The sequence below is a fragment of the Podarcis bocagei genome, assembly GCF_964188305.1.
Source record: "Podarcis bocagei genome assembly, chromosome: 13".
Taxonomy (NCBI): domain Eukaryota; kingdom Metazoa; phylum Chordata; class Lepidosauria; order Squamata; family Lacertidae; genus Podarcis; species Podarcis bocagei.
The window spans coordinates 43,526,196-43,629,199 of record NC_138138.1 but is presented as its reverse complement, the minus strand read 5'-3'; the positions used below and the strand labels follow the sequence as shown (position 1 = coordinate 43,629,199).

Here is a 103,004-nt window from a genome sequence, read left to right as displayed (position 1 = left end):
AGGACCAGCGTTATATGGTCTCGGCGGCCACTCTGTCACCAGTCTAGCTGCCGCATTCTGGATTAGTTGTAGTTTCCAGGTCACCTTCAAAGATAGCCCCACGTAGAGCGCATTGCAGTAGTCCAAGCAGGAGATAACCAGAGCATGCACCACTCTGGAAAGACAGTCTCACCCTAACAGAAAGATTTACATAACATGACAGAGAGATTTACATATACCAAAAGGAAGCAACATCTGCCTTCCTGCCTATCACAGCTGTGAGTCTTTGCCTGTTTAAGAGTCATTCTTAACAAAGTACGACGCTGCTGCCTGGTGTGCAATGTAAAACTATGCATGCTTTTGCAAAACTAAGTCCTGCTGTATTGATTTGTGTCACTTCCAAGTAACAACTGATCCACACCCTACATAAAACATAATTAAACTGTGGAACTCACTCCCATAGCTGTCAACTTTTCCCTTTTCTTGCGAGGAATCTTATTCGGAATAAGGGAATTTCCCTTTTAAAAAGGGAAACGTTGACAGCTATGGTCACTCGTACAGAAGGCAATGATGGCCACCAAACTATACCCCTTTAAAAGAAAATTAGACCAATTAGTGGAGGACAAGGCTATCAACAAGGCTATCCATTCTTAAGGAAATCAGCCCTGAGTGCTCAGTGGAAGGACAGATCCTGAAGCTGAGGCTCCAATACTTTGGCCACCTCATGAGAAGAGAAGACGCCCTGGAAAAGACCCTGATGTTGGGAAAGATGGAGGGCACAAAGAGAAGGGGACCACAGAGGACGAGATGGTTGGACAGTGTTCTCGAAGCTGCCAGCATGAGTTTGACCAAACTGTGGGAGGCAGTGGAAAACAGGAATGCCTGGCGTGCTCTGGTCCATGGGGTCACGAAGAGTCGGACACGACTAAACGACTAAACAACAACAAGGCTATCAACAGCTACCAGCCACAATAGCTGCATTCTGCTTCCATTGTCAAAGGCATTATGACTGTGAATGCCGGTTTCTGGCAACTGCAGGTGGGCAGAGTGCTGCTGCACTCATGTCCAGCTTACAGGCTTCCCACAGGAGTCTTCTCAGCCACTGTGGGTGCTGCACCAGAGAGGCCATGGCCTCATCCAGCAAGCTTGTCTTGTGTTCTTATCCTTTTATGCTTGATAATAACATGTTCCCCTTGTACCCTGCACTCTTCTAAGCATCTTGGACAAACGGTTTCAAAAATACACAGGTATGGAACAGCCTTTGCTTGGAAGCAAGCACAAATTAAGGGAGTGCTAAAATGTTGAGGTTATAGAAAACAGGGGATTACAGCTGTAAAAGATTAAGTAAAAGAAAAGAACAAGGGAAAATTAGATAAAATTAAGGGGGAGGATTTGCTGAAATAAATTTGGGAATTGGGATGCAGAAAGGGGAGGTACGGGGAAGTCGGCGAAGTAAGGTTTAAGAAAAAAGGATTTGAAATTATACATGTTTGTTTATGTGTTTGTATGTTTGTATTGTGTATTGTTTGTGTTTATATAAATTGTGAAAAACCAATAATTTTTTTTATAAAAAATAAAAAAGGAAGGAAGCACAAATTATTACAGTAGGACTTATTTTGTTTCTCCACAACACAATACAGAAACAGCTACCAAGTTTCCCATAGTGGAACAAACTCATGAAAAACAAACAGTTGCAAAATAAGATCGGAGGAAGATCAAAGGAACAGTGAGTGAAGAGGTTTGCTATGCTGAATCAAATCCTTACTGGCCCAGTCTGGCCAATGGCTGCATCTATTCAGATCCATCCTTCTAATATTCTTACCTCTTCCCCCATTTGACTTATTTGGCACCTCAGTAGCATTCCATGTGAAGATCCACCACCCTGAAGGCATCTCATATATGTTGTGTCACAAACCAAGAGGAGTATGTTGTTCCACGTGTTTTACAGTGGGACTTGGCAAGAAGAATGAATGGGCCTGTGCACAGAACAAAGGTTGAATGCATCTGATATATATATATGGTGGCTCATGGAAATGAGTCCTTCAAGAACAATGTCATTAGTATCCACCAAAACAACAGCTCTTTGGAGACTGATTGCCTCCCTCTGAAGCACTAGAGAGCCTCCTCGGGTAATTGGTGTTTTCCTGGGTTCTGCAAAGGGATTTATTAGAACAACCAAATGGATATAGTGTGTTATGGAGTCTCAAGCTGATAGAGGCACTTGATTGACTTTCTTTTACAGTGGTACCTCAGGTTAAAGATGCTTCAGGTTACAAACGCTTCAGGTTACAGATTCCGCTAACCCAGAAATAGTACCTCAGGTTAAGAACTTTGCTTCAGGTTGAGAACAGAAATCGCACAATGGCGGCGCGGCGGCAGCAGGAGGCCCCAGTAGCTAAAGTGGTGCTTCAGGTTAAGAACAGTTTCAGGTTAAGAATGGACCTCCAGAACGAATTAAGTTCTTAACCCAAGGTACCACTGTATTTCCTTCTCTTACTGCAAGGTTGGCTAAACTGTGAGCCTTCAGCTGTTCCTGGAATCCCATCATCCCTGGACTTTGGCCATGCTGGTTGGGGTTGATGGGAGATGGAGTCTAGCAACATCAGGAATATGGCAGTCCTGCTACCCCCATCCAACTGCATCAGGAATCTTTTTTTATTATTTATTTATTTATTTATTTATTTATTTATTTATTTATTTATTAGCATGATCAACACCCATCTAATGTGTGTTTGGTGTGGATATTAGTGTGGATATTGGGGAGAAGTGAACTTTATATAGAACCAGCAAATCATAAGAGATGGTCTATTATTGATGTAAGCCAGAATTGTTTTGTGGAGGGGGGATGGGTTTGAGATAAATAAGGCAATGGTTTTGAAAAGGAAGGGCAATTTGATGGAGGGAGAGCTAATATTCTTCTACTCTTTCCTCCTCCCTTTGGAAAGAACTACATGTAAGGATGGACAAATTTGTCATGTTCAGTTTGTCATTTTTCCTATCTTAAATTCAGTTAACGTTTCCAAAGCTTTTTGTGGTTTTCCTTTTTAAAGAAAAAGGGAAACAAAGAAATCCTGTTAAAAGTAATCATCGCTCTTTGGGGAGTATTTCTCCCAATACACCCTAATTGGGGAGGGGGGGTCCCCTAAAATATCCACATGATTACTGAACATGCCCAGTGCCCACAGGATGTTGTGATGAAAGAAAAAGGAAAAAAGAAAAGTGTTAACTGGGAGAGGGAGAAATGGAGAGCTGGATATGGAAGACGTGAGTGTGAAGGGCTTTATATCCAATGCTATTTCTAGTCAGGAAAAATGCATTGAAATTGATGAACATGATGATGGACTCACCGATACTTTCACTTGTCCCATGTCTAGAAAGCTCAGGTCCATGAGGTTTTCTGCTTGTCCTCTGCTTTCTAGGTATGGATCCGAGCATTTTCCCACTTGTCTCACTGCTTCCCCCAGGGAATCCAGCTCCTCCCCACTGAATCAGAGTGTACGTCAATCTAGAAAACCTGACTGACGTTTGCTCTAATTCAGTGGAAAAAAGCAGGTTTTCCCAAGTTAAAGAAGTGGGACAACTGCTCACCCACTCACTGTTGTCAGCTGGCACCGACCCCTTGATTTGCACCCCTGCCAGCCAATCCCTCCTCACTCACTCTGGGATACTTGCTAACTGATAAGGGAGAGCTTTGAAGGCTTCCACCATCATCTACATGTCACATTTTTGTGACCGCCCCCCACATTACTTCCAGTCTTGGCTGCTGCTGCTGCTTATACAACCAACATGGAATGGCTCGTGCAGAGGAGGGATGCAGGTGGGCGCTGTGGTCTAAACCACTGAGCCTCTTGAGCTTGTGATCAGAAGGTCGGCAGTTCGAATCCATGTGGCGGAGTGTGCTCCTGTTGCTTTGTCCCAGCTTCTGCCAACCTAGCTGTTTGAAAGCACTCCAGTGCAAGTAGATAAAAAGGTACCACTGTGGCATTTCCATGTGCTCTGGCTTCCATCATAGTGTTCCATTACACCAGAAGTGGTTTAGTCATGCTGGTCTCATGACCCAGAAAGCTGTGTGTAGACAAACGCCACCTCCCTCAACCTGAAAAGCAAGATGAGCACTGTATCCCATAGTCGCCTTTGACTGGACTTAAATGTATAGGGGCTCATGCATAACAGGGGGTATTGGTAGGCCTGAGGAAGTATAAAACCTTTAGAAAACAAACAAAATGTTAAGGAACCCTCTGTAGGGTTTTGGTGGTTGTGTATATGATATTGTATGTATATGTAGCAATATTAGTGTAATCAAGGTAAAGTCTAATATGTGAATTAAAGTATGTGTCAGGTTGGGAGAGGGAGAAAATGTGCTTGTAATAGTGAAAGTGATAGGATAGGAGAAGAGTATAGTTTTTGGCAGTGGAGAGAAGTGAAAGAATTGGTCAATAGGCATGAAATGTTGACCAACTGTTTCAGTGGAATAGAGATAGGGAATGGAATAGACCATTCTTGTCCAAATTGTAAACATCTGATCATTATCTCTCTCATTGCAGGGCTGGATATCTTGGTTTGTTGTTTGTTTTCAATATTCCTTCTCTCCTTTTTCTTGCAAAAAATCAATGTGTCTGTCAGGATGCTGTCAGAGGTTCCCAGCTGCTTGCCCAAGAAAGTATAAAGACAAGGAAAAGTTTTTTATCGTCCTTTTTTTATTTAAATATTACAGAGAGAGGCTACATAATCCAGCCTCTTGGATAATGGCATTGCCCACCCCCACCCCACCCCCGTCTCTCCCACTTCCTCATTTGTCACTTCTGCTGGTGCTGCTAGGTGCCCTCTGTCTTTGAGCTCTTTGGTCTCCAACTTTTAAGGCTCGCCAGGTTATGGGAGATGAGGGGTCTGGAATGGTTTCTAAATACACCATGTCATCCAGCTGCTGTTCCAGTCCTGTCTCCTCCTCTTCCATTATTTCCCAACTTTCCCCCTAATCTGACCCCCTAGAGGGGTCAGAATAGGGAGGCAGTCTCCACCATTCCTCCTCTACCCAGTCCCTGACATTATCCATGCTCACCCACAAAAAAACCCAAGTTCACATTAAATCCATACCTTTTGTTAAGCTTCACATTGATCTCACAAAACAGCATGCAAGCTTTTGAGAGACAGAAGAGCAGTAGGTTGGGGTGGGTAGAGTGAAAGGTTGGCTGATGTTGGAGCCATAGAGTCTTCCCTTAATCATAGTCCTAAAATGGCTAAGGATGCTTTTACACAGTCAGCTTTCTCTTCACCAGTCCTATCTTCCTCCTCTGCAACCTGCCCACTGCCTCCTTCACCTGATTATTCCTCAAACAATAGATCAAAGGATTCAGAAATGGTGTAATTGCAGTAAAGAACAGTGTTACTACTTTAGTAACATGTGATTGACTTTCTCCACTTGGAACTACATACATCCCAGCCACCGTGCCATAGAAAAGGGTGACCACCACTAGGTGGAAGGATATGGTCGAGAAGGATTTCATCCGACTGCCTCGTCTAGAAGACTTCATCAGTGTGAGAATCACAGCACCATAGGATAGCACAACAAAGAACAGATTGCCTAGAACAATGAGACCATCCACAGAAAACTGGCAGATAATGGGAATATTTCCGACAGGAGGGCAAGCCAGTGAGAGAATTGGCCCCGGATCACACACGAAGTGGTCAATGATGTTGGGGCCACAGAAGGACAATTTGGAGATCAAAATAACTGGACCAATGTGCCATAGAAAGCCAGAACCCCAACAAGTGGCCACCAGGACATAGCAGGACTTGTGGGACATCATTTGCGGGTAACGCAGTGGGTGGCAGATAGCCAAGTACCGATCCAAAGCCATGGCTGACAGGAAGAAGCACTCTGTGTGCCCAAGAGAGAAGAAGATGTAGAACTGAAGGAAGCACTCATGGAAGGAGATGACGCCACATGGGAATGCCAGGTCAAAGAGCATACGGGGCACAGTGGTGGAGACGTAGCATATCTCTAGCAAGGAGAAATTGCTCAACAGGATGTACATAGGTAGCTGGGCCAGTTGGGCATCTGCATGGACCAGCATGATTATGATGATGTCCTCAGCCAAAGTGAGGATGTAGAGCACAGCAAAAATGGCAAGCAGCAAGTGCCGCTTCTGCTGCCCAATTTGAAAGCCCAGCAAAATGAATTCCTCAACTGTGCTGCCATTGGCCAACTCCATCTTGAATGAGAGAAGTGCTATCACAAACACTCAATAAGTGGTGTACATAATACCGTTGTCAATAACACAAGGATAAAATCAGTGAAACTTAAAAACAAATGTTGGTAGTCAAGATATAGGTACACAGCGTATTCTAGGCTGGGGCCAAAATAGTGTTATTATGTAATCTTAAGAATTTGATTAATAGCACTGATCTTGAATTATTAGGAATAAAATCATATGGAGAGATGCCTTCTACCAAGACAGACCACTGGTTCATCTTCCTCAGTATTGTCCACACTGTTTTGTGGCAGCTCTTGAGGTTTTCAGTCAGGGGTCTCTCTCTCCAAGTCCTAACTGAAGATTTTATGGCTTGAACCTGGGTCCCGCTACATGTCAAGCAGCTGCTCTGTCATTGAGCCAAGGCACTTGCCAAGTATTCTAAACTCACCTACGTCTGCTAAAGCGTGTATAGGTGGAAACTAGAAGAAAAGTTACTCCACTGTTATCAGAATGGTATGTCAGATTATGGAATAACTGAATACTTGTTACTTCCGCTATGGCAGATCCTCTCTTGTGGTGGTGGTGTTGATCTGTAAGCTTCTCTGGGCCCTCTGGGGTAGAAATGGTACAAATAGAAAGGTAAGTAAATAATAGTAATTATTTCTTCCTTCTCTCACACATAGGATAATTTATAATGGTGTATCAACATTCCCTCCCCATAATCTTATCTCTTGTGAAGAGATGCATCCCTTTGTGTTTCTCACTCCAATCTACTTTGCCTTAGTAAAGGTTTCCATTTCTTTACCTGAACAGCATGCAAGGGGTCGATCCATCCAGCAGAAGGCTCACCACAATGGTGAGTTTGCAGTGCTGCTAGGTGCCCTCTGTCTTTGAGCTCTTTGGTCTCCAACTATTAAAGCTGGCCAAGTTATGGGAGATGAGGCGTCTGGAATGGTTTCTAAATACACCATGTCAGCCAGCTGCCGTTCCAGTCCTGTCTCCTCCTCTTCCATTATTTCCCAACTTCCCCCCGATCTGCCTCTGGAGGGGTCAGGCTAGGGAGGCAGTCTCCACCATTCCTCCTCTACCCAGTCCCAGACATTTTCCATGCTGACCCACAAAAAAAACCCCAAGTTCACATTAAATCCATATCTTTTGTTAAGCTTCACATTGATCTCACAAAACAGCATGCAAGCTTTAGAGAGACAGGCAGTGTGTGTTGTGTGTGAAAGAAGTACCTACTTGCTTCTGGCGCCTTTCAGCTGTGACACTGTCACTTGGGTGGAAAGATATGGTTGTTCTGCCTGTGGACCAAAGCTTGGATACTGATGTTATTTATTCAACAGCTCTTGGGGATGTGCGTCTCAGGTATATTACCATTGTCTACCAAAACAGACTGTCTTTGAGGACATGCCATCTTAATTTGCTGTGGTGAAACACAGGAAATTTCCACAGGTAGTTAATTGTCTGTTGTTTTCAGCCAAATTGTTCAGGGTGTTAGAATCAGGATTGTGAGGAGTTCCCAAGGGGTCTCTCATAAAAACAAAGGAAAGTGTATTAAGAGAGAAAAGGTAAATAAGAGTAAAGTGAGGCATAACTTCACATACACACTAGTTAGGTCTGGATTGGCAGGAACTGACCAGAAAAGAGGTTTTGGTCTTGTAATAGGCAGATTCATGAAACTGCAGTATATGGCAGTTGTGAAAAGGGAATTTCATGTTAGGGGTCATTAGGAAAGGGATTGAAAGTAAATCTGTCCAAATCATGGCCATATTATTAGCACACAATTTTGAGTTTTATGAAATAAAATAACATCCCAATTGATACAAATGTAAAGATAAGATGATACTGCCATTCCAGGCAATCAAAAGCTTTATTAAAGTCCAAAGAGAGTAAGGCGAAATGACGGTGCTGTAAAGATAACATCAAGCAATCTTCGAATAGGGTCGAAAATATGTCTGCAGGGGATAAACCCGATTTGGTCAGAATGGATGAGTCTCTAACAACCAAATTTTGTTGCAATGCCAAAAAAAGAAGAAAACATTTTTTGATCTTGATTCAATAATGTAATAGGACAGAGGTTTCCAACGTTTCTGAGTCCACAGCTCCCTTGACCAACAACATTCTTTCTGTCGCATCCCTGTGGGCCTCAGGAGCCCAGTTATGACACCCCTTGCCTGCAGAACTGGCAGCTTCTCACCCTTTTTAAACACCCTTCCTTGTGAAGTGTTCCCTCAGCCTCCTCTCCCCTCTCCTTGGGAGTCCTCCGGGCAGCCGCAGGTCTCTGGGCTGCCCCCTTCCCCAAAGAGAGGTGCTTCCTCACACTGACCCAAAAATTGGAAGGGGTGGGGAAAGTGGCAGAAAGTGATTTCCCCCATTTCCCCCCAGGCCTTCACATCTGATATTCAGAGGCATTCTGATGCCAGCAGTGGAGATGTCCCAGAGACCTCATGGCTAGAAACCATAGGTAGCCTTATCCTCCATTAATACTTCTAACCCTCTTTTAAAGACTTCCATGTTGGCAACGATCAATGTAGTGGCTGCAAACTTTAAAGATCAACTAGATGCCATGTGAATCTTCCTACATTCAGCTTCTTTGGATGGCCACAAATATTATGAAAAGGGGAGAAAACCTTCACAGCAACTACCTTCACAGCAACTACTTTCTCTGCACCTTGCATAATCTTATAATACTTTATCATGTCCCACCATACCACTTTTTCCAAACTCAAAATCCCTAGATTTTGTAACCCTTCCTCATAGGGGTCTCTCCAGTTCCTTCCATCATTTCAGTTGCCCTTTTCTAAAGCTTTCCTAACTCTACTATATTCTCTTTTCTGTGTGGTGGCTCTACACACTATCTAAATGTGATCCAGGCATAAATTAGAATAATGGCACTATGATATTAGGCACTTAAAAACACCTCTGGTGCATCTGGCACCACCAACCTGGTATCCCAGTGGCCAGCCAAGATGCTTATAGGAAGCTCACAAGCAAAGCCTGAAACAGCACTCTTCCCATTCCCTAGCACTTGATATTCAAAGGCATACAACCTCTGACAGTGGAGAAAGAGCATAGCCACTGTGGCTAGCAGCCATTAATAGACCTAGCCTCAATTAATGTGTCTAATCCTGTTTTAAAGGTGCCCAAGTTGAGTGGGATAAATCCAGCCTCGTATAACCAATATGCTTAACTCTAATTAATGCAGGATGCGGGTGGCGCTGTGGTCTAGACCACAAAGCCTAGGGCTTGCCGATCAGAAGGCTGGCGGTTCAAATCCCCGTGATGGGGTGACTTCCCGTTGCTCGGTCCCTGCTCCTGCCAACCTAGCAGTTCAAAAGCATGCCAAAAAGTGCAAGTAGATAAATAGGTACCGCTTTGGCGGGAAGGTACATGGCGTTTCCGTAGACTGCTCTGGTTCGCCAGAAGCGGCTTAGTCATGCTGGCCACATGACCCGGAAGCTGTCTGCAGACAAATGCCGGCTCCCTTGGCCAGTAAAGCGAGATGAGCGCCGCCACCCCAGAGTTGTCCGCTACTGGACCTAACTGTCAGGGGTCCCTTTACCTAATTAATGCAGGAAAGGCTTAAGACCTTAGAGCAAGCTGTCCTGCCAGGCTTAGCTAGGTCACACACCCTCACCTTAAGAGGAAGGTTTACAAAACTCTTTCTTCTCCCATCTTTCCATCATGTAACCAACCATAAGGATGTCTGGACTGGCTGCTCCAAGCCCAGACCACATGGCTTTAGCAAGCAATCTTTGTGTTTCTATACAAACAACTTAGAAACTTTTACCACTTTTTGTAACCTAAGTCAAACTGCTTGTCTTTTCTTGCTGCTGTATGGAAAAGCACATGAATCTGACCTTTGAAGAGCTTGTAAGGAAACCGTTTTTAACTTACCAAATGTGTGTTCTTTTTCTATGCTAAGGGAAGTGGGAAACTTTGGAAGAAAATTGGGAGGGGCTGTTTTAAAGGTCTAGCAGCTTCTTTGCTACATGTTTTGTAATTTTAAATCTCTGCTGGGGCTCTCTCACCAAAGAGTACTTGCCCCAAATCTGGATCTTAGGCAATGTCCCCTGGACAATTTAGTGCTTTCAGCTCAAAATAAAGGACAATTACCTGTGGAACTTTCCTGTGTTTCACCATAGCAAATGAAAATGGCCTGTCCCCAAAGAGCATTTGTTTTGGTGAATAATGAGAACGTTCCTTAGAGACACATCTCCAAGGGCTCTTGAAAATATAACATTAGCATTCAAGCATTAGTCCACAGACAGGCCAACCATCTCTTTCCACAGTGTACACCCAGTTCACAGCTAAAAGACACAGGAAACAACCGTATATTTCTTTCACACACAGCACCCTCTCCAAACTTGGACACAGCCATGGTAGTGAGCCTTCTGCTGGATGGATCAACTCCTTGCACTCTGAGATACAGAAACTGAAACCTTTACCAAGACAAAGGAGACTGGGGTGAGAGACACAGAGGAATTAATTTGAATGGGCTCCCTTCTCCAGAAATAAGATTATGGGCAAAGAAATGTTGATTCGCCATTATAAAGCATCACCTGAGAGAGAGGATCATCACTTACTTACTTATCTATTTGTAGCTTTTCTACCCAACTTGTAATCCCAGAGAAGCTTACAGACTAATAACAACAACAATAGAAGGAGCACCTGCCTTAGGGAGAAAAACAAGGTGGCTCTGTGGTCTAAATGACTAAGCCACTTGGGCTTGCCGATCAGAAGGTCAGCAGTTCGAATCCGCACAGTGGGGTGAGCTCCTGTTGCTCTGTCCCAGCTCTTGCCAGCCTACCAGTTCAAAAACATGCCAGTGCAAGCAGATAAATAGGCACCATTGTGGCGGGAAGGTAAATGACGTTTCCGTGCGATCTGGCTTCTGTCAGTGTTCTGTTGTGCCAGAAGTGGAGTAGTCATGCTGGCCACATGAACCGGAAAGCTGTCTGTGGACAAACGTTGGCTCCCTCAGCCTGAAATGAGCACTGCAACCCCATAGTCGCCTTTGACTGGACTTAACTGTCCAGGGGTCCTTTAGCTTTACCTTTACAGGGCTGTCATAAGAATTACTCAGAGATGGTATTCAACAAAATTTGGAGGTCTAAAATGTATCTACCCCCTATTTAGAAAGACTTTCAGTATTCCGTATTCTCAAATATTACTCAGATAACAATGAGGATAGGGGGACTTTTATTCCTGTTTCCTGCTACATACGTTTTAGCAGTCATATATAGCTTCAGATAACTTGGGAAAGGCCATGACTCAGTTCTAGAGCAGCTGCTTTGAATTCAGAAGGTCACAAGTTCAATCTCCAGGTAGCTCTGGGAGAAAGAGGCCCCTCTCTGAAGGCCTTGAGAGCCTTTGCCAATAAGTGTGGGCAATACTGATGAAGATGGACCAATGGTCTGACTTGTTGTAAGGCAGCTTCCTATATTCCTTATCCTTCAAGACCAGAGTCATTAATCAAATCCTGATGATTGCATAATAGCATGTTTTGGACATAAGCAGTATAATCTGGCTGCAATTTATTTGTTTTTCAGTTTTCTCTCTATGCTATTATGTACACAAAGGGTCTTCTGAGCAAGCAGTCTATGTTTTTTTCAATAAGTAAACGAATGCATAAATCAATAAAGGTAAAATGCATGGAACCTAATCACTAGTTATATGTCATACAGTGGTACCTTGGGTTAAGAACTTAATTTGTTCCAGAGGTCTGTTCTTAACCTGAAACTGTTCTTAACCTGAAGCACCACTTTAGCTAATGGGGCCTCCTGCTGCCGCCGCGCCTCCAGAGCACAATTTCTGTTCTCATCCTGAAGCAAAGTTCTTAACCCGAGGTACTATTTCTGGGTTAGTGAAGTCTGTAACCTGAAGCGTATGTAACCTGAAGCTTACGTAACCAGAGGTACCACTGTATCTGATACCTAATTAGAACAAATAGGTACTTCTCGATAATAATCATATGTAAATTAAGATGAAGGTGAAAGGAGGTTGGCTGTACTTCTGCCCTCCTTAAAGACCATGACTACTCATCATTTGCTTTCGATGGAAACAGAGAGAGAGACAGGCAGGCAATACTTCTTAATGGTTTGCAACAGTGCTTCTCTTCTCTCGTTCAAGATGGAGCTAGCCAATGGGAGCACAGTTGAGGAATTCATTTTGCTGGGCTTTCAAATTGGGCAGCAGAAGCGGCACTTGCTCCTTGCCATTTTTGCTGTGCTCTACATCCTCACTTTGGCTGAGAACATCACCATAATCACGCTGGTCCATGCAGATGTCCAATTGGCCCGGCTACCCATGTACATCCTGTTGAGCAATTTCTCCTGGCTAGAGATATGCTACGTCTCCACCACTGTGCCCCGTATGCTCTTTGACCTGGCATTCCCATGTGGCGTCATCTCCTTCCATGAGTGCTTCCTCCAATACTACATCTTCTTCTCTCTTGGCCAGACAGAGTGCTTCTTCCTGTCAGCCATGGCTTTGGATCGGTACATGGCCATCTGCCACCCACTGCGTTACCCACAAATGATGTCCCGAGACTCCTGCTATGCCTTGGTGGCCACTTGTTGGGTTTTGGGCTTTCTATGGCACATTGTTCCAGTTACTTTGATCTCCAGGTTGTCCTTCTGTGGCCCCAACATCATAAACCACTTTATGTGTGATGCTGGGACAATTCTCCTACTTGCTTGCCCCCCAATCAGAAACATTCCCATCATCTACCAGTTTTCCATGGATGCTGTGGGTATTTTAGGCAACCTGTTCTTTGTTGTGCTATCCTATGGTGCTGTGATTCTCACCCTGATGAAATCTTCTAGACGAGGCAGTCGGATGAAAGCCTTCTCCACCATATCCTTCCACCTAGTGGTGGTCACCCTTTTCTATGGCACAGTGGCTGGGATGTATGTAGCTCCAAGTGGAGAAAGCCAATCCACCAAAGTAGTAACGCTCTTCTATACAACAATCACACCATTTCTGAATCCTTTGATCTATTGTCTGAGGAATGATCAGGTGAAGGAGGCAGTGGGCAGGTTGCAGAGGAGGAAGATAGGACTGGTGAAGAGAAAGTTGACTCGGTAAAAAAACAAAAAAAACCATGTTAGCTGTTTTAAGACCTTGACCCACTGCTCTTCAGTGACCTGTATCATGATTTTACTGGGATATTTTATAAGATTATGAATTTCTGTACATGAGATTTACTGTACCAGACCTTAGATAAATATTTTTTTATATAAATAAAAGAATACCAAAATGTGTTTACTAGGTGAAATACTCCCTAAAATGCTGGTGAATATTAAACAGGATTTAGATATAGGTAGATAAATGATAGATAGATAGATGATAGATAGATAGATAGATAGATAGATAGATAGATAGATAGATAGATGATAGATAGATAGATAGATAGATAGATAGATAGACAGACAGACAGACAGATAGATAGATAGATGATAGATAGATAGATAGATGATAGATAGATAGATAGATAGATAGATGATAGATAGATAGATGATAGATAGATAGATAGATAGATAGATAGATAGATAGATAGATAGATAGATGATAGATAGATATAGATGATAGATAGATAGATAGATAGATAGATAGATAGATAGATAGATGATAGATAGATGATAGATAGATAGATAGATAGATAGATAGATAGATAGATAGATAGATAGATATAGATAGATAGATGATACATAGATCATAGAAAATCGCAAATTCCTATGGAAATGTGGAAAACTGAATTTAAGGCTGGAGCGAAGAGAAGCCAAATTGGCATCCTTACAAGATCAAAAAGAAGGTGAGAGGAAATAGAGGGAAATGAGCCTCCCTGCCATTGTGTTATCCCTTTTCAAAACCATTGTCTCATGTATCTTCCCCAACCACATCCTATGATTTGCATGTTGTGTAAAAAGTTGGCTTTCCCCCCAGTTGCCACACTAAAGAACAAAGCTTTTCCCCATCTAGACGACTACAAACATTGCATAGGTGTTCATGCAGGCTTTTCATACTGGAAGCTAGCAGCAGAGTACAAATTAGGGGCCAATGGCTCCCATTGGGAGGAGGAGAAAGCAGTGCTGAAGATGGTGGAGCTCTTTGTATGCATTGACACTGCTGCTTCCACTGGGACTAATTCTGCATTGTTAGCTTCTTTTGTAAAGTCCCCTGCACAATGATCGCACCATAACCAAATAAAACAATGTGGTTGTTTTCTGTGTGGTTATACTAAACTTGAAGAGCCTTGTCTATAATTAATAATAATCATAATATTTGTACCCTGCCCATATGACTGGGTTGCCCCGGCCACTCTGGGCAGCTTGCAATATATATAAAAACATAATATAACATAACACATTGAATAGTGTTCCATCATTTTAATTGCTCAAAGGTGTTTAGTAAAACAGAATCCAGGTAAACAAGAAATACCTGTAGGAATTTCCTGTGTTTCACCGTGGCAGAGGCAGGCTGCAACCCCCTAAAGAGATGGTGTTTCGGTGGATAATGACAATGTTCTTAAGGACCATATTCCACAGGGCCACCAAATACTTATCAGATACATTCTAGCTTTTATCTGCACTTTCTTACCACCCAAACAATCCCATGGCCTGTTATTGCAGAAGGACAAGGCATGTGATGTCCCCACAGCTGGCTAGATCGAGAGTTTGAAAGCCACTGAGGTACTGAAATGGGACTGCTACCAAGCCAAAGGAAGATGGGTTGGAAGAAGGAGAACATTGAGGGATGGGTTTGAATAGGTGACACTTGCAGTGCTCAGATTTTGGTTTTTCAAGGAAATGTAAACAGGCTATTATAAAGTTCTGCACGAGGAGGGAGGGAGAAATAAGAGTAAGGGGAAATATTATTATTATTATTAATACCCCCCCATCTGTCTGGGTTCCCCCAGCCACTCAGGGCGGCTTACAGCACATTAAAAATTGTAAAACATTAGACATTAAAAATTTCCCGATGCAGGGTTGCCTTCAGATGTCTTCTAAAAGTCTGATAGTTATTTATTTCCTTGACATCTGATGCGAGGGTGTTCCACAGGGCGGGCGCTACTACCAAGAAGGCCCTCAGAGCATAGAATCAAGATTTCCCAGCTGCTCTCCTGGTTCTAATTTAAACCTGTTTTCCTCAACTCAGACCCTGGAAAATTCTTTCAAAAAATGCTCGCAGCAGAGGTGGTTTTAGGATAGCGTGGCTGCTGGGAAATCTCACTGGGTGCCACACTGCAGGGGTGCCAAAACAATGTTGTAGAATGGAGCATGAGAGGCAGTGGGCACCAAATTTTAGTGGCGCACAGGCACTGCTGAAATTTGAGAGCCCAAAGTCCACCACTGGCAGCAGCCACCTTGGCAATTAAATGGTATATTAATTTTTTTTTTTAAGCAGCAGTAGCAGCACCTTAGTCTTGCATAAAGCTGCAGTTTATTGTTTAGTTTCCTTATGAACAACAGTTGGAAAGACCCTCATTTCAAGGAAGTCATTTAGTGGCCCTGCTTAACCCTCATCTCAAGAGAAAGCTGGGTAGACGATCACTCTGGGTAAGGCATTTTCATATCCTGATCACCCATTTCCCTGCACAAAATCTAAATTTAATGGATATTGTTAGCATGTAGAGTCATAGAATCATGACAGATGGCCATCTAACCTTTGCTTAAAAACCTCCAAGGAAGGAGAGTCCACCATCTCCCGAGGGAGACCATTCCAACCGTTCCACTGTCAAGCAGAAAGTTTTTCCTGATTTTTAACTGGAATCTCCTTTCTTGTAACTTGAGTCCTACCCTCCAGAGCTGGAGGAAAAAAGCTTGCTCCATCTTCCATGTGACAGCCCTTGAGATATTTGAAGATGGCTATCACCTCTCCTCTATTCCAGGTTAAACATACTCAGTTCCTTCAACCATTCCTCATAAGGCTTGGTTTCCAGACCCTTGATCATCTTGGTTGTCCTCCTCTGCACACCTTCCAGCTTGTCAACATCCTATGTAAATAGGACATGTAAATATTTCATTTTCTCGCTACCTTTTCCAGAATATTTTGTCCTCTTTGCCCCACTCCAAGTGGATCTTCTCCTAGTTGATTTTGCCATGCAAAGTCTCATAGTTGACTCAGCCATTTGAAAAACATAGGAAACTGCCATATACTGAGTCAGACCATCCATCTAACTCAGCATTGTCCACACTGACCAGCAGCTGCTCTCCAGGGTTTCAAACAAGGGTCTCTCCAGACCTACTTGAAGAAGCTGGGGATTGAACCTGAGACCTTCTGCATGCAAAGGAGATGCTCTACTATTCAGCTCCAAATATCTGAAGGGCTATCAGATCAAAGAAGAAGCAGACTTGTTTCCTGTTGATCCAGAGAGCAGAGCTAAAATCAGTGTGTGAAAATCACAGGGAAACAGAAGAATAGTAGAGGCTGGCCCATTTTTATTATATAAGTCCACCGAGAGAAAGTTGCAAGCGACTTTTGACATCTTAATCATCATCATATTTTGTCTTCTTCTCTTCTTCTTTTGGACAAAGCCAGAGAGATCATGCTGGTAGGACTTTGCAAAGTAAATATTCTTTAGAAAGCATTTCAGACGTGTTTTTGCTTCTCAAAATGACCTCTATTGTTCTATGCTCTCTTACCACATCTTGTAAGAGCTAAAAGATGGCAGCGTGTGTAGATGCTGCGGCTGGTTGCTCCTCAACTATATATTTTGAGAGTTTGAAGGAAACTAAGTTTTTATAAAGACTTCTCTCTCAAGCAGTTTTATTCACATTTAATGGCTATGCAATACCCCCCCCCTACACACACAAAAACAGGTCTATGTTCCCTATGGATAATCTCACACATTATGGTAAACACAACTAACTCAGTGTTTGCTTAGCTACCAGGGTTTAAAAACATATCTGGGACTTCCGGTCGGTGCCAGCGCTTAATGGCGGTCCTAGCTCCGAGCTCCGGAGAAGGACTGCTTCGCAAGTTCGGGTCTTACCCGCTACGGCAAGCGGGGGACCCCTAAAATCCCAGGCGCAGAAGCCTGAGAACAAGGAGACTCGGTGGGCACCTTTGCGCCCCCCGGTACCGTGAAAGAGCCTTTTTAAAGGCTACGGATCGACATCGGGAGTGAGCGCGGTGCTGAGAGTCGCTACCCAGCCTGCGAAGTGAAGCCGCGTCGCCATAAGCGGAGAGCGCCGATTCCTTCCTGAAAAGAAATTCGGACTGATTCCCCGTGAGTAAGAACTGAAAAATAACTGGGACTCTTTTATTTTTAAAAATTGGGCTAAAAACGGGGGAGATTTAAACAAAGGAAGTCTGCCTCCCCCCGACTGCATGAAAGCGAAAGCAACGGAACTTTAAACCTGCATCCGCTTAAATCTGTCCTTTGATCAGCTAAACCGGACATTTAAACCTTTGATCTCCCCTCTAGCAAGCAGGGCAGAGGGGAGGCGAATCTGACCATTAACTGCATGACTTATTTGGAGGAAAAAAACATCTGCTGTCTCATCTGTTTGATTTTACGAAACGGTCTGCCTTCTTAGTACACTGAACTGACTTTTCCCTGTGAAGTGATACTTTGATACAAAGTTTTTACACTGCCTGACTATTGTATATCACAAGAAGAAACAGTATAAATTGGGCAACTGTGGCAATTTGATTTAGTAACATTGGCTTGGACTGTGTTAATTTCCCCTTTTTCTCACTTTTTGGACTGTCTCCTTCGTTTTGGTACTTGGAAATTTTGTTCTATGGCCATCTTGATTTGCTCCCTCTAGAGGATAAAGTAAAGTTCGGCACGGCTTAAGACAGTGGAATTTTCCAAGGGAGAACAAATCCCGTGGGAATTGACCTTGACATGAGTGGCCCACAAGAAGAGATAGTGACAAGAGCCAAGATCAAGCAACAACAGCAACAACAACAGCTGCAGCTGCAACAGGCAAAGAAAAGAGGTTCAATTTCAGGCGCAACAGCCGGATCAGCAGGAACAACAGGTCAAGACAAAGGAGCAGCCGTCTCTATGGAAGCTGTGACAGAGGCCTTGCTCAAGATAAACCAAACCCTGGAGTCTTTGACAAAACAGACTTCAGAGAACACACAAAAATTAACAGAAATATCAGCAAGATTGAATCAGAATACAGAATCTATAAATAGATTGGTAGAGGAGAACGCCACCACGCGCCAAATTGCCGAGGAGGCCAAAGCCACTGCCGGAGAGACACAGGAGAAGCTAGAACCCCTTGCCAAGAAGGTCTATGAGCATGATGCAACATTGGCCTTGTGGGACTTACAGAGGAAAGAGAGAAATTTAAAATTAAGACTGATTCCGGAGAACGAAAGAGACAGCCTTGTGGAATACTTGACACGGGAGTTTGTGAATTGTTGGGACCTTGAGGAAGACGAATTTAAAATTACGACTGCCTTCAGATTGGGTAAAAAGCAAGATAGAAAGACACCGAGAGATTGTTTGATTACACTCAGATCCAAGGAGGAAAGAGACAAAATATTAGGATTACACTTCGAAAAGGCCCTGCAAATTGGAAACTCAGCTGTACAGATCTTTAAAGACATCCCAAAATACATTCTGGACTTAAGAAACTTTTACAAGGACCTGGTTCTCTTGCTAAAGAAGAACACTATTCGCTTTAGGTGGGAGTTCCCACAAGGACTGTCATTTGACTACAAGGCAAAGAAAGTGAAAATAAAGACAATTCAAGACAAAGACAAATTTTTGGCAAGATATCAGGAGGATTTACAGAAGGGGACTGTGGACGTACTTGCAGAACAGAGGAGAGCATTGGACATCTTGAATCTCTTGCCTGGACAAAAATCATTACCATCAGAAGAAGAGCAACAACTTGGAGCTGTTGGAGGAGTCTTAAGAAAATAACAAGATGGCTCTGCAATTCCTTAGTTGGAATTGTAATGGGCTCAATGGGCCTTTGAAGAGAAGACAAGTATTTCATATATTGAATAAAGAACAATTGGACTTGATATGCTTACAAGAAACTCACATAACCAGAGCCCATAGGAGATTACTTTCAAATAAAAGGCTAGGACAAGAATTTATCTCATCAGATAAAGTTAAGAAGAGAGGAGTTGTAATATATGTGAAGGAGAAATGGGCTCCAAAAATGATATTCAAAGATGAACAAGGGAGATATCTGGCTGTGGAGATACAAGTACATGGAGAAAAATTCTTAGTTGTTGGAATTTATGCACCAAATGAAGGCAAATCTGACTTCTTTAAGAGACTTCATGAAACCTTGACGGACTATTTGGATTACAATATGATAATCATGGGAGACATGAATGGCGTGGTCTCCACTAATATGGACAAGGCACAAAGATTAACAGTCACTAAAGAAGGGAGACTCCCTAAGACTTTTTTCGAAATGACAGAAAATATGGACTTGATAGACATTTGGAGAACAAGGAACCCTCTGGAGAGAGAGGGAACCTTTTTCTCCCAAGCAATGATGACCTGGACCAGAATTGACCAAATTTGGGTTACTAGTGGACTGGCTCCAAAGATTAAGAAAGTGGAAATCTGCCCAAAAACTTGCTCCGACCATAACGCCGTGAAGATGGAGATGAAACCCACAATAACTGGTCAATTTAGATGGAGAATGAATGACACCCTCTTTCGAGATAAGGAGATTCTCACGAAGGCCCAAAAGACCCTAAAAGACTATTTTGAAATAAACTTGAGGACCGACGTCGAGAAAAGAGTGATCTGGGATGCAAGTAAAGCGGTTATGAGAGGACTTTTGATTCAACAAAACTCAATAAAGAGGAAAAAACAAAATGAGAAAAAAGAGAAGATCTTGGAAATGATAAAAGAAGGAGAGAGGAAATTAAGAACAAAACCAAAGTCTCAGGACATTTTAAGAGAGATCAAGTTATATCAAACCCAATATATGGAATTGATGAACCAAGAGATTGAATGGAAGATAAAGCAAATGAAGCAAAAAACTTTTGAATCAGCAAATAAATGTGGTAAACTTTTGGCTTGGCAATTGAAGAAAAGGCAGAAACTGAATACAGTTACAAGCCTAGAGGTGGATGGAAAGAACATATCTAAACCCAATGAAATTAGAAATTGCTTTTTAAGTTATTTCAAAAAACTCTATACTCAAGGCCCGCAAAATGAAGAAGATATAGACAAATTCCTTGGAAGATATGGATTACAAAACATCTCTCAGCAAAGTAAGATGGACTTGAACCAGAGAATCTCAGAACAAGAGATAGAGGCTGCCATTCAGAACATGCAACTGGGCAAATCTCCGGGACCAGATGGATTGACTTCTAGATACTACAAATCGCTGAAGGAATGGTTGATTCAACCATTAAGAGAAGTTTGCAATGAGATCCTTGAGGGAAAAAGGGCACCTGAATCGTGGAAAGAGGCTTACATTTCACTCATACCAAAGTCAGAGACTGAAAAGACCCAACTCAAGAACTACCGCCCAATATCATTGCTCAATGTGGATTACAAAATTTTTGCAGACATTTTGGCAAAAAGACTTAAAAGAGTTTTGATGGAGATGATTCATAAGGACCAAGCAGGCTTTCTTCCTAAAAGACACCTGGCGGATAATGTAAGGAATGTTATAGACATTCTGGAAAAGCTAGAGGTGAATATAAATACTAAAGCAGTATTGATATTTGTAGACGCGGAGAAAGCCTTTGACAATATTTCTTGGAGTTTTATGAAGAAGAATCTGCATAGGATGGGGGTAGGTTCGGGTTTTGAGAATGGTATGGCTGCAATATACTCTGAACAAAAGGCCAAACTGATTGTAAATAATGTGGTGACTGAGGAGCTTAAGATAGAAAAAGGAACACGACAGGGGTGCCCGATCTCCCCATTACTCTTTATTACAGTTCTGGAGGTCTTGCTGAATATGATAAGAAATGACCAGCAGGTTAAAGGTGTGCAGGTCGGAGCTAAACATTACAAATTAAGAGCGTTCGCAGATGACTTAGTATTGACTTTGCAAGAGCCAAACACTAGTACGAAAAAGGTATTAGAAATAATACAACAGTTTGGCCAGGTAGCTGGATTTAGGTTGAACAAGCTAAAAACCAAAGTTTTAGGGAAAAACCTAACAGATATGGAAAAGGAGAAATTTCAAGAGGAAACAGGTTTGACTGTGGTCAAAAAGGTCAAATACCTAGGGGTTTATCTAACATCCAAGAATCAGAATTTGTATAAGGATAACTATGAGAAATGTTGGTCAGAAATCAAAAAAGACTTAGAAATATGGTCAAATTTGAAACTGTCAATGTTAGGCCGAATTGCAGTAATTAAAATGAATGTATTGCCTAGAATGCTATTTTTGTTTCAGACCTTACAGATTATTGACAAGATGGAATGTTTTAAGAGGTGGCATAAAGATATTTCGAAATTTGTCTGGCAGGGCAAAAAGCCCCGAATTAAATTTAAAATACTGACAGATGCTAAAGAAAGAGGGGGTTTTGCCCTGCCGGACCTAAAATTGTACTATGAGGCAGCAGCTTTTTGCTGGCTCAAAGAATGGATGCTCCTCGAGAATACAGACATTTTGGATCTGGAAGGTTTCAACAATGCTTTTGGTTGGCATGCATATCTTTGGTATGATAAAGTTAACAGTGCCTTCAAAAATCACATTGTTAGAAAAGCATTGTTTAATGTTTGGATAAGATATAAAGATCTATTGGAAAATAAAACCCCTAGATGGGTGTCACCAGTGGAGGCTAATGCTGTGAAAAAACTCAATATGGAGGTCGGATGGCCGAAGTATTGGGAAATCTTAGAACAGGATGGAGATAAGTTTAAATTACAAAGCCAGGAAAAATTGAAACATAAAGTGGAAAATTGGTTTCAATACCGTCAAATAATGGAATTTTTTAAACAGGACAGGAAAGTCGGCTTCCAGGTGGAAAAATCAAAATTAGAAACCGAATTGCTAGAACCTACCACTAAGAATTTATCTAGAATGTATAACTTGTTGCTGAAGTGGAATACAGAGGAGGAAACAGTCAAATCAGCCATGATTAAGTGGGCACAGGATGTTGGTCATAACATTATGTCAGACGACTGGGAATGGTTATGGAACACCGGTATCAAATTTACGGCATGTAATGCCTTAAAGGAAAACATTATGAAAATGGTATACAGGTGGTACATGACCCCAGTCAAGCTGGCAAAAATTTATCATTTGCCCGATAACAAATGTTGGAAATGCAAAGAGACTGAAGGTACCTTCTACCACCTTTGGTGGACATGCCCGAAGATTAAGGCTTTCTGGGAAATGATTTATAATGAAATGAAAAAGGTACTTAAATGTACTTTTCCTAAAAAACCAGAGGCCTTTCTCTTGGGCATTGTCGGCCAATTGGTGCCAAAGAAGGACAGAGCTTTTTTCATGTACGCTACAACAGCAGCAAGAATACTCATCGCAAAGTACTGGAAGACACAAGATCTACCCACTCTGGAAGAATGGCAGATGAAAGTGATGGACTATATGACATTGGCAGAGATGACAGGCAGAATCCGTGATCAAGGAAAAGAGACAGCGGAAGAAGAATGGAGAAAATTCAAAAGATATCTTAAGGATTATTATAAACTTAATGAATGTTAGAGTGTTTTGGTTTTTAGGAACAAAGGGATACAGTGACATAAGGTTAGAATATAGAGATGATTAAGATGATTAAGGTTGGAAAGTAACAATTGGGAGTTGCTTTAAAATTATGGACATTGGGATGCAGAAAGGGGGGGTATGGGGAAGTCTTAGAAAAGAGGTTTATGAAAATATGTTATGAAATTATACGTGTATGTTTGTTTTCTTAAGTGTTTGTTTGTTATTTTAAAAAATTTCGTAAAACCAATAAAAATTTTATAAAAAAAAAAAAAATAAAAACATATCTGTAAGATGCATATGGTGACAAAATGTGATCTGAAATATATGGGAAGGGGGTTACAACAGTCCCCTCTCTCACTCCACCTAATAGGCATTTCTGCATAGCTTTTGTCCTCCAGACAAGGAGACAGGCAGCTGATACTTGCTTATGGCATGGGCTGATGGTTCTATTATCCACTTGCAGATGGAGATGGCCAATGGGACCACCATCCAGGAATTCATTTTGGTGGGCTTTGGAGATGGGCAACAGAAACGTTTCCTGCTTCTCGTCTTTTTCACCACCCTCTACATTCTCACTTTGGCCGAGAACCTCATGATTATCACACTGGTGGTCCTGGACACCCATTTATCCCGGCTCCCCATGTATGTCCTGCTGAGCAACTTCTCCTGGCTGGAAGTGTGTTATGTGAGTGTAACTGTGCCCCGGATGCTCTTTGACCTGGCGTCCCCTCATGGAGGAATCATCCCTTTTCACGATTGTTTGGCTCAGTTCTACCTCTTCTTTTCTCTTGGAAGCACCGAATGCTTCTTCCTCTCAGTCATGGCCTTGGACCGCTACTTGGCCATCTGCCACCCACTGCGCTACCCACAAATCATGTCCCTGGATTCCTGCTATGCCCTGGTGGCTACTTGCTGGGTCCTTGGCTTCCTGTGGAATGTTGTCCCAGTGACCTTGATCTCCAAATTGTCCTTCTGTGGGCCAAACATCATTGATAATCTGCTGTGCGATCCTGGGCTGATTATATCCCTGGCCTGCCCCCCACTAGGAAATGTTCCTTTCATCTGTCAGCTTTCTATGACTTCTGGGGTTTTAGTCAATATCTTATTTGTTGTGCTCTCCTATGGTGTTGTGATTCTTACTCTGGTGAAAGCCTCTAGCCGGGGAAATCGTAGGAAGGCTTTCTCCACAATATCATTCCATCTAATTGTGGTGACACTTTTTTATGGGTCAGTAGCAGCCGTCAATTTAATTCCACGTGGAGAAAGCCAGTCAGATCTCAATGCAGCCGTGACGTTGTTCTACACCGCTGTTACTCCCTTTCTCAACCCGCTGATCTACTGCCTGAGGAATGATCAGGTGAAAGAGGCACTGGGACGGTTGTTGAGGAACACAGAGAAATGGCGGAGCAGAATTGTGACAGAGTGAAAAAGTGTGAAGAAGAAGAAGAAAGAGGATGCAATACCGAATCAGTCTGTTGAAGAAATCATGGGTATATTTAGTTTTGACCAGAAGAATGAACATCCCTCCTCAACCACATTGTAATGTTCAGTTAAGATCCCTCAAAAAATGACCAGCCCTAACACTGGGCAAAGTGAGATTGCTGCTTCAGGCAATGGATGCTGGATGTCAGGTAGTGTTGGTGAGATGTTGGAGCCCAGGGCTGTTTCACCCCTTACATGATTCCACTGTCACTGGGACAACTGGAGGATGCTGTCCTGTCACCAGTAATTTTAAAAAGATTAAATTGACAGTCATGTGTGTGAGACAGGGGTGTGTGTCTTCCCGTCCACAGGCAGCAAAATGTCTTGGACCAGCTCTGTTCCAAAAACTAAGCTGGGGAGAAGGTCAGGGAGGGGAATATTCATTGCCTGTCAACCACATGACACTATAATAATGTTTATTTCTTCCTTTGAGAACTAGAATGCAAGGGTCAAACATTATTGGCTCAGAATTATTTGGTGTATCTATTATGTAATAAACAAAATTAAACTGATTAACAGTTCCTTTATATAACAACATGACTTGGGGGGTGTTGTGTGTGTCTTATGCTTAGGAATGGGGGAGAAAAATTGTTTTTGTTGCATTTTTAATGAGAAATTACCTAATTTCACTTTTTAAAATTAAATTTAGTTACATTTTGAAATAAGAAACATGGCAAACTAAACACACATACCCTTTTTACTCAACCTGAAGGCATTGTTCAGATCTAGATGATGATGATGATATAAAGTTCATATAAACACTGAATTGGAGAGAGTAAAAATTGCTAATGCCAATATAAAATAATTTTAAAAATTTAAAAAATTGTCCAGTAGCACCTTGGAGACCAACTAAGTTTGGTCTTCTTAAAAGTTTTGATCTTTTGTGTGCATGCACACTTCTTCAGATACAGTACACTTCTTCAGATACACTTCAGATACAGTGTATCTAAAGAAGTGTGCATGCACACGAAAGCTTATACCAAGAACAAACTTAGTTGGTCTCCAAGGTGCTACTGGACAATTTTTTTATTTTTTTATATATTTCGAGTGCATCATTCCAACACAGCTACCTACCTGAATAAAATAACACAATGAGACATGGTAGATATGGTTTGTCCTGTAGAGTCTTTGTTCATGTGCTAGATAAATGGATATCACCCATTTCTTTACAGTGTTATCCCATGAAGAACAGTTGCTTTTTCCTTCAAAAAATGAGCATGTACTTCCTTTTAAAGGTAAAATGTTTGCCTCTTGCCCATGAACCACTTTGGCAGGGCAAGGCAATCCACACTTCAGCAAGGCTCTCTCCTGTATCAGATGCAAATTGTGTTTGGGATCATGTCGTTCCTAAGAGGTAGTTTAGCACCATGATAAAAATAATGGTCAAGTTGCTCCCCCTGGGAGTGGGGAGGAGATCAATGGCCTGCATCTGGCTGTTTTTAAAGATCTCCACTGGGGTAATTAGGGGAAGCAAGAAGGTCAACCCATTGTTTGTTCCTATATTAGCTTGGATTTCAGTGCCTTCTTAAGGTTCATCAGGGAAGGGAAATTAGTATCAGTTGCTTGGATAAACAGCATTTCAAGAAAGAAGGCAAGGTCAAGCTTTCTCCCTGTCAAGCTATTTTTCTGTATGCAGGGAGATTTTCAGCTTCTGCAGGACGACACTATATGGAACAGAATATTATTTTAACATAGTGTTACAGATTTGGGGTAATAGAGTTTGGGGGGTGCACAAGTGCCTGTAATTCTAAGCAGTTAGTGGATGTTAGAAATTACTGGCTGCTAGAAATTACTAAATGCTTGGAGTCCTCCTCTGGGTGAGAGACAGCTTAGCAGTGTAAAAATGCAGGCTAAGCTTATTTTTCATCTGGGATGGAAGTCTTCAAGCATGACAAAGGTGTTGATGGACTGTCAAAGGAACATGCTTGGATCTGTGAAATGGAAGTTGCCAGGGTAACTTTGGGCCTGTCACACAGGAAAAATGTTGTCCTGGAGAAGGGGAGCCAGTGTTTCTCACTCTGATGAAACCTCTAGCCAGGGCAATTGTAGGAAGGCTTTCTCCACCATGTATTTCCACTTTGTGGTGGTCACACTTTTCTATGGCTCAGTGGCGGGGGTTTACTTCACATGGAGAAAGGCAATCAGCTCTCACTAAGATAGCCACAGTCTTCTACACGGCTGTCACACATTTTCTTAACCCCTTGATCCTACTGTCTGATAAATAGTCAGGTAAAAGTGGCAGTGGCGTAGTGTGGGTTGTCAGCACCCGGGGCAACGCAAGTAATTTGCGCCCCCTAACCCGTGGATTTTAGCACTCGAGTGCGAGCGTGCCCTCCCCCCGATGTTGCGGCCGGTGCGGCCGGCCCCCCCTGCACCCCCCATGCTACGCCACTGAAAAGTGGCACTGGGCTGGTTGCGGAGGTGGTTGCTGGAGGGGAAAGAAACAGTTTAAACATAAGAACATAGGAAGCTGCCTTATGCAGAAACAGATATTTCATACATTGAGCTCAGCACGAATCTACACAGACTATTAGTGGCTCTCCAGGATTTTAGACAGGTGACATTCTAAACCCTGCCTACAGATGCAGGGATCAGGGGTGCCCGTTCCTGGGGGCCAAGCCCTTTTGCCCCCCCCCCCATATTTTGAAGGTCACCAGTCACCGAAAAGCACAGAGGCAAAATAGAAAAACTAAATCATACATGGAGTCCATGTCTGGAGGAACATTATAAACAGATGCATCTGAAAATATCATAGATATTTCCAAATGAAATCATATTTGTTTAGAACAAAAGGTCCTCCACATGGCTGCAAAGTCCTCTGGCTCAGCCTTCTGCCTGAAAACCTTTAAACAACAGGTGCGTTTTTCAGACACAGCAAGGTATCACTTCTTCTTTTTCTTTTTTTGCAAAAATTTTATTAGTTTTTACAATATCAGTGACAAACAAAAACATAAAACAAACATAACATAACAAACATAAATCATATCCTTATTCAAAATAACAGTTATTTGCTTTGTAAAACGACTTCCTCGTTTCCCCTTAGTTGAATTTCATTGCATATCATAACGGTTTTCCAAATCCCAATTTTAATACCCTTTAAATTAAACATTAACATCTTTAAATCTTCTCCTTCTTGTATTAAAGATATTATTTTATCAGTTAACATAGACACAATCCTAAACCCTTTAAGTATCTGGAAGCTATTTCCAGTTCTTTTAGCTTAACAAATTTAACTAAATAATCATTAAATTTCTTCCATTCTTCGTGATGTTCCTCCTCCTTCTGGTCGCGGACTCTTCCGGTTAGATCAGCTAGCTCCATACAATCCATCATCTTCATCTGCCATTCTTCTACTGTTGGTAATTCTTGAGTTTTCCACTTTTTAGCTAACAAAATACGAGCTGTAGTTGTGGCATACAAAAATAGATTAACATCTTTCTTGGGCAATTCCGAACCTGTTATTCCAAGAAGAAAGGCCTCTGGTTTCTTTATAAATGTATATTTCAACATTTTTTTCAATTCATTATAAACCTTTTCCCAGAAGTCTTTCACCTTGGAGCAGGTCCACCACATATGAAAGAATGTTCCTTCCTTTTCTTTACATTTCCAACATGTATTATCACAATTATGATACATCTTTGCTAATTTTACAGGGGTCAAATACCATCTATACATCATTTTCATAATATTTTCCTTTAACAAAGTACATGCGGTGAACTTCACCCCTTTCTCAGCAAGGTATCACTTCTGTTGTTGGCCTCTATCTGTCTCAAGACAATGGAGTGTGCCTTCGGGGGTGAAGTCAAACTGCTGTGCTAGCAGCACCCAAGTGATGTCCCTGGGGCACATGCCTGGGCAGTGTGTACTGAGGTCCTGGGCTTCCCAAACAACAAGACCCCCCTCTCAGCCTCACTGATGTGGTCCAAAGGAAAGCAGAGCAATACATTTGGCACCAGCGGGGCTGAAGAAGTTGCCAGAAGGAGGTGTACAAGGTGCCATCCAACAGTCTTAGGGACTCCAGAATTGTGTTGGGTTTACTCCTTAGCCTTTTCTTCTGCTGAGGATGTCCTGCAAGGCAACAGAGCTTTAGTATCAGAATTTTCCTTCTCCTAGATGGGCTACCTTCCCAGGCTGATGAGCCCTACCTGCCCCTCATTTCCCTCTATAGCACATGCAGAAACCACCTTCTTGACTCTTGGACCCACTATTGATTTTGCCTGCTCAATTTGCCAGAGGCTGTCTTCATATGCACTCCTCCAAACAGCAAATCTACTGTCTCGTTTAAGAATATTTGTAGTAGCACCCTAAAGGATGCCATTCGCATTCCAGAGTTCAAAGCAAGGGCGGTCAGACTGCAGAACCCATAGGAACCGTTCGGACTCTACCATTCTATTCTTCTGGGAAAGCTCACTCACTGCCTCTTTCTCAGTGTGTCTCGAAACTGAAGCTTCTCTTTTCTTCCTTCTCTCTCGTTTACATTCCCCCTAGGGATAGGGGGGGAAATTACTGGGATTGCCATTTGGTAACATTCCTTGAACTAGGGGCCCAGAGAGCAGTGGCATAGCATGGGGCAGGGGGGGTCATGGCCCCAGGTGCACAATTCTGGCAGGCAGGGGCCAGCTTCTGTGAGAATCCCCATCTTGCCCTGGCAAAGGCAGCAGAGCAACCCAGGCCCACAGTGAGCAGGCATGGATGGAGGAAGGCGGGCAAGGGGCAACCCCAACATGGCCCGGTCCAGCGCTCCTCTGCATGGGCATTGGGGGAATTCACCTGCCATGGGTTGCTGTGGCCTGCTGGGCTCCCTCTAGCATGGGTAGGCTTGCTACTCAGCACGCCCCCACTTGGCTCCAGTGGGGAGCGGCTTGCCCAACCCGGGCACCAGCAACCCACAGTAGGCTGCTGCCAGGGAGACCCTATTTTCATAACTCTCCTCTGTATCACTTGATAAATATGCTCTCGTAAACATGGCAATTAAAAAATACAGGTCTGTTTTTGTGCTGCACTCTGGAGACAACGTTCCACTGTGGCTTCATCCTATGATTTCAAGACATCAGCTTTCTTCTCAAGATGACATCTCCAGAACTCGATGGCATCCGGAACTGGGAGGCAGTAGCTGTGGACCAGGTGAGCCTTTCATTTCACGTTGGTTTTTCTTTCAAATAGCTCCCTTTCCAAATGGCTGTGCAGCTCCATAGCATTTTCTTCACAACAAATGGTTTGGAAGACATGGGTGCCTAGGCATGCTTAAAGTGGTGGGTCTGAAAGGAGGAGCTTTATAACTTGATATTAATAAAATTATACTAAGGGTTGTTGTGCATAGATTTAAAAAATGAACATGTTCCCACCTGCAGATGGACCATCCAAATAAAAATTTCAGCACAAAAGTGAAGGGATTATACGGCATTTGTGATTGAGTGCTGGACTGGTGTGTCTTGGCTCAATAATGGACTGGGTGAGAGCCAACAAACTGAAACTCAATCCAGATAAGAGGGAGGCAGTGTTAGCAGGTGGTTCCCTAGACCAGGTGGATGAGAGACTATTGTTCTTGCAGTATTTTATCAGTGCACAGATACATGTGTTGGGGACACCACCACCTAGAGGGAAACTGCTCCCTCAGTCCCCCTTTTAAAAAATTAGATATTTGTGGCTCTCTTCCTCAATGTGACCCTTTCCCGATCCCACCCATTCCCTTACAATGCTTTTTAAGCTTCTTTGTAGCTTGGTGTAATATGCTTAGACATGAGATGGACACGAACACTGGAGACGGGATGAACTAGGTTTGTTGAAACATGGGGAAAGAGGAGAGACATATGAAGAAGAAAAGGCAGCCATGTTGGCCCATAAGAATACATTCCAAACCCACAGATTTATTTATTTAGTTAGTTAGTTAGTTAGTTAGTTACTTACTTACTTACTTACTTACTTACTTACTTACTTACTTACTAACTTAATAAAATTTATAACCTGTTCTTCACAATGATGTTGTGCATCTACAGGAGCGGCAAATGGATCTGGCCAATGCCACCGGCCGGAAAGTGACTGAATTTGTTCTCCTGGGCTTCCCCTCCCTCTCGCCCGCATTCCGCTTGCTCCTGTGCTCCTTCCTTTCCGCCAGCTACGCTTTCACCCTACTGGGGAACCTCAGCATCCTGTGGACTGTGCTCAGGGACACCCGTTTGTCCCGCATGCCCATGTACATCCTGCTGGGCAACTTCTCTGGACTGGAAATGTGCTACGTCACCTCCACGGTACCTCGGATGCTCATCGACATAGCCTCTCCTCCAGGGATCATCTCCTTCCATGACTGCTTCTTGCAGTTCTACTTCTTCTTCTCCATGGGGGCAACGGAGTGTTTATGCCTCTCCAGCATGGCCTTAGACCGGTACCTGGCCATCTGCCACCCACTGCGCTACCCAATGCTCATGTCTCCCCAGTTTTGCAGCACCTTATCAGCTTGCTGCTGGATCTCTGGTTTCCTGTGGTTTCTCGTGCCCATCATCCTCATTTCCCAGCTCCCCTTTTGTGGCCCCAACATCCTGGATCATTTTGTCTGTGACCCAGGCCCACTTCTAGCTGCTTCCTGCAGCCCAGCACCCCTCACGCAGATGTCCTGCTACGTCCTCAGCTCCTTCATCATCTTCGCAACCTTCCTCTTCATTGTAGCCTCCTACGGCACTGTTCTGCAGAAGGTTCTGAAGCTCCCTTCCGCCGCAGGCCGACGCAAAGCATTTTCCACCTGCACCTCCCACCTGGCGGTGGTCAGCTTGTTCTATGGCTCTGTCATGGTCACCTATGTCAACCCAGAATCTTCAGGAGGGAGCAATAAAGCGGTGACTCTCTTCTACTCTGTGGTAACCCCTCTGCTCAACCCTCTCATCTACAGCTTGCGGAACAAGGAGATGATAGCGGCATTGAAGAGAACATTGCTTCAAGGATGTTGAAGGCCTCAAGTGCAGTTCTCAGGGAGAAAGTGATTCTCCCTCTGTGTACCCTACTGCACAGGGGTTGAAGTAAGAGCAAAATGCTGTTTTTGAGCCTGCTGGAAGTTGGACTGCAAATGCAGCAGCAAATAAACGAAGTGGAACAGAGATTCTGAGGAGGAATCCAAGTCAATGGTTGGAATATAACAGACATACCCTATATCTAGTTCGTTATTTTTATTTTCTTATTTTAAAAAAACCCACCCCACCCTCCACAGGAGATGAGATTACAGATGGCCATACAGCCAGCACCCCCTAAAATAATGTGTTTTCTGCCACTTATCTGAGTTAATAAACAATTATAGCCAGTAAATTTTGTAGTGTGAGGGAGGTTCTGCCCTGTCCTCTTTAGCTGTATGCCTAATAAAGGTATGCCACTTTGTTGTTTAATTTGCTAGTCATTTTTTCTATCAAAGCTAACTGCCATACTTTCTTATACCATGTGGCAATTAATATTCCTTCCCCCACCCCAAATCCATTAGCTTGCTATTACTAACCTCATTGCCAACAGTAACTAACCAAAGGGATGCTTGAATATCTGTTTTAAACATTTGATTCATTTTATTGCTGTTTTTTAAGGCAATGGTGTTTTTATGGGTCATGTTTTGGCTCCAATTTCATGTGTACATCACTTGGTACCCATTTTATAAATCTGCTAAAAAAAAATCAGCTTTCTGCATTGGTTTTTTAGTATTCCCCTTTTAACTGCAGTTTCTTACTGGTGTTTCTGCTTCTCATTGAAAAGGAATGTCACTGTAGATTATAAATTGTTGCTTTTATATGTTCTATGGCCCTTTATATGTTCTACCCAATCCACTTCACCCCATTTCTCCACTGTAACCTTGGTCATTCTTTCAGACACTGAAGAGGGCACTTAATTGTTCAACTAAGGCCACTGTTCTACAAATAAATTTGTCCAACCGGTTCAGCAACCTCTTCTACTGGAGTCTAACCCTCACTGGATACAGGATCACAGGCCTGGAAAAGATTCAAGGGTATCATCCAGACTGACCCTCCCAAACTCCTAACAATACAGAAAATAGGCGTTTGTGGCTATGGGAACTGTTTAATGATTTCTAGGAATTGTTCATATAAATGTGTGTGTTTCTGACAGCTGCTTCATGCTGCAGTGGCACAAGGGAAAGAATGACCGAGGCCTTTGGATAATGCTGCTCTGGTACTGAGGCTTGTATTCTGGCTTAGACAGGTTGAAACTCACCTTTTGGGAATGCCAAATGAGGGAGACTGGGTAATCTGCTTTGGGGTGCAGAACTGTGAACAAGAGTGTGCACAGGGAGGAGGAGGGAGGCTGGAAGAGATCCTGGTGGACTGGAAACTTACCTGAAAGGAATAAGATGGTGTTAAAAGTGTAATTGTGTTTCATTATTGGTTTTTGATTATGTGTGTTCTAATTGCCTTTGCCAATTCGTTATTTTTCTACAAGGAAGTTGAAGTTTGCTGCTTGTTTGTACATCTAGGGACAGATGCCTTGTTCTTAGGAATGGGTAGTGTTATGAGTTCGGGAGGGGCGGTAAACTGTGTGCCGAGAGACTTCTAACCCCTGGATCCAGCAAATGTTAAAATATAAGCCAGGCTAGCTTCTTAGTCAGATGATCGCCTGGGTGATGGGCCATTAAGAAGAACATGAATGGTGATGGGCCATTAAGGACTCTGTGTGAAGTGGCAAATGGCTGGGGCCCATCCCTCAACTTGTGGATAGTTAGAAGAATAAAGTCAGAGCTGGGAGTTGAGACTTGCAGTGATCTGAGCTAGATGAAAAGCAGCAAGCTGGAAAGACAGTCTGATTTCTGCTGGAATCCAAGGCTGTGGCTCTGGAAGAAGTAAGGCCTTCTTGGGCTGTTAATACTGTGAACCCTCCATTGTAGGATCAGGTGGTCTATATGTGTAAATAAACCATATATCATAAAGACACCACAGTCTCTGCTGTACCTCATTTTCAAAGGGAAAAACGAACCCTGGGTAAGCGCCTGGAATCATTGGAATCTCGCACCGCTCAGAGATTGGGTGGTGCACAACAATATTTACTCTAAGAAATTGGCCTCCCCTGCCTTATTGTGTGAAATGTTTGTGCTGCAATTTTTTTTAGGATGCCAGCAAAAGGCAGACTTATTTCTGTCTCCCATCAGCTGATGGCGGAGGGAGAAAGAAACCTGGCTTTGGCAGGCATTGGCTGTGTGAGGAAGAACTCTTTTGCACATTAGATGTCTAGAACCAGGTGATGGGCAGGAGAAAGAAGCATTTTCCCAGGCCTAGGCTTGACGTTTCCCAAAATACCACACACATCACTGGTAATACCCTTTGTACTTTGGTTCCCAAGTGCCCAACAACCACTGCAAAGAAATTTGACAGGTGGGCAGAACAGCCCACATATCAATCTTGTGCTATCATGATGGTGCCATGTGATTGGTGGGTGAGTTGTCCCACCCACCTGTCATTGGGTGGCCAATATAAATACTACTGATAAGAAAAGCCACTGTAGCCCCTCAATAAAAGACATGGGAACATAGCACACTCCACAACCACCTTTGATGGGGAAAATAATAATATTCCATTGTTTGGCTTTTCATAGAATCATAGAGTTGGAAGAGACCACAAGGGCCATCGAGTCCAACCCCCTGCCAAGCACTCTTTACATTTTTAAAGAGTCAGCGATAAGCCATGCCTACTGCAAAAAAAGCCATTATAGCAGCAACTCCAAATGTCAATTGGTAAGTGCTCCAAATCTGGAGAAATCCTCCCTGGTTTCTCTCCAGCAAGCATATAATGTTCTTTCTTCCTCAGCTCACCTGCGGAATATTAGCACAGCTCTGCTAAAGTGACTGTCACTATCCAGATCTTTGCTTCCCTATCACCCTCTGGAGATAAGGGTCCCTTGAGGCTTTGGCCTGAGGATCTGACATAACAGCCTCCTTTCACCGGCCAGTTCTTTGGAACTAAAGACGGGATCATGCTAGCAGAGAAGTATTCGGGAGAGGTAAGGTATGTTTGCTTGTTTGTACTCTCCCTCTGTCCAAAGCCCTCAGCCTAAGTAGGCAGCTATTCTGCAGAACAAGGTGGAGGGGGAAGGGGGTCTTCCCTATTCTAACCACTGTTCCCTACTGTCCTTCATGGAAGCAACATAAAACAATGGACTCTGGAGGAATTCCACTTCTCTGACCTAGAAAATCTTTCACTTTTCGTCTGCCAGAACTGTAAACAGAATTATTGGTTGTGCCTGCATCTGAGCATTGCTTGAAATTCTGAAGACAGGGGAGAAGGAGAGGGATAGAACACTCCAATGATGCATATCTAAAGCCTGTTTATTTTCATGCCCTCTGCTATGCAGGAATTACTTCTAATGGAGGAATCACAGCTTGGGTTCCATCATTTTTAGTGGTGGTAGTAGTAGTAGTAGTAGTAGTAGTTCATTTTTTCCATTTATTTGTCACCTTTGTTCCAAGGAGCTCACATGATTCTCCCTCTCTCCATGTTATCCTCACAACAACCCTGTGAGGTATCTTAGGCTGAGAGCTGGTGACCGACTGAAGGTCACCCAAGGAGCTTAATGGCCAAATAGGGATCTGAACCCTGGTTTCTCAGGTCCCATCCAGGCACACACCAGCTGAAACCTGCTTAGCTTTAGCAAGGTGGTATCTACAGACACTGGTCCTTATAAGCCTAGTCTTTACTGAAGTTGTAAACTTGAGAAGGTTTGCCTAGATCCTAAGCTCAGTGCATGTTTGACAACAGTAAAATACAAATTAATGCATTTCTGTGTTTCTTGCTATAATCATATGCAAATATGTATCTGTGTAATTCAATTGATTGCTCCTTTCCCCCTTCCGCTTCCCGTTTTCCCATGCACTAGATCTGAATTTAACAAATTAACATGACAGATGTCATCCTTGAATCTGCCCAAACATGTGGTAAGAAATTTTGTTAAATATTTCTTCCTTGTCCTCAGCTGAGTATTGCTTTTCAGTTTTATTTGTAAATATAAAGTAGTCCGGCAACAGCAGTCAAACAGGATACTGCAATAAGATACGATGACAAGATAAATCTTGATTATACATGAAATAGCCTTTTTGTGTCCTCTGTGTACAAAGGCATAGGGAGCTGATTTAATCCAGATTAGACTATATTGTCCATTTAGCAAAGTATTGCTTATTCTGATTGGCAGCAGTTCTGCAGGGTCCAGTCAGAGATCCTTCCTAGCACCTGCACCAGATCCTTTTAACTAGAGATATCAGGAAAGGAAGCTGGTTCTTTCTGCAAGTGAACCATGTTCTCTGTCAGTCAGCTATGGTTCCTCCCTGAAGATTCTGATCGAGGCAGGAAATGTGTTTGGGGTTGTCTTTGACAGAATGGCCCCAAAATCTTATCCCAAAAGCTCTGATTGCATATCATGGCTTGGGAAGTGGGATGTGGAGCCAGGGAGTGGCTTGGATGTCAGACTGTTGGAGTTAGACTGGGGCCACATCTATGCCATACATTTAAAGTACTTCTACCGCTTTAACACTCATTACTTCCCCCAAATAATCCTGGGACATGTAGTTTGCTGAGGGTGCTGGGAAATGTAGTTCTGTGACAGCTCCTAGCAGCTTTGGGCACCTTTAATGAACTACATGGGTGGTGCTGTGGTCTAAACCACTGAGTCTTGGGCTTGCCGATCAGAAGGTCGGGGGTACGAATCCCCACAACAGAGTGAGCTCCCGTTGCTCAGTCCCAGCTCCTGCCAACCAGCACACAGTGCAAGTAGATTAATCGGTACCGCTCCAGTGGGAAGGTAAACAGCATTTCTGTGCACTGCTCTGGTGTCAGTCTTTCATTGCACCAGAAGCAGCTTAGTCATGCTGGCCACATGACCCAGAAAAACTGTCTGCAGAGTGGACAAACACTGTCTCCCTTGGCCTGTAAAGCGAGATGAGCACCGCAACCCCAGAGTCGGTCACGACTGGACTTAACTGTCAGGGGTCCCTTTACCTTTACCTTTACCTTTAATGAACTACAGTTCCCAGGATTCTTTGGGGAAAGCCATGATTCTCAAAGTGGCATAAGAGTGCTTGAAATGTATGGACCCCAGCTTCAAATCTCTGCTTAGTCACAAACCCTGCTAAGTGACTCTAAGTGACAAATAGAGAATTCTGTTTTCTTGAAAATTAGGTATTTTTTAAAAAATCAGCATTCACCAGACATCAAATGCCAGCTTTGCCTATGTTTCTTTTGCCTCAGATTTCATAAGTAATTTTTTTTAATTCTGATTATCCTTTTAATATGTTTATGTAGTTCTTTACTATATTGCTGTATTTTATTGTTGCAATCTATTCTGGAAAATCACTTTGGGACATTCTGTTGTAGGAAGTGATTCAGTAAACTAATTAAACAAACTGACCTGTCTGAATATCACCATGCAAGTTTAAAACTGCAACAGCAACAGAAGCAATCTCAGAATTGTGTAATAGCAACTGAGACTTTAATTCTTCTCAGAATTAGTTCATTTTAAGTCACTTTCAGGGCCCCTTTTAGAGCTAAAATGTGGCAAGAAAATGTTGTTATGAATGAAAACTTTAAAAAGAATGTTTAAGGCAGTTCCCACCTTCCATACAAGTTTGAACATTATCTGCTTTTTACTATTATTTAGTTTAATGTACGGGCGTATTTGAAATATATATATATTTTTATATGCTATATCATTTTTTAAAATCAAAGCACTTTACTATAATGTCTATATATAATTAGCATATATAAAATGTTAAAATCAGAGGCAATCAACTAACTATAATGGTAAGAGTATAATAAAGATGATAATAATGGGGGGGGTGAGCAGGAACTCAAGAGAACTGAGTTCCCTTACCTTTTTTAAATTAAATATTTTTTTTTGTCTGGGGGCGCTGGAACAGATATACACCCAATGCCTGAGCCAAAAATCCACCTATATCTGTAATCAATAAAGTTGTGGCCATTTCTAATCCAGATCATTGACGGCTTGAGTTTATTAATCACATCTTACATTTAGCCACTGCAATAAACAAACAAACTTTGTGATGAGTTCCCCTACCTTTTTCCAGAAAAAACACAGATAATAATAATATTAATAATATCATTGCTACAAATATATAAAAGACAATGTACAATATTAGAGAGAAAAGAAGTGAACAATAAGAAAATGAACATATATAATGCATAGTCTCCACCTCTTTCTTCCCCCTGCCCCTCAAATTGCTAATCCCGCCAATTCTCAGGCCTATCCTCACAACGTCTAGACAAATCCTGTTTCGTTTTTGTTCTCTTTGAACAGTTGCCAGCTTTTTTTTAACCCTAACCATATAATCTTGCCTGCACACATCCGGAAATTGGCAGGGAGGGGGGAAGCAGAAGAGGATTGTGAGGTCAGTGTGTGTATCATTTGGCCAAGCTAAAGACCTTCCCTAGCAAAAGTTAACCATTTCCACACACCCCTCTGTGCCAACAGGGCCAGCACCCTTTGGACCAAGCCAACGACACCAGCTTGACGGCAGGGTTTGTCCTCTTGGGCTTCCCGTCCCTCTCGCCTGCCTCCCGCCTGCTCCTTTGCTCTTCGCTGTCCATTTGCTATGCCTTCACCTTGGTGGGGAACCTGTGCATTGTGTGGGCCGTCCTCTGGGACTCTCGCCTCACCCGCTTGCCCATGTACATCCTCCTGGGGAACTTCTCCAGCTTGGAGATGTGCTACGTAACCACCACGGCGCCTCGGATGCTGTGGGATCTGTCCTCGCCACTGCCAGGCATCATCTCCTTCAACGGATGCTTCCTCCAGTTCTACTTTTTCTTCTCTATGGGAACCACCGAGAGCTTCCTTCTCGCAGCCATGGCACTGGATCGCTACCTGGCCATCTGCCACCCGCTGCGTTACCCGATGCTCATGTCCCCCCGGTTTTGCTGCTCCCTATCAGCTTTCTGCTGGGCATCCGGTTTCCTGTGGTTTCTGGTGCCCATCGTGCTCATTTCCAGGCTCCATTTCTGTGGCCCAAACACCCTCGATCATTTCATCTGCGACCCAGGACCACTGCTGGCTTCCTCCTGCATGCCAGCCCCCGCCACAGAGATGGCTTTCTACAGCCTCAGCTCGATTGCCATCTTTGGACCCTTCCTCTTCATCGTGTGCTCCTACGCGGCGGTCCTCAAGGCAGTCATGCAGCTGCCTTCAGCCGCCTCGAGGCAGAAGGCCTTCTCTACTTGCACCTCCCACTTGGCGGTGGTGGGCCTTTTCTACGGCTCCATCATGGTCACCTACGTGGCTCCCGAAGCTTCAGGGGGCAGCAACAAGGTGGTGACCCTCTTCTATTCTGTGCTGACCCCTTTGCTCAACCCAGTTATCTACAGCCTGAGGAACAAGGAGATGAAAGACGCCTTAAGGAGAACACTGTTCCGGGGAAATTAGGGGCTTTGATTCGCGGGTGGTTGGTTTGGACCTTGGCCAAGAGATCGGGGCCTTTCCCTCTGTAGGAGCTACCATGGCTGGCTGGCTGGCTGGAAACAGGAGAGAGGGGCGAAATCCAGTTCAGTCGGCATTTAAAGGCAAACTTACCTCATTCCTGTTCCCCGAAATAACATCATGTGAAACCAAACACAACTAGCTTTTGAAATCCACATGAATTTTGCAGTTCAGCTGTCCATCCAGAAACATGTCCATAAATGTGCATATATTAGGGGAAAGTGTTGATGAAATGCATATGCTAAGTAAAAATAACTAACAAAATGTTATTATAAAATATTTAAAACGGGAAATAGATGGCCAAAGGTGTACATTACTAGCAATGCACACTAAAATGCTAATGATTTTTCATGATGACATTTTTTCTTAAAAAATAGAATAAAATTGCAAACTGACAAAGAAACATGACAATCAGAACCTAATATTGGATAAATGAGACGCTCAAGAAACCATCCATCCCTAGCTGCAGGTGATGAATTTGAGATACTGGCTACATACAAACACCTTTGAAGCACATTGCTTCCCCCAACTGTAGTTCACTCCTCAAAGAACTACAGTTGCCAGCACCCTTAACAGCTCCCAGTTCCCAAACAACCGTTTCTTTGCTGGAACTCCCATGTGTCAATTGCGATTTAAATGTGTGGTGTGCACTCAACTGCTAAATATTGTGGTGATATCTGTACAGTGCCGTTTCCTATACATAATAATGTTCAGTACTGTATTATTTATCATTTCATCATAAGCTGATTCATGATTTGCTTGCAATATAGGGGTGAGAGAGGCTTCCAACAATATGTAATATATAAACATATGTCAAGGTGGCATATATAAACATATATAAACATATGTCAAGGTGGGAGTTGGTGAGCAGGTCAGCAATAACTCACAACGTGTCTGTGAAGCTAACTCTTCATTCAAAGAAACAAAAACAGTGAGCACAGCAGCTCTTCCAGGGGCGCCGACTTATAAAAAATATTGGGGGAGCCCGCGAAAGCTCATGAATAATAAATAAGCTCATGAATATGCAGATAAAGTGGCGCCGCCTCCTCGTGAGCGAATAGGGGAGAGCGTGCTGCGCCTATTAATCAGCTCCGAAGGAAATTGGGTGGAGCTTTTGCTCGGGAGGGAGGGCAGGAGGCATGCAGCCCGACCCTGTGCATTTTGGGCTGGGGGAGGGGCGGCGGTGGCGCTCTGCTGGAGGGGCGCCCAAGATTATTGGGGGGGCAGAGCCCCCCAAACGAATTTTTGAGGGAGCTCGGGCCCCCTCAGGCCCCATGGAGTCGGTGCCTATGAGCTCTTCCCAGTAGGTCTTGCCCAAATGAGGCAGTTGTGAGGACTGAAGGTCCCCGCCTTCCCACGCTCTCTAAGTCTCCACCTTCTCTGGTTCCTTCCTGTGGGATGAAATCCATTGGTGCAGTCAAATGCAACATTCCTTATTTTCCTAGAGTGGGCACAGACAGGGGAACATCCTGTTCCACTGATTTAGAGCATCCTCCCACCTGGGAGATGGGCATGGCTCTGGCTGACTCCATAAAAGAGCCAAGTCCTGCAACCATTTTCTCAGTCGCAGTCTAGTTTTTGTCTTTCTTTTGTCTTGCTGTTCTTTTGCTGCCATGCTGCTCTCCTGCAGCCATTTTGTTGTCTTAATGTAATTTTGCTGCCTGCTGGCTCTCAGCCAGCAGCACATGAGTTCAGTCTCCCTATGAGATGAACTCACCGTTTATTATGTAACCGCTAAGCAAAGCCTGCCTTTCAGGGATCATATCGTGAACTGAAATGTGAGTAAACTTTTTGTTACTTTACTCAGAAACACTATTGTGTCTTTGTTCTTTTGTTGTTTGTTTGTTGTTTAGTCGTGTCTGACTCTTCGTGACCCCATGGACCAGAGCACGCCAGGCCCTCCTGTCTTCCACTGCCTCCCACAGTTTGGTCAAACTCATGCTGGTAGCTTTGAGAAAACTGTCCAGCCATCTCGTCCTCTGTCGTCCCCTTCTCCTTGTGCCCTCAATCTTTCCCAACATCAGGGTCTTTTCCAGGGAGTCTTCTCTTCTCATGAGGTGGCCAAAGTATTGGAGCCTCAGCTTCATGATCTGTCCTTCCAGTGAGCACTCAGGGCTGATTTCCTTCAGAATGGATAGGTTTGATCTTCTTGCAGTCCATGGGACTCTCAAGAGTTCTTTTAAGAGGGATTAAAGGGGACACCAGGAAATAAACTTAACTAAGAGATTCAAATGAATCTGCAAACTAGCTTCCAGCTATATTGAGGGGAATCTGCTCTGCTACATCATTTACTAGAGCAGTGTTTCCCAACCGGTGTTCCGCGGCACACGAGTGTGCCGTGAGACATCGGCTGGTGTGCCGCGAGATGCCTGGAGGGAGGCGGGCGAGTCGGGCGGCGAGAGGCGGGGTGGCGGCGGCGAGGAGAGGCCGCGCCTCCTGCTGCTGCCTGGCGCTCCTCCTCGCAGCCGGCAGCGCTGCCTGGGCGCCTCCGCGCGACTCTGCCTCGCTGGGTTTGGTCTCCCAGCAGAGACGGGTCACACGCGCACCTCCCTCCCTCCCTCAGCCTGCGCGGAGGGAGAGCCAGAGAGAGGCATCGCTCCTGCGCGGCGGGAGAGGGAGCAGCCGGAGCGATGCCCCAAACGAGCTGAATTCCGAGCGAGGGACTGAGGGGGGAGGGGAAAAACTTTCACTTTTGTGCGTCCCTCCCGGCGTGACGCTGCGCGCTGACGTCACGGGGCGGGGCTTTAATGGTGGTGTGCCGCGAGATTTTTTTTCAGTAAACAGGTGTGCCGTTGCCCAAAAAAGTTTGGGAAACACTGTACTAGAGTGAGTGAAGGAAGGATAACACTTATTCAATATATCCTTTCCTACTTGTTTCCTGCTTGGCAGGGGGTTGGACTCGATGGCCCTTGTGGTCTCTTCCAATTCTATGATTCTATGATTCTACTATTCTTAACATTCCCACATTTCCCAGGCAACCTGAGACCTCTTCACATTGTCTGCCTCTGCTCCGCCCTCTTCATGCCTCTTCAGGTTCTGTGAGACCAGAGGAGAGGGGAGCTTGTCCTATACACAGAACCTAGGAGATGCTTTCTAAATTGCATTTGTTCAAGAAAGCGGTCTCTCCTCAGCAGAGAGGGTCCTATAGCTGCTGAGAAAATAATGTCTCTGTGACTCATAATGTGGCCCTCTTTATGCTGGCGGCAAGAAAAATCAGGAAGAGGGATAGAACTTTCTTTATGTATGCTACAACAGCAGCAAGAATGCTCATCGCAAAGTATTGGAAGACACAAGATCTACCCACTCTGGAAGAATGGCAGATGAAAGTGATGGACTATATGACATTGGCTGAGATGACAGGCAGAATCCGCGATCAACGAAAAGAGACGGTGGAAGAAGATTGGCGAAAATTTAAAAGTTATCTTAAGGACTATCATAAACTTAATGAATGTTAAAGTGTTATGGTTCCTAGAAACAAAGGGATACAGTGATATAAGATCAGAATATAGAGAGGATTAGGATGACAGAGGTTGAAAGTAACAATTGGGAGTTGCTAAAAATTTTGGACATTGGGATGCAGAAAGGGGGGGGGTATGGGGAAGTCCTAGAAAAGAGGTTTATGAAAATATGTTATGATACTATACGTGTATGTTTGTCTTTTTTAAGTGTTTGTTTGTCTTTTAAAAAATTTTGTAAAACCAATAAAAATTTTATAAAAAAAAAAAACAGGAAGAATGAATTGGATAAAATTTCAGTAAATTGTAAGGTAGATTAGGAGGTCTAAATAGAATTGCATGGCATGTAATCATGGAGGCGCCCCATTTGCAGTCTCACTTGCAAAATACTGTTCTGATGGCTTATGCAGAGGCTTTGTTTACATATGCATTCTTTTTTAAATTGTATTTCTGATTTTCAGTTTTACACATTTCAAGAATTTTACAATTGTTTTAACATTTCAAAACTTAACTTCCTTCCCCTTCTTTCTGTGGTTCCTTATATTTATTTTTAATATTTTCTGCATATCCAAAATTGCTCATTTATTCATCTACCTTAAATATATACTCTTAAAAAACTGCAGGTTATTACAGCAATCCGGCCAATGTTCTTATCTGTTTGTAATTTGTTTGTAAATATTCCATAAACAATTTCCATTCTTTTATTTAAAAGTTTGTTATTTTGATTTCTTATTTTTCTGGTAAATTTTGCCATTTCTGTGTATTCCATTTTTCTTTTGTTGGGACTTCTTCTTCTTTCCTTTTTGGGGCAAATAACATTCCTGCCGCTGTAGTCACATACAAAAATAATTTCTATACAGTTTGGGGAGTTTACACATGCATTCCTTTGTTAAGTGTTTGTACAGTTTTGTTATGGCCTTTGGTTAGTACAATAAAAGCTTATTTTCTTTACATTAAACTCATTCAGAGGTTTGAGCAGGTCCGTATCTCCTGGCCTAATGTACGTAAAGAGATGAGTTGTAGAGCACTTTGTCCTAAAGAAAACAAAAAAAGACCACAAAAATTGCCAGCAATAATTCACTATCTGTCCCAAGCACTTATTTCAGTTCACTGCAGTGCTGAGATATCTTTTCCCTCAGGCCATCACACTCTGTACTCATCCCAGAAGTAACAAGGATAAGGTCCAAACGTATTGGTTGGAATCTACCCTTTCCCTCACATTCTTCTAAGCAGCAACTGCACACATCACTCCAATTCCCAGTTTAGACAGCCATTTCCTCAGGAGGATTCAGCTCCAGAAGCTTCCGTCAGTTAGATCAAGGAAGAAAAACCATATTGGCCTAATTAACTGGTGCCTGGATATGAACTCTTCTGGCAAGCTTTGTTGGGCTACCCTGCGGGAGCCAATTTAAAAGATGATCTGTAACTGCAACATTTAGTGGTGCCAAAGTAGAATGATTTTAATGGAGGAGTCGAGATGCAGTTCACCCACTCAATAGGTCACAGAAAAGTCACCTTGCTCTGTCGTCAGTTGAAGAGAAGGGATTGGTGGGGTGAGTTCTGCTCAAAGGAACTCTTTGAAATTGAGGAAAATATCAGTCACTTTTCCCAGCAGAGAACAGGTGATAGAAGCTAAATTTATCCTCTATGCATCAGTTTTGTTCTGCATGGGGAGGCAAGCTAGTATTTAGAGGGATGATTTTCACTAGTGAAATGGCACCGGGGGGGGGGGAGTTAAACCTCTCCTTCACCAGCCATCATATGCCCAATTCAAATCATCTTCTCTCCCCAACTGTTTTTAAAGGCTTTAAAAAGTGTAGTTTGGACCTTAGTGTAATGGGTTAAAAATGCTCTCCCTGTATAATTTCTGTTAAATTGAGGCACATTTTTAAAATAAAACTTTGTGCAGACACTAGGGGGCGATAGAATATAAAGGATGGGGGATACGGGAGAAAACTTGAGCATTAGTAACATGCAAAATATCTGCAGGTATTTTTTAAGTCTCATAGACGTACTCAGTTTTGCAAGCCACATCCAATCATGTAAGCCTGTAGTGAAACTCAGAAGTCTACATGCTGGACTGTGGTAATTATGGGATTAGTGCAGGTGATAGACTATAAGAGTGTTCCTTCAGCAATGCTCTCCAACCCGTTTGTTTTTTATAACAAGGGAGGTCAACATCTGTACTCTAGGACTACTCAATTCTCCACACAGCTGTTCAAGGGCTGACGTGTATTTTACCTCCATTGAGATCACCCACCACAATAAAGCTGTCGCCATGTTAGGGCTTCCTACATAAGGAGCCCATCGTAAATACGTACCTGTGCACAGGGCACATGTTAACACTGCTTGATTTTCTATGTTACATGAGTCAAAGAGAAAGATGTTAACATTTCATCATCATCTTTTATTTGTATCCTGTGCTCCCCAGCCAAAACCAGGCTCAGGGCAGCTAACATCCAATATGTAACATTGGTATAAAATCGAACATTAATTAAATTACCTCCTAAAAACAAGTCAGGATCAAATTAAAATCTAATTGGATGGCTTTCCACAGGATTAGGGTTGGGAACAGTAAATGCTCACCAGGCCCAACTGTTTACGCTGTTCTTATATGAGCCTGTGAGAATGATGGGAGGCCTCTTTCATACAAGTTCTTATACAAAAAGAGAAGGGGAGTCAGGCTGAGCCCTGACCAAAGGCCTGGTGGAACAACGCTGTCTTGCAGGCCCTGCGGAAGGATGTCAAATCCAGCAGGGCCCTGATCTCTTGTGGCAATCTCCCCAATTCTTGCAACCCTTCTTTCCCTTCAGAATGGACATGTGGGCAAACCTTTGAACCATTCCTCAATCAAAATTTGGTAGGTCCATCAGGGACTAAATGGCACTCCTTCCAGGAAAGGTGGATCAGCAAGGCAACTTTTACCCATCCTTCTTCTATAGCAAGGAAAGCTGGCCATACTCCCATGAGGCAAGTCGTCACTGCTCAGCCGTGGTGTCTCTCAGTCTACCCTAGACTGTGAACCTGAAGGAGCTTCTCCACCCCCATCATCCAGCCCAGAGACTGAGGTCTAGCTCTGGGGTCCTTCTTGCGGTTCCCTCATTGTGAGAAGTGAAGCTACATGGAAACAGGAAGGGCCTTCTCGGTAGTGGTGCCCACCCTGTGGAATGCCCTCCCATCAGATGTCAAGAAGATAAACAAGCATACAACCTTCTCTAGACAAGTATACAACATTCTGTTAAATTAAATCTGAAGGCAGCCCTATATTGAAACACTTTTAATGTGTGATACTCTGTTGTGTTTTTGTATATTCTGTTGGAAGCCACCCAGAGTGGGCTGAGTCAACCTAGTCAGGTGGGTGGAACTCAAAAAATAAAGTAACAACCACCATGCAGGGCTGCTATGAGGATAAAACTGGATCATGTGCTTTACCCTGCTTTCAGCCTTGCTAATCAAAATCTTTTTTAATCTTTTTTAATCTTTACCCTGCTTTCAGCCTTGCTAATCAAAATCTTTTTTAATCTTTGTTATGGGAACCAAACACAAGGCATTGCCCAAAAAGCAAAGAATGCAGGTTTTTATTGGTTAAAGTAGGGAACAGAAAGAGCAGAATATGTATAAAAATTACAAAGTCGAACTCAAAACATTGCCAAATAAATACAGATGTTATTATCTCCTGTATATATACACACACACACACACAATAAAAGACAATGGGGGCTAGTGCTCAGCCAACTGGGATCTACGAAAGACAGAAGAGCCAAACAAGCTCAAATGCCCAAACTCAAGTGAAATGGAAGTTAAGGTGAGAAACGGGCAACAGGGTCGCCCTCCCTAACAGTAGAGATGGGGCAGGCCTGGTGTTGGAAAAGTGGGAAGAGTCTAGGGAAAGACATGGGAGTGAGCTGAGCAGCCCTGCTGATTTTTCAGACTGACTCATGAAGGCTAATTCTTATTACTGCAGAGGATCGAGGCTAGGCTGATGCATAGGGAAGTAGAACTAGAGGGAGCAAAACTAGGGCTTAACCCTGGAGTCCTGCAATTCCCTCTCTTGTCTCTCACTCCTTCAACCTAGTGTCTTTGAATGTATGATAAAAACAAATCCAACCTTGCTGGGCCCTAGATAGCCAAGGTAGTGTCCTCCAGATGTTGTTGGACAACAACTCCCATCAGCCCCAGCTATCATAGCCAAGGAGGAGAAATGCTGGGAGCTGTCGTTCAGCAACAGCTGGATGACGCCGCCTTGGCTAACCCTGCCCCAGGCCTTTGATTTTCTAGATCCTCTGAGAGGTAGCAGGTTCTGCCTGAAGGCCAAGCACCACCAGGCAGGAGAGCAGTCCCCCCACTTGCCGTCTCCTCCTCCTGCCCCCTCACTTCATTCACTTTGTGCCTGATACGCAATGGTGGCTGCAGCCTGGCTCTGGGATCCTTGCACTTTGCCATTCACCACTAGCAGGAGAGGCGTCTCCACCCGGATGCTAGAAAAAGTAAAACTCTGAAAAAGAGGAATGGAGAAAAGGTTAGGGTGTGGAGGAAGGATTCAATCTAAGTAAGGCCTCCCTCCCTCCAAACCTTGCTGACTGTAACTGGGACTACAGGGACTATTTTCAGGCAAGATTTGCTTACATATTGGCAAATTCAGGCAGCGTAATCACAGCTGATGGAGAGAACCTTACACAACAAAACCAATGTCTCCAAAAGACCTGACATTTTGCGATAAGGAAAGTGACAGGAAAATGCACTGGGACAGTGTTAACACTTGCTTAGGTGTAACGTCTAGCTTTCCTGCAAACAAATCAAAATGAACTACGCATTAAATAGCTGGCACTGTCTAATCTCCTCTACAGGCAAATCAGGACAAATGCTCAAATAAGCAGGTTATCTGAAAACACACACACACACCCAGATTTACACAACTTCCAACTGAAACAAAGTTTTTAAAGTGCCATTTTAAAAAAGACATGGAGGCTTCCTCTCCACTTGAAATCTTTCTCCCAGAATGACTGATCTGGGAATGGGTGGGGGGAAATACATAAGAACAAGGGGGTGCCAAGACAGACAAGATGACGCCAGTAAGCCTCGAATTGTTGCCTCTGCTTTAAACTGTTTCCATCACTTGTGCATTCAAGTAATTCTGTGCTGTCTCTTCCAACTACCTCTTTGGAGTCTCTGGTTGCATCACGAGCAACATGGAAACAGGTACATAATAGAATTTGAAAGGGCCAAAGAAAGAGCACAGACGGAACTCACCTTGCCTTGGTGCTGGATGTGATGATGCTGAAGGTGAGGCTCAGGGATGGCCACCGAGTCCCCAATCAAAACCCCCCAGCTTTGCGCCATGTTGTACACAGTGACAGCAAAACAGGGGCCCTCGGTGGAGTCAGTCAGGCCAAAAGTGCTGTTTGAGTAAAGAGAGGAAAGAACAAAATATGTTTAAAAGGAAGTATCAGTCAGGTTGCTGGATGGGTAGACAGGGAAGTGGAAAGATCAAGAGATGAGCAAGATGGATACTTGCCCACACAGCAGAGCCCAAGGAGCTGGTCATGGTTGATAAAGCTCAAGGACAGACTAAGCATCTTGTAGGTGTCATAGTCTCCAAGCTCAACAGAGAGTTCCCTGTTATCCCATCAAAGGTAGTTTCTCCTTATTAGAACTGCCTTACTCTACAGCAAGGACGGACAACCTCCAGCCAGTGAGCCAATCTTAGCTTGTGTGGTCGTTTTCCCCAAAACATGGCTACCACTCATAAGCCAACATCAGTTGTGATGTCAGCTGAGTTGGCAGGTGGGTGAGTGAATTTGGCCAGCAAGGCCAATCCTGATAAGGATCTGGCTCATAGAGCCAAAAGGTTTTCCACCCCTGCTCTAAAGAACCAACAACACATCAAGCTGAACACATTTCAGAATCAAGATTAAGGTATTCTGTTTAAGCAAGCATCTGGTGGCCTCCATAATGATGTGCATTTGTGGGATAAGCTTCCACAGCTTTTTGCTACTTTTAAATAATTATTGAAACCTATCCCAAACCTATCTTCCTAGGGAAGAATATAAGCCCTAACAAACTATGAAGAGAGCGGGATAAAGCTAAGCAGGAAGGAAAAGGTGGATATAGTCCGGGGGGGGGGGGGGGACATAGGAAAAGATTCCAAGGCAGGATGTGGCAGAAACTCACAAGGGCACCTTTTCCTCTGTGGTCAGACTGAACAGCACCTTCCCCAGCACCACAACACCAGAGTTAACGCCAGACCTCAAGGTGCCCAGGGGGCGCTGTTCCAGTTGCACCTTCTGACCCGAGGGCCCTTGGTAGCGCCCATCCCCACACGGGCCCAGCTGGGAGGTACGCAGGTTTCCCAGCATGCTCTGCAGCTTCTTGCCTTTCACTTTTCCCTGCAAGGAAGAAAAGCAGCATGGTGAGTCACCTTTGCATTGTTGGACGATGCTACATTTGCATGGGTCAGGCAGTGAAAGGACACCAAGTCTTGTTGCCGTTAATAATACCTTGTTTTCAAGGAGGCTGGTTAGCCGCTCCAGGAAATCTACAAGTTGCTGCTCCCGTTGGCGTGGTTCCGGGCAAGCTGGATCAAGGGCTGCTGCCTGTGCAAAGCCCTCCAGAGCTTCCATGTAGTTTTCTTCATACTTATATAGCTGCCCCCAAAAACAACAGAGCAGAAGGTGATAAGCTAGGGTCACGTGGAACTTACACTACTATAGAAATAGGAAACTGCAGGCACAGGTCAACTAAGTCAGAACAAGGGCAGAGATTGAAAATCGGTCCCTTGATGGTAGCCTTAAGATGTATTTCACTTGGAATTGCCAGCCCCCCATCCTCTAACCAGACCCACACTTTTCAGAGTTCTCCGCGATAGGTCAAGCACAAGGCAGCCAAGCCTATCTTGCCCCATGACTTTTCCCATCCTTTCTGCTCACCGTGGCTCGATTAAGATGTAGATCTGGATTACAAGATGCCGTGGGATCCACCTTCTCCTACAGAAAGAAGACCAAGAGAAAGGCATGAGCATCCACCATCACTTCCTCTGTGAGGACACTCTCCCCCTGCTCCCCAAGCACTTTCCTCCACAGTCATTTTTGCTTTTACCAGCTGCAGACCAAAATCCCCACCCACCCACCATCTAACGATGCATATTTATTAATGGCCCAATGGCAAATCATCACAAACCACACCTTTAGCTACCTCATTTTCTTTCCCCTTCATTGGTCCAGCTCACAAAATCCACAGAACAGTTACATAAGTAACCAATCCTGACATGTGTTGTTCCAGGTATTTATATGCTCACAGGATTACTCTGGAAAGTTATTGCATGAGTACCAAATTTTGTTTCTAGGCTGCCCCTAACTATTGCTATTGGGCAACTTTAGCCTTCATTTTGATCTCTTGCACTTTTCCAATATGTTGGTGGGTCCAGCTGGGGACAGCAGCTGAGCTGAGCAAGAACCACTTTACAGATATGCCACAAAGTCACGATTTAGAAAACCAGGCATTCTTCTACACCAACTACTGTCTGCCTCTATCTGCCTCTATTCTATTCAAAGCAGGGGAGCACAAAATTATGCACCGTGATCTGAATGTGGATAGATGTTTTTCTCTCTCACACACACAGTACTAGAACCCAGGGTCACCCAGTGATGAGGAATATTGGCAGATTCAGGACAGACAAAATAACTTCTTCGCATACTGCATAGTTAAACTTTGATACTCACTATTATAATATGTAGTGGTGGGCACCAATTTAGCTTTAAAACAGGATTATAAGAATTCACGGAGAATACAGATCTCAGGGGGTACTAGTCATGGTGGTTCTATATTAAGATTCAGAGGCTGATGTCAGAATACCAGTTGCTAGGGTTCACGAGCACAATTGCGCTCATGCCCTGCTTATGAGCTTTCCGTGGGCATAACTGGCCACAATGAAAACAAAATGCTGAACCCAATAGGCCTTTGGTATGACCCAGCCTTTGGGCTCCTATCTCCAAATAACGTCTTTTGTCAGATGCTAAAAAATAACAGGAGGTGAATATCCTCATCATCCTCGGTATGAGAACTTCGCAAGAGCATGGCAAACTTAAGCTAGTGAAGACTGCAACATCTTTATTTTATTTTGCAAAATGCATTAATCGCTTTACATTAGAAATATCAAAGCAATTTATGAAACAGGAGGGACCTTTAAAAACAACATGTGTATCTCATTTTTGCCTTACAGCAAGTTGGTTAGGTAGACTAGATTGAGGCTAGGCGTGTATATGCAGCAAAAGGAAGTGGCAGAATGCCGAAATGCCACCTCAGCCTGCAGACAGGAGGTGCCCTTTCAGTATCCTTGCCTGTGTAGACAGACAGTATGCTGTAGTGGTTAGTGTGTTGCACTAGGACGGAGGAGACCAAGATTCATATCCCCACTCAGCCATGAAGTTCTCTGGGTGACTTTGGGCCAGAAACTATCTAACCTACTTCGCATGACTGTTGTGAGGATAAAATGGGAAGTTGGGTAGGTGTGGGAAAGAGAACCGTGTATACTGCCTTGAGCTTCTAGGAAGAAAAGTGGGTATCAATCTAAAAAATAAATTAAAACAGTTACATAACTAGCATTCCATGAAAAGATTATAGCTCCAGCTGTGCAAGTTTCTCACTTGGAGAGAGGGTTTGCTATTTATTTTATTTGCGTGGTTTTACTTAGAAGAACATTAGAAAATGCATCTCCCTGCATACAGTCAGAAGTGACTTAGCCTGTTCCACCCCTTCAGAGTGCAACTTGCTCAGGTAACCCAGTAAGCTTTGAAGGCAAGGAAGGATTTGAAACTGGGTCTCCCTGCTTCCATTGCCAGCCCTCTAATCTGCCGCCTAGAACTAGCCATTTCCACCTTAGCTCCTGGCAATGTAGAAGAGGCTTAACCTGGGCCCCCAACCCCCTCCTCCCCACCATACCACAGGCTTCCTCTAGAGTCCCCTCCAGCACCTACTGCTTGGGCATAGGCACTCAGCGCCTGCTGGGAGATCTTGGGGTTCTGCCCTGAATTGAAGAACAAGGAGAGGTAGGCATTGCCCAGAACATCTGTGGAATACAGAGAGCATAATTAGCAAGTTGCACAGCCGGTTCCCTTCCTTGCTCTATCCCATCCCACCTCAGGACCACCTGAAAAGGGGCGCATGACAGACTCACACCAGGAGCGGCCATCGCGCACATCCATCTGCACCGCCAGCTTGGCCTGCCGCACGCTGTCCATCACATTGTGTGCATGCTCATCAGCAGAGTTTGTGCGCAGCTGCCTCAGCACCATAGAGAGATTCCGCAGGGAGGCCTTGTTCTTGCACTGAAGAGAAAAGGGGCAGGAGAAAGACAAGGCTTCTGCAATTAGCAAGAATTCAAATCCTACCTAGTGAAATGCAAAATATGACTCTCACTTCCCCAAGGTATTCCTTGAGGTATGTCCTTTGGCTTAATAGTCCTGGCTTGAAGTGCCAAGCAGCTCTCCAAACTAGAATCACCGCTTGCCCAAGGGAGGACTGAGGGGGGGACTTACATGGCTAAGCGCTCCAGAGAAGCAGGTGTGGGCAGCAGAGACATCACCCTTTTTCCAGTAAACTTCCCCTAACTGATTCCAGGCTTCTACCAGTTCTGGGTCCAGCTTGACAGCTTTGGAGAGCAGCTCTTCAGCCTGGGCATTATAATCTGGGGACACATTCAAGGCTTTCCCCTTCAGCATCAGTGTGTGAGCTCGACCCTTAGACAGGCCTAGCAGAGGATGGGAGAAAGAGAGATGCCGTAAGTGAACTGCAAGTCCATGAAATCCACACTGTGCTAGAAATTCAGTCACCGAGCTCATCCAAAAGAAATAATAATAATAATTTTATTATTTGTACCCCGCCCATCTGGCTGGGTTTCCCCAGCCATTCTGGACGGCTCACAGTAGAATATTAAAAACACGGCAAGATATCAAACATTACAAACTTCCCTAAACAGGATCATACATAACCACCCTAACGCCACCCGGAGCACAAATAATCAGGAATGCACAATAAAAAGGACACCTGCAGAGCCTCACAGCACATGAGGAAGGAGGAGGGGGAATGGTATACAAGTTGGAGAAAGGAGAATGCTGGTTCTGTTGAGATTTACCTTCTAATGCTTCCATTTTCTGAAGAGTCTTCTCCATCTCTTCCTGTACATCCTGCTGCTTTTTCCCAGCATCTTCCACCTTGTGGCTCTCAAAATAATGGTCTCGGAAATGATATAGCTGGTCAACCAGTTCCTATCAGGAAATCGCCAAACAGGGAACGTTACCATCAAACCACAGCAACAACGTCTTGCCGATACACAGAATGCACCGCAAACAGAAGCTAAACACACACTTGTCTATCACTACCTTGACATTTGATGGTGGTTAACGGATGCCAAAGGAAGCATGTATGGGAAATTTGTGCAAAATGAGGTGTCTTTAGTTTTCCATTCAATATTGTTCGTTTCCAGGTTCCAGCAGTCTAGAGTTGCTCAGGCACGAGCCAAAAAAAACCCCCAACTTTTAAAGACATGGCTGAGAACTCCACACCCTTGATTTCAATAACTAAGCTCTGAAAGTGATAAGAAAAGGGGTTGAAATAAATGACCCTCAGGGAATTGGACTAGATGCCCCCCCCCGCCAACGTGCTACGAGTCCTGGTCCTCAGTGGCTTGAGGGGCGAGCAAAACCGAAGTACAAAGAAGAACGGGCAGAATCCAATGCAGTCAAAAGAAGGGGCAGGTTGCACCCCCTTCTCTGCATGGTTTCCACATCCACATTCCTCCACTCCCCCTCTAGCTACATCTCCTCCCACATCGCTTGAAGTATTGTAATGGGGGGGGGGAGATTCCTGCTGGAGAAGCATATTCGGCAGCATATTCCCAGTAAAATGAGATCCGGGTGGATCCTGACACAGTTAAAACACCTGCACGGAGCAGGATGGAACTCCTGGCTGCTGCTTCCATGTTTTGCCAACTCGGGAGGGGGGGGGCGAGGAAACTGTTCGGATAATATATTGACTTTAGCAGAGGTCAGAGGAAGAAGAAAAACAGGTAGGCTTATGACACGGCGAGATGTTTTGCTCGCCCTACCTGCAGACCTTGCCGAGCTTGGGGGTTTTCTTCTTCTTCCTCAGCCATGATCGCTCGAGACTCTCCTCCGTTTCCTGTTATTCTCTTTGCTTGCAACCACGGAGGCTCCTGCAGAGACATCTAAAGGACTGGAGGCCAAACTGCAAGCCACAAAGAGAGGAATCGACCATTGTTCCTGGAAGCAGTAGGAATCATCCTGGCCGTGTTTAAATAAATGTTTTGCTTTACACCTGCGTGACAGAGATGTACCTTCTTTTCTTATGCTGTTTCATAGCGATGGTGTTTTGAAAGATAACAGCCGTCCCTTATATTCGTTAAAATAAAATAAAAACAGCTTGTTCCCTGCCCAATGGAAAATATTCTGTACGTGCTCTGAGACACTGTTTCTGAAAGACGAAGCTGCAGCTATTCAAAAGGAAGCTTGTCATATTTTTACTTGTGTATTTTCAGCTGTATCTTATGTGAATTGCTTACAGGTTTCTGCGATACAAATGCCATGAAATTACATGCTGTATTTACATTTCATATTAAAATGTTTTCACTAGCAAGACAGAATCCAATCCTTTGCATAGGTGGGCATGCTTAAACCCATTAACTTCAATGGTTTTGTGCAAAAATCATGAAACAGGTTGTGTCTGGGTGCTCAGTGAAATTTTATTTTTATTTTGTATTCCTCCTCTGCTTTCTTTCCCAAGAAATGGATGTTTGTAATTATGGTAATACAGACTAGTTACCCTTTATGCATCTTAATCACTCCATTCTATATATGGTGAGGGTGACATCAGAAGTGTGAATACAAAATCAAATGGTGATTAATGCAGGTAAAATGCATAGAATCAAAGGGGCTGGAAGGATCCAATTATCTGATTTGCAGAGCAATACAAACTCATCTGAAGTCTAGTAAATGCCTAAAATTTTAAAACAGGCTTCCTTAACCTCGGCCCTCCAGATGTTTTTGACCTACAACTCCCTTGATCCCTAGCTAGGCAGGACCAGTAGTCCGGGATGATGGAAATTGTAGTTTCAAAACATCTGGAGGGCCGAGGTTGAGGAAGCATGTTTTAAAATGACTAACTTTAAAAAGCTATTAGAACTTAGGTTGTATCCAGTGCTAGTCCTACTCAGAGTACATCCATTTGAATTAATGAACCTGTTAGTCATGTCTATTCTACTCTAAGTAGGACTAGCATTGGCTACAACCCTAAGTTCTAACAGCAAAAACTGCTCATAGTGGTATGTACCAACAAAAAGTGTGTGCACACTAATCAGAGGCAAACACACCAGGCATATTAGATTTTTCCTCCCCACCCCACAAAAAACCTCAACCCCACCTGTTTCAATAAGCAGTGAACAAATTCAACACAGGCTTGCAAACATGTTTATGCACGTAACTGGAGAAAAAAGTACCATTACATTACAACACAAATGTGGCAGTTCAAAGCAATAATCGGGAGGAAAGATCACATAACACATTAGTTGCAACAATATAGTAATTAAACAATTAGGCTGTAATCCTGTACATCTGTACCCAGACTCCACAGAATTCAATAGACCTTATTACCAGGTAAGTATATGTAAGATTGCAGCCTTGGTGCCAGAAAAAAATGACATGGTGAAGCAAGCTTTCACATTTCACTTTAAGGAATCATAATTTGTGTGAGAGCCAGAGTCATAATCGTATGTTGCAGGGCAGGAATTAATCTTGCTGAGTAATGGAACAATGACAGCATATATGCAACAATATCTAGAGGTGCGGGTGGCTATAGTAACCATTAGCAACAACTGGAACACTCTGCTGAGAGAAAGAAAGAAGCTTAGAAAGGAATTGGTTTTAACTGGAGCATTTACTCCTTTAGTCCTCACTGCAGGCTCTCTTCCTTTAAAATTTGCTACTTCTGAGATTTCAGGAAATTTAACGCACATTAGACTTCACTGAGATCTGGCCTGTGGGTTCTTTTAAAAGCCTCAAGCCTGCAACGAGCATTTCAGTCCAACAAGCATTTCATGCCTAACCTGGATATTCAAAAAGGCCTAAACTTGTCAACATAAGTTACAATTTATATTCTCTTAATTTTATATGCCTTGTTGCCTCCTGCTTGCTGTTCCAAACCATTGCCAGGAGAGGTAAAGAAGCTGTTGCCAGACTGGCCCAGTGGTGGAGAGGCAGCAAAGAAGGGTTTGAAATGGAAGTCCCCATCACCACGCCAGTCCTGGATAGGTGTTGCATTCTCAGAGAACCTGGCAGCATTACCTAGAACATGTGAACAAGAGATATTGTATTAGGGGGATTTAATCTACAAGTAAGCCAATATTAGCCACAGTAGTATGTTAACACAGAGAATACTCAATATATGCCTACAGTTTTACTAGAGTAGAGTAGAGTAGACTGATGGATTGATTGTTAAGCCTCTCTGGGAATTGTAGCTCTGTGAGGGAAATTTAGGAATCTCCTTTTGACTCCTTACAAACTACCATTCCCAGAAATTGAGGCAGGAGGCTATGGCAGTTTAAAGTGGCAAGATCCTGCTTTAAATGTATAGTGTAGATAAGGAAATGATTAGGGCATATTCAGTGAGGTGTGGCACTCAAGAGAATTAACCACAAAAATTGGGCAAAGTTCCATTTGCTTTGCTAGGAGAGACAGAAGAAATGAGTTGGTAACATCATCACCATTGTCATCATAATTTATTATTTATATGCTGCCCATCTGACTGGGTTGCCCCAGCCACTCTAAGCGGCTCCATGTGTCTGGGGGCAAAACTATACTTTTCTAATATACATAGGATTTCCCCATCATGCCTATGTTTCTCTCATATTGCTCTTTGTGGGGAAAAAGTTAATTGCACTGAGTATGCTAGTACAAGTTTAACTACCCAACTGAAAGGCCCCTGTCCTTACCCAAAGAGAAACCAAATACAGGCTGGATAGGAGGCTCTTGGCCTGCCTCCTGGTTGGCCACAGCAATGTTGCGCAAGCGTAGGCTGTCATAGAGGCCCTGCAGTTTCTGGTACTGCCGATTGCGCTCCATGAGTTTCTCTGAGAGCTCAGTGAATTTCTTTTTGTATTCTTCCAGTACTTTCTTTAGGGAGGAGACCTCACTCTTCATGGAAGTCAGCTCCACATCTTTGCTCTGGAGTTGCTGGGTGTAGACTTTCTCCATCTGCTTCAAGTGACCCTCTGCCTTGCTGTAGGTATATTCTTGGTATAAGCGCTCCTGATGAACCTGCAAGGATAGAAGATAGAGTAAGCAGGAGCATAAGAGCCACTGTGATGTCAGGGCTGAGCAATATGTGCTCGATGTATTCCCCCCTCCCTTGATTCTTCCTCATTATTTTTCTTCCTTTCTCTTTCAGCTGAAATCTCTAGCAGAAGTTGAGCAGATTGGAGGCTGGAGTAGTAGTACAGTCAAATCTCAGTTGTCAAACGTAATCCATTTTGGAAGGCAGTTCAACTTCTGAAATGTTAGACAACTGAAAACTGAAGCGGAAGCCTCAATAAAATAAGAAAACTCAAAATGGAAGTCACGTAACACGTTCAGCTTCCAAAAACCGGAGCAGTTACTTCTGAGTTTTAGGCGTTCGGGAGCCAAAACATTCCAAAACGGAGGCGTTCAGGGACCAAGGTTTGACTGTAGCAGTAGTAAATTTAATGTCTATACCTCCCTTCATCTAAGGATCACAGGGTGGTTTACACAACACAAGCATGCATAACATAGTAACAAAACAAAGCAAAACAACAAAAGAAAAGAAAAGAAAAGAAAAGAAAAGAAAAGAAAAGAAAAGAAAAGAAAAGAAAAGAAAAGAAAAGAAAAGAAATAACCCCCAACACACAGAGTTTAAAAGGCCATAAATTGTTTAATTAGCCAAAGGTAGTTTCTTAACTATTTTATGTCTGGTTTTTCTGTTACAAATCCACCCCAATCTGCATCTCCTCTTGATAGTGAAAAGATAGAGTACAGCTAAATTTTCAAAACCTTAAAATTCCATTGGTGGAAACCTGTTCAAGGAGTGTTTACCTGGTATGTCCAGAAAGCCAGAGCCCTGGAACTGATGTCCAGAATAATCTCTGGTCGCAGTCCAGATAGAACCATGGCTTTGTATTCCTCAGAAGGACTGAGTTCTGTTCGAACAATATCCAGTTTACCAGAAAGAGCACTGGTACAAGCAGGGCAGACTGCAGGCGAGCGGCTAAATTCCCCACTGCCATGTTGGTCACAGAAAATATGTGAGCAGGCTGTGACCCATGCGTAGCCTGAAAGTTTGACTCGGCATTTGCGGTAATTGCAAAGAAGCATATCCTCACAGACTGACATGTTTGATGGAGCCAGTGCAAAAGTTTTACAAGTACTTTTTATGTGATGGAAAGGTAGCGCTCACCATACCACACCTATAAAATGAAATAAGTATTAATGCTAGGATTTTCAAATTGCTTATAGGCTATGGCTGCCTGGCGGAGAACTGGACTTAAGATCATTATATGTTCATTTAGCAGATCTGCAATTCAGATTACCTAAAAGATTGCCTCCTCCTATTACAATACTGTATATGTCTACCTGAACCTTAAGATAGTCTTCTCAGGCCCTGCTCCTGGATCCCCTAATTGAAGTGAGTTGGATGGGTTCCAAGGACAGGATCTATTCAGTGGTGACACCTCAGCTACAGAATGGCCTCCTCAAAAGATGTCTGGTGCCTTTTTCAGCACCACATTAAGACATTTTTTTATTGACTCAGGCTTTACTATTGTATTTTGAATCCATGCAGTAGCTCACCCCCAGCCACCTGAATTCAGTGGCATATTGCCCACAGCTATCATGGCCTTTGACAGTCAATAAATTTGTCCAGTGTCTAAGCTCATCTAAACAAGTGACCATTGCCACATCTAAATCAATGTAAATAAATAAAAATCATGTGACAGCAAATTCCATAAATTATGTGCTGGGTACTGAAGCATGTCTTCCAGACTTGGTTGTAGGAGATCATTTTTATAGTACTAGTTCTGTCATGGACTTTAGGGAGGATGCTAGGCAAGTCATTTTCTCTGCCTCAGTAAGATCCCCATCTGTAACATGGCATTTATTTTGTCCTGTTTCACAGGATTGTTACAACAATGAAAGCATTGTAAAGTATGTTGCAACTTTGACATACTGTACGAAAAAACAATCCGTAGTACTTTCTTTACTGTCAGTGAGTTCTAAAGGGGGAATATATTGTCAAATTTTTTTTGGGGGGGGGGTGGAATCACAAAAGGAGTTGTATCTGTTATTCAGACTTGGAATAATCTCAGTGAAACTAATGGATCAAGGGTTGTATCTGTCGAGTTCCATTCATGCAATAGGACTTCCCCTTCCTCTCATGCACCCCCAAAATCTCCAGAGATCCTCCGAAACGGGCTTTAAGGGTGCACAGCGGGCTGCTGAGGAGATGGAAGCTTTGTTGCACAAGTAGAACAACAATGTTGAATACAACCAGTGCTTTCGTTTCATTGGGTTACTCAAAGGTACGCAGTACTGGCAATTCCTTTTAGCCTCTTTGGTTAAAAAGTGTGACACTTAATGTAACAACTTCATGGCGAGTACAGGCACCAGTTTTCTAGGGGGGAAAGCACTGGATACAACCCATACTAAGTTCCATTAATTTCAGTGGGCCTACTCTGAGTAGATACAGCCCAAGGAGTGCAAAACAGCCAAGAGACCAATCATCCAGTTCACCTTTTAAAGCATATTCGAAACACACTGTCCCTTCCAACTCTGCAATTCTGTTGTTCTTCTCCTGGAAGAATTCTAGGCACTGCGCTTTTCCCTACAGTTGCACTTTCCAACGAATAACAGTGCCCAGAATTCTTTGAAGGAAAGGATGCTCTTCACCCTCCACACCCCATGCCCATCCACAGAGGATTTTTTAAATAATATTTATATACTTTAAAAACACACACACATTAAGCCCACTTTTTATTCGCAACACATCAGTTCAATACTAAAACACTACCCATGCTTCTTTTTCCTTATAGTGGGAGGCAAGTCCCAGAAATTTAACAGACTTTAAATTTCCCTTCAAGGAGCATAAAATCCTGCTGGATCAGACCAAGCAGCCCCGTCTAGTCCAGCATCCTTTTTCTCACAGCAGCCGACCAGAAAATGCCTTTGGGAAGCCCATCGACTAGATAAGATTAACCAGATGTACTTCAGCCTCCCACACAGCTGACACGGTGTGAACAAAAAGTGGCACTCTTGAGTAAACAATGAAAGTTCAGCGAGTAGCTATTTTTGGCGGGGTGTAAAAACAAACAAAACCCTGTTGTTTTAAAATAAAGTAAGCCCGGAAGTTGCTGCTTTTGTGACGTAATATACTGAACTCTTTCGAACGAGGTATTTTATACTGACGTGAGTGCGCAGGCTTGTGAGGCAGTTATTTACAAATGGGAGCTAGAAAGATGGGCGGTGGGGGAGGGGGGGAATAGGCAGCGAAGAAAAGGCGGGAAAATATGTAGAACGCCGAGGTTGGAAAAGAAGATGCTCACGCGCCGCCTCTTGATTGGTCCCCCCCCCCCCGCGTCTCCAACGGCCGGAGCTCGCGCTGCTCTTCAAGCCTACTTTTGATTCCAGCTCTTTTTGCCAACGCTTCCCCTGAGGCGCTAAAGAAGGCGAGGGGCGGGAGAGGGAGGGGGGGGAAGTGGCTAGGAACGCGAGTCGCCAGGGGCATATCGCTGGCGGAAAGAAAAGCGAGTTAAGCACGGAACTGTCGTGTTTGTGGTTTTTAAGCTGGACTTCTCCACGGGTCCCCGTCACAAAAATGACAATGCCCCTCACGTGCCAGTCAGTGAATTATAAAAGTTGCAAGCCGGGGTTCTGCAAACAACCAAAAAATGGTTGGATCGCGCGCGCGCACACACACAGCCCTCACGCACGCTCCCCACCCCTATGAATCCCAGCTTAGTGTGGTTGCTCCATTTCTGCTTTATATACAGTACTAAGAATAACTAGGCAGTGAAGAGTGTTTTAAGTCACTGCCTCTCTCGCACCCATGCAGTACTTAATCCATTTAAGGCAACTTCAAGCGCAAGAACCATTGTCTGGAAAGGACAGTAAAATAACTTTATTGGTCAGACAAAAACAAATCACCAGTGCAAGTTTTCAAAGTCCATCAGAATTGTTCCAGAGCCTAGCATGTATTTTTATGTAACTAACACAATAGAAGCTACATCCAACAAATAAGTTTGAAGTTTCCTGTCCCCACATCAGCCCTTTTCAAAGTGAACTCTGTATTCACAACATCTCTTTGCACCTCCCAGTTCTAGTACTGTACTGAAAATCACCATTTGCAAGTCACAAAAAAGTGTTATGGGCTGTAAAGGTATCGTGTATATACACAGCCTAATTTTGATGCTTTTATTCCAGGCAAAGCTATGTACCCTTTTGCTATAGCTTTAGCCCAAGGCTGGTAATATTCAGAAGACTGGATTCTTGTGTCTGTTTCAGGATGCGTGAAGCCTCCTAATTGCAGTGCCAAATGGCTGAAAACTTATAAAAATTGACAATTCTTCACGGTGGAATATTTGTGGTTTGGACTTTTAACAAATCATGGACCCTTTCAGTTTTTAAAAGGCTTATTTTAGATATGCAGGCGACATTGCTCCCATCCAAATAAAACTGAAAAATTACACTGCATTTCAGCTCACAGAGCACAAGTCATGTTCGTATTTTCACCAACCCATTAACACTAGGTAAATACGCTGTGTGCTGCAATTCCAACTTGTTTCCTTGGTTCTCTCAGGAACATTATTCCAGCAGCACACTTAAAATTTAACCTGACTCCATTTAGAAGAATCCTATCCTATCCTGCTACAAACCTGTATAGCCGTCCTCTCCCCTCTCATGGCTTTTAAGATTTGTGTCTCAACTAAAGGGTAGACTATTTTAACTAGCCACTTGATATGTTGTATCTCTAATAGACTTTGTTAATTTGAATATTGAAAGGATGTCACAACTATAAAAGATGTCATATGCTTTGACAAGGCTCTAAAATTAAAGTGTCAACTTAGATGAAAACTTTGTCATTGGCTACACTAAGTTATATTCAAGAGAAAACCCACTGAGATTAAGGAACGTAACTGATTAAGGTCTAATAATTTCAATGGATCTGGTTGAGTACAACTAACACTGGAACAGTCCTTTTGTTTTCAAAGTTGCAATGACTTGTGAATTTGTAAAAAAGAAAGCACCCTGTTCACAACTATGTATTTTGGGTGAGGGTGTACAAAGCAGGTTTATGGCATCAAGATGGCGTTTTTATCTCCAAATGTTGGTTTTGAAAAACAGCTTTTTCTCAGAGTAAGATACAACATGTGCTAGAGGGAGCTATTTTCCATGTACACTTGTTCACCCATCTTCAGATATGTGGCACTGTTTTCCATAACCATATTGATGTAATTATACTCTAGCAAAGAATTTGTGAAAATCTGAAACTCGACCATTTCTTAATTATGAATTGTACACAATTTCAAAAGGTGTTCAACATATACTCCACTTAGTAAATGTGGACGATAATGAGCTACAACCTAATTATTAGGACAATTTTTTTATTGTTGGTGGTCACACATATAACACTCAAGAGAGTAAGGAGCCACTATCTTGTTTTCACATGTTACAGCAAATTCATCCATCTTCTGTACCACTTTTTTCCATGGTGAAACAGAGAAATACTGTTCTCACTTTCATGCCTGTGTCCAACAAACCTGTGGGAAATGATTTAAACAATTAGAAATGTAAATTCAAGTTTCCTGTTAAAAAGCTAGGCAATCACAGCTCAGTTATTCCATTAAAAAAACACTCCTTTTGGCTTGCTGGCTCATGATTTAAAGCTTCACGTTTGCATTTTTCAGAATGTTTGGCCCCGCAAAATTCAATAGTGCCAACAGACAGCCAACCCATCCAAAGGCACATTGAGTGAAGAAAGGCCAGCTTTAATATTTGATGACATAAAATCTCACCGTCTACGGCTTGCGACAGCAAGAGGAACAGTCATCATGCATTTACACTTTTGAGCACACTTACCAACCCCTGCTCCACCCACCCCTATTTATACTTCAAATTTCCACTATTATTTTGATGATCCACTCCTTTTAAAGAATCTGTTGCCCTCCTGAGGATGTTGGACTGTAACTCCCATAGTCCCTAGCAGCTGGTCATGCAGGCTGGAGTCTGAAAACATCTGGAGGGCCAAAGGTGCTTTAGAGGCACTGACACTATCTAGTTTGTTTGGATCCTGCCCATTAGATTTCATACTATGAAAGATAAATTCTACTATATAAACAGCAACTTCTTACAAGACAGTAATCAGTGGTTTGGATGCAAATGTCTTCTGCTAAGTGGCGAGAGAAAAAGCTTCAGTCCTTACATTTTGTAGAGGCTCAGGATGGGGAATGTGCACCGTTGCTGTTTCATCTCTTTAGAATCATCTGCCCTATAAAAGAAAAGAGTGGCAGCTATTTAGTTAGCAAGCATCCTTCTTTAGATCTGACTGGTTCTTGCTCCCCTCTCTACTGTAGAACATTTGGTTACCACGGAATGGGTCATGTCTCTATACAAAGCAATTTAAATTTTATTCCACTGTCTAATTTCTATTGACTAACCCCCCAACCTCTCTTCATAAGAGGGTGAGAGAAGACCACTGTCACCTGACCTACACAGGAAACTGGAGGGTTCGCCCTCCCATCACAAGATAGGAAGAACTCAGTTTTGCACATTCCTGTCTGGTGGAGTGGGAGGGACAACCCATATGAGGATCCCCTCCTCCCTGCAGGAAAATAAGTCACTATGAACCAAACACCAGCCAAAACGTAAATGCTTTTTTCCTTACACCCCCTTGGTCTTCTTGCTTCTGTTCAGCAGAAATTTAGGAAGTTTTGGGGAAGTGAGAAGAGCTAAGGGCCATGACCTGGTACAACTTCCAGTTTGAGGAAGAAATCAGCAACTAAAAGCTTGCAATCAGATTTAATCTAACTGGTCCAAATAAATGACCATCTTAACCATTTTTAGAGAAGTATACCTAACACTTTGGGGGAAGTAACTCTTGAGTTCATCACAAATATGCCTAGATAAATATATTTAGTTGACCCTATAAAAACAAGAATGGCATATATTTTATAAGATAAACAAGTCATTCAAGTATTGTTGCAATAGGTTACTATGCTGTTTCTGTTATCTAAACAACATCAAGCCTTAACAAAAAGAAAACATACACTCATCAACATTTTTATGGAAATATCGCTTGTGCCAAGGAGAGATCTGCTCAGAGCATGTGCATAATCAGGGTTAATCAGGTGAAACACGGACAGAACATGCGGTTCATCATAACAGACTCCCCAAGTCTCTTGCCATCTCCTTCTTAGCAACCAAGATACCTCAATTTCTTACTTCAAGAGAAACCAAGGTCATACCTTTTTCTCAATATCAATTCCGACTTCCAGAAATCCTAGTATTTTCAGTGTTTGTTCAGTCCATTTTGTATTACAGCTGTTCACGCTATGCAACTCTTCAGGAGACGTATTTGGTGTTCATTTTCCTCCAAACACATGCTCTCTGAAATACAACCACTAGTTGTTATTACTGTTTGCATGTGTCTGGCAACAATATCCTTAAGCAGACATACACTCATCAGCATTTTAATAGAAATATCACTTGTGCCAAGGAGAGATCCGCTCAGAGCATGTGCATAATCAGGGTTAATCAGGTGAAACACGGACAGAACATGCAGTTCATCATAACAGGCTCCCCAAGTCTCTTGCCATCTCCTACTTAGCAACCAAGATACCTCAAATTCTTGCTTCAAGAGAAACCAAGATCATACCTTTTTCTTATTATCACCAAATGGACCAAACTCCATGACTTCCAGAAATCCCAGGAATTTCCTGAATTTGTTCAGCCCATCTCTGACTGCAATTGTTCCCTTCAAAGAACTCTTCAGAAGAAATATTTGATGCTTCTTGAAACCCATGCTCTATGAAAGAAAACCATTATGAACTGAACATAACTTTTGTCAGCCTAAAAATTGCAGTTATGGACAATGTATCATTATATTGCCCTTTTCTTAGCAATATGTGCACATAATTCAATGACTATACTGAGAAGCAGAAAACTGGAAGCTGTTAGGCAGAGCATGGGCAAATTAATAAATACCCTTCTCCAGCAGAAACATGTGCTATTAACAATCAGGCCAAGTCTAATGAAAGTAATCCACATCATCTTTATGTGCCTCTCAGCCTTTCACCACATTGTTGTTATATGCGCAGGCATTTGTACACAGCAAATGCTGGAAACAAATGTGTACTACAAGCAAGTTCAATTTGCCATTCTTATTTATATGCAGGGCTGCCTCTGAAGATAGTTGCTGATTTTTCTTTGTTCTTATTATGTATGCATTTTGTGTTTTTAGCTTGTATTTTTATGTTGCGAACCGCCCTGAGATCTAAGAATGAAGGGTGATATGCAAATTTAATAAATAATATTTACAAAATACACTTGCATAAAAGATCCCTAGGACTACATACATCCTACCAAACCATGGAGTTGCAAGGCTTCAAATCTCCACTCTGCCATGAAGGTTACTCTCTCTCAGTCTAACCTCATAGGGATGCTGCGAGGATAAAGTGGGGCAGGGAGAACAGCATATAAGCTCCTTGGAAAATGCAGTGATATACAAATGCATTAAACACAATACTTTCAGAGTGCAAAACCAGAGGCACAAGAACTCCTCTTCACAAAGGCTTACCCAAATGCACGGACAAGTGAGTGCATTCCAGAAGCACTGCTTTGATGATGCAGATGCTTCAGGTAGGAGCCGTCCATTTTTCCGCAGGCTGTAGAAAGCAAGAGAGACGGGGAGAGCATTAAGGGAGCACACAAGCAAGCCTCAACTCTCATTTGGAGAGGTTTGGCTCCAATTAAGTCAGGAATGTAAAGTGGAGGAAGAACACAAGACTACAGAAAGGCTTAAGAAATACTGCCTTCTAAGGCCAGAGATTTAATTGCCTTTTCTCCTACCAGGCCTTAAGAACCTTTGGGCTTCTTTTTGCTATTTCTGGGGAATTGTTTATAATGCAGCATCTACACAACAGGCCTAAGCAAACCCACACTTATTTTTATCCTACTTTTGTACTAAAACCATTTTCACACCACCCATCAATAGGACCCAAACATGGCATTAAGCTTCCTAGTGTAGTAAACTTTGCTAGATATCTTGCCCCCCTGAAAAGACCCACCGTGAAGTTTTCCCCCCTCCTCATTACCAGCTCAATGGGCCAGAAGAAAACTACTTCGGAGCGAGCGTGCCCAGTTTCCACCCCCGGACCAAACCCTAAAAGCTTCGTCTTCAACATGTAGCCCGCATTTCATTTCATATCACACCGACGCAATTATGAAAACGAACACGTGCTCTCTGCGGAAGGGAACAGAAGAGCGAGCCTTGATTTCCACTAGGATCTTTTTCACGGGGAAACACTAGGCACCGACAGCGCTTTCAATGGTGCAGTAATCGGACAGTACCATGCTGCTTTGGAAGCAAGCCCCACTGAAATCAGTGAAGAGCATACTCACGAGCACTAATGCTAGAGTGGGGTACAGACGATCTGAAAACAAAAATCTAGCAGCCCAACCCCCACCTGTACCGTGACTCTTTCCAAAGGCATTACAAGAACGGATGGCAAGAACTAACCTAAGATTAAGAATGGATTCGATAGCACAAACGACAAATGCTTACCCAGGGCCAAAGAACCGAAAGGCAGAGGAACGAGGTAGGCGGGCCAGGAAATACTGGCAGACCGCCTTGGCATTGGCTGAGAAGACAAGCCAATCATCTCTCGAGAGACTAGGCGCTTTTGTAACACTAACGCAATAATACAATTTGAGTGAAAGACTGTGAACGAGTCGTTGCAAGTAGGTGGCGCTAATAAGGCCTTTCTTTGGCTTTGCTGCATCATTCAAACCAAGAAGAAGGATACAGATTGTAAAGAATGATTACTTTCCATCAGCACTCCAAGGGTTAACCATTAAACTAGTAGCTGGAATCTGCTTTTTTTTTTTTGTACACAGCTGCAATCATAGCTATGTGGGTGCCTGCAGTACTTTTCCAGAAAGACAAAAAAAAAAAAATATTAACAGCACTTTTCATGACATTCTTAGTGCATAATAGAAAGTTTTATTTGTATTTATTGTTAAATTTCCACCATGCCTTTATTCTAAACAGCTTAGCACAGCATAGATCATAATATAAGAGCCTGCTAGATAGTATTTGAAATTAATTTATTCAGATTTTCAGTCTGGGTTGGGGTGGTTTTTTTAGGATAAGGAAAGAAGGGGCAGAGATCTAAGACAAAATGTTGTTCTGGTGTTTATGCACATTTCAAAATATAGCATCCTGATGCAGTCAATGACTGGTTGCCACATCTAGAAACTTTTCAAACCACACAATTCAATAATGTCTCAAGATTAGATTAGATAAGTCATGTTCTCAAATATCTAAATAGCAATACCCCAAATGTTTGTATTGTTCTTACAGCAACTCCATAGTGCTCTGGAAAATTGACTTACTTATAAATGTTGTTTCAAATGAATTCATTTAATTATTGTTTTCTTATGAAGCAAGGGCCTAGGCATGGACTAACACAAACTATGAGTTCTGTGTGTCAGTCTTATATGTGGTGTTGCTTCATTGCTTCTTTTTAGTATCTAAGACAAAAATGTTGTTCCAGTTCTAGTGTTTGTGCACATTTCAAAATAAAGCATTCTGATGCATTCAAGGACTAGTTACCACATGTGGAAGCTTTTCAGACCACACAATTCAACAATCTCTTGAGATTAGATTAGATAAGTCATGATGGTCAATAAATAGCAATACTAAATAGCAATACTTTCACAAACCCCAAATGTTTGCATTGTTCCTACAGCAACTCCTTAATGATTTTATGACAAACCAACTTTAAGCAAGCATTTTCGAATTTGACCTTCTGGGTGTTGACATAAAAAGAGCCCTGCTGGATCCAGACAGACAAAGGCCAATTTATAGTTGTGTCCACAATGGTCAGCTAGATGCTGCCTGGAAGCCCCCAAAACAAAATAGTGGCAATAACTGATATGATAAGGCTACAAGGTTAACTGGATGACCAATTTAAGCCAGGGTCAAGCAACAGAAGATGCGAAATACGTCAACATTTATCACAGTTCTATATCTGCAGGTGAGGCAATGGATGTGCTGAGCCTTGCCTTTCCTAACTAATGAACTAAATGAGAGCCAACAAATTGAAGCTCAACAATTCATTCCAGCTCTTAAAAAAAAAAAGGCTCAACGTGTCCACGAATGATCTGGAGGGTGGCAGATGGGAATGGGCCTTTTCTGTAGTGGCTCCCCATTTGTGGAATGCTGTCCCCAGGGATGTTCAGCTGGTGCCTTCATTATACAGCCTTAGGAGTCAGACAATAGTGTTCCTCTTAAACCAGGCCTTGGGCTGGTTGACATCCGATACCCTTTTAAAGGTGGTGTGGGAGAGGAGGTTATTGGTTAAATATAAAGCATATTTTGGGGGCCCTTGGGGTCCCCCACACCTTGAAGCCCTTCTCTGTGCCGAGAGTGGCAACAAGAGAAGAGCCCTTTCTAGTAGTAGCCCCTGGTTGTGTCTTGCTCTTCCTCATTAGGCTTGCCCACCACTGATGTTATTAGCTTTTGAATGCCAGGCACATACATTTTTCTCCTGGCTTCTGATTCTTTGAATCGATGCAATTTCTATCTATTGCTTTTATTTTAAAAAATTATATTCCACTTTCCACATCATAGGTCTCAAGTTGCCTGTAACAATTAAATGTACAATATACACAACTTAAAACATCACTTAAACTTCCAAAATTTAAAGTCTAAAGAATTTAAAAACTCTCTCCCTCTGAAAAGAATAATAACCACTGGCATTGACCATTTTAACCGTCTGAGATGCATTCAGGATCCAAAGGCCTCCTGAAAAAGAACAGTTTTGAACAGACCTCTTGAACTCAGTAGAGAGAGTGTCTGCCTAGCTTCTTGTGGCAGGACGTTCCACTGAAGGCACAGCTCCTTGTTGACACAAGACATGCTTGTGGTCCATAGAGAAGCACTAATCATGCTCCCCTAGTGATCTCAGGGATACCTTAGGCTATCTCTGAGGTATCCTGGATGTAAAGTACGGTATTCAGGGATTTGCACACAAGTACCAGAACTTTGAACCAAGCCTGTAACTGATGCAAAGTCAGTGGAGGTCTTTTAACAGTGATGACATGTGTTTGTGATGTTTGTGGTGGTCATCATGTTTCAGGGCCTGAGACATTTTGGCATGTGAAGTGTCCCCCAAAATAGCTCCCCCATTTCCATCAGGGAAGAATGGGTGGAGGAAGACCTGCATCAGGGACAAGGGTACAAGGAGGGAAGAAATGTTGACAGCTGCTGCCTCAGTGCATCCTGCCGCCTGAGGCAGTCACCTCACCTTGCCTCATGAGTGGACCGGCGCTGTTCTGTCTTTGTGAACACTTTCAGTTGGGGAAGGATAGATTTCCTTATTGCATTGTGGGTAGACGAACGCTTTAAATTTTTACATTTGGCTTTATTGCATCTGGTTGAGATTTATGGGATTTTTCAATTACTACCTCCTGGGGGCAAAAAACATGTGATGCAAAATTAGAAAGCGCATCAAGATGTGTACTTATATAATAATGAAGTAAATGAAAATCAACATACAGACACTCCCACTTATTAGCCTTAGGAAGCAGGTTTTCCTTTGCTCCTCAGACAAACCTAACTTACAGAGGTGTTGTGGGGAGAAAACAGAGTTGGGGATCTTCCTGGACAATGAAAGCTTAGATCAAAACTATGTTCTGCACATCCCAATCCCAAAGTGGGGAGAGACTCCTGTGATTCCTGTGCTTACCCAGGATTCAGTTTCCTTGGACTGAGGGGTACTGAACACTGTGCTGTACTGTATATACAACCTTAGCATAGGATGGGGGAACACAAAACATTAACACTCCAAGAGATCTTGCTCCCCCATTGAGTTTACTGGGAAGCCCCCAACCAGCGGCGTAGTGTGGGTTGTCAGCACCCAGGGCAAGGCAAGTAATTTGCGCCCCCTAACCCGAGGCAAGGCAAGTAATTTGCGCCCCCTAACCCCTAACCTGCCACCGCTGCCAGCTTCTTCTTGCTGCTGCCTGGTCTGGTCTGGTGTGGTTCTCTCCCGCGCTCAGCGCTGCGCTGGGCGGCCGCTGCACTGTCCCTCCCCCAGATAGTCCCTCGCTCTCTCTCCGCACCGCACGCCTGGCACCCACCCCCTCCACAGTGGGCGGCGACCCAGCGGCTCGGATCGGATTCGCACAGCCAGCACTGCAGTGAGAGAGAGTGAGTGAGCCAGGTAGGGGCAGAGAGCTGCGAGTGCGAGCGCCCCCCCAGATGTTGCACCCTGATACGGAGGAGGAGGAAGGGGGGGCATACTATCCTCTACTGCCACTGGGTCCAAGGCGATGACCTCAATAGAACCTGCCCCACAATGTCTCACAAGCACCACACTTTCCCCAGACCCCAATGAAATGCTCCTTTCCCTTCCTTTCCACGAGCGAAATAAGCTCAGATATATTTCCGTATTTCTCTGCTATGCCTATCCATGCTCCATACCTATAAAGAGTAGACCGTGTGTTGCTGTATCCCTGCTTATTCCTATGGCCGCGCTTTAGCCAATCAGGACAATGCATTCCCTTTGCAGAACTAGCTCAGCTAGCTCTTGCACACCTCATTTAACCCCCTGACAAGCCGATGAGGGCCCCCCATGGCGAGAACAATGGAACTGAAACCAGTGACCTCGTAAAACTGACAAAATCTTGCTACAATGTATCTATTCTTACTACAATGTATCTATTGATACACATTTGACCGGCAAAGGGCTGAAACCTTCGGAAATTAATATAAAATCAACCGTAACTCCGATTTCCCTCATCTTGGCATTGTTCGACTCAGCCTTCCCCGGACTCCATGATGCTACCCCTGCCTCCATAATCCCCAAAGCGGCAGGTCACGTACTCAGGAAGACCCTAATCCTGTCAGATCGTTCTGCCGAGCCCTTCCTCCGGGCAATGCCAGGTGACAGACGATGCATATCTGGACTATTGTTTCATCATCACCGGTACTCAGAAAGTATTTACCTTTGCATATCTCTCACTCTGCATACTCCCCCTCCCTTCTCTGAAATGCTAATCCACGAAGTCCCACCTTTCTGTAACATATTCATGATGTAATCCAAGGAAACCCAACCCCCCCATAATGTATTCATGACGTTTCTTGCAATGTATCATGCGGCGTGGAGGGAACTTTTAAAAGTTTGTGTCACCCCATTCTCGGGGTTCAATCCCATCTTGAACCTGTTGTGCAATAAATTTCGGATCTCCGTATCTTGCTCCTGTGTCCGGCTGAACTTATTTTTCCGCTAGGACCCGCGGACTTAGTCCGAAGAGCCAGGTGGCAGGGCAACTCCGCACCCGGGATTTTTCCGTAACAGCCCGGTACGGCCGGCCCCCCCTGACCCCCCACGCTACGCCACTGCCCCCAACTCAGCTTTGTGTCCTGCGCAGAGCAAGACAGAGAATGAGAGAGAGACAGAGAGATCCACTTCTTCAGTGCCATTCATAATCTTGTAAACTTCCAAAATGTCCATTTTTTATTACTGAATTCAAAAGTCACAAACATGTTAGACCTTTGTTACAAAATTATCAAATAACTGTGTCGTTTAGTGGCAGATCAGCCCACCATTCATCATTTGTGAGAAGGGATTGTGGAGAGAGAGAGAGACAGAGAGACCCAAGGATCTATGCCTTAGTCTAAGGTTTTTATTTCAACAATAACAATACAAGATAAATAAAGTTCCAACTCTACGATTCTATGATTCTATGGTTCTTTTTAATAAGTTTGAATTTTAAAATTACATTCTTAATTACTCATGCACACTGAAGCAAACACACTGGTCTGGCCATGGTAATCCCTCTCGAGATTAGATTAGGTAAATCATGTTGGTCAATATCTAAATAGCAATACTTTCGCAAACCCCAAATGTTTGTATTGTTCTTACAGCAACTCCTTACTGATTTTATGACAAACCAACTTTAAGCAAGCATTTTCTAATTTGACCTTCTGGGTGTTGACATCAAAAGAGCCTTGCTGGATCCAGACCAAAGGTCAATTTATAGTTGTGTCCACAATGGTCACCTAGATGCTGCCTGGAAGCCCTCAAACAATAAGGTGGCAATATAAGGCTATCAGGTTTACATGATGACCACCGTAAAACAATTAAATGGTTCATCCAGTAAATCTCTCAGGGACAAGCAACAGAAGATGCAAAATAAGTCAATTTGTTAGTTGCTTTATCTTGCCCAGGGCAACACTCACAGTAGTTTATCCATACCCATATTAGATTATTTCATATCCATTTCTCCATGGCCTCCTAGGTCTCTTCCAAATCATCAGATTCAAATAGCATTTCAGTTGTCCCTTGCAAAAAGTCCTCCTTTTTGTTCAACATCAGTTTGAGCCTAATAAAATTCGCTGAAAGTTCTACAGCACTGGTACATGCATCCATTCAAACTTAATACAATTAATGGCAAGATTACTTCATTATGTCCCCCAATATCCTTTATGTGAGATGAGGGGTTGAGAACTAAGTACAATGGTACGTCGGGTTAAGAACTTAATTTGTTCTGTAGGTCTGTTCTTAACCTGAAACTGTTCTTAACCTGAAGCACCACTTCCCGCTAATGGGGCTTCCCTCTGCCGCCACGCCACTACTGCGCGATTTCTGTTAACCCAAGGTACTATTTCTGGGTTAGCGGAGTCTGTAACCTAAAGCATCTGTAACCTGAAGCGTCTGTAGCCCGAGGTACCACTGTATTCCAAATATGGCCACAGCATACATGTGTAATAATGTGGTCAATTATTATTATTACTTATTAAAATTCTGTATCACCCTTCATCCTAAGATCACAGGACAGTTCACTTTATAAAAAACAAAAAACAAACATGACATACCAACAAACAAAACAATACCCACCCCATTTTAAAAGGCTACAGATTGTTTCATTAGCCAAAGGTATGGGAGCAGAGAACTTAATTCAGATCTCTTTTATGCATGGATTTTACAGACCTGGGATTCAACCCTTATGGAAAAACTAACTGCAGTACAACAAGAATATTGTACCGGGGGGGGGGGGAGGAATCTTCTTTTCTTACGAAATGGTTTGATTTTATTGAATATGCACAATCCACTGAACATGCTTTCTGTCCACCAGCATCACATGGAATATCATGGAACGATTCATTTGTTTGACCACAACACTAGAAAATGGTATATATTCTAAATTCCGCTAATGCTATATTTTTGTTCCTGGAAGACTCTGCACTCTGAGAAGGGGAGTGGGAGGGTTTTCTTGTGACTGTTATCTTCATTTATCATCTGAAAAGAATCAATAAATGTGTCTTTTAGTTCCAATGTAGGTGGAGCGGTGTGTAGTTTCTCATTAACCCATAGCTTCTTCTATCCTATATAAACAGCAACTGTTCATACATGTCCCTCATTCTCCACCAAGAGAAGCAGTTGCCACCTACTACAAAACTTTCTGTGTGAATACCACGAATACCGGTAAGTCTTGGAGGGTTACTGGGCAGGAGCGGAGAGAAACTACTTTAGAATTTGGGGCATAAGGGAGAGAGTACTTTTTTGTGGACCTGCACTCTAACTACCTCTTTATAATTATAAAGGATATAATCATACACTCTAAGGTTTTTATTTCAGCAATAACAGTACAAGTTAAATGAAGTTCCTTTTAATAATCCAACAACCAGTCTACTAAAACAGACCATGTATTCTAGCAAAAAACCTTGAATCTAAAAATGACATTAATGCATATTCAAGCAGAATCTCTCTCTGCACAGCTGAAGCAAAATCTCAGGGGGTTCCAGGGGGTGCTTCTTTGTGGACATGTAGTTTAACTACTTTTTTATAATTATTGAGTGCCAATAATATTCCCTGTGTGATATTGAAGTGACATGGAGCCTTCCCCAGTGGCGGAGGAAGGGGGGCGCCCCCCCCGGGTGCCATCTCTGAGGAAGTGTGACAGGAGTGTTCGCCACTGAGTGTTTCTGAATAGCAATGAGTAGGGCTTCATGAGTCACCAGGAGACAATAGCTATCTCAATGCTTTGTGAAAATTCATTTCATAAGGGAGTTTTGCATTGTGTGGAAATGTATGTTCTTTTGCCTATCACTGACTCTGCTCTCAGGTTATTTTAATAGGACCTCTTGAGCTCTAGAGTTATGGCCGAGATCAGGGCGGCTAACAACACTAAAATAGTGCAACATTATACAAACGTTATATAAATTAATTAAAATCAAAATTCACTGACTCTGCTGTCAGGTTATTTTAATAGGACCTCTTGAGCTCTAGAGTTATGGCAGCAGACGAGGGAGAGAGGAATAGCCACTTCTTTAGTGTCATGCATAATCTTATAGACTTCTGTTATGCCCCAATTTTTATATTCCTGAATCAAAAACACCCATATGGTGGGGTTTAGTGGCTGATCAGACTACCAACCCTTCTTGTGTAGGGTGAGGAAGAGATTCCTGAATCAATAAAGAATTGGGAAATCTCTTCTCTTCCCCCACAGCCCCCATAGATGTGTACTTCCATCCTCTCTTAGCTCTGAACCACAACAGTCTGGTACTATAATACTATTGCTGCAGTTCCTGTACTGAGGTTGAGGGTAGGCAAGTAAGTTTATAAGCCCCTTCCAGTGCTGTATGGGTGAAAGGATGGTGTCAGTTTATGCACACAATGAGATTTTGCTCCTCTTTAAAGGTATTCTGAGCTGTTAGGCAGTCTCTTCCCATCACAGCTGAGATAGGAATTAATTAGAACAGCAGTTACCAGCATGGCACTCATGAGTGCCTGGGTGCCCTCGTATGGTGCCCACAAAAGGTCTCGGTAAATATCCCCTCAAAATCAACGGGCTCAGCCTCTCCATTTAATGGGGCTTGAGTACTGAAGGCCCACTCTCTTATATGTTCTGAACAAGGGAGAGGTGCAAAGAGCTTCTCTTTGTGAGCAAGCACAGCAGTGGTTGATATAGGTGTTTTAGCCACAGTGAGCCTTCAAACAAGCATTGATTTTCTGCAAAATCTGGATCTTTCGTTTCCCAAACAGCCATTCCCTAAAATCACAAGGCAAACTGCTTTTAAAAGTGATCAGCCTGTTAAACGCAATTTATATTCCTTGGAAGGGGTGGGTTAGTCTCCTATCAAATGGAGAGAGAAATAGATAGAGAAATATGTCTTGACAAGCAGTAGATGTTTGGTTTGTCTTTCAAAGCACCTCACAATTAATTAGTAATCATTTACCTTTGGCATCATATTTGGCACTGGCAGGTATATTGTGTTAAAGCACTGAGACTGTTTTCCAAGAGGTCAGCAAATTCTGTTAATTCTTTCATTATCAAAAATAATATACATTAATAATAAAGTAATTACAAAGAGTAAATAAATAGTCAATTTGTGAAATCTTCTGATCTAACTGAATACATTGCTTTCTTTTCCTAGAATCAAGCACCATGCCAGAGATAGTCCCTAAGAACAAAGCCCCAGGGGTTGATTTCTGTGGGGTAGATGAATATTACTACATTGTCCGCTCAGACCTGGGCTGCTACATGAGGTCCACCAATTTCCATGAGGGGAAAGACCTTGAAGTGTTTAGCCTGCACAGTTCCTGCACAGGAGGAGAACACTACTTAGCCCATGAGGATGAATTATTCTACATCATCAAAGGAGACAACTATCGCCGTGTCAGCAACATGAATAAAGACTTAGGTGCTGTAGTATACAGCCTCCATCCCAACTGCCGCGGAGGGGACCATTACCTCTCAGCCTTTGGATTCTTCTATATCATTTTCCAGAAAAGAGGTGTTTACCGTCGGGTCACTAATATGAATGAAGATACAGATGCAGTTGAATACACACTTCACCCAACTTGCAAGGATGGTCTCTATTACTGGGGCATCAAGGATTACTATTACTTTGTAAAACCCCATGATGAATGGGGGGTCCAGTACTATAGATGCACCAACTTCCATGAAAATGTGGATGCTGTTACATACTCCTTCCATAGTGATGTTGTGAACATGCTCCCTGGAGGAATGGCTATTAGCCGAGGCCCAGCTTATGGTAAGTGGGAAGCTATCAAGACCATCTCCAATGACTCCAACACTCCCATTGTATGGAATAAGAAGATCACTAAGAAAGTGGGATACAACAAGCAGAAGATGAGCAGTGTGGAGCACAACTGGAAGATTTCCATGACTGCCTCATATGAGTCAGGTACACTCACTGCAGCAATTGCCAAGTACCAGTTCTCTCTCACTGCTGAGTATGGTGGGAAGAGTGTCAACACAGAGCAGGAAGACTGGAATGAAGCCACTGAGATCGAAGAAGCTATTAATTTGACCCTGCAGCCCAATGAGAAGATGTACATATGGCAATACCAGCTGGGTTTGGGCAAGGAAACGGTTTTGTTCTGCCGTGATATGAAATTTACGAGTGATTCTACTCCACCTACAGATATTCCTTTGCCACCTTCCAATAAGTGAAAAGAAAAGTGTTAGGCCAAAAGGCACCTTCAAAGGCTTCATCTCTATTATAACATTTAATTGATTACTATGGGCTAATATTTAGACAATCTAGAGCTCTCATAAGGGGGAGTTAGCTGAGTAGGATATAAACATGCATAAGCTAAACACGAAGTGAGATTATTGATTACTAGACATATTATATACTTTCATATGGACATACACATCCTGCTAGGCTACAGTTAGAAAAGCATATCCTAGTTTGTGCATGATGCAGGTGATCCAAGCTTAATGCCTTTTAGATAAGCTACTATTTCCCTGGTGCCTATGAATCCCTTTGCCAAATTTGTGCCTTCATCTTAATTTGTACCTGCTGAACTCTGGAATCTGTCCCAGTGTTATACAAATAAAATAAAATGAATAATCAATGGTTTAAAAATGTGTTCCGTGCGCTTTTCACACTTGTATACAAAATGATTTTCAACATATATTTTCCAGAAGACACAAATACCTTCTTCCTTTTCCAGAAGCTTTTTCCAGAGGGTATTGAGGAAGTGGGGAGCTCTGTTTACAATTTCATGCTGGTGTTCCATCAGAAACCCTCACTTTTTATATCATAGTTTTTAGCTGTCTCCAATTTTGAGGGTTGGCTTAGTTCAGAGAAGAGTCCAGGGGCCTGATCCAGCACCACAAGCACATTTTTATGTCCCCTTCCCAACCAAACCCAAAATTCCTCTAATTCGGCAGCAGCAAAACCAATCTAAAGATCAGACACAGTGTTCAGGTGGTCAGAGAGATTTATGCATGTGTACTGTGTTCACAGGCGTGAGAGTGTGAGGTGACCACAGCCACTTTGGGTCACTCACCAATGGCATGCTGGTCCTGGAGAGCTTCCTAAGGGTGAATGTGCCCTTATAGCTAAAAAGCAATAGCCCTTTTAGCCCCGCCCCCTCCCTGTCCTAGAGGTGCTAGGAAGGAACATTCTCTTTTCTCTGGTTGCCAATTGATTACTAGCCCCAATTCAAATGCTGGTTTCGACTCACGTGGTTCAGACTTTCAGTACCTCAAGGACCTCCCCTTCCCATATCAACCTACCTGAGCTCTGCAGTGATCACTTGAAGCCCTTCTCTGTGTACCCCCTCCAACGGAGGTGCTGAGGGGGGCAGCAAGAGTGGTAGCCCCTGGTTGTGTAGTGCTCTCCCTCATCAGGCTTGCCCGCCACTGATGTTATTAGCTTTTGAATGCCAGGCAAATACATTTTTCTTTTCTTTTTTTATAAAATATTTATTGCATATTTTAAACGAAAAACAAACCAACAAACATATACAATACCATCACCATACAACAAAACAAAAGAAAACAGAAAAAATTTAGAGAATAAACATAGAATGAAAAGAAAAGAAGTACTTCAAAATCAATTTAACCATAAATCATATTTTCATAATCTTTGGACTTCCTCACATCACCCTTTCCTGCGTTCTCAGCCATATAGTTAAGTTATAAGCAGCAATTTATTACCTTGTTTCAAATATTATTTTATAGTCTCGAATATTATGTCCGCAATTTTGAATATTTTTATCATATTTAACTTATGCATAATATTACCTCAAATTTCATCATTTTCTTAAACATCACTTATTCATACATCTTACAGCTAAATTACTGATGCCATGTTATTTTCTATCATGCATTCTCTTAGCATTCATGCAGCTTATAATGTTTTTGTAGATAGTCTTTAAATTTTTTCCAGTCCTCTTCCACCGTCTCTTCTCCCAGGTCTCGAATTCTGCCAGTCATTTCAGCCAGTTCCATGTAGTCTATCAGTTGCGTCTGCCATTCTTCCAGAGTGGGAAAATCCTGTGTCTTCCAGTGCTTTGCGATGAGTATTCTTGCTGCTGTTGTTGCAAGGCAAATACATTTTTCTCTTGGTTTCTGATTCTTTGAATCAATGCAATCTTTATCCATTCCTTTTATTTATTTATTTTAAGAAATAATATCCCACTTTCCACATCATAGGTCTCAGGTTGTCTTTAACAATAAAATGTACCATATACACAATTTAAAACATCACTTTAACTTCCAAAATTTAAAACCTCAACAATTTAACGTATCTCTCTCAGTAAAGAAAAACAACCACCAGCAGTGAGCGACAGCGCAACAGCACTTTCTCAACCTCACATTGGGCCAGCCCTCAATTGAATATAGTGTGACCACCTGAAGGTACACCAGTTACACGAATTTCTACAATTTACCTCAGATTATCTAGTGGGGGGCATGTATGAGGTAAAAATGATTTAGAGTCTCAGGCAGGAGTTGCTCAAACAAACAAGAAAAGTTTTATTAAACAAAGGAAGTTTATGACACAAAGTGGGTCGGGAAACGAGTTCTTTCAGGTAGAATTTAACTTATTTACTTTAACTATAAGATGTCTCAGGTTTAAACATAACACTTTAGGCACAACTCTTCTTAAACTTCAGTTACTAAACATCAGTTGGTTCACTTCAGGTAGATAAATATTCAGGTTTCCAGAAGGGATGGCAAAATGTTCAAATCAGTTTCTGTCACTTAGATAATACAGGCTGGATACCTGAAGGTCTCCGCCTACATCAGCCAATTGCCAATCTCATCTGGGGAGGCGCTGCCAGAGGATCGGCCAGGTAAGGGGAGGCACCGCCCTGCCCACAGAACAGAAGGTGAATCTTACCTGCGAATCAGTGTCAGTTGGCTCCAGAACTTCTGCTCTCCCTCAGTTAAGCCTCCTTTTGCAGGTTAACCTTTAACCTCTTCTCCACAGGTACGCGGGTGCTGCTACGTCATGGTCACTGTTGAAGGGCTGGAAAGGAACTTTCCTGCATTGGCAGCTTTTGCCTTTCCTTTAGTAAAACATCACAACTTTGGCGGTTTCAGGCCTTGGGCAGAATCCTTTAGTCTATCTTCCTAAATGGGAGGCGGGTGAGTGAAGCGGTGACCCACGCCCCCCTTGCGGTGGTGTTCCCGGGGTTCCCCGTTAAATGGGTCTTGAGGGGAGGCATTGGCCATACGCCGAGAGGTTGTCATTGCTCTCCCCTGCAATGGCGGCGAAACGAGGGCCAGGCTCTCTGCTTGAACATATGTTCTCCAGAGCCAGCCCGATCCCCACACATTCTGGATAACCCAGATGTCTCTCAGATCCCCGGCTGGGGACTGGGAAGGATAAATGCCCAATGCCTGAGCCATCTGAAACGTAATAAAGATGTGGTCAATTTTATTCTCATAGCATGTTGTCTTGAGTCAATATTCCACTGAGGGGTCACCTGGGTTTGGGGGGACTCCGCCTGTCCACGCAATGCTTTCAACTCTATACCACTTCCTTCACAGCTTAATACTTTGGCCAAACTGACACCCAGGTAGCCTGAATTCCCACAGGATCTACCTCTCCTGGCTCAAACTTAGCCCTCCCAGGACACTCCTGTCTGGATACCTTCCCCAGACCCTCAGCCTGGTCTCCCTATACAAGCTGTGAGGCTCTGTCCTCTCGCTATGGATAGTCTCCTCAGTGTATGTATGTTTAACTTCACTCAGAACCAGGACTCTCTATCTCCAACCTGAAACCTGTCTCTCCTCCCAAAACAAAATCCTCTCCTTTTCAACTGCCTCCCCTGGAACCCCGGCCAATCAGAAGCTGTTCTTCGTTTGCTGGCAGGAAAAAGAAAAAGAAAACACTTGGCGACCCAACGTGCCCAGCAAACAAACTTTTCCACCACACAGTGACCATTTTAACCTTCTGAGAAGCATTCAGGATGCAAAGGCCTCCTGAATTAAAACAGTTTTGACCAGACCTCTTGAACTCAGTAGGGAGAGTGTCTGCCTAACTTCTTGTGGCAGGAAGTTCCATAGATTTGAGCCCACAACACTGAAGGCACAACTCCTCGTTGACACGAGACACGCTTGTGGTCCATAGAGAAGCATTAACCATGCTTCCCCCAGTGACCTCAGGGATACCTCAGGCTATCTCTGAGGTATCCTGGATGTAAAGTATTCAGGGATTTGTACACAAGTGCAAGAACCTTGAGTACAACTCTGAACCAAGCCCGTGGCTGATGCAAAGTCGGTGGAGGTCTTTTAACAGTGGTACCATGTGTTCATGGTGTTTGTGGTGGTCATCATGTTTCATGGCCTGAGACATTTTGGCATCTGAGGTGTGCCTCCGAATAGCCTCCCTCCCCCCATTTCCACCAGGGAAGAACGGGTGAAGGAAGATTTACATCAGGGACAAGGGAGGAAGAATATTGACCCCTGCTGCCTCAATACATCCTGCCGCCTGAGGCAGTCACCTCACCTTGCCTCATGGGTGGACCAGCTCTGTTCTGTCTTTGTGTTCCTCTTTCAGTTGGGGAAGGATATATTTCCTTATTGCATTGTTGATAGATGAACACTTTTAATTTTTACATAATTTTAAATTGCATTTGGTTGATATTTAGGGTGTTTTTCAACTACTATCTCCCGGGGCCAAAAAACATGTGATGCAAAATAGAAAGCACATCAGGATTTGTACTTATTTATATAATAATGAAGTTAATGGAAATCAACATACATACATGGCCCCTGATTAACCTTAGGAAAAAAATTTTCCTTTGTGCCTCAGACAAACCTAACTTACAGAGTGTATTTTTGCTTACAAATCCTGTCTTAAGGGTGTATTTGTGTAGGAATAGGGTGAGCCTGTGTCCTGGATTCAGGAATAAAAGTATTAACCACAACAAAACAATGGCCAGACTGCCCAGGTAATGCAATCAATGACCATTATCAGGTATCCTCTGCTGTAGACCACCTCCTGTGATGTATGTATGTTTTAGGGGGGTGGTCTTGGGCTACAGGGTGGGCAGTTTTAAAATTTATATAAAGACTGCGCCATTGTTCAGGGTTCTCCTCCCTCCTGCGTGTGGTGAGTGGGGACCCTGTTGCAACAGTTTAATAAAGATCAGGCTTACTAGCTGCTTTGCTTCTCAGTATACTCTGGTTGGCCTCTGTTATTTTCTCCCACCAATGGGGAACCCACTTCAGGACTCTATACGGGCTCTTGGATACCCCATAAAAGAAAAGGAGCTGTTTTTTCTTATTACATTGGACTGAGGGGTACTGAACACTGTGGTGTACTGTATATACAACCTTAGCATAGGATGAGGGAACTCAAAACATCAACATTCCAAGAGATCTTGCTCCCCCATTAAAAACACCATTGTGTTTTTAATTATATTTTTAATTACTCATGCACCCTTAAGCACACACAATGGGCTGGCCATGGACCCCCCCTAAACTCTAGAAATTAATAAATGGTAGGATTTTGACTTATTGGGATAGGACAGAATAAATACAAGCATCGGAGGAATTAGCCCATGCAAAACGACCTGGCAGCTGTGACAGAGACTGGGGATTTGGAAGGTTGTTAGGGTCACTGGGTGTGATGCCACAGGAAGAGGGGGGCGGCTTTGGCATAAGGCCTAGAACAGTAGGAGGTGGGGGGAGGCAGAAAGATCTGTGCTGGCTGGCTGAAATCTTTTTGTGAGAGATTCCTTGGATTCCGGTGCTGAACTGCTCTTGGGGTTTATTAGGGGCTTGATATATGGACTCCTTCCAACTAAATTCCTGTGTAAATATGTGAATAAATCATGTTTTTTAAAGTTTTGGCAGCATCCGTCATGTCTTCAGTTCTTAAAAGGCGGTTGAGGGCCAAGCAGATCCCAGCAGCCAAGGTCACCCAGAGTCAGTGGGTTTAGGAGGTAGGGAAGTTGCTTGCCTTTGTTTAGCTGATGGGTAGGCAAACTAAGGCCTGGGGGCTGCATCCGGCCCAATCGCCTTCTCAATCCGGCCCGCAGATGGTCCGGGAATCAGCCCGTTTTTACATGAGTAGAATGTGTCCTTTTATTTAAAATGCATCTCTGGGTTATTTGTGGGGCATAGGAATTCGTTCATCCCCCCCCCCCAAAAAAAAATATAGTCCTGCCCACCACATGGTCTGATGGACAGTGGACTGGCCCACGGCTGAAAAAAGTTTTCTGAACCCTGGTTAGCTCCATCAGCAGGCAAAGGGGGGAGGGTTCTGGCCACCAAGGTGGGGATAGTCAAGGTAAAGTCTGGTGGCAAGATTTGGATTTGGAATATGCGGCAAGAGATGGGGTAGATTGGACCACAGAGAGAAAGCAACAGAAACTCTTTTGGGACAGGGGGTATGAGTTTGGAGGCCCTGACCCAAACCCCAGGAGAGTTCTAGGAAGAGTGAATTAACCAGAATGATTTACTTAAGAGGAAGAATTCTATGGAAACTCCAGGCAAACTACTGCAGCAAAGGGAGTTGTGCCTTGGAGCCTCATCAAAGGCTCGAGGTCGTTAATTATCCATTCGAGGCGATTCCAGAGACTCGGCTGGAGGAAGATGAGCCTTATCAGCTTGGCCGAGTGGAGATAACCAACATTCTGCACATCCCAATCCCAAAGTGGGGAGTGACTCCTGTGATTCCTGTGCTTACCCAGGATTCAGTTTCCTTGGACTGAGGGGTACTGAACACTGTGCTGTACTGTATATACAACCTTAGCATAGGATGGGGGAACTTAAAACATTAACACTCCAAGAGATCTTGCTCCCCCACTGAGTTTACTGGGAAGCCCCCAACTCAGCTTTGTGTCCTGCACAGAGCAAGACAGAGAATGAGAGAGAGAGAGAGAGAGAGAGAGAGAGAGAGAGATCCACTTCTTCAGTGCCATTCATAATCTTGTAAACTTCTAAAATGTCCATCTTTTTCATTCCTGAATTCAAATGACACAAACATGATACACCTTTGTTACAAAATTATCAAATAATTGTGTCGTTTAGTGGCAGATCAGACCACCATTCATCATTTGTGAGAAGGGATTGTGGAGAGAGAGAGGCAGAGAGACCCAAGAACACAGGATTTATGCCTCAGTCTAAGGTTTTTATTTCAACAATAACAATATGAGATAAATAAAGTTCCAACTATACAATTCTGTGATTCTTTGGTTCGTTTTCATAAGTTTGGATTTTTAAATTACATTCTTAATTACTCATGCACACTGAAGCAAACACACTGGGCTGGCCATGGAAATCCCTCTTGAGATTAGATTAGGTAAATCATGTTGGTCAACATCTAAATAGCAATACTTTCGCAAACCCCAAATGTTTGTATTGTTCTTACAGCAACTTCATATGGATTTTATGACAAACCAACTTTAAGCAAGCATTTTCAAAAGCCTGTTCTAATTTGACCTTGTGGGTGTTAACATAAAGTGAGCTCTGCTGGATCCAGACCAAAGGTCAATTTATAGTTGTGTCCACAATGGTCAGCTAGATGCTGCCTGGAAGCCCCCAAAACAACATAGTGGCAATAACTGATATGATAAGGCTACAAGGTTAACTGGATGACCAATTTAAGCCAGGGTCAAGCAACAGAAGATGCGAAATACATCATCATTTATCACAGTTCTATATCTGCAGGTGAGGCAATGGATGTGCTGAGCCTTGCCTTTCCTAACTAATGAACTAAATGAGAGCCAACAAATTGAAGCTCAACAATTTGTTCCATCTCTTAAAAAAAAAAGAAAAAGGGCTCAACATGTCCACGAATGCTCTGGAGGGTGGCAGATGGGAATGGGCCTTTTCTGTAGTGGCTCCCCATTTGTGGAATGCTCTCCCCAGGGATGTTCAGCTGGTGCCTTCATTATACAGCCTTAGGAGTCAGACAATAGTGTTCCTCTTAAACCAGGCCTTTGGCTGGTTGACATCCGATACCCTTTTAAAGGTGGTGTGGGAGAGGAGGTTATTGGTTAAATATAAAGCATATTTTGGGGGCCCTTGGGGTCCCCCACACCTTGAAGCCCTTCTCTGTGCGCCCCCTCCAAAGGAGGTGCTGAGAGTGGCAACAAGAGAAGAGCCCTTTCTAGTTGTAGCCCCTGGTTGTGTCATGCTCTTCCTCATTAGGCTTGCCCGCCACTGATGTTATTAGCTTTTGAATGCCAGGCACATACATTTTTCTCCTGGCTTCTGATTCTTTGAATCAGTGCAATTACTATCTATTGCTTTTTTTAAAAAAAAAAAAAGAAATTATATCCCACTTTCTACATCATAGGTCTCAAGAGGCCTGTACAATATACACAACTTAAAACATCACTTAAACTTCCAAAATTTAAAGAATTTAAAAACTCTCTCCCTCTGAAAAGAATAATAACCACTGGCATTGACCATTTTAACCGTCTGAGATGCATTCAGGATCCAAAGGCCTCCTGAAAAAGAACAGTTTTGAACAGACCTCTTGAACTCAGTAGAGAGAGTGTCTGCCTAGCTTCTTGTGGCAGGACGTTCCACTGAAGGCACAGCTCCTTGTTGACACAAGACATGCTTCTGGTCCATAGAGAAGCACTAATCATGCTCCCCTAGTGATCTCAGGGATACCTTAGGCTATCTCTGAGGTATCCTGGGCGTAAAGTATTCAGGGATTTGTACACAAGTGCAAGAACTTTGAACCAAGCCTGTAGCTGATGCAAAGTCAGTGGAGGTCTTTTAACAGTGATGACATGTGTTTGTGGTGGTCATCATGTTTCAGGGCCTGAGACATTTTGGCATGTGAGGTGTCCCCCAAAATAGCTCCCCCATTTCCATCAGGGAAGAATGGGTGGAGGAAGACCTGCATCAGGGACAAGGGTACAAGGAGGGGAAAAATGTTGACAGCTGCTGCCTCAGTGCATCCTGCCGCCTGGGGCAGTCACATCACCTTGCCTCATGAGTGGACCGGCGCTGTTCTGTCTTTGTGAACACTTTCAGTTGGGGAAGGATAGATTTCCTTATTGCATTGTGGGTAGACGAACGCTTTAAATTTTTACATTTGGCTTTATTGCATCTGGTTGAGATTTATGGCATTTTTCAATTACTACCTCCTGGGGGCAAAAAACATGTGATGCAAAATTAGCAAGCGCATCAAGATGTGTACTTATATAATAATGAAGTAAATGAAAATCAACATACAGACACTCCCACTTATTAGCCTTAGGAAGCAGGTTTTCCTTTGCTCCTCAGACAAACCTAACTTACAGAGCTGTTGTGGGGAGAAAACAGAGTTGGGGATCTTCCTGAACAATGAAAGCTTAGATCAAAACTATGTTCTGCACATCCCAATCCCAAAGAGGGGAGAGACTCCTGTGATTCCTGTGCTTACCCAGGAATCACTTTCCTTGGACTGAGGGGTACTGAACACTGTGCTGTACAACGTTAGCATAGGATGGGGGAACACAAAACATTAACACTCCAAGAGATCTTGCTCCCCCATTGAGTTTACTGGGAAGCCCCCAACTCAGCTTTGTGTCCTGCACAGAACAAGACAGAGAATGAGAGAGAGACAGAGAGATCCACTTCTTCAGTGCCATTCATAATCTTGTAAACTTCCAAAATGTCCATTTTTTTATTACTGAATTCAAAAGTCACAAACATGTTAGACCTTTGTTACAAAATTATCAAATAACTGTGTCGTTTAGTGGCAGATCAGCCCACCATTCATCATTTGTGAGAAGGGATTGTGGAGAGAGAGAGACAGAGAGACCCAAGGATCTATGCCTTAGTCTAAGGTTTTTATTTCAACAATAACAATACAAGATAAATAAAGTTCCAACTCTACGATTCTATGATTCTATGGTTCTTTTTAATAAGTTTGAATTTTAAAATTACATTCTTAATTACTCATGCACACTGAAGCAAACACACTGGTCTGTCCATGGAAATCCCTCTTGAGATTAGATTAGGTAAATCATGTTGGTCAATATCTAAATAGCAATACTTTCGCAAACCCCAAATGTTTGTATTGTTCTTACAGCAACTCCTTACTGATTTTATGACAAACCAACTTTAAGCAAGCATTTTCTAATTTGACCTTCTGGGTGTTGACATCAAAAGAGCCTTGCTGGATCCAGACCAAAGGTCAATTTATAGCTGTGTCCACAGTGGTCAGCTAGATGCTGCCTGGAAGCCCTCAAACAATAAGGTGGCAATATAAGGCTATCAGGTTTACATGATGACCACCGTAAAACAATTAAATTGTTCATCCAGTAAATCTCTCAGGGACAAGCAACAGAAGATGCAAAATAAGTCAATTTGTTAGTTGCTTTATCTTGCCCAGGGCAACACAGTAGTTTATCCATACCCGTATTAGATTATTTCATATCCATTTCTCCATGGCCTCCTAGGTCTCTTCCAAATCATCATTCAAATAGCATTTCAGTTGTCCCTTGCAAAAAGTCAACCTTTTTGTTCAACATCAGTTTGAACCTAATAAAATTCGCTGAAAGTTCTACAGCACTGGTACATGCATCCATTAAAACTTAATACAATTAATGGCAAGATTACTTCATTATGTCCCCCAATATCCTCTATGTGAGATGAGGGGTTGAGAACTAAGTACAGTGGTACCTCGGGTTAAGAACTTAATTCGTTCTGTAGGTCTGTTCTTAACCTGAAACTGTTCTTAACCTGAAGCACCACTTCCTGCTAATGGGGCTTCCCTCTGCCGCCATGCCACTACTGCGCAATTTCTGTTCTCATCCTGAAGCAAAGTTCTTAACCCAAGGTACTATTTCTGGGTTAGCGGAGTCTGTAACCTGAAGCGTCTGTAACCTGAAGCGTCTCTAACCCGAGGTACCACTGTATTCCAAATATGGCAACAGCATACATGTGTAATAATGTGGTTAAATATTATTATTATTTATTGAAATTCTGTATCACCCTTCATCCTAAGATCACAGGACAGTTCCCTTTATAAAAAACAAAAAACAAACATGACATACCAACAAACAAAACAATACCCACCCCATTTTAAAAGGCTACAGATTGTTTAATTAGCCAAAGGTTTGGGAGCAGAGGACTTAATTCAGATCTCTTTTATGCATGGATTTTACAGACCTGGGATTCAACCCTTATGGAAAAACTAACTGCAGTACAACAAGAATATCGTACCGAGGGGGGGAGGAATCTTCTTTTCTTATGAAATGGTTTGATTTTATTGAATATGCACAATCCACTGAACATGCTTTCTGTCCACCAGGATCACATGGAATATCATGGAACGATTCATTTGTTTGACCACAACACTAGAAAATGGTATATATTCTAAATTCCGCTAATGCTATATTTTTGTTCCTGGAAGACTCTGCACTCTGAGAAGGGGAGTGGGAGGGTTTTCTTGTGACTGTTATCTTCGTTTATCATCTGAAAAGAATCAATAAATGTGTCTTTTAGTTCCAATGTAGGTGGAGCGGTGTGTAGTTTCTCATTAACCCATAGCCTCTTCTATCCTATATAAACATCAAGTGTTCATACATGTCCCTCATTCTCCACCAAGAGAAGCAGTTGCCACCTACTACAAAACTTTCTGTGTGAATACCACGAATACCGGTAAGTCTTGGAGGGTTACTGGGCAGGAGCGGAGAGAAACTACTTTAGAATTTGGGTCATAAGGGAGAGAGTACTTTTTTGTGGACCTGCACTCTAACTACCTCTTTATAATTATAAAGGATATAATCATAAACTCTAAGGTTTTTATTTCAGCAATAATAGTACAAGTTAAATGAAGTTCCTTTTAATAATCCAACAACCAGTCTACTGAAACCGACCATGTATTCTAGCAAAAAACCTTGAATCTAAAAATGACATTAATGCATATTCAAGCAGAGTCTCTCTCTGCACAGCTGAAGCAAAATCCCAGGGGGTTCCAGGTGGTGCTTCTTTGTGGACCTGTAGTCTGACTACTTCTTTATAATTATTGAGTGCCAATAATATTCCCTGTGTGATATTGAAGTGACATGGAGCCTTCCCCAGTGGCGGAGGAAGGGGGCGCCCCCCCCCGGGTGCCATCTCTGAGGAAGTGTGACAGGAGTGTTCGCCACTGAGTGTTTCTGAATAGCAATGAGTAGGGCTTCATGAGTCACCAGGAGACAATGGCTATCTCAATGCTTTGTGAAATTTTATTTCATAAGGGAGTTTTGCATTGTGTGGAAATGTATGTTCTTTTGCCTATCACTGACTCTGCTGTCAGGTTATTTTAATAGGACCTCTTGAGCTCTAGAGTTATGGCAGCAGAAGAGGGAGAGAGGAATAGCCACTTCTTTAGTGTCATGCATAATCTTATAAACTTCTGTTATGCCCCAATTTTTATATTCCTGAATCAAAAACACCCAAATGGTGGGGTTTAGTGGCTGATCAGACTACCAACCCTTCTTGTGTAGGGTGAGGAAGAGATTCCTGAATCAATAAAGAATAGGGGAATCTCTTCTCTTCCCCCACAGCCCCCATAGATGTGTACTTCCATCCTCTCCTAGCTCTGAACCTCAACAGTCTGATACTATAATACTATTGCTGCAGTTCCTGTACTGAGGTTGAGGGTAGGCAAGTAAGTTTATCTGCCCCTTCCAGTGCTGCATGGGTGAAAGGATGGTGTCAGTTTATGCACACAATGAGATTTTGCTCATCTTTCCAAGATATTCTGAGCTTTTAGGCAGTCTCTTCCCATCACACCTGAGATAGGAATTAATTAGAACAGCAGTTACCATCATGGCACTCATGAGTGCCTGGGTGCCCTCGTATGGTGCCCACAAAAGGTCTCGGTAAATATCCCCTCAAAATCAACTGGCTCAGCCTCTCCATTTAATGGGGCTTCAGTATTGAAGGCCCACTCTCTCATATGTTCTGAACAAGGGAGAGGTGCAAAGAGCTTCTCTTTGTGAGCAAGCACAGCAGTGGTTGATATAGGTGTTTTAGCCACAGTGAGCCTTCAAACAAGCATTGATTTTCTGCAAAATCTGGATCTTTCGTTTCCCAAACAGCCATTCCCTAAAATCACAAGGCAAACTGCTTTTAAAACCTATCAGCCTGTTAAACGCAATTTATATTCCTTGGAAGGGGTGGGTTAGTCTCCTATCAAATGGAGAGAGAAATAGATAGAGAAATATGTGTTGACAAGCAGTAGATGTTTGGTTCGTATTTCAAAGCACCTCACAATTAATTAGTAATCATATACCTTTGGCATCATATTTGGCACTGGCAGGTATACCAGTCTCATAAGCAATGAGACTGTTTCCCAAGAGTTTCCCAACAGCAAATTCTGTTAATTCTTTCATTATCAAAAATAATATAATAATAAAGTAATTGCAAAGAGTAAATAAATGATCAATTTGTGAAATCTTCTGATCTAACTGAATACATTACTTTCTTTTCCTAGAATCAAGCACCATGCCAGAGATAGTCCCTAAGAACAAAGCCCCAGGGGTTGATTTCTGTGGGGTAGATGAATATTACTACATTGTCCGCTCAGACCTGGGCTGCTACATGAGGTCCACCAATTTCCATGAGGGCAAAGACCTTGAAGTGTTTAGCCTGCACAGTTCCTGCACAGGAGGAGATCATTACTTAGCCCATGAGGATGACCTATTCTACATCATCAAAGGAGACAACTATCGCCGTGTCAGCAACATGAATAAAGACTTAGGTGCTGTAGTATACAGCCTCCATCCCAACTGCCGCGGAGGGGACCATTACCTCTCAGCCTCTAGATACTTCTATATCATTTTCCAGAAAAGAGGTGTTTACCGTCGGGTCAGTAATATGCATGAAGATACAGATGCAGTTGAATACACACTTCACCCAACTTGCAAGGATGGTCTCTATTACTGGGGCATCAAGGATTACTATTACTTTGTAAAACCCCATGATGAATGGGGGGTCCAGTACTATAGATGCACCAACTTCCATGAAAATGTGGATGCTGTTACATACTCCTTCCATAGGGATGTTGTGAACATGCTCCCTGGAGGAATGGCTATTACCTATGGTCCAGCTTATGGTAAGTGGGAAGCTATCAAGACCATCTCCAATGACTCCAACACTCCCATTGTATGGAATAAGAAGATCACTAAGAAAGTGGGATACAACAAGAAGGAGATGAGCAGTGTGGAGCACAACTGGAAGATTTCCATGACTGCCTCATATGAGTCAGGTACACTCACTGCAGCAATTGCCAAGTACCAGTTCTCTCTCACTGCTGAGTATGGTGGGAAGAGTGTCAACACAGAGCAGGAAGACTGGAATGAAGCCACTGAGATCGAAGAAGCTATTAATTTGACCCTGCAGCCCAATGAGAAGATGTACATATGGCAATACCAGCTAGGTTTGGGCAAGGAAACGGTTTTGTTCTTTCGTGATATGAAATTTACGAGTGATTCTACTCCACCTACCGATATTCCTTTGCCACCTTCCAATAAGTGAAAAGAAAAGTGTTAGGCCAAAAGGCACCTTCAAAGGCTTCCTCTCTATTATAACATTTAATTGATTACTATGGGCTAATATTTAGACAATCTAGAGCTCTCATAAGGGGGCGTTAGCTGAGTAGGATATAAGCATGCATAAGCTAAACACGAAGTGAGATTATTGATTACTAGACATATTATATACTCTCATATGGACATACATATCCTGCTAGGCTACAGTTAGAAAAGCATATCCTAGTTTGTGCACGATGCAGGTGATCCAAGCTGAATGCCTTTTAGATAAGCTACTATTTCCCTGGTGCCTATGAATCCCTTTGCCAAATTTGTGCCTTCATCTTAATTTGTACCTGCTGAACTCTGGAATCTGTCCCAGTGTTATACAAATCAAATAAAATGAATAATTAATGGTTTAAAAATGTGTTCTGTGCACTTTTCACATTTGTGTACAACATGATTTTCAACATATATTTCCCAGAAGACACAAATACCTTCTTCCTTTTCCAGAAGCTTTTTCCAGAGGGTATTGAGGAAGTGGGGAGCTCTATGTACAATTTCATGCTGGTGTGCCATCAGAAACATTCACTTTTTTACATCATAGTTTTTAGCTGTCTCCAATTTTGAGGGTTGGCTTAGTTCACAGAAGAGTCCAGGGGCCTGATCCAGCACCACAAGCACATTGTTATTTCCACTTCCCAACCAAACCCACAATCCCCCTAATTCGGCAGCAGCAAAACCAATCTAAAGATCAGACACAGTGTTTAGGTGGTCAGAGAGATTTATGCATGTGTACTGTGTTCACAGGCGTGAGAGTGTGAGGTGACCACAGCCACTTTGGGTCACTCACCAATGACATGCTGGTCCTGGAAGGATGCCTAAGGTGAATGTGCCCTTATAGCTAAAAAGCAATAGCCCTTTTAGCCCCGCCCCCTCCCTGTCCTAGAGGTGCTAGGAAGGAACATTCTCTTTTCTCTGGCTGCCAATTGATTACTAGCCCCAATTCAAATGCTGGTTTCGACTTACGTGGTTCAGACTCTCAGTACCTCAAGGACCTCCCCTTCCCATATCAACCTACCTGAACTCTGCAGTGATCACTGGAAGCCCTTCTCTGTGTACCCCCTCCAACGGAGGTGCCGAGGGGAGAAGCAAGAGAAGTGGCCTTGCTAGTGGTAGCCAGTGGTTGTGTAGAGCTCTCCCCCATTAGGCTTGCCCGCCAGTGATGTTATTAGCTTTTGAATGCCAGGCACATACATTTTTCTCCTGGCTTCTGATTCTTTGAATCAATGCGATTTTTAATCTATTCCTTTTATTTTATTTATTTTAAGAAATTATATCCTACTTTCCACATCATAGGTCTCAGTTTGTCTTTAACAATAAAATGTACCATATACAGAATTTAAAACATCACTTAAACCTCCAAAATTTAAAACATCAACAATTTTAAATCTCTCTCTCAGAAAAGAAAAACAACCACCAGCAGTGACCATTTTAAACTTCTGAGAAGCATTCAGGAAGCAGAGGCCCTCTGAAATAAAACAGCTAGAGTGGGGTGGGAAGAGACCCAAGAACACAGGAACTATTCCTCACTCTATGGTTTTTATTTCAACAAAAACAATGCAAGATAAATGAAGTTCCAACTCTACAATTCTAGGATTCTATGGTTCCTTTTATTAATCCAACAACGTGCCTACTAAAACAGACCATGTATTTCAGCAAATGAGTTTGAATTATATTATTACATTCTTAGTTACTCATGCACACTTAAGCACACATACTGGGCTGGCCATGGACTCCCCTACCCTCTACATATTAAAAATGGTAGGATTTTGACTTATTGGGTTAGGACAGGATAAATACAAGCAGCAGAGGAATTAGCCTATGGAAAATGACCTGGCCAAGCTTGAACCATTAAGAAACAATACAGGGCTAGTAAGGGCCCTTGGGAAGGCAAGAGAACTCTACTTCGCCCGCTGCCCTGAGCTGTGACAGAGGCAGGGCATTTGGAAGGTTGCTGGGGTCACTAGGTGTGATGCTGCAGGACGAGTTGGGGGGGGGGCTTTGGCACAAGACCTCGAGTAGCAGCAGGGGAGGAGGCACCACAATTTGTGCTGGCTGGCTGAAGTTATTTTGTGAGAGTTGCCTTGGATTCCACTGCTGAACTAATGTAGAAAACAAGCCCCTATTGGAGCTTGTTAGGGGCTTGTTAGATGGATTCCCTCCAACTAAATTCCTCTGTAAATACGTGAATAAGTCATGTTTCGTAAAGCTTTGGCAGCATCCGCCCTGTCTTCAAATCTTAAAATGAGGTTGAGGGCCAAGCAGATCCCATCAGCCAAGGTCACCCAGAGTCCATGGGTTTAGGCGATAGGGAAGTTGCTTGCCTTTGTTTAGCCCCATCAGAAGGCAAAGGGCGGAGGGTTCTGGCCACCAAGGTGGGGTGGGGGTGGGTCAAGGAATTGTTCATAAAGTGCCCCCAGGTAAAGCCCGGTGGCAAGATTTGGATTTGGAATATGAGGCAAGAGATGGAGTAGGCTGGACCACCAAGAGGAAGCAGCAGGAATCCTGAACTTCTGTTTTGAAGTGGCCACAGAAACTCTTTTGGGACTTGTGCGTATGAGTTTGGAGACTGCGACTGTTATGTACTGAAGTTCTTACCCTATAAGAAAGATAGACTAAAGGATTCCGCCTAAGGTCTAAAACCACTAAAGTTGTGACAATTGCTATGGGGAAGATGAAACCTGCCATGCGGGGGGAATTCCTTCCTGGTCCTTTAACAGCAACCATCATAGGACCGTAGCAACGCCTGCGAACCTGCAAAAGTTAACCTATAATAAAGCTGGTGATCAAAGAGAGGGTCAGGTTGGTGGAGCTCCAGAGCCAACTGCGCACACAGAACAGGCTCCGCCCCATATTCCGAACCCCTGGAATGGAGCAGAGTGAAGCCTGCTCACCTGCGGTCTGCTCACCTGGCCCCGCCCCCAACAGCACTGCAGATAGGTGTGTTTGATCAGGGGGTTTGGCGGAACCCCCAACGCTCCACGGCACCGGGAAGGTGGGCCACATCCTGCAAATCCCAGTGAGGATCGGGGTTTTTCTGCACGCCGGGGGCCTCAAATAGCACCCAGCGAGCGCTTATTCGGACTCTAGGGACTGTGGAGTGATTTACATAGAGGCTTATATAAGAATTGCTTATACAATCTTTCTGTTTGTCCAAAAGTTGTTTGAGATACATAACAGTCTGGCGCATCTACAAGAGATGAGAGCTGGAGAAGGGGGAATATTATGGAATGATTCATTTTTTACAACACTAGAAAATTGTATATATTCCAAGTTCTGCTGATGCAATATTTTTGTTCCTGGCAAACTCTACACTCAGGGGAGTGGGAGGGTTTTCTTGTGGTTGTTATTTATGTACATTGTCTGAAAAAAAATCAATAAATCGTGTATTTGGTTCGAATGTAGGTGGAGCAGTGTGTAGTTTCTCCTTAATCCGTAGCCTCTTCTATCCTATTTAAACAGCCAGCGTTCAAACATTTCCTTCATTCTCCACTAAGAGAAGCAGCTGCCACCTACTACAAAACTTTCTGTCTGAATACCACGAATACCGGTAAGTCTTGGAGGGATACTGGGCAGGAGCGAAGAGAAACTACTTTAGAATTTGGGGCAAAAGGGAGGGAGAATTTTTGGGGACCTGTAGTCTAACTACCTCTTTATAATTATAAAGGATATAATCATAAACTCTAAGGTGTTTATTTCAGCAATAACAGTACAAGTTAAATGAAGTTCCTTTTAATAATCCAACAACCAGTCTACTAAAACAGACCATGTATTCTAGCAAAAAACCTTGAATCTAAAAATGACATTAATGCATATTCAAGCAGAATCTCTCTCTGCACAGCTGAAGCAAAATCCCAGGGGGTTCCAGGTGGTGCTTCTTTGTGGACCTGTAGTCTAACTACTTCTTTATAATTATTGAGTTCCAATGATATTCCCTGTGTGATCTTGAAGTGACATGGGGCCTTCCCCAGTGGCGGAGGAAGGGGGGCAGGCCCCCCGGGTGCCATCTCTGAGGAGGCGTGACAAGAAGGCACCCCACAGGGGGCTCCCCTGCCACCCTGGGCGTGCACCGCCATCGTGCTGCCGCAGAAACGTGCGGAGGATCCTCTGCTCGCGGCTGCACCCTCCTCCACCGTCCGTAAAGCACTCGGGCAGTGCCATTGGCAAACCGACCAGTGGCACATGCACAGCACCGCTCAAGCGCCATACTGCAAACCCTAACCCTCCACCACTGCTGCAGCCGTGAGCAAAGGATCCCTCTGATGACTCTGCAGCTGCGAGCAGAGGATCCCGCCGCCATACATACGATGCGCACGCATGCATATGTAGCAGTGCACACATGGTACCTTGTGGCACACGCGCATGCCCCAGTAGGCTGTTTGCCCCGCCCCCAGCCATGGGTGCCTGTTCTCCTTCCTTCGCCACTGGCTTCCCAAAGGCTTTAGGGATTGGTATCCGTGGTCCCTCCAGCAACCAGAATTCCTTTCATTTACTCAGTCTCCTCTAAATGTCATGAAACACCTTGCAGGGTGAGATCATGATGTGATCCAGAGGCAGAATCCCCATTCCTACCAGATTCTCAACTCGTATGCAACATCTTGGGTTTGGAAGTGGCCCATGGGTGTCTTTGAGAACGCAGATGGGACTGGAAGGGGCCTCTGGGTAGGGGAAGGATTCAGCAACAGAGAAGCTAGAGCTCCCTGGAACATTTCTTTTGTAAATACTGTATAAAGTATATCTTATATTAGGAAAATCCATCCCGACCTCCAGATCTCTTTCAGAATGCAATCCTATACAAACTGAATGCTTCTTGAGTAGCAAGGAGTAGTGCTGCATATAATCACCAGGAGACAATGGCTATCTCAATGCTTTGTGAAAATTAATTTCATAAGGGAGTTTTGCATTGTGTGGAAATGTATGTTCTTTTGCCTATCACTGACTCTGCTGTCAGGCTATTTTAATAGGACCTCTTGAGCTCTACAGTTATGGCACTAGAAGAGGGAGAGAGGAATAGCCACTTCTTTAGTGTCACGCATAATCTTATAAACTTCTATTATGCCCCTATATTTATATTCCTGAATCAAAAACACCCAAATGGTGGAATTTAGTGGCTGATCAGACTACCAGCCCTTCTTGTGCAGAGTGAGGAAGAGACCCAAGAACACAGGATGTATACCTCACTCTAAGGTTTTTATTTAAGCAATAACAGTACAAGTTAAATGAAGTTCCTTTTAATAATACAACACCCATTCTACTAAAACAAACCACGTATTCCAGCAGTTGCGTTTGAATTTAAAAATGACATTCATGCATATTCAAGAACACTTTCCTCTGCCGAGCTGTAGCAAGATCCCAAGGTGTTCCAGGGACTCACCCAGTGCTCCTTTGGAAAATTGAAGACATGGTAGAGACTGTCGTACCTTTAAAAAATATGATTTATACACATATTTAAACCTTCAGTCTGCATGGAGGGGGTGCAGATCTTACAGCATGACAATCCCAAGCAGGGATGCTCATCTAGTCTTAACAATCTGCACCTCCTGGACACGTTTGTGTTAGAAGGAACAAATCAGACGCCACAAGAAAATACGAGGGGGAATAAAGAATTGGGGAATCTCTTCTCTTCCCCCACAGCCCCCATAGATGTGTCCTTCCATCCTCTCCTAGCCCTGAACCTCAACAGTCTGGCACTACAGTACTATTGCTGTAGAGCATTAACTACCGAGGTTGAGAGTAGGCAAGTAAGTTTATCTGCCCCTTCCAGTGCTGTATGGGTGAAAGGATGGTGTCAGTTTATGCACACAATGAGAGAAGCAGCTTCAGATCTGAATTTTGCTCCTCTTTCCAAGATATTCTGAGCTGTTAGGCAGTCTCCTCCCATCACAGCTGAGATAGGAAATTAATTAGAACAGCAGTTACCAGCATGGCACTCATGAGTGCCTGGGTGCCCTCGTATGGTGCCCACAAAAGGTCTCGGTAAATATCCCCTCAAAATCAACTGGCTCAGCCTCTCCATTTAATGGGGCTTCAGTATTGAAGGCCCACTCTTTAATATGTTCTGAACAAGGGAGAGGTGCAAAGAGCTTCTCTTTGTGAGCAAGCACAGCAGTGATGGATATAGGTGTTTTAGCCACACTGAGCCTTCAAAAAAGCATTGATTTCTGCAAAATCTGGATCTTTCGTTTTCCAAACAGCCATTCCCTAAAATCACAAGGCAAACTGCTTTTAAAAGTGATCAGCCTGTTAAACGCAATTTATATCCTTGGAAGGAGTGGGTTGGTCTCCTATCAAATGGAGAGAGAAATATGTCTTGACAAGCAGTAGATGTTTGGTTCGTCTTTCAAAGCACCTCACAATTAATTAGTAATCATTTACCTTTGGCATCATATTTGGCACTGGCAGGTATAACAGTCTCATAAGCAATGAGACTGTTTCCCAAGAGGTCTGCAAATTCTTTTAATTCTTTCATTATCACAATTAATATAATAACAAAGTAATTACAAAGAGTAAATGAATGATCAATTTGTGAAATCTTACTGAATACATTACTTTCTTTTCCTAGAATCAAGCACCATGCCAGAGATAGTCCCTAAGAACAAAGCCCCAGGGGTTGATTTCTGTGGGGTAAATGAATATTACTACATTGTCCGCTCAGACCTGGGCTGCTACATGAGGTCCACCAATTTCCATGAGGGCAAAGACCTTGAAGTGTTTAGCCTGCACAGTTCCTGCCAGGGAGGAGATCACTATTTAGCCCATGAGGATGACCTATTCTACATCATCAAAGGAGAGAACTATCGCTGTGTCAGCAACATGAATAAAGACTTAGGTTCTGTAGTATACAGCCTCCATCCCAACTGCCGCGGAGGAGACCATTACCTCTCAGCCTTTGGATCCTTCTATATCATTTTCCAGAAAAGAGGTGTTTACCGTCGGGTCACTAATATGCATGATGATACAGATGCAGTTGAATTCACACTACACCCAGCTTGCAAGGGTGGTCTCTATTACTGGGGCATCAAGGATTACTATTACTTTGTAAAACCCCATGATGAATGGGGGGTCCAGTACTATAGATGCACCAACTTCCACGAAAATTTGGATGCTGTTACATACTCCTTCCATAGGGATGTTGTGAACATGCTCCCTGGAGGAATGGCTATTAGCCGAGGCCCAGCTTATGGTAAGTGGGAAGCTATCAAGACCATCTCCAATGACTCCAACACTCCCATTGTATGGAATAAGAAGATCACCAAGAAAGTGGGATACAACAAGCAGAAGATGAGCAGTGTGGAGCACAACTGGAAGGTTTCCATGACTGCCTCATATCAGTCAGGTGCGCTCACTGAAGCCATTGCCAAGTACCAGTTCTCTCTCACTGCTGAGTATGGTGGGAAGAGTGTCAACACAGAACAGGAAGACTGGAATGAAGCCACTGAGATCGAAGAAGCTATTAATTTGACCCTGCAGCCCAATCAGAAGATGTACATATGGCAATACCAGCTGGGTTTGGGCAAGGAAACGGTCTTGTTCTGCCGTGATATGAAATTTACGAGTGATTCTGCTCCACCTACAGATATTCCTTTGCCACCTTCCAATAAGTGAAAAGAAAAGTGTTAGGCCAAAAGGCACCTTCAAAGGCTTCCTCTCTATTATAACATTTAATTGATTACTATGGGCTAATATTTAGACAATCTAGAGCTCTCATAAGGGGGAGTTAGCTGAGTAGTATATAGACATGCATAAGCTAAACACGAAGTGAGATTATTGATTACTAGACATATTATATACTCTCATATGGACATACATATCCTGCTAGGCTACAGTTAGAAAAGCATATCCTAGTTTGTGCACGATGCAGTGAACCCAAGCTGAATGCCTTTTAGATAAGCTACTATTTCCCTGGTGCCTATGAATCCCTTTGCCAAATTTGTGCCTTCATCTTAATTTGTACCTGCTGAACTCTGGAATCTGTCCCAGTGTTATACAAATAAAATAAAATGAATAATCAATGGTTTAAAAATGTGTTATGTGCGCTTTTCACATTTGTGTACAAAATGATTTTCAACATATATTTTCCAGAAGACACAAATACCTTCTTCCTTTTGCAGAAGCTTTTTCCAGAGGGTATTGAGGAAGTGGGGAGCTCTATGTACAATTTCATGCTGGTGTGCCATCAGAAACCTTCACTTTTTTACATCATAGTTTTTAGCTGTCTCCAATTTTGAGGGTTGGCTTAGTTCAGAGAAGGGTCCAGGGGCCTGATCCAGCACCACAAGCACATTTTTATGTCCCCTTCCCAACCAATCCCAGAATCCCCCTAATTCGGCAGCAGCAAAACCAATCTAAAGATCAGACACAGTGTTCAGGTGGTCAGAGAGATTTATGCATGTGTACTGTGTTCACAGGCATGAGAGTGTGAGGTGACCACAGCCACTTTGGGTCACTCACCAATGGCATGCTGGTCCTGGAGAGCTTCCTAAGGGTGAATGTGCCCTTATAGCTAAAAAGCAATAGCCCTTTTAGCCCCGCCCCCTCCCTGTCCTAGAGGTGCTAGGAAGGAACATTCTCTTTACTCTGGTTGCCAATTGATTACTAGCCCCAATTCAAATGCTGGTTTCGACTCACGTGGTTCAGACTCCCAGTACCTCAAGGACCTCCCCTTCCCATATCAACCTACCTGAACTCTGCAGTGATCACTGGAAGCCCTTCTCTGTGCCCCCCCTCCAACGGAGGTGCCAAGGGGAGCAGCAAGAGAAGAGGCCTTGCCAGTGGTAGCCCCTGGTTGTGTAGTGCTCTCCCTCATCACGCTTGCCCGCCAGTGATTTCATTTGCTTTTGAATGCCAGGCACATATATTTTTCTCCTGGCTTCTGATTTAATTATATAATTACATTCTTAATTACTCATGCACACTTAAGCACACACTGGGCTGGCCATGGACCCCCCTAAGCTCTAGATATTAAAAATGGTAGGATTTTGACGTATTGGGATAGGACAGGATAAATACAAGCAGCAGAGGAATTAGCCTATGGAAAATGACCTGGCCAAGCTTGAACCATTAAGAAACAATACAGGGCTAGTAAGGGCCCTTGGGAAGGCAAGAGAACTCTACTTCGCCCGCTGCCCTGAGCTGTGAGAGAGACAGGGGATTTGGAAGGTAGCTAGGGTCACTAGGTGTGATGCTGCAGGAAGAGTTGGGGGGGGGGCTTTGGCACAAGACCTCAAGCAGCAGCAGGGGAGGAGGCACCACAATTTGTGCTGGCTGGCTGAAGTTCTGCTCCTCCACCCTCCTCCACCGTCCGTAAAGCACTCGGGCAGTGCCATTGGCAAACCGACCAGTGGCACATGCACAGCACCGCTCAAGCGCCACACAGCATACCCTAACCCTCCACCACTGCTGCAGCCGTGAGCAAAGGATCCCTCTGATGACTCTGCAGCTGCGAGCAGAGGATCCCACCGCCATACATACGATGCGCACGCATGCGTGGTATGTAGCAGTGCACACATGGTACCTTGTGGCACACGCACATGCGCCAGCATGCTGTTTGCCCCGCCCCCCTGCCCTGGGTGCCTCTTCTCCTTCCTTCGCCACTGGCTTCCCTAAGGCTTTAGGGATTGGTATGTCTGGTCCCTCCAGCAACCAGAACTCAGTCTCCTCTAAATGTCATGAAACACCTTGCAGGATGAGATCATGACGTGATCCAGAGGCAGAATCCCCATTCCTGCCAGATTCTGAACTCGTATGCAACATCTTGGGTTTGGAAGGGGCCCATGGGTGTCTTTGAGAACGCAGATGGGACTGGAAGGGACCTCTGGGTAGGGGAAGGATTCAGCAACAGAGAAGCTAGAGCTCCCTGGAACATTTCTTTTGTAAATACTGTATAAAGTATATCTTATATTAGGAAAATCCATCCCGACCTCCAGATCTCTTTCAGAATGCAGTCCTATACAAACTGAATGCTTCTTGAGTAGCAAGGAGTAGTGCTGCATATAATCACCAGGAGACAATGGCTATCTCAATGCTTTGTGATAATTTATTTCATAAAGTGGTTTTGCATTGTGTGGAAATGTATCTTCTTTTGCCTATCACTGACTCTGCTGTCAGGCTATTTTAATAGGACCTCTTGAGCTCTACAGTTATGGCACTAGAAGAGGGAGAGAGGAATAGCCACTTCTTTAGTGTCACGCATAATCTTATAAACTTCTATTATGCCCCTATATTTATATTCCTGAATCAAAAACACCCAAATGGTGGAATTTAGTGGCTGATCAGACTACCAGCCCTTCTTGTGCAGAGTGAGGAAGAGACCCAAGAACACAGGATGTATACCTCACTCTAAGGTTTTTATTTAAGCAATAACAGTACAAGTTAAATGAAGTTCCTTTTAATAATACAACACCCATTCTACTAAAACAAACCACGTATTCCAGCAGTTGCGTTTGAATTTAAAAATGACATTCATGCATATTCAAGAACACTTTCCTCTGCCAAACTGTAGCAAGATCCCAAGGTGTTCCAGGGACTCACCCAGTGCTCCTTTGGAAAATTGAAGACATGGTAGAGACTGTCGTACCTTTAAAAAATATGATTTATACACATATTTAAACCTTCAGTCTGCATGGAGGGGGTGCAGATCTTACAGCATGGCAATCCCAAGCAGGGATGTTCATCTAGTCTTAACAATCTGCACCTCCTGGACACGTTGGTGTTAGAAGGAACAAATCAGACACCACAAGAAAATACGAGGGGGAATAAAGAATTGGGGAATCTCTTCTCTTCCCTGAAGAGCTCTGAACCTCAACAGTCTGGCACTATAGTACTAGCATTAACTACCAAGGTTGAGGGTAGGCAAGTAAGTTTATCTGCCCCTTCCAGTGCTGTATGGGTGAAAGGGTGGTGTCAGTTTATGCACACAATGAGAGAAGCAGCTTCAGATCTGAATTTTGCTCCTCTTTCCAAGATATTCTGAGCTGTTAGGCAGTCTCCTCCCATCACAGCTGAGATAGGAATTAATTAGAACAGCAGTTACCAGCATGGCACTCATGAGTGCCTGGGTGCCCTCGTATAGTGCCCACAAAAGGTCTCGGTAAATATCCCCTCAAAATCAACTGGCTCAGCCTCTCCATTTAATGGGGCTTCAGTATTGAAGGCCCACTCTCTCATATGTTCTGAACAAGGGAGAGGTGCAAAGAGCTTCTCTTTGTGAGCAAGCACAGCAGTGATGGATGTCGGTGTTTTAGCCACAGTGAGCCTTCAAACAAGCTTTGATTTTCTGCAAAATCTGGATCTTTCATTTTCCAAACAGCCATTCCCTAAAATCACAAGGCAAACTGCTTTTAAAAGTGATCAGCCTGTCAAACGCAATTTATATTCTTGGAAGGGGTGGGTTGGTCTCCTATCAAATGGAGAGAGAAATAGATAGAGAAATATGTCTTGACAAGGAGAAGGTGTTTGGTTCGTCTTTCAAAGCACCTCACAATTAATTGGTAATCATTTACCTTTGGCATCATATTTGGCACTGGCAGGTATATTGTGTTAAGGCACTGAGACTGTTTCCCAAGAGGTCTGCAAATTCTGTTAATTCTTTCATTATCAAAAATAATATACATTAATAATAAAGTAATTACAAAGAGTAAATAAATAGTCAATTTGTGAAATCTTCTGATCTAACTGAATACATTGCTTTCTTTTCCTAGAATAAAGCACCATGTCAGGGATAGTCCCTAAGAACAAAGCCCCAGGGGTTGATTTCTGTGGGGTAGATGAATATTACTACATTGTCCGCTCAGACCTGGGCTGCTACATGAGGTCCACCAATTTCCATGAGGGCAAAGACCTTGAAGTGTTTAGCCTGCACAGTTCCTGCACAGGAGGAGATCATTACTTAGCCCATGAGGATGACCTATTCTACATCATCAAAGGAGACAACTATCGCTGTGTCAGCAACATGAATAAAGACTTAGGTTCTGTAGTATACAGCCTCCATCCCAACTGCCGCGGAGGGGACCATTACCTCTCAGCCTTTGGATTCTTCTATATCATTTTCCAGAAAAGAGGTGTTTACCGTCGGATCACTAATATGCATGATGATACAGATGCAGTTGAATACACACTACACCCAGCTTGCAAGGGTGGTCTCTATTACTGGGGCGTCAAGGATTATTATTACTTTGTAAAACCCCATGATGAATGGGGGGTCCAGTACTATAGATGCACCGACTTCCATGAAAATTTGGATGCTGTTACATACTCCTTCCATAGGGATGTTGTGAACATGCTCCCTGGAGGAATGGCTATTAGCCGAGGCCCAGCTTATGGTAAGTGGGAAGCTATCAAGACCATCTCCAATGACTCCAACACTCCCATTGTATGGAATAAGAAGATCACTAAGAAAGTGGGATACAACAAGCAGAAGATGAGCAGTGTGGAGCACAACTGGAAGATTTCCATGACTGCCTCACATCAGTCAGGTGCACTCACTGAGGCCATTGCCAAGTACCAGTTCTCTCTCACTGCTGAGTATGGTGGGAAGAGTGTCAACACAGAGCAGGAAGACTGGAATGAAGCCACTGAGATCGAAGAAGCTATTAATTTGACCCTGCAGCCCAATCAGAAGATGTACATATGGCAATACCAGCTGGGTTTGGGCAAGGAAACGGTCTTGTTCTGCCGTGATATGAAATTTACGAGTGATTCTGCTCCA

At 43.3% G+C, this 103,004-nt stretch overlaps 10 protein-coding genes across 14 annotated transcripts; 6 read left to right on the top strand and 4 right to left on the bottom strand.

The window, feature by feature from the left end:
* Positions 1–5,228: 5,228 nt before the first annotated feature.
* LOC308570801 (olfactory receptor 11H6-like) lies at positions 5,229–6,191 on the bottom strand (the record flags this gene model as incomplete). Its single annotated transcript, XM_081165715.1, has 1 exon — positions 5,229–6,191. The coding sequence occupies one exon, from the start codon at positions 6,189–6,191 to the stop codon at positions 5,229–5,231; it is 963 nt and encodes a 320-aa protein (XP_081021841.1).
* A 6,117-nt stretch (positions 6,192–12,308) lies between these two features.
* Positions 12,309–24,227, top strand: LOC308571830 (olfactory receptor 11G2-like; the record flags this gene model as incomplete). The annotated part of the gene is made up of 2 exons (XM_081167447.1): positions 12,309–12,643; positions 23,597–24,227. The coding sequence occupies 2 exons, from the start codon at positions 12,309–12,311 to the stop codon at positions 24,225–24,227; spliced, it is 966 nt and encodes a 321-aa protein (XP_081023573.1).
* A 6,061-nt stretch (positions 24,228–30,288) lies between these two features.
* LOC308571829 (olfactory receptor 11H6-like) lies at positions 30,289–31,224 on the top strand (the record flags this gene model as incomplete). The annotated part of the gene is made up of 1 exon (XM_081167446.1): positions 30,289–31,224. The coding sequence occupies one exon, from the start codon at positions 30,289–30,291 to the stop codon at positions 31,222–31,224; it is 936 nt and encodes a 311-aa protein (XP_081023572.1).
* Positions 31,225–37,822: 6,598 nt separating this feature from the next.
* LOC308571951 (olfactory receptor 11H6-like) lies at positions 37,823–38,787 on the top strand. The gene has a single exon (XM_081167609.1). It carries the CDS (start codon positions 37,931–37,933, stop codon positions 38,681–38,683), a length of 753 nt encoding a protein of 250 aa, XP_081023735.1. The 5' UTR covers positions 37,823–37,930; the 3' UTR covers positions 38,684–38,787.
* Positions 38,788–45,748: 6,961 nt separating this feature from the next.
* On the bottom strand, positions 45,749–54,534 carry TTC5 (tetratricopeptide repeat domain 5). The gene is made up of 10 exons (XM_081167559.1): positions 53,294–54,534; positions 52,322–52,454; positions 51,726–51,937; positions 51,365–51,515; positions 51,165–51,256; positions 49,119–49,175; positions 48,690–48,836; positions 48,364–48,578; positions 47,443–47,590; positions 45,749–46,687 (listed from the first exon to the last, which is right to left on the bottom strand). Exons 1-10 carry the CDS (start codon positions 53,411–53,413, stop codon positions 46,568–46,570), a joined length of 1,395 nt encoding a protein of 464 aa, XP_081023685.1. The 5' UTR covers positions 53,414–54,534; the 3' UTR covers positions 45,749–46,567.
* A 121-nt stretch (positions 54,535–54,655) lies between these two features.
* On the bottom strand, positions 54,656–59,800 carry CCNB1IP1 (cyclin B1 interacting protein 1). Of its 5 annotated transcripts, none has more exons than XM_081167564.1 (4): positions 59,673–59,800; positions 57,309–57,679; positions 56,192–56,516; positions 54,656–55,544 (listed from the first exon to the last, which is right to left on the bottom strand). In XM_081167564.1, the coding sequence occupies exons 2-4, from the start codon at positions 57,603–57,605 to the stop codon at positions 55,351–55,353; spliced, it is 816 nt and encodes a 271-aa protein (XP_081023690.1). In that variant the 5' UTR covers positions 57,606–57,679; positions 59,673–59,800; the 3' UTR covers positions 54,656–55,350. The 5 variants fall into 5 exon arrangements, with proteins under 5 accessions (XP_081023690.1, XP_081023688.1, XP_081023689.1 ...); XM_081167562.1 differs by lacking the exon at positions 59,673–59,800 and adding an exon at positions 59,001–59,659; XM_081167563.1 differs by lacking the exon at positions 59,673–59,800 and adding an exon at positions 59,278–59,659.
* A 181-nt stretch (positions 59,801–59,981) lies between these two features.
* On the top strand, positions 59,982–76,389 carry LOC308571922 (uncharacterized protein). The gene is made up of 3 exons (XM_081167567.1): positions 59,982–60,014; positions 72,889–72,976; positions 74,929–76,389. The coding sequence occupies exon 3, from the start codon at positions 74,940–74,942 to the stop codon at positions 75,969–75,971; it is 1,032 nt and encodes a 343-aa protein (XP_081023693.1). The 5' UTR covers positions 59,982–60,014; positions 72,889–72,976; positions 74,929–74,939; the 3' UTR covers positions 75,972–76,389.
* On the bottom strand, positions 61,851–66,810 carry LOC308571923 (uncharacterized protein). The gene is made up of 5 exons (XM_081167568.1): positions 65,643–66,810; positions 65,059–65,146; positions 64,138–64,287; positions 62,686–62,751; positions 61,851–62,023 (listed from the first exon to the last, which is right to left on the bottom strand). The coding sequence occupies exons 1-4, from the start codon at positions 65,663–65,665 to the stop codon at positions 62,743–62,745; spliced, it is 270 nt and encodes an 89-aa protein (XP_081023694.1). The 5' UTR covers positions 65,666–66,810; the 3' UTR covers positions 61,851–62,023; positions 62,686–62,742.
* A 10,838-nt stretch (positions 76,390–87,227) lies between the features above and the next one.
* Positions 87,228–90,660, top strand: LOC308571920 (uncharacterized protein). Its single transcript, XM_081167561.1, has 2 exons — positions 87,228–87,377; positions 89,200–90,660. The coding sequence occupies exon 2, from the start codon at positions 89,211–89,213 to the stop codon at positions 90,240–90,242; it is 1,032 nt and encodes a 343-aa protein (XP_081023687.1). The 5' UTR covers positions 87,228–87,377; positions 89,200–89,210; the 3' UTR covers positions 90,243–90,660.
* A 3,032-nt stretch (positions 90,661–93,692) lies between these two features.
* LOC308571919 (uncharacterized protein) lies at positions 93,693–98,321 on the top strand. Its single transcript, XM_081167560.1, has 2 exons — positions 93,693–93,848; positions 96,861–98,321. The coding sequence occupies exon 2, from the start codon at positions 96,872–96,874 to the stop codon at positions 97,901–97,903; it is 1,032 nt and encodes a 343-aa protein (XP_081023686.1). The 5' UTR covers positions 93,693–93,848; positions 96,861–96,871; the 3' UTR covers positions 97,904–98,321.
* The last annotated feature ends 4,683 nt before the right edge of the window (positions 98,322–103,004 follow it).

Bases quoted from the DNA above. Each gene is read 5' to 3' on its own strand.
- LOC308571920 (XM_081167561.1), top strand. From the start codon at position 89,211: ATGCCAGAGATAGTCCCTAAGAACAAAGCCCCAGGGGTTGATTTCTGT.
- LOC308571922 (XM_081167567.1), top strand. From the start codon at position 74,940: ATGCCAGAGATAGTCCCTAAGAACAAAGCCCCAGGGGTTGATTTCTGT.
- CCNB1IP1 (XM_081167564.1), bottom strand. From the start codon at position 57,605: ATGTCAGTCTGTGAGGATATGCTTCTTTGCAATTACCGCAAATGCCGA. The intron at 56,517-57,308 runs GTAAACACTCCT...CTATCCTTGCAG, and splicing joins TGGCTTTCTGGACATACCAG to GTTCATCAGGAGCGCTTATA. The intron at 55,545-56,191 runs GTAAGGACAGGG...CACATGTTCTAG, and splicing joins TGTATTTGGTTTCTCTTTGG to GTAATGCTGCCAGGTTCTCT.
- LOC308571951 (XM_081167609.1), top strand. From the start codon at position 37,931: ATGTACATCCTCCTGGGGAACTTCTCCAGCTTGGAGATGTGCTACGTA.
- LOC308571923 (XM_081167568.1), bottom strand. From the start codon at position 65,665: ATGTTGAAGACGAAGCTTTTAGG. The intron at 65,147-65,642 runs GTTTGGTCCGGG...TGCTTTCTACAG, and splicing joins TTGAAGACGAAGCTTTTAGG to CCTGCGGAAAAATGGACGGC. The intron at 64,288-65,058 runs GTAAGCCTTTGT...TTTCTTTCATAG, and splicing joins TCACTTGTCCGTGCATTTGG to AGCATGGGTTTCAAGAAGCA.
- LOC308571919 (XM_081167560.1), top strand. From the start codon at position 96,872: ATGCCAGAGATAGTCCCTAAGAACAAAGCCCCAGGGGTTGATTTCTGT.
- TTC5 (XM_081167559.1), bottom strand. From the start codon at position 53,413: ATGTCTCTGCAGGAGCCTCCGTGGTTGCAAGCAAAGAGAATAACAGGA. The intron at 48,837-49,118 runs GTGAGCAGAAAG...TTTTGGGGGCAG, and splicing joins TACATCTTAATCGAGCCACG to CTATATAAGTATGAAGAAAA. The intron at 46,688-47,442 runs GTGAGTTCCGTC...CCTCTTTTTCAG, and splicing joins ACATCCAGCACCAAGGCAAG to AGTTTTACTTTTTCTAGCAT.